General features: G+C 45.6%; 5 protein-coding genes across 12 annotated transcripts; 2 read left to right on the top strand and 3 right to left on the bottom strand.

Moving 5' to 3' along the window:
• The first annotated feature begins 328 nt into the window (after positions 1–328).
• Positions 329–3,666, top strand: FCN3 (ficolin 3). The gene is given in 6 exon segments (XM_014559901.1): positions 329–350; positions 847–965; positions 2,179–2,312; positions 2,402–2,535; positions 3,361–3,487; positions 3,489–3,666. Coding segments are annotated over 6 exon segments (714 nt in total).
• A 1,418-nt stretch (positions 3,667–5,084) lies between these two features.
• MAP3K6 (mitogen-activated protein kinase kinase kinase 6) lies at positions 5,085–17,863 on the top strand. 2 transcript variants are annotated; one of them, XM_032495610.1, is made up of 29 exons: positions 5,085–5,841; positions 7,167–7,306; positions 7,394–7,417; positions 7,694–7,884; positions 7,999–8,167; positions 8,533–8,666; positions 9,082–9,252; positions 9,342–9,454; positions 9,869–10,028; positions 10,232–10,394; positions 10,471–10,590; positions 10,699–10,748; positions 10,833–10,928; positions 11,065–11,152; positions 11,232–11,365; positions 11,761–11,888; positions 12,123–12,259; positions 12,585–12,690; positions 13,185–13,342; positions 13,446–13,638; positions 13,746–13,884; positions 14,168–14,327; positions 14,467–14,643; positions 14,905–15,010; positions 15,273–15,438; positions 15,525–15,637; positions 15,732–15,805; positions 16,085–16,161; positions 16,388–17,863. In XM_032495610.1, the coding sequence occupies exons 1-29, from the start codon at positions 5,499–5,501 to the stop codon at positions 16,464–16,466; spliced, it is 3,909 nt and encodes a 1,302-aa protein (XP_032351501.1). In that variant the 5' UTR covers positions 5,085–5,498; the 3' UTR covers positions 16,467–17,863. The 2 variants fall into 2 exon arrangements, with proteins under 2 accessions (XP_032351501.1, XP_032351502.1); XM_032495611.1 differs by having other exon boundaries at positions 5,086–5,841; positions 8,560–8,666.
• Positions 16,846–25,547, bottom strand: SYTL1 (synaptotagmin like 1). 5 transcript variants are annotated; one of them, XM_006173693.3, is made up of 15 exons: positions 25,395–25,547; positions 23,019–23,247; positions 21,899–22,047; positions 21,604–21,676; positions 21,476–21,521; positions 20,940–21,012; positions 20,586–20,689; positions 20,318–20,431; positions 19,912–20,078; positions 19,544–19,640; positions 19,062–19,220; positions 18,674–18,752; positions 18,454–18,553; positions 17,285–17,490; positions 16,846–17,078 (listed from the first exon to the last, which is right to left on the bottom strand). In XM_006173693.3, the coding sequence occupies exons 2-15, from the start codon at positions 23,207–23,209 to the stop codon at positions 16,939–16,941; spliced, it is 1,698 nt and encodes a 565-aa protein (XP_006173755.1). In that variant the 5' UTR covers positions 23,210–23,247; positions 25,395–25,547; the 3' UTR covers positions 16,846–16,938. The 5 variants fall into 5 exon arrangements, with proteins under 5 accessions (XP_006173755.1, XP_032351503.1, XP_032351504.1 ...); XM_032495612.1 differs by lacking the exon at positions 25,395–25,547 and adding an exon at positions 24,229–24,375; XM_032495613.1 differs by lacking the exon at positions 25,395–25,547 and adding an exon at positions 24,114–24,135.
• Positions 25,548–29,220: 3,673 nt separating this feature from the next.
• Positions 29,221–39,861, bottom strand: TMEM222 (transmembrane protein 222). Its single transcript, XM_006173718.3, has 6 exons — positions 39,634–39,861; positions 34,576–34,660; positions 33,255–33,286; positions 31,691–31,787; positions 31,476–31,606; positions 29,221–30,305 (listed from the first exon to the last, which is right to left on the bottom strand). Exons 1-6 carry the CDS (start codon positions 39,828–39,830, stop codon positions 30,218–30,220), a joined length of 630 nt encoding a protein of 209 aa, XP_006173780.2. The 5' UTR covers positions 39,831–39,861; the 3' UTR covers positions 29,221–30,217.
• A 7,569-nt stretch (positions 39,862–47,430) lies between these two features.
• On the bottom strand, positions 47,431–106,617 carry WDTC1 (WD and tetratricopeptide repeats 1). 3 transcript variants are annotated; one of them, XM_032495608.1, is made up of 17 exons: positions 106,259–106,614; positions 105,414–105,721; positions 92,113–92,260; positions 90,568–90,651; positions 67,255–67,301; positions 66,691–66,802; positions 63,813–64,000; positions 61,299–61,481; positions 60,459–60,553; positions 59,931–60,046; positions 58,581–58,656; positions 57,857–57,965; positions 56,915–57,088; positions 53,585–53,820; positions 51,930–52,155; positions 50,801–50,993; positions 47,431–49,426 (listed from the first exon to the last, which is right to left on the bottom strand). In XM_032495608.1, exons 3-17 carry the CDS (start codon positions 92,158–92,160, stop codon positions 49,229–49,231), a joined length of 2,085 nt encoding a protein of 694 aa, XP_032351499.1. In that variant the 5' UTR covers positions 92,161–92,260; positions 105,414–105,721; positions 106,259–106,614; the 3' UTR covers positions 47,431–49,228. The 3 variants fall into 3 exon arrangements, with proteins under 3 accessions (XP_032351499.1, XP_032351500.1, XP_032351498.1); XM_032495609.1 differs by lacking the exon at positions 105,414–105,721 and having other exon boundaries at positions 57,857–57,962; positions 106,259–106,617; XM_032495607.1 differs by lacking the exon at positions 105,414–105,721.
• Positions 106,618–142,424: the final 35,807 nt, after the last annotated feature.

The following is a 142,424-nucleotide window of genomic DNA, read 5'->3' as shown; positions in this document are numbered from 1 at the left end:
GGGAGGGTGGGGATGCAGCAATCACAGTCTGTGCTGAGAGGCCATGACGAAGGGGCAAGGAACCTACTGTGTGTCAGGCTCCAGGCTGGACACTCAGCATCCTAGGATTGACCCTGTGAGGTAAGTGGTACCATCCCCATTTTGCTGAGAGAGAAACTGAAGCTCAGAGAGGAGTCATTTGCCCTTATTCACAGAGCCAGTAAAGGGTGCAGCTGAGATTTGACTTCTGGCTCCAAATCCCTCATTGTTTTTTTGGCTCCAGACATGGGATGGGACTTAAGGCATCTCTGCCTCTGGGATTTCGGGGCAATCAGGACCACTGGGCAAGATGGGCCCCAAGGGTGAGCCTGGTGACTGTGTGGGACTGGAGTCTCCTCTCCTTTCTTTGCTCGGTCCCTGAACTAGAGAGAGGGATGTCTCTGCTTGGCTGCTGCTCAGGAGTTGGCTATGATTGCAGCGGGGGATGGAAGGCTGGGAGCAGTGGGGAGAATTAGAAGAAGGGCCAGCCGCTCTCCCCTCTGGTGGGTCATGGGTATTCCCTTGGGGGTACTCAGACCTCAGAGCCAGCATTCATCTTTGCCTGGGGCAGGAGACCCAGGGAAACTGCTCCAGCGCCACGAGGGTGAGGCTGCCTTTGGAGGAGCCAGGCACTTGGAATCAGATGGTGCTGGGGTGTTGGTGGACCACCAGGCGTGGCCCAGCCTGCCCCAAAACCCATCCTAAGGGGTCCAGAGGAGTCAAGAGGACTCCTGGGTTCCCACACTTGGCCTACTCCATTACCTGGGGTTTGTGTTGGGGAGTAACTGTAAATTGAGGGCCCCCCTGAGTCCCTCTCTCCTTCCCCAGGCCCCAGGAGCTGCCAGGATTGAGCAGCTGGTACCATCTACCTACCTACCATGTGCCTACCCAAGGATGGGACCATCCCTGTCTTTTGTCACATGGACAGCACAGAGGACGGCTGGCTGGTGAGTGCCAGAGAGAAGGGACTTGCAGGTCAGGCCCAGTGGGCATGCCTTCCCCTTGGCCCCTAGGGGGAGCCAGAGCCTACTGGAGCCAAGGCATTCTTTAACACAATTCACTAACAAATGATTACTGAGCTCCCAGAGGACCTGAAGAAGTTTGGGAAAGCTTCATAGAAGAGATGCCATTTGAAAGGGCTTTGAAGACTATGTAGAAGTTCTCAAGACATATGAGGTGCAGAAGGGCATTCAGGCAGAGGGAAAGACAAATGCAGGGAGGCCGGAGAGTACAAGAAGGCGTGGGGAGACAGTGTGAATGAGCTGAGAGCAGGTGTGAGTGGTGGGCTGAGGTCTATCGGTGTGGGCCAAGCACTGAATGGCTGACTGAGGAGCATGGAGGGCAATAGGGAGCCATGGGAGAGTTTTGAGCAAGGGAGGGACCAGGTCAGACTTATGTTTTAGAAAGAAGACTCAGGCTGCACCAAGGGAGATGTATTGCAGTGGGGACCAGAATGGAGTTAGGGACACAAGTTAAGAAGGCTGTAGGGATCCGACCAGAACAAGCAGGTGGGCAGTGGCAGCAATGGAAGTAGAGGCTCTTAGACTGAAAGATATTTAGGAAAGAAACTCTACAGGGCCTGGGGACTGCTTGGCCTGAAGAGGAAAGTGGGGTTCAGAGGGAGCATCAGGGTAAGGCCTCTGGAGGTGACCTCTCTGCTCTAATATCTTGGTTTTATCATAAAAAATTAAAGCATGTTATTTTGAATGTGACCCCCCCCCCCAAAAAAAAAACTGACCATCTCCTAAGGGCAGGGATAATATTTCTACCATTTCAGTCCTCCCAGGGCTTTCGAGGCTGCGGCGTGAAGTTGAATGTCAGTAAGAGTTAATAAGGACATGCAGAGTTCATCAGTATAGTCACAGGCAAGGCTCACCTGGACACACACTTTATCAACAAGCTCTCAATCCAAAGAGGGTGCACATGGTGGGTGGATATAGCTCAGTGGTACAGTGCATGCTTAGCATGGACCAGGTCCTAAGTTCAATCCCGAGTACCTTCATTAAAAATTTTTTTTAATTTAAAAAAAAGAGAGAGGGGCACATGTCCACCCACCCCTCACAGCACACCCACTTCTCAGCTGCCACTGCCCCTGCTTCTCCTCATCCCATGCTCAGCCTAGAGAAATGGCTGCTATGCTAGCCTTCTCTGCCTCCCTAGGTGTTCCAGAGGTGACAGGATGGTTCCATGGATTTCTTCCACTCTTTGTCCTCCTACAAATCAGGTTTTGGGAGCCAGTATTCTGATTTCTGGCTGGGGAATGAGAGGTTGCACCAGCTTACTCTCCAGAGTAGGTTCTCGATGTCCAGGGAGCCTGATGGGCATCCCTCTGGCATTCTGACTCCCCACCCAGGACCTGAGGATTCTTCCCTGTCTGCCCAAGTACCTGGGAGCTGTGGGTGGAGCTGGAGGACTTTAAAGGCAACTGCACTTTTGCTCACTGTGGGGCCTTCCGTCTCCTCAGGGAGGCAGATCACTACCAGCTGGTTCTGGGCAAGTTCTCAGAGGGCACTGCAGGTGAGTGAGCTAAAGGTGTGGCCCTGAAGTAGAAAAAGAAGGTGAGGGAGGCTGGATCCTTTCCCATTGCTGCCACGGCCTCCAGGAATGACTCAGGGCACTTCCTTCCCCTCTGTGGGCCTCAGTTTCCTCATCTGCAAAACAGCAATCATCAGACAGGGATGTGAAGGAGTGAAGGAGTGAAGAAGCTGGGCTCTGGAGGCCAACAATCCTGAGTTTAAATCCAGCTCTGTCATTTACTAACTCTGTGACTTTGGGCAAGTCCCTCCAGGGTCAAAGCCTCAGTTTCCTCCCCTATAAAACCTGTAAGGAGGCAGGGAGGGAGGTTGTGGGAGCCGTTTGAGATTCTGGTGAGTGTTAACGCTATCTGCTTTGGAAGAGGAACCAGGAAAGACTTTTTTCAGAGAAACACCAACTGTTGAGAGACCTGAAAGAGGGAAGTGGTTATGAGGAGGTGCCCCAGGGGAGCCCCCTTTCCTGCCTAGCCATCTGAGAAGTCCTTCCCAGCTCTTCCTGGCAGCGTTGATCCAACTGCTGATGAGGGAAGAGACAGAGGAGCAAGAGGGAAGCTGGGGATTCTGGGAAGGGACGAGGCAGGGGTAAGAGCCAGTGGTTTTGGAGCCACAGTCCTGAGCCAAAGTCCCAGTACCCCTGTGACTAGTGAGTGAGCTTGAGCAAACATCCTTGCTCCTTGGCTCTGCTGTTTTCTCATGGGGCCTGAAAATATCCACCTCACAGCTTCTCTGAGGCTCCTGTGAAATCATCTCTTCAAGGGTGCCAGGCATGGTGCTGGCACCTTGGTGCCTCTCATCCCCTTCCTGCCAGGGGACTCCCTGAGCTTCCATGGTGGGAGGCCCTTTACCACCTATGATGCCAGCCAGGATACAAGTAGGAGCAACCGCGAGGTGACTATCCATGGTGCCTGGTGGTGCGGATCCTGCTATCAGTTCAATCTACTGGATGTCCAAAGCCACCGCCCACAACTATGGTATCAACTGGGCCTCAGGCCAAGGAATAGGCCACCCTTACTGCAGGGTTCACATGATGCCTCCCCTAGGGCACCCGGGTAGCCAGCATCCTTATCTCTCCTCTACAGCTTCCGTACCCTTGGCTACCCCTCCCCATTGCTAACCACTGTTAGTCTCCTGTCCACATGTTAAAAATAAAATCATTTTAACCCTTTCCTAGCTTTCAAGCCTCTTTCAGTTACTGGGAGAAACTCAAGAGTGCAGAGCAGGGATACGGGTTTCAGCTTCTTTCAAGGAAGACCTTCCTTCTAGTCAGGAAGATGGGAGAGTCAGCCTCAAATGGTAGTGAGGCTCTAATTACCTCCCCTCACCCACCAAAATAAAATAAATAATACAGTAATAAATAAAATAAAAAAGAGATATTAAAAAATAAAATTTTTTAAAAAGGTAGTGAGGCTTTCGTCTCTAGAGGTGTGCAAGCTGAGGACACCAGAGAAGCATTTAGCGAAGGACTTGGAAGGATTAAAGCATCCACTGACAGTACTCTTGGGCCCTATGTGTCCTACCAGTAGATAGTTTTGTGGTGGGAATTGCACAGCTATCTCACTCTCTTTGTTGCTCCTGCCTGTCCCTTATAAGTTGTCAGTTTTCCAGGCTCTGTTGTAAGTCAAGTTCTCATTCTCTGCTACTTCTTGCCTGTCCCATTAGGGGCTGATGGGAACTCACAGTCAAACCAAGGAAGGTACATTTTTCTTCCATTGGGCAACAAGACAGTGAAACGGCAGTTACTGAACGAGTATTTATTAAGCAGTTAGTTAATTTGCCAGAGTCACATTCTAGAAAGTGGCAGAGCAATAAATGGGTAAGAATCTGATCTCTGCAGTCTGACAAGTAGTCCTGGGCTTGCATCCTGCTCTGTTATGCAGCTGAGTGATCTTGGACAAGTTACTCAATCTCTCTAAGTTCCCAGTTCCTGATTTCAGAGTCCACTGAGGTTTACACCAGGCTGCTGCCTCACTAATTCACACTAGGTTAGGGATTCTTGGGGACTGGAGCTGGGAAGCTGCTGTACCCAAGAGCTGGAGTTCCTGGGATTCTCCTTCAGGTAGGTAAAGAAACATCTACATGGGGACTCTTCTCCCGTCCTATGGTCATGTTCTGGGTGGAGGTCAAAGGTCACCAGGGCTCCATAGCCGACTGGATTCTGGGGAAAACAGCCTCCTGGCAAAAGGGTGCAGGGTTCAGATGCAGAGTCCCATGCTCCTTGCAGGCCAAGAAGCAGACTTCTTCCATTCCAATTCCTCCCTGCCTGCACAACAGGGCCCTGGAGAACAGGCACTCTACACCATGTTCTACACACCCTGACGTCTCTGGAGATTCATTTGTTCAACAGAGAGGGCCTGCAATTCGCACTTCTGCTTTAGCCCTGGCCTGGGCACACATCCTATAAGCGCCTGCTGTGAGCAATCCATAATGGTTGCCGTGTACAGGGGCACAGGCTGTTCCGGAAGCAGCCTGCCTCAGAGATTCTGGCGGGAGAGGAGGGAGGGAAGAGGCCGAGTCCCAGGCCGCTAGGGAGCGGTGCTGCCCCAAGGCCGAGGGTGGAGCTTTCCCGGTCGGCCGGGAAAGGGCTGGGCCCGGCCTACATGTGAGGGCAGGAGACAGCAGCGGCCGGCGCTGGTGGGCACAGACGGACGGATTCCCAGGATCCCCCTATGTGACTCCAAGAGGCGGATCCCTGGATGCCCTAGATTCCCGGGACCTTCAATTTCAGATCCTCAGGACCTTGTAAATCGGAGCCTGGATTTCGTCCTGGACACCAAATTCCTGGTACGGGACCTTCGGCTGTACTCCGGATCTCCGGAACTTAAGATCCCGTAGGAGATTACCGATCCCGACCCGATTCCCGATCCTAAGATCCCTGGATCTGTCGCCTCTGGCTCCTGTCCCTCCACGGGTGCCCAAAGCCGGGCGCCCGCGCCAGAGCGCCCCCGCATGGCGGGGCCGTGCCCGCAGTCCGGAGCCCTGGAGCGCGCCGGCAGCTGTTGGCAGGATCCGCTGGCCGAGGCGCTGAGCCGGGGCCGGCCGCTCGCTGCATCCCCCGGCCGGGGCTGCGCGCGAAGCCGGCCGCTCAGCGTGGTCTACGTGCTGACCCGGGAGCCCCAGCCCGGGGTGGAGCCCGAGCCGGGAGCCGAAGCAGAGCCGCTGCCCCTGCGCTGCCTGCGTGAGGCCTGCGCGCAACTACCCGGACCGCGGCCGCGGCCTCAGCTGTGCAGCCTGCCTTTTGGGACCCTAGCGCTGGGAGACACCGCGGCTCTGGATTCCTTCTACAACGCGGGTGAGCATGTTTGGGGGCGGGGCAGGGGCGGGGCTTAGGGGGCTGGGGGGGGCTGGGGAGGGCCCGAAGGGGGCGTGTCTCGGCAACTCCTGGGAGACCCCGAGGTGGGTGCCCGGGCTATGGGACCATAATGTGAGCTAAAGACGAGGGGCTCGAGGCGCGGCTGTGATAAAAGGGAAGTTTAGGGGATCTGGAGCGCGACCAGGCTTGGGCAGGGATTTAGCGGATCCAGGCCCGGCTCGGGATTCAGGGTTGGAGCTTAAGCTCTCGAGTCGGCACCGTGCCTAGGGAGCGAGGCTAGGACTGGGGAGAGGCTGGGAACGGGACAGGGTGTGGTATATCAGGAGTGGAGTTTGAAGAACTCAGTCTCAGGATGATCTCGCGCGGAGCTCATGAGGGAGGATCCTGGGAGTTGGAACTTGGACTAGGGAATGGCGCCGCACTTGCGGGGCTGTAGTTCAGGGTTCCTAGCATACTGCTTCCGAAGATTAGGCTAAAGAGGCAGAAAGAGAAACAGAGGGACCCAACTGCGCTGGATTCTAAGCGAGGGAGCTTAAGTTATGAGGCTCCCATAGTTCCGAGAGAATGCGTGGAGCTGGGTGGGACCGGAGGCTGAGTCGGACGGTCAGGTACTGGGGCCAGAAGGCGGCTATTCCGAGCGGGTCACCCCGCCCTCCCACCAACCCGGATGCCCCGCCCCCGATATTTATTTTTTTCATCCAGGAGCCCAATAAACGTATTTGCATAAAATCTCAGCCCAAAAAATGAAGGCTGATTCGACCTTGAGGACACAAACACACACACACAGTCATAGACTCACAAATCGCATATATGTTGACTCACATAGGCTGTCACAGACACTATCACACAGATACAGACACACACACAGGCACAGCATTGTACACACATGGCATGTGTGTATACACGTGTATACGCACAGCACACTGCTGGTGCCAGCCCCTTTCAAGAGACTTGGGTTGAGCATCCAGAGAAGAGGACATCTGCACAACTCCTGCCTCTTGAATAGCTTGGAACAGGCTGTGGGCTGGTGCACAGCCTCTCCTTCTCCATGTCCAGTGTCCCCAGGCTCTAAACAGTGGGGTGTGAATGGTAGTCAGGTGAGTTCCCCTCCTCTTCTTGCAATACCACAGATGTAATTTCTGTATAAGAGCCAGAGGGACTCTAAAAGGGGAAACTGAGGCCCAGAGCAAAACTGGACCCTGATGGAGTCACATGGGAAGGCAGGCTGAGCCAGGATGGGTCCCCAGGCTCCTTCTCCCCCTGCTGGGCTTCAGGGCTCAGAGCCTCCTGCCGTGTGCCCTCAGATGTGGTGGTGCTGGAGGTGAGCAGCTCCCTGGCACAGCCCTCCCTCTTCTACCACCTGGGCGTGCGAGAGAGCTTCAGCATGACCAACAACGTGCTCCTCTGCTCCCAGGCAGACCTCCCTGACCTGCAGGCCCTGAGGGTAGGTGGCCGGGGGCTGGTAGTGGTGGGCCAAGGGCTGGGGCGGCCTTAACCAGAATACCAGTATCTGAATGTCTGTCCCCTGCAGGAGGACATTTTCCAGAAGAACTCGGTGAGCAGAATCCATCCCTCACTCCAGTGTGTCCTTTGACCTCCATTATGACCTCTGACCTCCACTACATTTCCTGGCCTCGTCTGTCCCCTCTGCCCTCCCTAATGCCCCCTGACATCCATAAGACCCTTTGTTCCCTATTGCTTCCCTTTATGAAGTGTGCCCCTTCCCTGCTATTCCAGTCCCTACTGGTGCTGACCACTGACCCCCTCACTGCCCCTTTCTAACCTAGTACTGATCTCTGACCTCTACTGATGCCTGCCTCCCTCCCACCAGGATTGCATTGGCAGCTACACGCTGATCCCCTATGTGGTTACAGCCACCGGTCGGGTGCTGTGTGGTGATGCAGGCCTCCTGAGGGGCCTGGCTGATGGACTAGTACCAGCTGGGGTGGGCACTGAGGCCCTGCTCACACCCCTGGTGGGCCGGCTTGCCCGCCTGCTGGAGGCCACGCCCACGGACTCTTGGTAATGGGGCCCCATATAAGGTGCACCAGGAGGAGGCTGGTGAGGGTACAGGGGGCTGGGGCTGAGAAACAGGCCCTGCCATTCTCTCTCTCCCTCCCCTGTTATGTGCATTAGTGGCTATTTCCGGGAGACCATTCGGCAGGACATCCGGCTGGCTAGGGAGCGGTTCAGCGGACAGCAGCTGCGGCAGGAGCTGGCTCGCCTGCAGCGGAGACTGGACAGTGTGGAGCTGCTGACCCCCGACATCATCATGAACCTGCTGCTCTCCTACCGTGATGTGCAGGTGTGTGGTGCTCAGAGAGGCTGGCAGTCGGGACAGTGGATTCAGTGTCAGACAAATGGGATTTCAGCTCCTGGCTGTACAACTGGCTCACTGGTGATTCTGAGCAAATAATCTGACATCTCTGAGCCTCGGTTTCCTTGTTTATATTCGGGGATGATCATGTCACTGTCTCCCAGGGTATTTGGGAGATTGGGGCACACAGCATGTTCTCTATGTAAGGTGTGGTTTCTACACTACATACTGGGCCTGAGGGAAGTGTGCAGAGGATGGTGCGTGGGAAAATGGGGTGTCAGGGGTGGGAAGGGGCCCCAGATCAGGATTTTCCTCAGGGTCTTGGGCCAATCGGACTCACCAGAGGCCATCAGGCCACTGTGTGCTCTTCCCTCATGCAGGACTACTCGGCCATCATTGAGCTGGTGGAGACACTGCAGGCCTTGCCCACCTGTGATGTGGCCGAGCAGCACAACGTCTGCTTCCACTACACATTTGCCCTCAACCGGTGGGTGGCAGAGCACGGCGCAGGTCATAGCCACATGCGGACATGGGTCTCTGCTGTGTGAGGTCATTGCCATCTGGGACCACTGCTGTACAGGGAATTTGCTGACCAGGGTCACATTGATGTCAAATGGTCCCTATCTTTCTGTTCCTGCTGCCTAGGGTGGGGTGGGGTAGTGGTACTGCCCTTGGAGGGGTCACAGCTTTCCACTGCTCCTCAGAGTCACTGCAGCTAGGAACCACTTCCATCTGGGGTCACTACCTCTAGGAAGGTCAGTGCTGACCAGAGTCACTGCTCTTCTGGGTTCATGACTGTCAGACCCTTGGAAGGGTCCCTGCTGTTCAGGGTCTGGGGGTTCCTGGACAGAGTAGGGCAGGGCCATCAGGCAGGTCCCCAGCCTATCTTCCCCTTCCCCTAGGAGGAACAGGCCTGGGGACCGTGAGAAGGCACTGGCCGTGCTACTGCCACTGGTACAGTTTGAGGGCTTGGTGGCACCTGACCTGTACTGCATGTGTGGCCGTGTCTACAAGGACATGTTCTTCAGCTCTGGCTTCCAGGATGCTGAGTACCGTGAGCAGGCATATCACTGGTAAGGGGCCCACATGGGTTGTGCTAATGAGATGAGGGATGGGGCTGTGGGCATCAGTCCAGCCCTGTGTCCCCCAACCCTCACCCCAGGTATCGCAAGGCTTTTGATGTAGAGCCCAGCCTCCACTCGGGCATCAATGCAGCTGTGCTCCTCATTGCTGCCGGCCAGCGCTTTGAGGACTCCAAGGAGCTCAGGCTTATAGGTGAGCCACAATCCTGCACCCCTAACCCCCAACCCACGGGGGCTCAGAGGGGCCTTGGGAGAGGGCAGGGAGAGAGGACATTGGGTTGGAGCTGGGTCTGACCCTATCCATCCCCTTTTGGACCTGTTCTGCCTGAACCCACACCCAGGTCCTCATACCTGTCCAGTCCAGGGCCCTCATGAGCCATTGAGCCCACAACTGAGCCCACACCTCTGTTCCTTACACACTGAATTCCACATACACTTGTTTCCTAACCCTCACCTGTGCTTGAACTCCTACTCCCACCTGAGATCTGGCCATACCTAAGTTTTCACCCATTTCTATGTTCCTGCGCACATGAATTTTGTGGTCTACACCTGGGCTTTGCCCAAACTTGCAACAACATCCACTATGACCCAGGCTCCTCTCTCTCAGGCATGAAGCTGGGCTGTCTGCTGGCCCGAAAAGGCTGTGTGGAGAAGATGCAGTATTACTGGGATGTAGGCTTCTACCTGGGAGCTCAAATCCTCGCCAATGACCTCACCCAGGTGGCACTGGCTGCAGAGCAGCTGTACAAGCTCAATGCCCCGATATGGTAGGTGGCCCCTTCTGCAGTCTTAGCCTGGCCTAGGCTGTCAGCTTCTACACCCATGTCCACTGGCATCTAGCCTGAGCCTGTTCCAGACCAGCACCCATGACACCCAATGCCCACATTCTGGCTGCATCCAAGCCAGTCTACTCTCCCTGGCAGTGCTAGCTGGTGCCTGGGCTGAGCTGAGGATAAAGCTGTGTCTGCAGGTACCTGGTGTCCGTGATGGAAACCTTCCTGCTGTACCAGCACTTCAGACCCACGCTAGAGCCACCTGGAGAAACCCCACACTGTGCACACTTCTGGCTCCACTTCTTGCTACAGTCCTGCCAGCCACTCAAGACCACTTGTCCCCAAGGAGACCAGTGCTTGGTGAGGCCCGTAGGGCATGGGACCTGGGAGAGGGGCAGGCTGCTTCTGACCAACCCCTCTCCTCCATCATCTGCAGGTGCTGGTCCTAGAGATGAACAAGGTGCTTCTGCCAGCCAGGCTGGAGGTTCAGGGTACAAACCCCGTGAACGCAGTGACCCTGAGCCTGCTGGAGCCCAATTCACAGGTGAAGTTGCCGGTGAGTTGCCCCTACTGACATCTATGACCTTTTCTCTTGAACATTTCCCCCATCCCCAGACTCCTCTCCTTGTCCCCAGCACCCCCTCGGACCCCTTTCTTCTCACAGGACGTTCCATCCAGCTGGACCTTCCCAGTTGTCTCCATCAGTGGTGTCAGGTGAGCAGCAAGACCTGGGGAGGTCCGGGCTGGGTGGCAGTGCTGGGCAGCCCCGACTTCACTGGGGTTCTTCATCCCTCCCAGCGTCTCCAAGCAGGATGAGCGCTGCTGCTTCCTCTACGCACTTCCCCCGGCCCAGGACGTCCAGCTGTGCTTCCCCAGCGGAGGGCACTGCCAGTGGTGCGCGCAGTCCCTCGGGTCGGGGTGCTCTGAGGGCCGGGATGCCGGGGTATTGAGGGAAAGGAAAGAACATGTTCCCTAGTTGCTCTCGGCTAAGAGTTGCCTCAACCACTAATCTGACCTTCTCCGCCCTCAGGTTCTGTGGCCTGATCCAGGCCTTGGTTACGAATCCGGACTCCACGGCGCCCGCGGAGGAGGCAGAGAGCGTGGGGGAGGTGCTGGAGGTGAGCAAGGGGGGTGCAGCTCCAGGAAGGGAAAGGGCAGAGCGCCCTGCTGAATCCCCTATCTCATCCGCCCCCGCAGTTTGATTATGAGTACACGGAGTCGGGAGAGCGGCTGGTGCTGGGCAAGGGCACGTACGGGGTGGTGTACGCGGGCCGCGATCGGCACACGCGGGTACGCATCGCCATCAAGGAGATCCCGGAGCGGGACAGCAGGTTTGGTGCCCAAGGTCGCGCGGGCGGGGCTCAGGGTTCTCGAGGGACCAGGTGGGCGGGGTCAAATGGGCGGGACCACGAGTTAAGAGTGTCCTGTGCGCGGGACTGTAGGCAAGGGCGACGCGGATGCCCAAGTGCCTCCGGGGTCGACCCGAGTGCAGGGGGTCATAGAAGCGAGAGTTCAAGCCCAGTGGGCCCAGGACTGTGCGCAGAACCGCAGGGACCAGGCGGGCGGGCTACCATCTGGAGAGGCCTGTGGGCTGGGTGATAAGGTGCGGAAGGTCTGGGAGCTTGTGGGCGGGGTAGATCCTGGGGGTTTGGCCTTGTGGGGGGCTGGAGTTGAGAAAGTATCTCTGCCTCCGTCTGACCTGTTCCTCTCCCCACCCCACCCCCAGGTTCTCTCAGCCACTGCATGAGGAGATCGCTCTGCACAAACGCCTGCGCCACAAGAACATCGTGCGCTATCTGGGCTCAGCCAGTCAGGGCGGCTACCTCAAGATCTTCATGGAGGAAGTGCCTGGAGGTACCTGCCTTGCGTGGGATGGGAATGGAACTGGAGTTGTGGGGCATGGGGGTGGAGCCCCCTTTGGGAGAATGAACCCTAGCTTGTGTGGGTGGTGTAGCCCACAATTAGCTGACACCTGGAGGTTGGGTAATGGCGTCTAGGCCATAGCATTAGTATGCCTGGGCCTTGAGCAGAGAGCCGTCGGCTGGAGTAGGTGGGTGCCAACAATGACCTTGAACTACATCTGCCCAGGCAGTTTGTCCTCCTTGCTGCGTTCAGTGTGGGGACCTCTGCAGGACAACGAAAGCACTATCAGTTTCTACACCCGCCAGATCCTGCAGGGACTCAGCTACCTGCACGACAACCGTATTGTGCATAGAGACATCAAGGTCAGCCTGTAGCTGGCCCACTCTAGCTTGCTGGGGTGGGGGAGGACAGGAGGGGGAGGGAGAGATACAGCCCCAGACAGAGGCTGGCAGTTTAGACTAAGTGGGCAGACTCTTTGCAAAGGGTGGGAAATTCATCAGGGAGGTTCCCTAGAGAAGGGGAGATGTTTAGATCCGAAGCCAGCTCCCAGAGGGGCAGTAGTGGGATGGCAGGGGGAGGAGACTGTTAGAGGCAGTGTCAGGCTGGGGTTCCCAGGAGATGAGATCTCAGGATAGGGTCCAGGAGCCCAGTTTGATGTCCGCTGATCACAATGTCCACTCTCCTCAGGGGGACAATGTGCTGATCAACACCTTCAGTGGGCTGCTCAAGATTTCTGACTTTGGCACCTCCAAGCGGCTAGCAGGCATCACACCCTGCACTGAGACCTTCACAGGTAACAGGGTGTAGGGTGGTGAGTGGGGTTGCTGACATGGGACAGAGAACTCTTGGGGTGCTCCAGGGAGTGGTGTTTCTCCTGGGCATGGAGTTAGAGTCCTAATGAGGAGGGTGGTGTGGAATCCAGGGCAGGTGATTGAGCCAGGGGTGAGGTGATAGACTCCAGAACTGCAGCTTAGATAGCTGATGATGTTGAGTTTAGTGCCTGAAATGGAGCCCAGAAGTGTTGATGTGAGTCAGAGTTCAGAGTGGTTGATGCAGCCCAGGACAGATGGCGGCACCTACTCTGGGTGATGGAGCCCAGGAATGAGATGGAGCCTAAAATGAATGAGGAAACTCAGGATAGATGCTTAATGACCAGGGGTGGTAGCAGAAACTGTTTTGGATGATAGAGTTCAGGGTGGGAGCAGGTGACTGGAGGATGAGAGAGGCCCTGCCACTCCAACAGTGACAAAGCCTAGATGAGCATTATTGCTACTGCTCCTGTCCTAGGGACCCTACAGTATATGGCCCCAGAAATCATTGATCAGGGCCCACGAGGGTATGGGAAGGCGGCGGACATCTGGTCACTGGGCTGCACTGTAATCGAGATGGCCACAGGTCGCCCACCATTCCATGAGCTAGGGAGCCCACAGGCTGCCATGTTTCAGGTGAGAACCCTTAGGACCTGGCTCATGAGGTGGAGTGGGGACAGTCTGGGCCCTGAACACCTCTAAACTTGTCCCTTGTTTCCCCTCCCTGCCCCCCTCCCAGGTGGGCATGTACAAGGTGCATCCACCAATGCCCAGTTCTCTGTCAGCCGAGGCTCAAGCCTTCCTCCTCCAAACTTTTGAGCCAGACCCCCGCCTCCGAGCCAGTGCTCAAGCTCTGCTGGGGGACCCCTTCCTGCAGCCTGGGAAGCGGAGCCGCAGCCCCAGCTCCCCGCGACATGCTCTAAGGCCCTCAGGTACAAAGTGGGTGGAGGGAGTGAGCACACTGGGGTGAGGGCAGGGGAGCTGTAGTGGTGAAAATACTACATGAAGGCCCAGGCTGACAGCCTTCTCCCTCCCTCAGATGCCCCTTCAGCCAGCCCCACTCCTTCAGCTGACTCAGCCTCTCAGTCCCAGACGTTCCCTCGCCCTCAAGCACCCTCTCAGCATCCTCCCAGTCCCCCCAAGCGCTGCCTCAGTTATGGGGACACCAGCCACCTCCGGTGAGCACCCAGGGGCTCGGGCTGGGTTCATTTCATCTGGTTTTGTCTCGGTGTACTCCCTCCAGGGGACCTGGGCACTTTGACTACATGCAAGGATGACGTTTGGTGCCCCCCTCCCAAATGCTCTTCCTTGTATTTATCATGCCCTCTCAACACTGGGTTATTCTCTCTTATCCTTGTGAGGTGGGCATCAAAATAAAAGCCAGGATTCAAACTCGGGGGGTGGAGATGGCTGGACAGGGTTGCTGCCTGCCCTCCATCGTCTGCTCTTTACTGCACTCAGGGTGCCCGAGGAGTCTGCGGTCGAGGAGCCCGCGTCCCCTGAGGAGAGTTCAGGAGTGAGCCTTCTGAACCAAGAGAGCAAGCGCCGGGCCATGCTGGCCACGGTGCTGGAGCAGGAGCTGCCGGCGCTGGCGGAGAATCTGAGTCTGGAGCAGGAACAGGTGGGCGGCTCGCCCCAGCGCCCCCTGCTGGTCAAGCACCGACAGGACTCCTGCCGATGGCCTCCAGCCCACCTTTCCAACAGCATCTCTCTTGGCTCAGGTGGGTATATCTGCTGATGACCCTTCTCTTCCTTCTCAGGGTCCCCGTCTGGAGAGGAATTATGTGGAACAGCTACTGCGCTGCCTCGGGGCACACATCCACACTCCCAACCGCCGGCAGCTGGCCCAGGAGCTGCGGGCGCTGCAAGAGCAGCTTCAAGCCCAGGGCTTTGGGCCTGAGCTTCTGCAAGGACCACTCTTCGCCTTCCCGGATGCGGTGAGGGCGTTTTCTCACAGTTAGGGCTACTCAATAAGAGGCAGTGAACTCCCAGTGCTTGAGAATATGTAAGGACTTGATGTTGCATGATTCCATGTCTTCCCTATGAAGATAGAGCCATCGGAAAAGGGACATCTGCCCGGCCCTAACTTCCCAGCCCCTCTTTCCACTCCGGGTCTGCCCACCCCACTTGCCTCCGACAGAAGCCCTACCTCTATTTGAAGCTCAGCAGCCTCAGCTGCATTCTTTCTCCCACTCCAGGTGAAGCAGATCCTCCGCAGGCGCCAGATTCGCCCACACTGGATGTTCGTGCTGGACTCCCTGCTCAGTCGGGCTGTACGGACAGCCCTGGCTGTGCTGGCCCCAGGTAGGTGGAGGAGTGGAGCCTGCCTGCCTGCCCGAGAGCTAGGCTGTGTTCCTTGGGGGATGGTGAACACAAATAGGGGTGGACAGTGGGAGCCTAGCTTGACTCAGTGCCAAGGGAGATGGGGTTGGCATGTGACCAAATGGATATCTCCTAAACTGATACTGCCTGGCCCATTCCCAGAGCCCCACGCCCTCTGCCAATGTCTGGGGGTCCTAAATGGGTGTTCTCGCCCTGCCTGAGCTCACCCCACTTGGATTGGCAGAGGCGGAGAAGGAGGCAGTCCCACTGAGGTCCGAGGAGTCCAGTAAAGAAGAGGAGTCCCAGCCGAAGCAGCAAGAGACCCCAGACCAGCAGAGCCCTGGGGAACCCAAGCAGGACACCCCACCTCTGATGGTGCAGCTGGGCCTCTTGCGAGCAGAGACCAACAGGTACAGCTCCTGGGACTCACCCACAGCCTCTGAATGAGCTTCACTCCTTCTCCCCCTGCATTCTACTGCCTTCCGCCTTCCAACAGGCTTCGAGATGTCCTGGCTGAGAAGGAACGGAAGTGCCAGGCCCTGGTGCAACAAGCCCTACAGCGGGTCAGTGGGGAGGCCAGGACCTGTGCTCTGACCTCAGAGCCCCCAGGTGAGTGGGACCTGGCTGGAGAATGCTAATGGTGGGTTGAGGCAGCTTCTGACAAAGGCACCCTGGGGTTCACCACCTGACTTCTCCTTGACAGCTGCTCTCACAGTGGACCAGGGCCTGGTACAGTGGCTACAAGAACTGAAGGTGGATTCAGGCACCATCCAGATGGTGAGGGGGAGAATGCTGGCTATACCTGACCCCCCACCAACCAAGACTTCATCTCTGCCCATCTTTGAGCTGTTCTCACTTTCTCCCCTCTGACACAGAGCATCTCAGTACTGAATAAGCACTTACTATACCCCAGCCATTGTACAGATGAGAAAACTGAGGCCCAGAAAGGAGTGTGATCTGCCTTAGCATGTTGGTAGTAGAACAGAGCTAGTTCCTGAGTCTCTGGACCCATCTTTCTCTGATTTTACCTCTCCCTGTTTCTATGTACACAACCAGCTACTGAACCACAGCTTCACCCTCCATGCGCTACTGACCTGTGCCACTAGAGATGACCTCATCTACACACGCATCAGGTATGTCTTAGGCCCTCCAGGGATAACCTACACATATGGTCTCATGCTGGCCAGATCCTGACACCTTCCCCTACCCCTAGTTACAGGCCTGCCTGGGTTCCTCTCTGGAAACTACAGGGATACCAGGGTCCCTTGGGGATAGAGGGGTCATTAGGCAGACAGTGGGTACCAGAGAGAGCCCAGGGCCTTCTTCTGGCTGAGTCACATTGAGCCTGGTACCCCTCAGGGGAGGGATGGTATGCCGCATCTGGAGAGCCATCTTGGCACAGCGAGCAAGATCCACGCCAGTTCCCCCTAGCCCCTAGGAGGCTGAATGAGGACATCAGAGACAAGAGGCCAGACCCAAGGATGGATGAATGGAGAAAACACAAGAGGTTTCTGATATACCTGCCCCAGGACCCAGGGGCAACTGGAAGAGGCCAGGTGGGTGGGAGGCTGGGTAGTGCCCAGGCCTAACCTTAGTCGGAAGAACCAACAACAGAGACACCCCAAGCTCACTGAGTACCACCAGGCAAGACTATGAAACAGAACACTTTGGTACCCCTGGACCTTGGCAATTTCTGAAGTATGGGGAGGGGTCTTGGAATTAGTTCCTTAGGGTCTTTATGTCTGAGTCTAAAATTCCTTCATCTGGCACCCTTCACTTCCCTGGCTCTTTCCTGCCCCCAAGCAGACATCAGCCCCTTGTTTCTTAGAACAGAATTTATTGACTTTAGCCACGGGCAGGCTCTGAGATGGGGGTCCAGAAAGAGGGGTGTTGTAGGGCTTGTAGGGCAGCTATGTCCTGGGGGCCAGGTTGGTTCTGAGGGGCAGAAGGCCGTCCACCCACTCACATGGCCGCTCCAGGAGGGTCTCCCATAGCTGCTTCTCCTCAGATGTGGAGTCCATCCAGGGCACCTGGAGCCCATAGCTGCTGCCTAGATGTGGGCAGGCAGGGGTGGAAGGCAAGGTCACTCTGGCCACCCCCGGTCCCAGGGAACACCTGCCTGGTCCAGATTGTGCACTATCACCCCCAGTTCTCAGTGGACACCAAAGATTAGGAAAGGGCAGAGAAGTGCCCAAGGCCAAGAGTTAAGCCCCTGCCTCCTAGTGTCATCTTCCCCCAGGGATCTGCCCCACTCACCGGTGCCCAGGCTGAGGCGTATGCCCCCCAGCTGGTGACTGGCCAGGGCCCCATGGTCCCAGAGGGAGAGCTCAGCACAGGCCTGGCGCAGGTCAGCAGGCCCGAAGCCATCGTAAACCATGGTGTGATTGAATACGGGGCTGAGGTTGCGTCGCACAACCCTTGTCCGCTGGCGGCTGGCCCGGCTGTCATCAGGCAGCACTGAGCTGTGGGGGAGGTGGGCTGGCATCAAGTGGCCACCCTCTCACACTCCCCAGAACCAACCAGTAACCAACCAACCAATGAGTCCTACCCATAGGCCCTCACAATGTCCATGTCCTCTGGCTCCTGTCTGAGAACTGGCCTCAAACCCTTGCTACCCTGGGACATTTGTACCAGCCTCCTCTTAGATCTCCTGCCTTTGAAAGTTACAGCTCCTATTCACAGGGCCCCAGAGTGAAGTCTCTGATATGCAATTCTGCTATTCCTTAGCTTAATAACTTCGTGGCCCCCCAGAAGTAGTTTTCAAACTTCTTAAAGCCTTGGAGCCCCTTCTGTAAGACAAAATATTGCTCAGAAATACAAAACCTAAAAGAAAAACAATGTCTCTGGTTGAATCAGGGCTGGGGACTCAGAATCTCATCAGCCTACCTCCATTTAACTCTGAGGGTGGGGCCGCACCTGAAGGCACCCCTTGAGTTCCCTGGAAGCTTACTTTGAAAACTACGGGGTGGGGGGTATAATTCAGCGGTAGAGTGTGTGGTATGCATGAGGTCCTGGGTTCAATCCCCAGTACCTCCAACAAAATAAATAAGTAAATAAATAAACCTATTTACCTCCCCCCCAAAACAAAAACAAACAAACAACAAAGAAAACCACTGAACTGCAAGTTCAGCGCCAAGCCCCACAGCCTGGCCTTCCAGGTCTTCCATTGAAGGGCCCCTGAGACCTCCCAGGTCTCAGCCTCAGCTCTCCAACAACTCCTCTAGGTGCCAGTCACTGAAATGCAGCTCTACAAAGTCGTCCTCAACTCTCCTGACTCAAGGCCTTTGCTCAGGCTGTCCCCAGACAAAGCTCAGGCTGTCCTCAGATTGCAGAATCAAAGTGGGTGACTAGAAGGAATCTGTTGGAGGCAGTGAGCTCCACTTTAGGAGAAAGGCAGGCAAAGGGGAGGTCCCGATGCTCCTCACCATTGGATGTAAGTATCCAGGGATCCTGAGCGCAGAGGCACGAGGTCCTGAGCTTCCTTCACCCAGAAGTGCAGCTCCCCAGTCGGGGGTAGTCCTGCGCCTGCGGAGAGGCTCGGCTGAGGTCCAGCCCCACGGACAGAGTTCCCCCTACCCTTGTGGGACAGGGATTCCCTGCCTCCCAGGGCCGGTTCAGCTTGGCTTCTCGCGGATGGTCACTCACCCTCGGAACCGGCGGGGACGTACTTGAGAGACAGAGAAAGCAACCCGCGGCTGGGAAGGTAGTCGGGAGAGGGCGAGACCTGCGGGAGGTGGGCTCGTCAAGGGGGCGAGGACAGGGTCCTAGGGAAAGGGGCCATAGAGGGAGGAGTCTCCAAACACCCACCGGCCCTGCCTATCCCCGCGGGGGTCTGTCGGGGCAGTTCCCGAGAGAACCGCCTGGGGAATCTGAGCACCCCCACAGAACCTGCCGTCCGGGCCCAGAGCTTCCCATGGGGCCGTAAGGTTTCGAGGCTGAAGGAGGCTTTGCAGAAGACAGGCTGAGAGGGAAAGCCCAGTGTAGTAAAGTCAGTTTTGTGCCGCGGGTACCCCCATGCGGGTCAGCTGCTCACCCGGGGCCGCAGGGGGAGCCAGGTGGGCTCGGAGTCCCAGTCCCACGTGTCCAGAGGCACTTCGACTTCGCCCAGGAAAATGTTGCGACCCAGGCTTTCGCGGTGCCACACCGACAGATTCAGCACGCGGTCCTGGAGCTCGGCCTGCGGGACAGAGTACTGGGGACAGGAGGGGCGCCTTAATGGAGCAGCGTCGATGGCCCTGGCTTCCAGTGCTGCGGGAGTGTTAGCTGGGGCTTCTCCTACCACACTCCTCTCAGGAAGGGATCCTGGGGAGCCCCAGAGGACATTAATGAGGTCTGGACTAGCGCCATGCCCATCTCTAGACTGATAACGCTGGAGAGCACGTTTATGCTAGGGCCTCCCTGCCGTTCCGTCCGCAGAAGGCAATGAAGATATCATGCTGTCCCTGCCACCCGTCCCCCTGCAGGAAGAGGTGCCCGGTTCATTAATGGGGGCCCTCTCGGTCGTCGCAGCCTCACCCGGAGAGTCTCGTTGAAGACCGGATTCAGGTTCCGTTTCTTCACCGATGTTTTGCGCTTGCTCTGCTTGTCCGGGAGGAGGTAGCTTTTGACATAGCTGGGGCGGGGGAGGTGAGGATTGGAGGTAAAGGAGGCCCTTCCAGCGCCTACTCCCCTGTCGCGGGGCTTCCCCAGCCACAGGCCGGAACACAGCTTCACGTGCCAGGCTTTGTGCAGCGCTCTATAGGGAGTTATCTCACCCAACCCCCATGCCGCCCAAGAACGTCATTCCCATTTTGAAGATGAGGAAACTGAGGAGGAAAAGCAGTGAGGCTGGGCAGTGAGGGCCGCTCCCTCACGCCCCCGCCTCGCCCGGGTTGGGAACTCACGGGTCCAACCGGCGGCGACGGGCGGTTGCCAGGCCCTGGCACTGGATCACGTGCACGCGCAGCTCGGCGGCTCCCGCCTCGTAGCGCAGCGCAAAGTGCACGGAACCGCGCACCTGCACCGCGCCTGCCTCCGCCTCCCCGGACAGGCTCATTTGGCTGCCGCTCAGCTGCGGGCGGAGGGTGGAGAGGTCAGGGTGGGCTGCGGTAGCTCACGTCGGGGCTGGGGGCGGGGTAGCGCGGAGGGTTCAGATGGGGCGGGCATGGAGGGGTATAACTAGGAAGCTTGCCTGGGGCCTGGAGTGTCTGGTCCGGGAAAAGGGAGGGGGTGATGCAGGGGCTACGGGTCGGGATATGCGGAGGGAGGCATCCCCCACCTCATCTCAGGCCCTCTCCCTCACTCCCTCACCGTGGAGGAGTTGAGGCTGGACATGGAGGAGCTGCTGCTGAGCATGCGGTCGAGTGAAGGGTCGAGCCCCGGGGCCTCCTCCCCATTCTCCTGGATCTCGGACGTCGCCTGGGTCTGGGGAGACGGGGAGTGACGGCGGCGCCCCTTTCCCCCCCACCCCTCCCGCGACCGCTCTCAGTCTCGGAAGGCTCGGCGCCTTGGGTAGCGGCACTCCCCGCCCGAAATCCGGTCCGGGTCTTGAGAGCAGCTGCCGGCCGCTCCCGCCTACCTGGGCTGGAGGGGGCTGCGGCTCCACCTCTCCTCGCGACAGCCGCTCCGGCTCCGGGTCCGCCTCCTCCGCGGCGTAGACGAGAGCGCCCCTTGGGCCAGGGGCTGGGTGGGGCATAAACTGCTCAGCGAGCCCCTTACCCTGCCCGCCCCTGAGCAAATTTTCAGGGACTGGTTTATACCCCCACTCAGGCCCCAGTGCAGCTCTGGGGTTGCCCATGGAAACCACACCTACCCATCCCCAATGCGGGGCGGGGGAGGGGGAGGAGGACGGTGAACATGGGTGGTTGGGGTCACTAAGAGCCACCTCTGATCACTGAAACCTCTTTATGCCAACACACACATTCCCGCTCACCTTCCTGGGCCTGGGGCTGCTCTTCATCTTCTGAAGCCTTTAGGGGGACATATGGTGAGGGGAAATCAGGTCCCTAAAAGAAACAGAGGGTAGAAGTAACAGTAGGGGCTAGTGGTAAAGGGGGTCAAAGGTTATGGAGTCAGAGGTCAGAGGCTCCAGCTGGCTACTCCAGTTTCAGATTTTGCACAGCCCTCAGGGCAGGACTGGCAACCAGCTGCAGAACCAGTCTGGCCTGTACTTCACACCCCTTCACGCTTCAGGGCCTGCCCTGCCTGACTCCCAAGGTCCCACTGGTGGGGGACAGTAGCATCTGAGTCTTGGACCTCTGCCAGCTCAGTCCCCACTCTGCCCCTAATAGCTGGATTCAGAGTTTCCCTTTAAGGCTGGGTCCACACCCCCATTTGACAGGAGAATGATAGAGGCCCAGGCCAGGGTGTCCTGCTTCTCAGGCTGAGCTCTTTCCCCAGCATATCCCACCTTCACTCCAGGGACACTGTAGGTTCACTTATTAGCCTATTCGGTCACTTATTACTCACCTCAGCCTCACTGAGCTTCTCTTGGGTGGCCTCATCTCTGGGGAGACTGGGAGGAGGGAGAGGTGGTTGTCAGGGATGGGCCCCAGATGACTGGTAGGCACCCTCCACTCCCTGCCACACCTCCTCACCTGGGCTCCAGTGCCTCTTCAGCCTCTTTCTCAGCAGCCTCAGCCTCGCCATTGCTGCCCTGAGCCTGGCCTCCTGCACCAGGTGAGAAGTTCTGTGAACCCCTGTTCTCAGGATGCCTGGCCCTTGGAGAGGCCCACTCACCTCCCATATCCCATGGAGGGGTGATGCCCACCCAAGAGTCACACAGTACCAGGGGCAGCTGGAACTGAAACCAGAGTCCCTCTCTCCCTGTCCACATACATCTAGTGCCGTGGGCTGTGCAAGGCCTGCCCCACTCTGGGGATCTCCTCTCACCCCTGGAGCCTTTCTTCCTGCGGATGGAGGCTCGGACAAGGTCAGAACCGAAGTGGACATGGTGGTGCCGCTGGGAGCGTGCTTCCTGGAACCAGTCCCCTGTTAGGGTCTTCAGCTGCCCAGGGTCTGCCAGCGAGGCCCGGAGCTTGCTAGAGGATGGGGAGCGTGTGGCTGTCACCATTCATGCAATCAACATTCTTGCCACCCACTCTGTGCCAGGCCCTGTACCTGGGGCCTGGTATATAACAGCAAATCAAGCTTGATCTCTGTTTTGGAGGAGCTCAGTTTGGTGGGGAGATTGAGTCCAGAATAAATAGGTACAATATAGTGAGGTAGGAGCCATGATAAATGTGAGAGGGCCAGCTTTGCCTGTAGGAATCCAGGAGGACTTCCGAGAAGAAGTACCATTTGAGTTGCTTCTTAAAGACAAATTGGTAAAGAAAATGAGTTATAATTCATTAAATGATTGTGAATAATCCTTCTTAATTCTGTGAGATAGGGCTTCTTAGCCCCATTTTACAGATGAGGAGAGTGGTGCCAAGATTACAAGGTAAGAGGTATCTGTCTGTCCCCAAACACTACTCCTAAGTCCCATGCTCCTCTGCCACTGTGCTCTTCCAGGCAGGAAGAACAGTATAGAAGTGAAGGGTGTGTTCAGGGACTGTGGAGTGCCTGGATGGCTGTAGTGGACACTTTGTGTATGTGTGTTGGCGGGTGGGGATAACTGGTGGAAGATGAGATCAGAGAGGCTGGCAGGCACCAACCAAGGAGGCCTTGTGGACCATGCTTAGGAGCCTGCCCCTGACAGGGGATGCTGAGGAGCCACAAGAGGTCTCAGGAGGAGATATGAAGGACCAGCCTGGAGAGCTCCAGCTGCAGCATGACGGGTGGGCTGGAAAGGGTGGGCCTGGAGGCAGGGAGGCTGGCAGAGGAGCTGGTGCAGCCACCCTGGGAGAGGTGATGAGCTGAGCTGGCCAAGGGTAGAGGGGACCAATGGGCAAATATAAGACCTACCCAAGTATCTGACAGGCTCCATGGTGGAAGGGGACATGGTGGGGGGCCACCCAAGCCCCCCAGGGCCTGAGGCCCCTTCCTCCTGGGCTCCCCTGCTCTGCCTCACCTGACTCGTCCCTCCTCCAGCTGGCGCAGGTGGGCATCTCGCTTCAGGACCTCGGCAATGGCCTCCTGTTCCTCCTCTGTCAGGAAGCTGAGGTCCAATAGCCCGTCTGCCTCAGGATCTGACTCACGCTCCATGAAAGGGCCAGCCAGGGCCCAGAGGCCCTCTTGAGATGGGTGGCCCCTCTGGGGCATCAGCTGGGGCAGTGCCCCGGCTGGGCACGTGTGGCTCCCTGGGGGCAGACCAAGGGTCAGGTTAAGCCCTGCATATGTACAGGGCACAGCCTGGGGCCGACTGCCCTTTTCTGCCCAAATATATGGCCAGGTGGTGGGCAGGGTACAAGCCCAGGAAGACTGAGATCAAGGTGGCATGAGATGCACTTGTGGACACACATATAGTGGCCCATGGACATAGTCAGGGCCACTCGCAAAGACGTGTACAGAGACATACATGCACGCACACTGACATATGTAGATAGTTACCCACAGTGAGATGCATACCGGGTCACACATGCACACTGACACCTGTACAAAGAGGCACATGGATGCACATTCCCCTGTACAGGCCCCTATGCAGTCGAAGGCCCAGACCCATATCCAGACCAAGAGATGGACCTAACATATTCTTAAACCTGCACACAGGCGTGTGTACACAAGACAGACAAGGACCCACAGGTGGGTTCACCGGTACAAGAATAAGCCTGGGGACAAAGGCACGTCCCTAGGCATATACAAATCACACAGACTTTCGCACACACACACTACCTCTTCAAACTGGATTGTGGTCTCCTTAAAGGTAGGGACAGGGCCTCACCCCCAAAGCCAGAACTTTGCACAAAACAGATCGCTGGTAAAAGTTTGACAAGTTAAATGCAGAAATCCACCTGCACATACAGGAGGAACACACACCTACAAACACGCAGCCAGGTGCACAGGCGCACACGCATATCTGCTCGCCCCCTGCCCTGGGAATCTCCCAACCTGGGTCTTTCCTCCACCCTTCACCTCCACCCTGCCCCATTTGGCCTTCCTGTCTGAGGCAACCTCCTCCCCAGCCCACAGCCCAACTTCCTCCCCAGGAGGTAACCACTGCACCCACTCCCACTGAGGCCTGCAGCCCAGGGATGCCCCTGCTGCCAGCCCGGCCCTCTTGCTCGGAGACCCTGGGCTCCTCTGCTCTGGCCACATGGGTTCCCCACGCCCCGGCTCGGGACCTGGCTGGGGTCCTGGCGGTGGAGGCTGAGTGCTGCCAAGCAGCTCAGGTACTACGGTGACTCCGGAAGGAAAATATCTGTCCAGCCCTGAGGGGCGTGTGGACGTGGCAAGGGGCGCGTGCCTGGGATGTGGGCAGAGCCATGGCCTGAGCCCACTGGGCGGTCTCTCCTCCTCTCCCTCCCCTCCAGTCCCCTCCCACCTGGGGCACCAGGCAGGGCTGAGATGGGAAGAGGACGCTCAGCAGGCAAGTCCTGGCTTGTGGCCACCGCCCATGCTATGCGCTCCCAGCTGAGTCAGTGAGTCAGCTGAGGGAGCCCTCTCCCCGCTGCTGCCCCATCCTCACCCCAGAGGTGGGTGGGTGTCTCTACCAGGTGTCGTGTGTAGCGCTGTGTGAATGCCTGTGTGCCTGATGTTAACAGTATTTCCTGAACATCTACTGTGTGCTGGTCCTGGGTGTAGCGGACGCACTGTTTGGGGCTCTTCTGTGGTATAGTGGGGAAGCCCATGTGGCTGTCCCTGTGTTACCTCGTGCCACTGTGAGTCTCAGTTCGGCAGGCATGTCTGCGTCCTGTGGGATCTATGTACCCGTATACTTTGTGGGTGTGGATGTTGTATCACTGCATGTGTGTCTGTGTCATGTCACAGTGTGGTGCTGCATGGGTGACTGTTGGCCATGTGGTATGTTCAATGACTTGCTGTGTGGCAGCACTGTGTGGTGTGTGCGCATGTGTGTATCTCCTACACTGTCTGTTGTGTGACTGGGCTGTGTGTTGTGGTGTATGCTCTGGTGTCTCGGGGGCCACCAGGTCTTTATGTGTGACTATGGAGGTGGAGGTCCGCAGAACTGATCCTGTCCTTGTCCTGTAGGTCAACTTGGGCTGCGCTTTGGGGATCTGAGCCCAGGGTCCCCAGCAACACCCCTCTCCCTGCAGTACCCTCTCGTTCCAGGGGCAGAATCCAGTATCTGGTCCCCCCTACTCTGCTTCAACATGATGGGACAGACCCATTGGTTAGTATAAGGGTCTGTCCATCTATCTGGCTGTTCCAGCACTGGACATGCTCCACCTCCCCCACCCCAAAGTCCTAGAGGGTGCTCAGGATACCAGGTGGCTGTCCCTGCCCCTCAGGACACTCGCAGGGGACCCCCAGCCCTAAGGTGTATTACCTGTAGGGGTCCAGTATGGAGGGGACACCTTCGTAGGGTAACCCCGGCTCCCCTGGCAGCTGAGTTTCAGGGACCAGGAGAAGAGCAGTGAGGGATGAAGGCTGACTCAACCGGCAGCCCAGCAGACCTGCTGCCCCACTGAGGAGGAGGAAACACCTTCTCACAGGGCCTGATGCAAAACCGGGCCTGGACTCCTGGCTCCCCAGAGACGTGGCCCAGCCTGTGCTTTCAGCAAACCCAGAGCAGAACTGGCGGGTGGGAGATGACTGGGGCTTGGCCCCAGCTCCCCTGCAGACTTGCTCCGTGACTCCAGTAACCAGAGCTGGCAGCAGTCCCTCAGAGTTTCGGCTGCCCCATCTGCAGAGTAAGTAGCAGCCCCAACCGGCCCACTGAGGAGCTGACAGGAACTTACTTTGAAAGCAAAGTTAGAGAGCTTTCTAAGAACCAGGGTAGTGGAAGGATTGAAGGCTGTCTTCAGATACCCTGAGTAGTTCCTGCTCTACCACTGTGTGACCTTAAGCAGGTCTCTTAACTATTCTGAGCTGCAATTTCCTCCTATGCAAACTGTGGGCTGCAGAGTGCGAAGAGCCTCTAAGGGAAATGAAAGTGCTTGGCGCAAGCTGGCATATAGTAGGTGCCGGTGTCCCCTTGCCAACAGAGTCCATTTTGACCACCACTGCCCCTCCATATCCACCTATACCTCCCAGGAGGTGCTGGCCACAGCAGAGCTGCTCTGTCCCCTCTGCCACTCTGGGCCCCATCTGTTTGAGGAGGCCTGGACTCTTCCAGGGCCAAAGTGAGGCTCTTACAATCTCCTCTGACAGACAGGGTTCTGCTCCCAGATTCTGCCCCATCCTGAGAAGGTTGGGCCCAGATTACATTTGCTTCAGGACCATGAGCCTGAGGCCCCATGAAAGCTTCCCCAAGCTTGAAACCCCTTAAGTCAGCTTCATTCCATCCTGCCTCTCCTGTCCAACCTGCTGCCATGGCTTGAAGGTCAGAGGGCATCTCACAGACCTGCAAGAGAGAAGGTGGGCAAGGTGTGGACTCTGAATGAAACCCACTCCTCCTCCCCCTCATTGGAACCGGGTCCTGAATGCTACCAACACTCTGAGCACCTGAGGGTCCCTCCTCCACCCCTAGCCCAAGGTCCAGGCTTCCCCACTTATTTTTTGCAAGTCAGTCTTATTTTCTGAGCCTTTTTCCTCATTTATTAGATGGGGATAATAATCCCTCCTCAGATCCTTCCCTGAAGTTCAATGAGATCCTTGCCTGTCCTTAATAAATACATATATGCATTTGTATATATAATATTCATTAAGTGTCCACCGGGGGAACATGGGAGTGGTTATTGTGATGCCCACTTCCTCCAGCAGGTCTCCCAGAATGGGAGGAGAGTGGCCAACAGCATCCTCACCCCTCCCCATCATTCTTTCCTGGCTCCTCCCAAGGATGCTTCTCTAACCATCCTCCACCACCCGCCCCCACCTCTCGGCTAGCACCCCTGGAAGGCATCAAACTTCGCTGTTTATTCTTCTGGCTTCTAAATTCCCATCCTTTTTCTCATCGCCTATCCTTTTATCTGCGACTCTTCTGGAATCCGATGTTTCCACCCTCTCCTGCTGTCTTCTGTACTGGAACTCCAATTAATCCTCCCCAACTGAAACTTTCTCCTATTTTCAAGTTTCCACTTCTGTGAACAGCCCCCATGTCCTGGCACCACGCTCCTGATGTTTACTGCCAATCACCGGACTGCCCCCTCTTCCCTCTGAGAGCTTCCCCATCTGTCCCCCATCTCTACTGCCCTCCCACTGCCCGGGTTTCAGTCCCTGCCCAGGATCTTCTGCAAGCCTCCTCTTCCCTGTCTCCTGCTCTCCACACTCAGCAACCCCCCTACCTAGCCCTTTACTGCACAGCTGTCAGAGAGCCCTTTCAACACCCTACTTTTAGCTGTCATTCCTCAGCTTTGGAAGGTGCCAGGGGGAACCCTCTGAGCCTTTAACGAATCTGTTCCAAACCAGCCCAGCTTAGACACTCACTGACAGGTGTCTCCTCACCTCCCAAGACAGTCCACCCTCCTTTGGGCTGCCTAACCCACAGAACCCCTATATGGCTTGGACTGGTCCTTGTCTCCTCCATCCTTACAGCTCTGCCTACAGGCTCTGCTTCCTGTCCCTTCAACACCCTAGTCCATCTGTGCTCCCTGCTTCTGGCTGCAGAATGCCTTCCCCACCTGCTGCCACCCCGCCAGGGGTTCAATGCCTCTGCACTGGCCAGTCTCCAGGTTAAGCCCCCATGGTTGAGGCCCCAGATCTGGGTTAAAATTCTGGTTCTGTCACACAGTCCCCTGTGGCCTTGGGTCAATGACAATCTCTGTAAGCCTCACTCACTCTGTCCCTTTGTAAAACAGGGACAGTGGCAGCCATCTCATAGGACTGTCATAAGGAGAGTTTCCTTTTTCTTGCCTCCAGCATCAGTTCTCCCTTTCTGTCGGTCACAGCCCTGTGTGCTCCAGTGGGGCCATCTCACACGGTAGTTTCCAGTGGGGGCTCTGGAGCCCAGCTGCTGGGTTTGATCCTGGTTCCGCTCTTCCTACCTCTGTGATCTTGAGCAGATCACATCACTTCTCTGTGCTCTTTTTCTCATCTTAAAGTGGGGATGAGAGCACCTGGCTCATGCGCTGTGGTGAGGATAAATGAGACACTTGATCAGCACACAGTAAGCGCTCAGTAACAGCTGGTGATTTGTACGGTACCTGTTTGTGTCCCGTTTCCCCAAGGCTGACTTAAAAGTCTGCTGAGGGGAAGCAGGCAGGCCTTAAAACTTTTCTATCCATTCTGATGTTTGTCTTCCTCACTGGAACTCACCCACCCCTACCAACTCCCAGGTAGACTCCAATACGCAAATCAGATTTTTGAAAATGGAATTGTTCAGAAGAGGGGAGGGGGCACCTCTGCCTTGCCCTGCAGAAACCCCAGCGTGGAAACCACAGCACTGCAGGGTCTGCGATGAGCTGACAGACACCTGATCAGGGCCGTGAGGGCTGCAGCTAGAACTGTCCTCAGGCCATCCTCAGGGTGAACACAGGGCTCTCAGGACCCAGAGACCAAATCCTTTGCTAGTTTAACTAAAGTGATACCTGGCATAACCTGGCAAGTTTAGTAAAGACTTCAGCAAGGAAGTGGCTTTTAAGTTGGCCTGGAGAAGGAAGGGCATGATTTTGATTTCAACAGGTGGAGAGCAGGTGCTGCTCTGGCTGGCTGGAGAGTGGGATGCACTGAGAGTGAGAGACTGCAGGTCCAGAAGGCCATGGAGAAGCAGAGGCACCACAGAGGATGTCAGTGACCTGATCACCAGGGGTCACACGAGGAACTTGGCTACATGATCAATGGATGTGGTGGGGGCCGGGGCTGGAGCAACTCCCATGGCTTATGCTGAACTGTGTAGCCCTGGTTGAGGGGCCAGGTCCACGGCTCTGGTCTGTCCAGCCCTAAACTCCCAATCCTACTGCCAATTTCCTCCCAACAGGGAATATGGGAGGGGTTTTAGTACTCACCTGCCTCGAGGAGAAAACTCTGGTATGGTGGAGGAGGCGTGGGGAGGCACTCCCAGAGGTCAGGCTCAGAGTAGGATATCCCAAAGGGATGCTGACTTCCTGTAAGCTCCAGGCACTGGCTGAGGACTCAACCATGTCCCTGGTAAGCAGGCCCCTTGCCAGGGGCAGAGGAACCAAGTTCGCCAAGAAGATAGGAGCTGGCCGAAGGGAGCGCATGTCTTCAGTGGAAGCAGGGACCACCGAAGGGAGAAACAAGGACAAGGCACGGTCTGGAGTTAAAACTCTTTATTGTCCTGCCCAGGGAGCCCCGCACAAAGGAATCCTTGGAGTGGGGGTGAGGGGGGCAGCACAGGCCCTTTCCACAACTGGAAGAGAAGGGGGAGCCATGGTAGGTGGGAGGAAACGGCTTCACTTCAGCTCCCCGATGGCTCTCTGATGGCCTCCTGATGTCTCAGACCCAAGGGGTGCCATCACCAGTGCGAGGCCTATACCTGGGGCCAGGGCCAAGTTTCGTTTACATCACTCTGACCTGGGGGTCACTCTGGATACATCACTGTCACTCATCTCTCCAGCCTGGTTGGGGAGCCCAGGCCCTGAACTGCAAGGGGAGATGGGCCCAAGTGCTTGGAGGCCCTGGGAGAGTAGGAAGAGGGGGCAGCATGGGCAGGAGGACTCCAGGAGTGGGGCACAAACTACCCCTAGTGCAACTTCTGGCAAACATCTGAAGGGGGCCCATCAGTGCTACTGGACCATTCTAGAGGCCAGTGATGAAGGCCCCAGGGCAGCTGAGCTCCTGGAGACTTCTTGGTGTACCCTCCCCCACTGTGGGACCAGAGCCCTGGCAGGAGGAGGGGCTTCAAATCCAGCTCTGGCCCCTGTGCTGCCTTGTCCGGTGGGTCCAAACATCCTTCCCTCCCCAACCAGGCACGGGGCTGAGGCAGAGCGAGCCCAGCAGGCAGTGGCAGACACAGCTCTACAGAGGGGAGCTAAGGCTTTTCCAACGGATGAACAAAGGCTGCCTCAAGGGTGGGGGTCACGAGCCCGGGGAGACAGGGATAGGGAGCTTCCGAGCAACCAGTGAGACACAACATGTAAACGCCCTCACCCCATGCTTATCCTCTGCCTTAGTCCGTCCCGCCACCCAGACCCCTGGGTCAAACCAGCAGGCCCATCCCTGCCTTTTGGGGCAAGGAGAAAGAATCTGGAACCAAAAGGGATGGCAGCTGCCTCCTCAGAAGTCTGGTGGGCCCAGGGCCACGGGCAGCCATCACCGGAGGTTAAAGACCAGGCTGACAGTTAGGATGATGCCCAGGAGGAGGACGAAGGGTAGCCAAGTCTTCACAAAGGCGCCGACGCTGATGGAGAGAGAGGGGAGTATGGGAGGGAAGGGCCCAGGACACTGTCCACCCCCAAATCCACTAAGGAAGCTCCTGGAACCACTCCCTCACCCCCAAACTTGGCCAACTGTGGGACTGGGCCAGACCTGAAGCCCATTATGGAGGACCACCACCTATGGCCCTGGGCAGGGGCTGCTGCAGGTCCCTGGGGGAGATGTGACACCTGTCTGGGTGGGTACAGGAGACATGCCCACCTTCTGGGCCTTCCTGACTCCATCCACATCACCCCTGTGTCTGGGGAGAGGTCTCCAGTGAGAGGACCAGGAACTCTTCAGTCTGGGTGGAGAAGCCAGGAGTGCCCTCTGCCCACAGCCCACTGGGATGGGAGGGGTCAGCGAGAGTCAGCACAGCATTGTGGCTGGAGCCAAGGCGTGGGAGTCAGGGCCCTGGGTTCACCCGAGCTCTGCCTCAGTCTCTGTGGGACCACAGTTAAGGTCTTCTCAGGGGACCTCTAAAAAAGCCTTTGGGCCAAAAAAGACCCCGGGACTCTCCTTTTCAGAAGCTCTTAATAATGACTGCAGCTAAAGGAAAGCCTGGAGAGGCAGCCAGGTTAGCCCAGGTGTGTGCTGGCTCCCAAGTGGACGGGTCACTCATCCTCTCTGAGCTCCCTTTACCTGTGGGCTGGAACTAAGAACTTTGACCTCACAGGTCGTGAGGCTGTGGCTTCAAATGTCCTCCCATGCCATCACTGGGGCCCACCTGCCCAGAAGCCTGCCTCTGACAAGAGATGCTGGGCAGGGACCTTGTGGGGTGGTCACCCACCCTCTTTTGTGGGTCTACCCGTTCACTTGACCTGAGTGTGGGGCTCTGTACGTTCAGCCTCCCGGATAATGGGAATCATTATCCCCATTTTACCATGGGCAGCTGCAGCTTAGAGAGGCCAAGGCAGCTACCCAAGATCTCAGTGAGCAAGGGACAGAGCTGGGTCTGGGACTCAGGTGGAGCTGGACTTCTGCACAGCTACCTCCTTCCCCACAAGGAACTCAGTTAGTTGTTTGAGATCCTTTGTGGCTCCAGCCAGCACCTGCTTTGTCCCTGCTGGCTGAAGGACTCCAGAGATGGCCCTGTTGGGATCCTGGGGTAGGCAGCCCAGGGGAGGGTGGCGGAGGCAGGTGACGGGCCGCTCACCTGACGTACTTCCCATAGAGCAGGCAGAAGAAGCAGAGCGTCACCATGTTCCAGTTGGTGCTGTTGTTGTAGCGCATCAGGTTCAGGGCCAAGGCCACATGTGAGTGGCAGTTGTCACAGCAGAGACTGTGCTGGGGATGCAGGAAGGGCTGGGTCAGGCCAGGCTGTGGGGAGCCTCCCACCCTGGCTCCCGCCCTCGGGAGCAGCCCGCTTACCATGCGGTGCTTGTATTCCTCGGAGGCGTCATGCACAGCTGTGTCCCATGCATTGGGCCCACTGGCGTACACCTGAGCTGGGTCCAGCTTCCAGTACCTGAGGGGAGAGGGGGGTTCTGGGCACTGGCTCAGCTCCACGAATGTTCCCTGATGCCTGCTCTGTGCAGGGCTCTGAGCTGGGTGCTGAGGCTACAGGGGTGAGCCAGGTCCAGGGGAAGAGCCACGCAGAAGACGACTGTAACAGTGTGAAATGCCCACTGCCACGTGGATCCTGGAAGGATATGAACCCACTCAGCGGCTTCCTGGGGTGACACCTGAGTCCAGTCTGAAGGAAGAAGGATTAATTAGCCAGGCACAGAATGGGGAGTAAATATTCTAGGCAAAGGAAGAGTTTGAACAGAAGGAGAGGCACAAAACTGTGCAGTGTGTATCAGAAGTTAAGTGACTGGGCCCTGCTGGAGGATTCAGAGGGAGGAAAAGGGGGATGCAGGTGGGGCCATGTCATGGAAGACTTGAGTGTCATCCTGAGGAATGTATCTGTCAGAAAGCATTCTCCCCTTCTCCCCACACGGGAGACTAGGGTGAGTGAGACAACAGCCAGTGGAGCTAAAGCTCATGAACCTCAAGCAGGGTGACACCCCAAAGGGCCTTGGGTCAGGGAGTGGGGATGTCAGAGCGCCCTCTGGCTGCTATGTGGGGAATGAATGGCTTGGTGGAGAAGTCTACAGACTAGACCAGTGAGAAACCACTGTGGCTGAGGCTTGGGCTGCTCAGGGGTTCCTGCCTGGAAAGCGGTGCCCTTTTAACTCTCGCTAAAGAGCAGTCTGGCAACAGACGCTCAGCCCAGAGGCCCTTGGCTCACATTCCACCTGCCTGAGGAAGTCAGCAGGGGTCAGGGATTCCCGCTCCATGCTATCTCTGCTATGTGTGACACTGTCTCCTTGGGCCCTACCCTGCTGGGTGCTGCCTTGGGCAACAGAGCACCTGATGCTATTCTGAGCAGACTGATGACTGAGGCACTGTCACCAGGCCCACGGCTGAGGTGGCTCCCAAGACAGAAAAAATGAAGTCTAAAAACCCCATGCAAACCAGCAATAGCTCCCAGAGGGTCTGAACTGCTTTTACTCTCTCCATCCAGAGCTTTCCAGCAGAGTTCCAAACAATGCCTCCATTACACCTGAAAAGGCGTGTTTGCTCCTTGAGAGGCAGGAGAAAAAGTCAAGGTTTTGGAGTGAGACAGACCTGCACGTGAGTCCCAGCTCTGCCACTTCTTGTGTGATCCTGACCAAGTTCCTTCCTTTTCCTCACCTTTCCAATGGAGCTGAAAACACGACCTTGCAGAGCTGAGGCAAAGCCTAGATGGCCTGTGGGTAAAGGACCCAGCCAGGGAATGGAGCAGGAGGTGTGCAGTACAAGGCCAGACACTCTGACAGACCCTGGCTGTCCCTCCCCACCCCCCATCCTCAGGCTGCTGGCTCCTGCTGTGTCCCAGAAGGCCTGGCCTGCTGCTCCAGGCAGGAGGAACCTGGCTCTAGGGCCAGTCACATGGATGTTCATCACTTACTTGGCAGGCTTCCCAAAGGCCATGTTGTCTTCCTGTTGAGGGATAAGAGCAGAAGTCAGTGGGGAACCTGCATCCAGCCCAAAATACAGTGCTGGGCTGATGGTAGAAGTGTAGTGACTTAGAAGGAAGTATGTTGGGCAATGGGCAGAAGTGAGGCCAGGCCCTGCGCAGGGGCCGGCACAGTATCTGAAGGGCCATCAGCAGCTTTTCTGTGTGAAGAAGGCAGTGCGGCAGGAGCGCACAGATCAATCCACCTGGAGACCAGACTCTGGGTGCAGTAACGACCGGCCCTCTGTGTGGCTCCCAGCTAATTCTCTCACCCTCTCTGGGCCTCATTTTCTCCAAGTTCTCTGGACAACCTCTGATCTTTGCCCACAGGGAGGTAGTCTCCTTCGTGGTGTGAATGAGGACACCCTCTGACCTCCCGCCCCCACAGTGGTGGCCCACATGGGATCTGGCACTCTGAGAGCAGTCAGGGCAGGATCGAGGAGGGCGGCAGGGATGAGGGGAGAGACACAGTGGCTGGGCCTCGAGAGAACTCCTATGAGGAAGGTGTTTTAGCTAAGTCCCAGACCTGCCACATAAGATGTGAGGTACAGGAGTTATGCAGGGACAGATTCTGAGCTCAGAATCTGCTGACAGAGCTGGGCAAAGATGAGTGATCATTAAAGTATGTGACAGTGCAATAATGGATGTCAAATGCCTTTGCGGTGTTAGGATGATCATGACAACTATTAATATAAACAGGTTGGTGCCGCCACCCCATTCATCCCAGCCTCTGATGCAGATGAAGCTGCCGCTGCGAGATAGGCAGGATGCTGCCTGCTCATCTGGAGAAAGTCCACTGACCTTTCTCGAGCACATCCCCCGGGAACAGACCTGAGAACACAGCTGGTTGATTCTAGGAGGCCCACCCCCTCTTCTCCATGGCCACACCCAGGAAACCATGGCTGCCTCCCCTAAGACCCCACCTTGTGACTCCCACCTTCTGAAGGTCCAGAGCTCTGGTTCCTGGATGGTCTGACTCTCCACTCTTGCCTCTAACCCCTACCCATGTCTTGGTACCCCAGGGGTGGGCAAAGGGCTGGGTCAGTTACTTAAGAATCCTTCTGGCCACACTGCCCTCCCAGCCTGTCCTGGAGGCAAGAAAAGGGGAAAATGGGTCAAAAACTGGTGAGGAACAGAGGGCCAGGGCCAGGACTGCATGGTATCTGCATTATTCTGGGTATTGGGGAGACAGGAAGGCTGCCTGCAGGTAAGATAGGCCAGCCTTCCAATTAATACTTGAAACCCTCCAGAAGGGTGCAGAATGGGGACTCACCGACACAAAGTAGGGGCCAGCGAAGTCCCGAATGACTCCTGTGGATGTGCAGATGCCCATGTGGCCGATGATGGGGAAAAACCACCTGAAAGAAAAAAAGACACGGAAGGGTCAGAGCTGGCGGGGTGGGGGGTCTTTCAGCTGGTCAGACAGATGCAGGGGACACTCCATCCAGAGTGAGAGCATATGAATAAATGCTGTGTGAGGAGTGCCCATCAGGGTGGCTGGAGGGGCCAGGGAAGGACAGAGGGGCAAGGGCAAACAAACAGCAGAGTGGGGTACCAGAGCACCCCATGGAATGGTTAAACTCTAAGGACAGTAACACCAAGCGTGGTGATGCCGCAGAGGAAGTGGTGCTCTCCTTCACTGCTGCTGGGACCAAACATTCTTCCCACAACTCTGGAAAACTGGCAATATACCCTCTTCCTCAGCAATTCCACTTCAGAGTACACACCCAACAGAAACGAATGCCTGCATCCACCAAAATCGTGGACAAGAACATTCACAGTACCTTTATTCAAAATACCTGGAAACATCATTTGTCAAAACTTGGTGAACTGCACACTTAAAAAGTATGCACTTTATTGTGTGTAAATTATAGCTCAATAAAGTTGATTAAAAAAGTGACTAGAAATAATCCACATACCCAACAATAGTGAAATGAGTAAGTAAACTGCAGTACAGTCATACAATGAAATAGTAGGTAACAATGAAAAAGCATAAACTTCTGCAACACACAATAGATTCTCACAGATGTAAGGCGGAACAAAAGAAACCTTACACAAGAGTGCATGCATATAATTCTGTTTATATGAAGTTCAAGAAAAGGCTAAACACTCATCTATTGAGCTGGAGGGCAAAAGAGGGGTTATTTCTGTGGCAGAACTGACTGGCACGAGGGAGCCCTCTGGATATTGGAAATCTTCTCCCTCTTGACCTGAGTGACATGAGTGTACATATAGGCAAAAATTCATGGAGCTGGATACTTAGATTAGTACACTTTATGGTATATCTTATACCTCAGTAGAAAAATTTAAAAATAATGTGGGGGATGGATTTAAAACAGTATGCGTGTGTGCGTGCGTGTGCATGTGTGTGTGTGTGTACTGGGGGAGGGGGGAGCTCAGAAGGCCTTTCTGAGGAAATGATGAAGAAACGGTATGTGCAAAGGCACAAATCAGGACAAGAGCATGGTGTGTTCCAGGAACTGAAAGTTCACATTTTTAAAAGCTACGGGCATTTAAAAAAAATCCCAAATCTCAGTTGGACCCCACTGTGCAAAACACACAGGAACTCCAGATCTGTCTGCAGTCTGAGAACCATGGCTCTACAGGGCCTACGTGCTGGACAGACTGAACTAGTTTAAGAAGGACTCACAGGGGAAGGAGAAAAAAAGATTCAGAGGGCCAACAGCCAAGTGCTGACCTTAAGACTGCACCTGCTAGGGAGGGGAAGGCAAAACCTACAGAGATGCGGCCCAAGGAAACGACTATGTGGGGCCAGGGAAGAGTCAGCAAAGACTTCACACAGGAGGTGACTTTTAACCTTGACCTGTGAAAGAATAGGCTGTCAACAGGCAGAAGGCAAAACTCCAAAGCAGCAAAGTGCTGCATGTGACTGGAGAATGGGAGGGGGGCCGGAGCAGAGGGAAGGAGGGTGGGCAGTTCAGAGGCTATTCTGGAATACTGGCAAGAGACGACGGTGACCCTGACTGGAACACTGGCAGTTGGTGGTGAGAAGCAGATGGCTTTGGAAGATCTTTAAAAAGAAGCCTGGGCAGTTTTATGACAGTCAGGATAGACAGAGCTCTTCCACATCTGCGGTCTGAGCACCTGAAAGGGTGGTGAGGCCAGAGTGTTCTTTTAAGAACATGATTCAGATTCCATCATTCCCCTGCTTAACATTCACTAAGGGCTTCGTATTACACTCAAAATACACTTCAAACTCCTCCCTACAGCTTGGCCCTACTCACCCCTTGAAGTCACCTCACTCTGTCTAGCTACACTGCCTACTTCTGGTTTGTCAAACACACCAAATCCTCCCATCTTCATGCTTTTTTTGGCATTTGTCTCCATCCAGGACCCTCTTCTCCTCGAGCTTCGCACAGCTGGCTGCTTCTTATCATTTAGGCCTCAGCTCAACCACTTCAGAGCTCTTCCTTGACAATGCCTCCTAGAGTGGCCACACACCCCAGGAAACCCCGGCCCCATTACTCTGCTTTAACTTCTTCAGAGTATCTACTACTATCTGAAATGATCTTGTTTACTTACATGATTACTGTCTTTCCCCACTACTATGTAAGCTCCAAGGAAGCTGGGATTTTCCCTTACTTATGAATTAGAGTAGCCCCCAAGACAGTGCCTGGCACACAGCTGGAGCTGAGTATTCCTTGACTAAATGAGGACAATGAATGAATGCCCTACATCTAAAAGTGGAGTGAGGCTCTGAAGTCAGACCTGGGATGAGTTTTGACTTTATTTTGGGCAGGTTCTCACTCATTTCCCATCTATGTCAGTGAGAGGTGAACAGGAATGATAATGATCTTGTGAGGGGCTATTGTGAAGACTGAATAGGATATGCTTGCAAAGTGCTTAGCACACAGCCTTGCACTTGGTAGCTGCTCAGTGTTATCAGGAGGTGTTCAATAAATATGTGCTATTTGACTGGCTGGATGGGTGTAGAATAGGTTGCTGAAGACCCGTTGTAGCCACAAGATAGACACTCAGAATAATGGGAAAGTAGCTCCTCTGGCTTCTCAGACCCTAATCTCAAGACCCATCTCCTCCTCCTACCCCTAGTTCCTTTCATCTGGTGGGGGAGAAGGTCTGGCTTTGACTGGTACTCCACATAACCACAGCTGCACTGGAAATGAGAATAAAGGCTGGAGACAACGGCAGAGCCTGTGCCTGGGGAAGCCCCAGAGAAGAAACTCCAAGTACCTGTCAGTCTGGAGGCTCCAAAGCTGCTTTGCGGATACTATCTACTCAGACGTAGTACGTTATAGGTCCTTAGTAACTATTTATTGAATGAATGAGTTACTGACCCTGGAGCTCTACCTGGTAAGGTAGACTATCCAGTGGAAAAAGCCCTATGTTGGTTTCTAAGCCTTTGTTCCCTCATCTATAAAATGGGGATGACAGTACCCCCATAAGGACTGAATGAGATATAAGGTTGATATAAGGACTGAATGAGAGTGTATAATATAAAATGTTTAGAACAGAGCCTGGAACAGAGTAAGTATCCAATCTTAGCTCTGTTTGTATTAGTAGCAGTAGATGTTATATGACTTTTCTTGCAGAATTATCAACATCTCTGAGGGGACAAATAGGTAGCTCTCTGGATTCAGTTGCCTCCTCTCTGATCCCCCCTCTGAAATCAGGTGGCACTTTCTTGTGCCACATCTATTGCCAGCTCTGAACTTTAGGTCAGAAATCATTACAATGCACTACAATGGTTAGTTCACCAGTCCCTTCTCCCTCCTTCTGGAGGGCAAGTCCCCTGATGGGAACATAAGTCCTTTGACAGGTACACTGTGGGCTTACTCATCTTATGAACCCACCTGTACATAGATCTGAATAGAAATGGGGTATGAGCTGCTTCTGGCCCAGATGACTGGGAATCACAATGTCTTCACTGGACTTGGCTACCAGCTCTCTGAAGAGCAGAGGACTCCACAAATGTGTTTTTGAGAACAGGGAAAAACCAGAGATCTCTGGATAATAAGACAAGTTTTAGCAAAACCAATACATTCCCTCCTAGTTAATTTCACATTAACATTTTATTTTCTTCATGGTACTAATTACTATCAGTTCTTTTATTAGTTTACTTGTTACTGTCTATCTTCTTCCACCATGACTTAAACTCTGTGAGATCAAGGATCATACCTGCTCTATTCACTACTGTATAATCTTATCACCTAGAACTACTCTAAGCACATAGGAGTCAGTCAGCAGGTGTGTTAAAAAGAACACTGAATGAATCAATGAAAACACTAATCTTAAAACTTTTATTTTTAAAGGATTCAGACTTGGATGTTCTTAAACAGATGCATAAGCATTGAAATCAAAACAACAAGTATTTTAACATAACACAAGAATTTAGGATCAGCAATATATAAGGCCCAAAACCATCCCTTCTCCACTCCCTTGGCGGTTTTTGATAGAGGGAGCAAATCTATCCCATCAGGTGAGAGGGGATAGGAGGTAGTTAAAAGAGAGCAAGTAATAGAGTCAGAAAACTGAGTTTGGAATGCCTTTGCTTATTGTCCTGTGAACCTGATCAAGACATTTAATGGTATAGCTTCATCACCTGAAAACAGAATTCCTAACTTACAAAGTGGCTGTGAAACTCAGAAAATGGGTGTGAAAGACCTTGGCTAACTGTCTAGCACTGTGAGAAGTGGTTATTATCCGCTGTCGAGGCTGAAGCAGGAGGGCAGACCAGCTCCCCTCATCCAGGAGCTCCTTGCTAAAAAGGCGCCAGCAGTACCAGAGCACCTGCGTTCTCTTCTGACAAAGGCTGATGCCATAGAAAGAACCCTGGTCTGGGAGGCAGCCACCCTGAGGCCTAAGCCAGCTTGCAAATGAGACGTGTGTGAGTGATTTCCAACCTCTGGGGGGTCCTTCCACTGACATCTCAGGAGTCGGTGAGGTCCTAGCCAAACTCCCATTCTTGCCTCCAGACCCAGCCGGATGTCTTGCGTGTAAGTGATCAGCAAGCATTTCTTTAATGAATGAATAAACCAGTGAATGAATGAAGACGTCTCTCTCTGACCCGGTTAGGGAACACTATTCTGTACGGCCACAGGTCCTGAGCTTCCCAACCACTGAACCTTTCTCACAGTCTTTTTCCCTGATTAGACCAGGTGTAATGAGGGCGGGGAGCCTGTCCCATCTGTCAGCAGAACTGGCACCGCGCGGGTGGCGGGGTTCTGGTGAACCCCGGACTCGCAAGAAGGGTTTGCTGCGCGTCGGGGCCGGATGCTGGCCCGGGGCCGCCCGAAGATGCCGCGCGGGGCCCGGTTCTCCTGGTCCCGAGTGGACGCCAGAGGAGACTCACGTGAGCACTGGGATGGGCGTCCACACCACGCAGTAGGGGAACCGGCTCCGCTCCACGTCCATGGCGCCGCCGCCTGCGCCGCTAAAATGCTTCTGGTCCGTCTCGGCCGCCGTCGGCGCCTCCACTTCCGCCATCCCGGGCGGGGGTGGCGGCGGTGGCGGCAACAAGAGCGGCGAACTCCCTTCCGCTTCCGCCATGCTGAGCGCGCCCCGTTCAGGCCTGCTGCTTGCTCGGTGGCGTCACTTCCCGGAGGTGGAGTCCGCCTGGCTTGGCCTTCCCCCCGGGAATAGGAGCCGCGTCCCTCTGGGCCGGGCAGGCCTGGGCCCCCTCCTTCGGCACCAGCCAGCCCAGAGTGTTTGCGCCTGCGTTACTAAACTGAAGGGATGCCCTCAGGTGGCGCGCAGTCTAGGGCGGGAGGCTAACCGAGAACTCTATACTGAAGTACGCTGAGGGCTCCTAAGAGGTGTGATACAGTCTCTGTTGAGCGCTTGTTAGGTGCCAAACACTGTTTTAATCCCCATAAGCTGGTTAGACATGCGAATTTAGATATTTTCCCCAATTTACAAGTCAGAAACAGGCTTAAGAGGTAAGCGGCACGACACAAACCCCGGCTGCCTCCCTTATCTTTTTCATTCTATGGTTTCTCACGAGGTGATGTTAGCATAAAGGAAAGATGGACTAAAATAATGCGTGGCGTGTGTGTAGAGGCAGGAAAGATTTGCCTGAAGATATCTGAGCTAAGTCTTGATGTTTGCCAGGTGGCTCGGGGATGAGGGTGGAGGGATGAGTGCAGTCGTGCAAAGAAAGGCCTTGCAGAGCACAGTGTGCAGGAGTGTGAATATCACCTTGGCTGGAGTAAATCACAAGCCTTAGATGTGATCCGATCCCTTCATTGTACAAATGGGAAAACAGGCTCAGGGAGGTTAAATAATTATCTGAGGTCACACACTGCCACGTAAAGAAGCTAGGCTCAAATCTTGGATTCTTTGGCTTCTTTACGGGTGCCAAGACAGACAAAATGGAATCTGCTGGGTTGGGAAGGGGTAATGGGAGAACAAAGAAAAAAGGCAGAAGCTACATATCAGGCTAGAGGGAGGCATGGACAAACCCAGTCAGGAAGGTGGGAGCTATACCTTTTGGGGAAGATTTTTCTTCCACTGAATTAACCTCCCTCAATGCTGAGCTATAGAAAGACTACTGTCCTGTTTTTAGCACCTAATATTTTAATGCATTTGGTGGGGCGGTGCAGCATGTCTGTCTCTGTTATGGAAGGTCTAAGATCTTTAATTTCAGTAGCTGGCACTGTTCCTAGTGCAGAGCAGATGCCCACTAGATGTTTGCTGATTTACTGAATGACCGATTGGATGTTTTATAAAGGCTTCACAGATATCACAGCTGAAAATGATTTTAACCCAAAATTCTTTGAGTATGTTTGTCCCTCTCCTGTAACCCATGTGTAGTGTATGATCATTGAAGGGCAACAACCAGCATCTGGCATAAGTATGAAATAGATTAGGTGTGCAGTATATGTTTGTTGAGTGAATAAATTACATTTTGATTCAATCACTATAGCTGTCTCATCTCTTCTGGATCACAGGCTCCATGGAAGGTCTATACCTTAGACATTCCTCTGCTGTCACTGTCAACCCATAATTCTAGCAAAGGGCTGGAGTGTGCCCTTTAAACATTTATTGCATGTATGAATGCATAAACAACCAAAGTCTTTTTTAGGGTCTGCCACAGATTTGGTAGTACTAACACAAGTACACATTTAATCTGGCAATCTTTGCAGGCTTCCCACTGCACTTGAATAAAACACAGATATACCATGGCTTACAAGTCCCTGCATTATACTCTTTTTCTTACTTGTTCACTGTACTACAGCCACCCTGGCCTTTTCTCATTTCCTCTCATGTGCCATGCTGTCATACCCCATGGACTTGGCACACACTCTTCTGCTTGAACCCCTTTCCCCACCATACTGGCTAGCTTTCATTCATCTTTCAAGTCTCAGATTAAATGTCACTTTCTCAGAGAGCTCTTCCTTGCCTCCTTATCTCAATTAGAAAGCCCCCAATCTCCCCTGGAATACCGTTTTTTCCCTTCATAGCACGTCTGTGGCTCTGTATTGTTGGACTCCCTCATTAGGCTGGAAACTCCTAGAGAGCAGACACTGTATTTGTCTTGTTCACTTCTGTAAACCCAGTGCTTAGTAGTGTCTAGCACATAGCATCTGCTTAATAAATGTTTGCTAAATTGAATGAATGGCAAACATATAAGCTTGGTATCATATGCTAGCTACAGACAGTCTGAGGGCAGGAACCTAGCTTGTCACCTGCTACCTTGCAGTGCCCCCAAAGTTTTTTTAAGGGGCCCATGGATGTTGGCAGGCACAATGCTCAGGAGTAGGGTCTGACCAGAGAGCTCTAGCCCCCTTCCCTATGGCTTGCATCCTTCTATCCTTGGCCCAGGCAGCTGCAGAAGCAGGGGCATGAGGAGGGCCAGTACCTGGAGGGAGAAACCAGTTCCTTCTGACTCCTCTTGGAGCCTCTCTCCCAGGCTTGTCCCGATCACAGCCATGCACAGGACCCCTCTCACGTGTACATGTCACCTTGGTTCTCTCACCTGATGTAAAAGCCTCCTTGGCCTGTGTCCTTGCTTCCTCTGCTGCTGCCACCCCTGTCACCCACAGACAGATGGGAAATCGCCACCAAAGACTTAACGCTCCCTTCCAGGCTCAGAGGATCCCAGCAGGGTCCTGGAAGAAGCTCCTATGACAGAGAGCTCAGGAAAGGATTCATAGAGCTCATGGCTACCCCTCCCCCAACACACAACCCGACCTAAAATAGGAATGACCATCTGGATCCACTTATAGGACTGGTTGGGGGAGGGAAGGATGGCAGAGCTGTAACCATCAAGCTAGGAAAGCTTGGAGGGTAAGATGCTGCTTTTTGAAGGGTGAACTTGGGGCACGTCCTCTTTTGGTGGGAGGCAGGGCACCCCTTCAATCGGCTGCAGGTGTAAGTCCCCAGGGCTCACATATTCTTTCCACAAGCCTTCACTTCTCATCCTGGCATTCAAGGCTCCCATGGTCCGGCCCTAACCCCCAACCATCTTTTCCACCCTCATCTGTCTCCCTCAGGACTTAATTGGAGTTAACACCTCTGGGCTGTTTGCCCTTCAGAGAATGAGCCCTGCATTTCACACCTCAAGTCTTTGCTCGCACTGTTCCTTCAGCAGAGTGCCCTTCCCCTGCTCTCCACCACTTTCAAGGTTTCCAGCAAATCCTCCCTCTTTGCTCCCAGAGCACGAAGGCTGTTTCTACCTACTGAATATTCATGTGTACTTGCATTAGCATTAGCTGTTTACATGTCTGTTTCCCCCAAGACCGTGAACTCCTTGAGAAGGGGACTGACTGGATCCACTGGATCCTGTAGTCAGCATGGCCCCTGGCAGATAGGAAGTGCTCAGGGTATGGCACCAGAGCTATTTGTTGACCATAGATGGTCTCCTTAAGGGCTCTGAGGAAGAATCACCTCAATCAATAATCCAGGGAAGCAGGGCTGAGCCTGGGGCAATCACAGCGCAAGTTGGAAGAGCTGCTGGGTGTGACGCAGTGTGTGTGTGTGTGTGTGAGTTCAGTGTCCTCTTTCTGCAGCCTTTCTGCTTCTGCTCCATTCATTACCTTCCCGGGCTCCTGGAGACTGCGATTCCGATTCCCCCCATTAAACCCTAAACTGTCTTCCTGGATGGCTCCAAACCTTTCCATGGTGGGGAGGGGACCAATGGGGCTGATACAAAGCAAGAAACCATTTGAGAACAGACCCTCTGACCCCTTTTAGACAGCAGAGTTTACAAAATGACTTCCTTCTCCATTCTATTTTGTAGATCAGCAGACTTACCCAGGATTATAGAAAGCACAGCTAGGACCAGAATCTAAGTGGGCTACACCCAGGAGGGCAGTAAAGCACGATGGTTAAGCATGTGACCTCAGGAGTCAGCCAGCAAGTCCAGGGTTGACCCTTGGCTCTGTCAGTGGTTGTCAGACCTTAGGAAAGTAACTGACCCTGTAGGGGGATCTGTTACCTTGGCCCTAAAATGGGAAATACTTGCAGGATAATTGTAAGGTCTATTTGATAGGCTATAGCTGAATAGCTCCTGGCCCAATATGAACACTCAATGTTGGCTATTACAGCAATTAAAACCACTCTTCCTCACAGCGAAAAAAAAATGTGACAATGAATATACATGTGTTCATGCATAACTGAAAAATTGTGCTCTAAACTGGAAGTTGACACAACATTGTAAAATGACTATAACTCAATAAAAAAATGTTAAAAAAAAACCCCCACTCTTCACCATCATAGGACTCTTAACCACTTAAAAAGCACGTTGATGCACCATAATCTATGATTTGGAGCCTCCTTACAATGCAGTGAAGTAGTCAGAGCAGATACTGTGGCGCTTATTTTCTTGATGAGAAAAAAGAGCCCAGAAAGGTTTAGGAACTTTCCCAAAGTCTAAGCGTATATTAGACAGAGCTGGGATTTTGAACCTGGACCCTGGGCAATCTCTGTTGGTGAGCCCTTTTAGGGTCATTAAAGGGTGATAAGGCCAAGACCTGAGATTCTGTAAATCACCAAAAAAAAGGGTGCCAGCTATAGCCTCATTAGGACAGGACCTGTTTTATATATATAAAAAGAAATGGGTCACATGCAGGAGGCAGAACGTGGCCGAACAACAGTGCCTCAGGCCTGCCATCACATCCATCAGAATGCCTTCCTCCTGCCCACCTGCCCACCTGCCCTGCCAGTCCTGGAGCCTGGCCTGCAACCGGGGACTCCACAGCAGAATGTATGGGGAAGGACTCACAATTTCTAGTGAAATCCAATGTTCAGGGACCGTGTACGACCCCTGTATTTGCTATTCCACATTTTCCAGGTAATGTGGGGGGAGGGGCCCAGGACAGAGGGGACTAACCTGTTGTATGCATTTTTCATTAAGCCAGTGCCAGGCAAACAGGAGCTCAAGAAGCATCCTGACATTAAATGATTCTTAAGGACTTGGACTAGCAATCAAAGATTAGGGATCCAGTCCTGGTTTTGCATCTAATTCACTGGGGTCCTTAGGCAGCCCATTCCCTCTTCCTGCCCCTCTTTGGAACTCATTGTCCCTATTTGTACAATGTGGAGATAGGACTAAATCAGTGGTTCTCAGCTGTGGCCCTACATTAGAATGACTCTGGGATGCTTTAAAATAATGGATGGATGTTTGCCCCCTCCCCCATCCCCTCAGACCAGCTGAAACAGAATCTCTGGAGTGGGGCATTAGTAGTTTTTAAAGTAACCTGGGTGGTTTGGATGTGTAGCCAGGACCGAGAACCTCTGAGCTAGGTGATGTCTCATCTCAAGTTCTGCAACCACATTTCAGCATGCTCCTAAGCACAGAGACTGGCAGCAGGCCCCTGGGGCCACACCTACCCACCACAAACACAGGGGTTCCAATTCTAATGTCTGTTTTGCTCTACGTCCACCCTGTGGGCTTATCTGAGCCCCAGGCTCTCTCAGCAGGGCTGGGTCACACCTGCGGAAGCACATTAAAATTGGAGCACCTCAGACCTTTTCACTGTCTATAGTTTTGCCTTTTCCAGTTAGAATATTTGGAATCACAGGCTTTTCTTTCAGATTGGCTTCTTTCACTAAGCAATATGCATTTAAGCTTCCTTCATGTCTTTGTAGCTTGAGATTGCTCATTTCACTGAATAATATTCCATTGTATGGCTGTACCATGGTTTGTTTATCCATTCACCTTTTGAAGGACTTTTTGGTTGCTTCCAGTTTTTGGCAATTATTCATAAAGCTGTAAACATTCGTGTACAGGTTTTTGCATGGACGTAAGTTCAACTCATTTGGGTAAATACTAGGGAGACCAATTGCTTGATCCCATGATAAAACTATATATATCTTTGTAAGAAACTGCCAAACTGTCTTCCAAATGGAAGAATTCTCACCAGCAATGAATGAGAGTTCCGGAGAGTGGTATCTCCGTTGATTTAATTTGCAATTCCCTAGTAATGTAACGCTGGGCATCTTTTCATGTGCTTATTAGTCACATGAATAGACTCCTTGGTGAGGTGTCTATTCAGATCTTTTGCTCATTTCTTAATTGGGCTGCTTGTTTTCATATTGTTGAGTTGTAAGAGTTTTGTATTTTCTCTCAGTCCTTGGCTTGTCTTTTCCATTCTCTTAACAGTGATTTCATAGAGCGTAAGTTTTTGAAGCCCAACTTACCAATTTTTTCTTTCATGGATTGTGCTTTTGATGTTGTATCTAAAACCTCATTGCTAAACCCAAGGTCACCTAGTTTTCTATGTTAGCTTCTAGAAATTTTATCAGTTTGTTTTTTACATTTAGTTCTATGATCCATTTTAATTTTTGTGACTGGTGTAAAGTCAGTGTTTAGATCCTTTTTTTTTTTGCATGTAGATGTCCAGTTGTTCCAGCACCTGGTACATCGTCCCTTCCTTGCCTGGTCTGGAAACGTCTTGAAGAAGCTTCTGCAGATTTCAATTTTGGAAGAATGACACCAGCCCACAGCACCTGCTTTATAGTATCACCTCTTGTGCTTCCGATAGGATCTCTTCCCTGTCTGTTCTTCTGTACTAACCTGAGTATGCCCTGCTGGCCTCAGCCTGGTTCTTTCCAAATGTGCAAACAGAATAATCACAAAATTTCACTGGTGAAACTACTGTTCCCATAGTACTGAACTACAGTTCCCAAACTGGGCATCAAGGCACCTTAGGGTGCCACAGCAAAGTCAGCACAGTAGGGTATTTTAAATTTGAGGGACACTCAGCATCTGTTGGCTACCGAGAGAACTTCTAGCTCAAGGTGGTTCACAGTTTCATCAATAGATTGCACTACATTCCTTTGATTATGTCATCTTTGAGAGGCTGTGTTTTTAGTGGTTCCTGTGATACAAAGCAAATGAAAGCCCATGTGGAAAAGGAAATGAGGATGGTGGTGTCCAATGTGATTAGAAAGTCTGACAAGTTTTACAGCACCCAACAAGCACTCAGAGTCGATTAGTTATTATAGTTATTTAAGAATGAAATAAAAATAGTTTCTTCTAACTTATATGTATTTTTTTTAAATGACTAACTTGGTAGGACATTAATTCTTAAAGTGATTTGGGCTTAACTAACAAGGTATTTCTTTTGGCTTAGGGGGTCCTTGAGAAAAACTACTGAGACACTAATGGTTCAGTGAGCTGAGAAAGTTTCGGAACCTCTGTTCTAAGAACTCCTCTAATCCAGGGCCCATCAAGAAACTGTAGGTTGTGAAATCAATTTCGTGGGTTATAATCAGCATTTTTCCTCCTTAATAAAATAGAATGGTAAATAGAACACATTGCATGTACCAAGGGTAAATGTTATTGTGTAAGATTCTTACATAATAAACTTAGGAGTATCTTGGGTCTCAATGTAAAATATATTATTTCCTGTTTGGGTTCTGATTTTAAAAGTCTGAAAAACCACTAAGACTCCAATCTCCTTATTTTACAGATGGGAAAACAACCCAGAGAGTGAAAGCTGATTATTGCAAATCACAGCCACCAGGCCTGGCTCTGCCCTTGGCCCTGCTAGGCTGAGTGGCTGCTGTCCACAGGGACCCTCCAAGGGAGGCCTCATTCTACCTGGTAGAGCTGTGGTTACACAAAGTCTCAGAGCCACAGAGGTGAGATACCCTCACTTTGATCCCAAGACCCATTTGCATCCCACAAACGCCACCAGCCACACCTAGAACAAAATGGTTTTAATCAATTGCGTCACCCTCACTCTCCTGGGAGCGGAGCAACAAAAAGGCTCGGCTCCTGCCCCCAGAGGACAGTAAGGCTTATGTGTCTCTCCACACTGCAGGGCCCAGGCTGGGCAGGCAGGGGCAGGAGGCAGGGAAGAGGGTGGGAGGCAGGGAGAGAGGAAATGGCGTGGCTCGAACACAGGAAAGCAAAGGGGCCCCTGCTGGTCCTTGGGCCCCAGGGCCCAGCCCCAGTGCTCCCGCTCTCCCCTCCCGGCTGGAGAAAGGTCTTGGAGAAGAGATGGGGAGCAAGTCCCAGCAGCAGGAGAAGCAGCAGCAGCTGTTTCCTTCACCAATAAATATACTTCATTACCAAGCTAGAAGAGAGGGGTGGATGGGGTGGAGAGGAAGGGGGAGGAGCTGCCACCTGTGTTGCTGGGATTAAAGCAATGACTAGATGGTGCCAGACCCCCCACCACTATCCTCACCACCCCTCATACCCCTCATCTTCTTAAAACTGTGAAAAAGCTTTTAACATGGTCCTCCGGTCTCCAGGGCTTCTCTGAAGCCTGACTGAGAGGAGGCACCTGGCAGAGACAGGGTGGAGGGAGGGAGGGAGGGAGGGAGGCCGCTTCTCTCCAGAGGCTGCAGCTGGAGGGCTGGAGCCAAGTGAGCGCTGAAAGGGGAGGGAGAGGGGAGGAAGGCTGAACCAACTACCGGGAGCAGCCCCTGAGCTGAGAGCCAAGGGGGTAAAGAGGGAGGCTTGGTGAGTGGTGGGGTGACTGCTGCATCCAGTGTAAAGCTCAGGCTGCTGAGGAGGGAGGGGGCTGAGTTAGGACTTTCCCATCCGAGTGGCTCAGGAGACCCACCCCCTCCCCCCAGAGCAGCAGGGGACTAGAAAAGCCATCACTTCTTTGGTCTTTGTGGCGGCTCAGCATGTGGGGTGGGAGGGAGGGCAGAGAGGGCCTGGAAGGCCCTAGCAGGGAGTGCCACCTCAGCGAGAGTAGGCCTGGCTGGGAGCTCTGGCAGGAAGGTCACAGTGAGGCCAAAGAGCGCCCGCCCCGAGGGAGGAGAGTGGCCCTTCCGAGTGCGAGTGCAGAAGGGCTGGCACAGATGGGTGGGGTATGATGCGGTGCCCCACCCTCTGCCAGGGCCCTTGGGAAAGGCTGAGCCCCTGAGAGCAGGCGCAGGACCCAGAGCCAGTGCCTGGGACGAGGGCAAGGATGCTGTACTGCAAGGAGGCAGTGGCCTGGCCATGCCTGCTCCAGGGCACACATCCTTACTTCTGTTTCCACCCTGACACAGTGGCTCTGGAGGAAGGGAGGGGACCCTATCCTGTTTCCAAACCTTCCCTGAAGACCACGAAGGAGCTAGCTTTGCCCGCCAGGAGCAAACGCAGCAAGTGGTCAAGGCTAGCCCTGACAGCCTGGGAATCCCACTCCTCGTCCTGCTGCCAACTGAAGGGTCGGGCAGTCCTTGAAGACAGCTTCAGCCCTTGCCTCCCCACCTGACACAGGCCAGTGCCCTCCAGGGACAGGGAAGTGGGAGGTGGGGGGCATATGGAGGAGCTTCCCCTCCTGCTCTGCTGCTCAGGGCTGGGGCCAGTCAAGGGCCAATCCGCCCAAAAGTCCGAAAGCCAGCAAGTTGTAGCAACCCCCACCCCAATGCCAAACTAACAAACAAAACAGGGAAAATGAAAAAATGGAGGGAAGGGGAAGACAAACTAAAACAGAACCCCCTGACCTCCTGCCCAGGCGAGGATCCAGCAACAGCAGGGGCTGGGCCAAGGCCGGGAGGCTCTAGCTGGGCCGGCACTGCACCTGGCCCTCGGAGCTGTCCTCGTCGTCCGAGGCCCCGGCGCCCCCACTGCTCAGGCCCGTGATCCGGTAGCCCATGTTGAGCAGCATCACCTCCAGCGGGTCCGCGTTCATGCGCCGCTGGTTGGCCTGGGACGCGCCCTCCATGTCCTCCACAACGCGGCCTGTGAGGTCTTCACTCTGGGCGGGGGGGACGACACCAGGACATACTGGAGGGGAAGGCACACATATTATGGGATATGTGTGCAGAGGCCACACACACAGAGCTGAGCGGTACATGTGGGGGGACACGTACACACCCGGGTGTACCCACATGTGTATAAGGCTGGAGGGGAACACATCCTGGGATGTATGCGGGACCCCCCCACCCCCCAGGACATGTGTGAGGGAGATGACACACCACACGGGTTATACATGCTGGGGAGGCCCACACAGTAATACACACCAGGAGGGGACACAACACCCTGGGATAGATACCTACTGGGGGGAGTACACACACCAGGGTGTACATCGGAGGCCCCACACTGGGAAAATGAGGACATACCACATGGAGACATATATGGGGGACACACTACACAGGGTTACATACATGGGGGCCCGTACATGGACGTAAATGAGGGAGGACTCACACCAGGATATGCTGGGCACACATACTAGACACCTGGGGTAAGGGTATGGACACAACTCCCCCCACCCCACTCTTCTGCTACCACTGCCAACTAGGATTCCTTTATCCTCCTTTTCCTCTCCCGTCAAGGGAGGGTCCTGTAGGGGTCTCCTTAAAATTTATAGAAAATTGCCTCTGGAATTAGATACACCTCTTGACTTCTGTTTGCCAGCTGGGAAGAGGGGGAGGCGGGGTAGAGGCCTGGGGAGGCCTCAGGCTGGTCCACCTGGCTACCCATGGGGGAAGTGGAGGGGACTACACTGTCCTAGGTGTCCCTGTGGGCTGGACACACCACAGGCATCACTTCTTTAATCCTCAAAGCAACCTTCTGAGGTGGTGCTGTCATTCCCGTTCCAATGTACAGATGATAAAACCCTGAGTCAGAGATGGTTAAGTCCCTCAGGCAGTGAGTGAGGGGACCAGGATTCAAACTTAGGCCCACCAGACTCCAAAGCCTACATCCTTCTCATGTGACTGAGGGACTGGCCTCTGCACAGCTTCTGGGGGACACGGCACAGTGGTTTATGAGGGGCAGAGCACCTAGGGAGCCTCTGAGGTACCGTTCTCATGAGGTGGTGTTCGAGCTGGTCCGTTCCCTCCCTGCCCTCCTGCACCCAGTCCGTGGTTAGTTCACTGTACGTGAGTCTCATCTTTGCAGCTGGCTCAAGGACATGCCCCAGGAGTTGCCCACTTCATTTGGAGCTTTCAGAACTTGCTGACTCCCCACCTCGACACAGCCTTGGGCCCTGGGGTAAGAGCTCACTCATTCTAGCAGCCTCTGGCCTCTGCGTAACTCAGGTGACCTCTCCAACCCTCACAGGCTCAGCTGCAGGGACCATCCCTACCCTCCTTCCTGTCTAGCTTCTGCCACCTGTCCACACCCTCACCTCTGGCCGGGGGTTCCACAGCCGCACAACAGGGTCAATGCCGCTGGTGGCCAGGAAGCAGTAGCTGGGGTGTGGCTGCAGGCAGTTGACGATGGACTCGTCCCCCTGGAGCACGCGGACCAGGTTGGTGGTCTCCTTTTCCCAGATGAAGAAGGAGCCATCGTCAGAGCCACTGACGATGTACTGAGCGTTGCTGGCGGGGAGCAAAGGGCAGGGAGGTCAGGTGGGGTACTGCCCTACAGCCTCAAGTAGAGGCTGTGCGGCTCAGGGAAAGGGGGAGCAGGAACGTTTGAAGCCCATCAGCCCTCCGAACTCTGAGGCCTTCCCCTGACTCAGAGCTCCCACGTACATGGCCATTCTCTCCACACTGCAGAGCCCTGTCACTGCTCAAGTGTTCCCTTAACCTCAGTGTCAGGGACTGCTTGGGTCCACCCAACTTACTCTCCCCCAAACTACATTATAAGGTCCTTGGGTACCAGGATCTTGCATCTCTTAGGTCTCTGGGAAAACTCTTGAAAACACTCTTGCCTGAGGCTTTCCTCAGAAGTCCTAGCTTTCCTGGATCCAGACCCCAAAATCCTATAGCACATCTGCCCCTCACACACCATTGACATTTAAAAGGGATCTTGAGGGAGATTCTTGATTCACAGTCATGTACCTAATCTATCCAAAGCAAGCACATCATCTGCAAAGGAGGATTGGGGGCAGTGGTCTCTGAGACATGGGCCATGACCCTCAGTACTGGGGGCACAGTTCTAGGAACATAAGATTGCCAGCCTCTCAGGGCTCTTGCCTCATGCCCCCAGCAGAGGAAGGCTCCAGGAATCCAGATAAAGAAACCAAGCTCCAGCACATGGAGATAAAGGGAGCAGGAGGTGGGGGGTAAGGGTGAGTCCAGGCGCTGCGCTGGATGCTTTCTGGATTACCTCTTAGTCCTTGTTATGGCCCCTTAGTAGGATGGGCTGGTTTCATTTTACAGATGAAGAAACTGAGGCCCACAGAAGTGAAGCCACTTGCCCAAGGGCTGGGGTTTGAGACTCTTTCCTGAAAGCATTATGTCCCCACACCTCCCCTCCCAACCTCCTGCTGCCAACTGGGCTGTGCCCCCCTCCTCTTCAGGGCCTCGGACCTGCCAAAGAAGTTGGCCTCCTTGATATCCGTGGTGGTGTTGCAGTGGCCACAGTAGCGGAACTGGTAGTCGTAGCTTCGCTCCCGCAGCACCATCTCATCCTCTGAGATGGAGTCCTTGCGGCTCGTGCTGCGGAGGCGGACGGGGCCGCCGCCGCCGCCGCCGCCGCCGCCGCCGCCGCCGCCGCTGCCGCCACCGCCACCACCACCAGCTCCCTTCTTCTCCTCTGCGGAAAGAGAACAGGAAAGGTGAGAGTCCTGTTCCTCCCTCCCCTCCCCCACCTCCCCTCCATCCCCACTCCACACTGTTTTCAGTCCAAGCAGTAAGAAATGGAGGGCTACCTGCCTCCACCCCTACCCTGGAAAACTGAGAACAACTATGGGGAAGAAGCATCTTTGGATTTGGCCCTTGAGGGTGTTCAAGAGGAGACCTCTGATGCCAGGTAGGCCCTGGCTCAGGTCCCCGAATAATGTCTGGAAGCCCCAAGGAGGCACAGGCCCAACGTCTGTTTCTGTGGAGGTGAGAGGTAGAGAGGGGAGGGTAAAGCACTGCTGAGAAAGCTTTGAGGGGGGGTGATTTTTCTAAAGAGATTCATAGCTCTGAAGGCAGTAAGGTCCAAGCCCCCTTCTCTAGAGGACAAGTTATCATGGATCCCAACTGAGGTACTGACTGGTTAAATGCCTTGGGTAAAATCATACCAGTTTTCTCAGTGCCTTGTTCCTGCCTGCTTCAGGGCCTTGGCACATGCTGGTCCCTATGCCAGGACTCTTTACTGCCCCAGCTACACTTTGTATCTACTTAATTCTTCCTCCTCATCCTCAAGACCTCAGCCTTAATGTCTCTTCCTCAAGAACCTGAGTCTGTCATCGAGCCCTCCCCCGACACCTACACCCTGTCAGGTCCCCAGGGCATTGTTTCTCCTTCATCGCTTGGTTCCTTCCCAAGGCTATAAACTCATGAGTACAGAAATTCCACCTGACTTATTCCCAGCTGTATTCCCAGGACCCAGCACAGTGCCTGGCACTATTTAGACAAATGAATCAATCCATGGTTAGCAAACTGCAAAGGAGAGTGGGAGAATCCATGCCTGTCCCCAGTGAGCTCCCCGCTCACGTTCACAGACCACAGTTACCCAGCTCACTCTCCAATGCTACCCTGGTGAGCCATGCAGGACCTCAAATGCTCTCTATGCAGGTAAGGCAGCAGGTTCCAGAGGCTGTGCTTTGCCCAAGGTCACATGGTTACCAAGTGGCAGAGCTGAACTTGGAAACTGAAGCTCCACATCTGTGCCCAAGGAATTTCTACTGTCCTGTGCTGCTGTCTCTTCTGCACCCATGCAAACAGAAGCAAGCTCACTCCAGCCACTACCCTGAACTTAGACCCCAATGGAGTGGCCAAGGACTGTCTGTGAGCAGGAGAGAATGACCTGCAAGGCACACTGGGTTCAGCTGACTTTTATCCTAAGTTGCGGGCACTACACCAGGTGCCTCAACATGTTACTGCTAATCCTGGTCTCAAAGAGACCAGGTAACTATCTCAAGGTCACATGGTTTCTCAATCAGTATCTCCAACCCCAGAACTACATCCTCTCCAGAACGTCATGCAGCACCTTAAATAGAAAGAGTGACAGCAACCCCCCCTCAGTACCCACTCACCACCATCATTTTTGGAGAAGAGGGCAGCCGTGATGTCACGTCCCAATGCATCACAAGCGCTGCTGTGTGCCTGCTCCGGGAACTTCCCTTTGAAATCATCCAAGCACTCCAGGGCCTCAGCCACGTACTTGAGCTCAAAGAGGCATCGGGCCAGGCGGAAGTGTGCCTTCAGGTGGCATGGATTTAGGGAGATGGCCTTGAGGCAGTCCCTCAGAGCATCGTAGTGGTCACCATCCCTAGAAAAGCAAGGGAACGTGGCTTGGAGGTGGGGCCATGTGGCATGCAGGAGTCTCCACTCAGTCTCCTTCACTTTCAGTGGCCACCCCACCCCACCTTTGAGAGATCTCAGGGCAAAGGTACTGGGGGGGTGGTGAAGAGAATCTTGGATCAGCCCAGGCCTTGCTCCCCAGAAGAAGGGGTTTGTTAAGGAGGCAAGCCAGGAACCTTGAGGTCTTGGGTAGGTAGGAAATGGGAGGTAGGTGGTGGCAAAAACCAGTATCCAGCTGCCCTCTGCTGGACACAGCGTGCAACTGCACATCCGCTCACCCCAGGCACCCGCAGCTCTGCAGCAGAAGGCCTGGCATCTTGCCCGCCTCAGGCTCCCCAAGCCCTCCTTCTCTCTTCCTCCATCCACCTCCTCAGATCCCCCCCCACCCCCGGCTGGCCTTCAAAGCCACGTCTGAGGCAGGGGGCCCTCAAGGACAGTTCTGTGGTCTGGTGAAGCCAGAAGTGCCAGGCTGGGGATTCAGGGTCTGACCAGCAGGCAGCAAGCCCTCAGCCAGACCCCCCTCCGTCCTGGCTGACTGATCCACAGCAGCTGTGGCCTCTACCTCCCGGGGCTGGAGGATGGGGCCTGACAGTCTGGCAGAGTCAGTTCTCTGGAACCTGATGGCTGTGTGTGTGTGGGGGGGGGTTGCTGCACGCCAGGAGCTCCAAATCGTCCACACTCACTTCTCCAAGCCCCCAAAGCAATAGATATGGGGAAGTGGGAATGGTTTTCTTTGGGGGGAGTAGTTGGGGGTTGGAGGCAAAGGAGAAGCCCCTCCTTCTCCCACTGTGGGCCAGAATGTAAGATACAGATTCCCCCAGCTCTGTAGACCAGTTCCCACCTCTCAACTGGAGAGCTGGATGGGTCCCTAGGAGCCACTTCTCCTTTGGGAGCTGGTTTTCTTTTTCTTTTTTTTTTTTTTTCCTGCTGGGTTGAGGTGGGCCCAGGACCCAGCTGTCCTAAGCAGCACTCCCCAGAGCTGGTGGTCCCTCCATGAAGGCATGGCTCACAATCCTCCTGAGTGGGGCCAGAGAAGGCCCAACATGGGAGATGTCCTCCTAACCCTCCTCCCCTACAGCACTCAGAGGGAGCATCTGGTCCTTGGAGCAGCCATGCTCAGATTAGGACACGCAACTCAGCCATTGTGGGGGCAGGCAGGAGACAGAGTGCTTCAATAGCATGGCCTGCATCAGAACGAGTGGCTGTGACGAAGGAGCAGGCGCTGTTTGGAAACCCAATTACCGCCTGCAAGGTGCCCCTCAGAGCTCCTGGGGAGAGCCAGACCAGCGACCAGCCAGGAGCCGGAGGCTGACAGCTCCCACTGCATCCAGGAGCAGATGGCAGCCCTGGGGAGACTGGCCTGGGACAGAATGTGACATTCTAGGGGTCACTGGCAGGCAAGTGGGGATGGGGAGGCTCACCCATCCAGACATACTGCCAGATCGATCTCCCTGAAAAGACAGCCCTCAGCACATCCCTCTCCTGCTCAAAACTCTTCAGTAGCTGCCCATCATCCACTGAATTAAGGCCAAAACACCACCGCTCTGCATTCCAAGTCCTTCCCAGGCCAGCCCCAGGCTACCTCACAGACTCATCTCCTGCCAGTCCCTTCCCGAACCCTCTACTCCAGCCAAATGGATTTGTTGTTCTGCAAACAAGCTCTCCAGTCAGTCCCCCACCCCCATGCCTTTGTTCACACCACTGCATCTCCCTGGGAATGTCCTTCCCCCACAGTCCCCTCCTCTTTTCATCTCCTTGTCTAAGCCTGCCCACACTGAAAGCCCATTTAGACATCACATCTTCCTGATGCTTTCCTGATCCTCAGTTAAAGTGACCTAACTTTCCTTGATGCCCAGAGCACTTCACCTGACCATTAAAGACTTACTGCTTCCTGCCTCTTTGGTGATGAACCATGTCCACATCTTTATCCTCCATCCAAAGGTTGGGCACTCTGGAGCACAGGAACTGAAAGTGACAGACCTTTGTGTCCCTAGGTCCTAGTGCATAGAACATGGCTTGGGAAATCATTAGTCTCCCTTAGCAAGAATGCAGGAGTGAGACAGCTCTCAGCATAGAGCCTGGATGAAGACCACTGCATTCTACCCACTTTCTGGGACAGGGAGGCAAAACATCTCAGGATGGCCCCCAAACTGTCATCTCCTGGATTTGGCTGCCATCTGAGCCCTTGGCAAACTCCTGACGCCTGAGCTAAGGTCTGTGGGGACAGCATCTTCCCAAACCCCCATCCACCATCCTGCTGACTTGGGTGGGTTTCTTAAGCTTCTCTCTCTGGTCTGCCTAGTTGCAGCCAGACGATGGCACACCAGCTGGCCTGTCTGTCTGGGCAGAGCTGACGGATGCCAGACGGAGCAGAAATGGCTGTGGGCCCAGCTCTATCCATCTCCCGTCCTGGCCCTGGCTGGGGTATGGGGTCTGCCTGCCTGCTTGCCTGCTGGTGCTGCAGGCAGAAGGGCTGGGGGCCCTTATGGTCTCCAAAGATAAAGGTTCTTCAGGATATGGACCTACTCCTTTACCACTAGCCACTACAACACAGCAAGACCCACAGCCAGCTTCAGATATCTGGGATCTCATTTGTGCTTGGTCTAAAGGGTCCAAGAGCACAGGAAAGCAAACCCCAGGGTTGAGCTGAAGAATCATTTCAAATAGATACAAACTGAATTCACCAAATGCCTCATTTCCATCTAGCAAGACTCTACTGCTCCTTTAAAGTCCAATTCAGGGCCGAATTCTCTAAGAGTTGGGATTAATCATTCTCTCAATTCCCACTTCCCCAGTGGTCATAGCACTTTATAACAAAGCACCATGTTGATGCCTCTCGTGAACATGTTCCACTTAACTGTGAGCTTTCCTGGTGCTTGAGACTTCCTGACTAACAGGTCAGGCGCCAACCCACCACCAACCTGGAGGTGGGATGGAGAAGCCTGGGCCTAAGAAGCCCTAAGAGGCAGCAGGATGTTACTGCTACTTTCCTGGATGCCTCAGCAACTTGGCTCCATCAGGCCCACTGCCTTCATCCTTCGTCCTGGCCCAGGCCCACTTACCACTTGCGCTTCATGTAGGCAGCAGCTCGGTTCCCGTAGAGCATGGCGTTGTGAGGGGCCCTCTGCACGGCCTTGCTGTAAAGCTGAATGGCCTGGGTCCACTGCTGGCAGGCAAAAGCCTCATTGGCTTGCTGTTTCACGCGCTCCAGGTATGGGGGCAGCTCTACCTGGGGGCTATGGGGGAAGCAGAGCCAAGTCAGGCCAACCAAGGAAAGTCAGAGAAGTCCCTCAGGAAGTCTGTAGCCCTGCCTGAAGGCCACTCAGGTTTTCTTGGACCTTGGGATCTGCACTGTCATCTAGAAGAGGGTTCCATTTGTATCCTTGGCCTGGGTTACTGTGAGAGGGAATGGTCACAATTCCAGATGCTCTGAGCCAGTGAAAAAACCAGACAGGCAGAAATGAAGCTATCCTGGACAGGTTTGGGGAATTCTTAAATCAAATTCTTGGGCATGAAAGTAGCTGACACCACTTGCCTCCGTGCTGAGCTTCCACCCAGGTCCCTCCTGTGGATCTCTTTATAGATAATTCTGTTTTTCTCAAGGGCTAGAGGATCTGGGCACATTGAAACCAAAGCCCGCACAGGGCCTGGCAGTGAACAGAGGCCAGAAGATGCTATGGATAGAGAAAATAAAATGGGGGAGGCCCATTTGTGTGGGACCTCTTTAGGAGGGGGCCCAGTGCTAACAGGAGCTAACCCCTGGGTCCTGATCCCAGCTACTGGTATCAAGGGACCAGAGCTTCAGTTGAACATGACTGGAGTCCTACCAAGTAGAAGTGGCATTGGGACCACTAGCCACATTCCAGAAGCCTCTTTGCCCCAGTTCCCTGACTCTGGGGTATGTGCCTGGGAGGGGGTCAGGAGGGTTTACAGGACATGCCCTTCCCTCCAGTCCGTAAGGTGTAACTGGGGCTGGGAGGGTTGGTAAGTCATGCTGGCCTCACCTGACATGTGCCCTACTCTCCGGGAGCCGGAAGCCATTGCTGTGAAGGTGCAGGCCATTGGACACGCCATTGGACACACCATTGGTAGACATCTTGCCATTCTGAACTTCTGGCAGGGCATGGGGAGAAAGGAACAGCAACAACTTAGAAGGAGGTCTCCATTTCCCCTCGGCAGCCCTCCAGCTTCCATCACAGGGTCTGATGGTTCCATTGTGGGGCTATCCTCCCAGGGTAAGATCCACTCCCAGAAAGCAAGTTCTGACAAGCAGGCAAGCAAGGACATAAAGAAAAGCCTGTGCGCCCTCTGCTGGCTGGAGAGGGACACAACTTCAACTTGGCATTACCCTTGGCTGGGGGTGGGGATGGGAATGGGTGGTGAGGAGGTGCCTAAATCAACCGTATGCCTCAGCAAGAAGTCAGTGAGGAGACTGATCCAGGGCGAGAAGGGAAGGGCAACTACTTCAGGTTCTCAAGAGCCGAGCCATGGAAAGAACCTGTTTTTTCAGAGGGAAGTGAGAAGGGCTGTAAAGCAAATCCCCTTGACAGACCTCTCCGACCCAGTGTTACCTTCCTTCTTACTGTACAGTGTTATTTCAGAGAACCTACTCCTTTTGGAGGATCACAGCCACAGCACACGGGAAGGGGCAGGCTTCTCAGCAGAGGCAGCGCGCACTCACGCTCCCCAGCAGAGCTGCCCTCAAGGACACCAGAAGAGAGAACTTACCCCCTGAGGAGTGGCATTTTCTAGGCAAGAGGAAGGTGTATGGCCGCTGCTTGTAAGTCAGGTCAAACAAATAGACCTAGGGTGGAGGGGTCAAGAGAAGAATGGACACTGTGAGGCAGGAATGTGGCTGGACCACACCTAGGTGGCTCCAGGAACACAGCTGAGTGTTGAGCAGGGAACCCTCAACTGAGGCAGGAGGGGTTTCTCTTGAGCAAACCTCAGGCAGGAAAGCCATTCCAGTTCCTGGCTGTTAGAGTGGATGGCCTGAAATGTTGTCATTACTTAGAATCATGTGTTTAGGCTGACAAAGCCCTCAGAGGTCTCATTTTACAGCTGGGAAAACTGAAGCCTCAGAGAAGGGAAGCAAGTTGTCCAAAGTAACACTGCTAGTTACTTCCCTTGGTAAATATTATCTATTGTTACTTAACACTTATTGAATTCTTACTTTGCTCCAGGACCTCTGCTAAGTGTTTTGTATGACTTTTCTTATTTCATTCTAAAAACCACCCCACAAAAAGGTACTATTATCATCACCTCCTTTATAGATGAAGAAATGTAGGCTTGGAGTTTCATTGATTTATCCAGGGCCACAAAAGCAACAGTGTGGCACAGCCAGCACCCAAAACCAAGTCTGTCTGGCTCCAAACCACTCTGCTATCTTTACGCCAGGTGATAGCTCAGCAATCTGAAGCCAGAGTCTGATTTCTAACTCAGGTGCTCACCCATTCTCCATCCCATTTCTCTTCTACAAAATCACACTTTGCCTTTTAATGTCATCAACAGTTTCGCTTGCCACGGCTCTCCCATCAGCCTAGGAGGGGTCGTATTTCATATTTGTCTCCCTCATGTTTATGATAATGTTTCTCCCAGAGTAAGTACTCAGTGTTTGTAGAGAAAATGAACTCATGCAAGGCTTACTACATATCCTGACTGAGAGCATGTAAACAGAAGGTTAAGCAACCTCCTATTATCAAAAAATACTTCCCAAACTTGGCTTTAACTACAGCCTGGCTGCATGCTCTCAGCCCCAGGATTTCCTCCTAGGAAAATAGCAGATGAGGAAACCAATGTTCAGAAAAATGAAAAGACTTGTTTAATGTCACAATACACAGCTAGTGAACAGGAGGCCAGCATTTGGAGGTAAGTCTGTCAATTCTAAAGCTTACACTCAAGGTCAGGGCACTGTTCTGGGAATTCCAAGGATGTCATGTCACTTCCACATTTCACTGTAATGTCATTTACAACGAGGCTTCTTGTCTGTCTCATGATGGTGGATGTGGGGTACACAGCCCTGGCTGCTGGGTAATAGGAGCAGGGTCAGGCAGAGCCACCGTGGGCAGCCATCCATACCTGCTCTCCTCCCATGTTGACCAGCAGCTCTGTGCCATTGGGGCTGAAGGTTACATAAGTGGCAACCAGCACTCTCAGACGGTTGTTGTAGTCAGGCAGCTTCACTGGCAGGTGACCTGCAGGGAACAGCCCAGTCATCCTAGTGTGAGGCTCCCAGTCCCTCCCAGAAGGGGCAAGGGAGTTGTGTGAAGCCAGCCACATCAATGATGAAAGCAATCATCGTCATCGTAAAAGCAGCTTCAAGTGTTGAGTCCTTACTATATGCACTGGGCCAACTGTTTCACATGCATTATCTCATCGAGTCATTACAACCCCATTTTACAGAAAAGAAATGAAGACTCATCATGGGTAAGTAATTTGCCAAAGGTCGCATGATGGCTGGTCAAAGGTCGGCAGGATTAAAGCCCAGGTCTGTCTGACTCTAAGCCCCTTGCTCCTGATCACTGCGCCATGCTGGCTCCTTGCACTGCCCCAGAGAGAGGCAGCACCCAGCCAAGGGTCTGGGGCCAGAGTTGGGCTGAGCCCTACCTGCTACGTAATACTGGGCTGCACCGTCCGGAAGGGGCTTCTGCCGGTCACAGAAGGTATGCACACCTGCTGAAGGGCTCTGCTTCATGCTTTTCCTGGTAGGAAAGCAAATCATATAGGTTATAATGCCTAACACTTCTCCTGGCTAGACCAGACCGCATTCCTTAGAGAAAACCCTAAGTCTCTATCCCTGGAGAGATGTGGGAGGAGGTACCTTTCTTCCTTACCCCAGCACCCCTAAAGGTCCAGCAGCTAGACAGCTGTGGACACATACACTACAGTGCTCTGTTAAGTATGTCCTGCCAACTGTCTTGGTCCTCATGGCCACCCTGTTAGCCTCATTTTACAGATGAGGAGGCTAAGGCTCAAGGTCCATGCTAAGTCATGTCGTGTGTGAGGAGCGACAACAGTGGCCCAAATCCACAAATGGAAGGAAAGCAGGCCAGAAGTCCCTGCACCTGCCCCAGGAGTCCACTGAACACCTAGGCTGGTGGAGCTGCTCAGGTCTGGGACGTCTTTTGTTTAAAAAAAAAAAAGAGTAAAGTAAAATCACACGTACAAATAAAGGAATGACATGTACAAGATTATAACTCTGTACATACACTTATAGTAAAAGAACAAGCAGAAAATATTATACATCGTGATTTCTTTCAGGTGATGGATGATGGGTAATTTCTTCAATATACTTTTCGTATCTTAGAAAACAAGCATGGATTAAATTTTTTTTTCAAAAATCACAGAATTTTAAAAACCCGCTTTAAAAAGAAGAGGGCATGATGGTGAGGGGAAGGGGCTGCAGGCTCGCAGGGACTTGCCCACGGGAGGCCACGCTGTTCATACCTGTGGTTATGGATCATGCGAATGTCGTAGAGCCTCACGAAGGGCCCGCTGGCCCCTACTGCCAGGCAGTTGTTGTCCTGGGGGTTGACAGTGAGGCACTTGGCCTCCACCAGCTGGCCACAGTACTCTGTCAGGTCAATCAGCACCTCCGAGTGTTTGCTGTTCTCCCGAAGGTCATACTGGCTGTGAGAGAGGACACAGTTAGGGGATGGGGGGTCGTGTCCATAGGTGGAGGGCAGGGGAGAAGCCAAGGCCTCCTGTGTAAGGGAACTGGGAGGGGCTTTGGACCTGTTTGTAAATACTAAGAATGTCAAAACCACTCCCATTTCTTGAGTGCCCACTGTGTGCCAGGCACCTGTAGTAGGCTTCTCACACATTCTGTTTTATTCTAACATTACTCCTTAAGGTGGATACTATTGTGGCTTTTTTAAAAAACAAATTTCAATATTATTGTTACTAAGTACTATTACTAGTGACTACTAACACTTAGTGAGAAATTGCTTTGTGTCCAGTATTGCCCCTAAGTGTTGTACATGTATTATCTGATTAAATTCTCATACTATCCCTAGGTACCACTAGAACACTGAGGTTCAAAGAAGTTAAATAACTTGCCTGGATGACCCTGCAGACAGTGCAGAGCTGGGAAGACTGCACTTTAACCGCTCTGCTTTGCTCCTTGATTCTAATTCTTAATGCTATTCTTAATCTAGTTTCTTAGGGGAAACAAAAGAAGTATGGAGGTGACAGAAAAGAGAATCTGGTGATCTAAGAGCTACGTAGAAATACCCATTGCCAGGACAAGCACGAGTCCCATCTGGTGGTAAAGGTCATGCCACAATGTCCCACGGGCCCCAGCACACTCCCACTGCCAGGACACAGGCACATTCAGGCACTGGTGAGGGCATCACCCACATGCTCACCCACCTCTGCAATAATCTCTTCATTGTTCACTTTACCTTTCTAAGCCATTCTCATCAGATTGCTCTTCCTAAAATATTTTGTTACATCACTCTCTTGCTCAAAAAATTACAGAGACTCCTCAACACTTTTAGCATGAGTTTACTTTTAGTTCACGTCTGTCAAACTCCTCAGTCTAGTTTTCAAGACATGATTTCACACACCTCTCCAACTTTGTTCCTCAGTTTTCTAAGTGTGGGTCAGTTACACCTACAGACTCTGTGCCTGTATGTGGCACGTCTATCCCTGCCTTCACACACTCTGCTCAGGCTGGGGGTCCACTCTGCTTTTCCTTGCCAACCCAAATCCTCCAAACCCCCTCTCTGGAAAGGCTCAGCTTCTGCTGGGGCGCCCTCCCTGGCTGCACCTGCTCCAAGTACTAGGCCCCCACTGAACGCCCTGGATGTTTAGCCTCTACCTGCTGCCCAGGCACAGTCCGGTCAGTCAAGGTCAGCAAGTGCAACACAGAGCTGGACCTACCACCAACTAAGTGCTTTCTGTCTTCTAAGTACGAAGCTAAAGTTTTACAGGTACTATCTCAATTTTAATGCTCAGGACAACAAAAGAGATACTATGATAATTCCCATTTTATAGATAAGGAAACTGTGGTCCAGGGGGGTCTACCCGAGTTATAGTTCATGCATAACTTACTTAGATACCCCTCCTCCTTTCTAATAAGGAAGAGGGTGCAAAGTCCCATAGTATCTCAAGGGAGGCAAGTAAGGCAGACTGGGGAGATAAGGAAGTTCTAAGGTCACATCTGAAGAAAGGAGTTAAAGGAGGGCAATGAGACCACTTTAAGATGAAGGGAGGTAGAGGCAGAGGTGTGACAATACAGGCCAATGCAAAGGGGGACAGTAACCATTTCTGGCTGGCTACCCCCCTTCCAGGTATGAGCCCACTGACCAACTGATCAAGGGGGATTTATCAAGTACCTCTATGTGCCAGGCATTGTGCTCAGCTCTAGGGACACAACCAAGGACAAGATAGACACAGACAAGATGGAGAAGACTGGCAAAACTCTGATAGAGTTTACTATTCAGTGAGGGATACAGACAAAAAAGTCAACCAACAAATAAATAAAATGAAAGAACTACAGATGGTGATGAGAGTTATAGAGGATACACTTAGGGTATGGAGACAGAGAATAATGGTGGGGGTCTGCTTTAGGTAGGATGGTCCAAGAAGGTGCATCTGAGGAGGTAACTGTTAAGCTGTTTCCTTAGGGTGACAAAGACTGAGAAAAACGGATAGAAGGAACAGAAGCGTGAAAGCCCAGAGGCAGCAGACTGTGTCTGAGGTGGTGAGAAGGCCAGTGGGCTTGGACGTGGTTCAGGACAGGGTAAGGAGTGGGGAAGGTGAAGAATAGTGTAAGTAAAGGTTCCCAGCTGAATCTGTCCACAGACAACCATCCTGGGCAGACAAATGAGGCTGGAACTCTGCTGGAGGGAAGGAGCCAGGTCTATGGAAAGAACTGGTAGGGCAGACGGGATGGGGGCACAGACACGCAGGGGAGCAGGGGAGGCACAGGCCCCACTCTGTGCCTCAGGCCCTTACCGGATAAGCCCATCCTCAGCGGCGCTCCAGAACGTGTTGGGCCACATGGGTGCCGTGGCGATGCGTTTCACCCTGTTGGTGTGGTCTCCAAACATGTGGATCGTCTCCTTTACTGTCAGGTCGTGGACATGCACCTTGGAGTCAGCTGCCCCTGTGATCAAGATTCGGTCCCCAGCGTGAGGAAGGAACTGCTCAAAAGAGATTGAAGAAGAGGTCAGCAGGTGGTGGGGGCAGGTCATGAAATGTTAGTAGCTTCTTTCCCTCTTCAAACCAGATAAGAAAAGAAGCCCAAGCAAGACAATCCACCAAGGAAACAGGATCTCGAGCATCAGCCCACAGGCCTAAAGGTCAAAATCGGGACATACACCTTTACTTTGCCAGAGTGGTCCTGACCTATGGAACCCTCTTCCTCTGATTCTTCCCAGGTAAGAGCTAAAAGGATAATAATCAGAGCTGTTACCATTTACTAATTATTTACCATGTGCTAGATATCCTGCAGGTAATTTACTGATACTTAGAATAACCCCATTAAGAACTGAAGTTCAGCAGGACTGTGTTCAAACTCAAGTCTGTCTGACTCCCATATGCCTCCCATAAATTATGACTATTTAATAACCTAAGGGTTAAGTAATAAATTAATCTTAAAATGAAAAGGATTTTCACTGTTTTAAGGGAGTGGGTGTTTTAAACTGGTTCAAATATTTCTGGAGAACAATACACCAAAAGGTAACAAAGATAAAAACAATTTCTATCTTTCAACCCAAAACTTTTACTTCTGAGAAATAATTCTAAAAGAAGAAAGGGACCAGTGTAGAAATGCTTCGAGTAGCACTCCTTACAAGGGCAAGGGCTGGAAATGGCTCAAATGTCAGACCTTGGGCAAGGGCTGAGCATCAAGAGAATACAACTTTATGCAGCTATTATACAGAATGAGAACCCAATCGTTCTGATGAACTTGAGGACAAAATACTTTAGATCATATATGAAAAGGATAAAATAGCCACAAACACAACTCTGACTCACAGTTATGAAAGTATACAGTTCTTTCACCAAGCGTTGAGGAAGAGAAATATTTGGGATGTTAGGTGAGTTCTTCTTTTCTTGAGTTCAAAAGATTGAATTATCTTTTTTTTTTTTAAATTAATTAAAGAGTTCCCTACAACCCACAGCAAGGCCAAATGGTGCTGGAGGGGTAGGGGGCATTATTTTGCATTTAAATAGCTGAAATCCCGCTTTACTTAAAAGTTCATGCAAGAGCAACAATTTACTCTTTCCACATACGCTTCTCTAATGGCTCACCAGGATGAGGGCTAGATTAAACAGACGGAATTTAACAATTTTTAGGGACAATGAGTAGTCTTTAATCCCATCTTGAGACAACAACAAAGATGAACAGGAGAGCCTTTAGGAAGAGTTTGTGGCTGCTGCCATACTTGTCCCACACTCCTGCCACCAGGGGGAGATCGTGGGTTAAACGAACATATCTGTGGTGGTTTATTACCAGGAGAGAGAGGAACCCTTTTCCACACTTTTTTTTTTTTTTTAAATAACAGAAGAGGAGGCTGAGGGTCTATGAATGCAAGTGCCTTATCCAAGGTCTTAATATTAGGGAGTATTGGAAATTTTAGACTCTGAACTCAACCTTTTATGCTCTACAATGCCAAACTGATGGCTTCGGTAGGTCCCTTCCCCAGATCTGACCCCACAGATTTAAACTGGATTAACACTTTTCAGGGGTAGAAAGCAATCGTTCACCACGCAAGAGGTGAATCAGCATTATTCTGTCTCTCAAATCACAGAAATTCATCTTGGATTGGTCCCTGGAGCAGAAGATAAGAATCAGAGCTTGGGAAAGAGGAGGGTTTAGGGAAGTAAGTTGAGATTGACTCTTCAATCTATCTTCTTTGTCAGGTACCTAGTAATTCTTCTTGATAGTAACTAGAAAAATATTTCTTACATTAGTGAGGCTTTCCAAAGGATAGTCTCACTCTCACATATATCCATTACAGAATTTCAGAGCTGGGAACAACACTTAAAAGGCCATTTCCTTCACCCTTAAACCTGGCAAATTAAATTCCTACTGAGGAGACTACCTCAGTGCTAAGACATTTACTACATCCTCAGAAGGCCCACTTTACTTTTTTCAAATAGCTCTGAGCAGTAGACAATTCTTTCTTTCATCAGGTCCACGTTTGCTTCTGTAGACTTATAGTCACTAGTCCTAGGTCTGTTCTGTGGGACCAAAAGTGACAAGTTCATATCACTTCCACATAACTGGGCTTCAGAGGTCTGAAGACACTTGTAAGTCCCCTCCCTCCCTCTCTTCAGCTCAACTCCCCCCCACTAACAAATCAGCAGACTCATTTCCTACGAAAAGTAGAACAGCTAAAAGTACCTGTGTCAGGTGCTTTTTTTAATCAATTATCTCATTGAAATGTAATGTCAACTCTGTGGATTGTTACTTCCTTTTTAAATTAAATTATTTCCTCATTTATTCATGAATGTGGGGAATTTTCTTTAGCTACTTCATTTTCACAGACAGGTAAACAGGCTCAGAGAGGTCAGGTGATTTGCCTAGTTCACACAGCTTCCAAGAGGCAGATAAAGGAGTCAAACACAGGTCTGCCTGCTTTTGAAGTTTATGCTCAGAATCATACCTCCCATCACATAAATACAAATTCATCTGGAGCTGGCCTCTTGGCTCTAAAAGAGGAAGTAGAGCGTGGAAAAGAGATGGAGTTTGAGGAATCATCAGCAGATGCTCAGATCACAAAGATGTTTGTGACCCCAAGGGGAACATGGGACACACACATGCAAACATGATCGTGCGCACAGCCCGGTGACACCGTTCACTTTCTCTGTGGCTTAAACTGCTCACCTTGACAGAAAAGATATTTGCAGTGTGTCCTGTGTGCATGGAGAGCAGCTTCTTGTGGTGCAGCGGGTCCCACACAATCGTATGCTGGTCATCAGAACCAGAGGCCAGCAAGCTGCAAGCAGAGCGAGGGAACAGTTCTGACCTCTCCTCAAGATCCTGGGTCCCCTCTCCCTTCCCTGTGTTGATAAGGACGTAGGCCACACAGAATTTGGAGAACGGCAGATGTCACAGAATGTAAGGTTATCGTGTAAACGCTGATTGATTTTCTTCTATTTTGCCCTGAGAAATTTTCCATTGTTCCTTAAATGTATTAGCTTATCAAAAACCAAACCAAACAAAACAGGGTTTGGATGGTCATCCAACCTTCCTTCTACCTGGGATTCACTGTTTAACTCTGTACTGATAATGATGAACTAAACTTCAGTATATAGTAGAGAGCAGCAGTCTCTCCTCACTTGGGTCCCCTTTTTTCCTTAGATCTACAAAGAGTTAGGAAAGTGCCCTTCTTCCAGCCTCCCCACACTCTTCTTCAGCGCCCCTCCAGGTGCTGGAGCTCGTACTTACTCTCCTTTCTCATTCCACTCCAGACAGTTGACACATCCTGAGTGACCCTGGGGGAGCAAATGGAGAGAGACAAGGAAAGAGCCAGTTAGAGGTTCTCCTGGAGAACTCAACACCAAGAAGGCGAACTGAACAGGTACAGCAGCCTTTCCATCGTCAATGTTTTCCAGGTGTATGTAAGTGACCAGAAGTGAATTTAACTGCCTGGCACCTTACAATATATAAAGTATGTTTATATTCATGATCTCACGTGGTACTGAACACCCCTGAGCCTTAAAGGGCAGATTTCATTGATCTTACTTTGCAGAAAAGTAAACTTAAGTTCAGATAACAGTAGTGGAAGTGATATCCAAACAAATCACTGCTCCTATCACTAGAGGGGACATGTCAACAGTCCGTTTGAGGGACATCCCCTCGGCCACAGAAAATTTGCTCAGAGGAGCCTCTGACTGAAGGCAGTCAATCATCTAGAAGGCAGATCTTTCATTCATTTGGCACATATTTAATTTAACCAGCACTACTGCATGCCTGTTCAGATGCTGGGGGTACAGCAGTTTACAAAACAAAGTCCTCAATCTTCTGGAGATTACTTCAAGTAGATGGAGCCCAGTGTAGTAAGGGAAATTGGGCCAGAGTCTTGAGCCTGGGGATCTGAACTGAGAAACATGGAGGAGTGAGGCAGTTAACAACAGATGCCTAAGTTGAAAGCATGCACAGAGAGTAATCACAGCAAAGCTACAATTACAAAGAAACAGAATCCATAAAAAGCAGAAGGTATAAAGTGGCAGAAATGAGTCTTACATGGGTGGAGGAGAGAACAAGTCTCTTCCATTTCTACATACTGTTCTTTCTGCTCCCCCACCATCCCTCATTCCTAAAGGCACCTTGATTTTCATTTCATTATCTGCCTGCCCCAGATCAGACCATATGTTTCAGGAAGTGTAAGTCCATGGTCCTTCCCACAGTGATAGGTTCGGGAACTCAGGCCTAAGCCAATCTGACACAGCATTCACTCGGGCACAGGGATTGGCTCAGAAATGAGCCTGTGACCTCAGCCAGATGCAAGGGGGACAGGTGCTGGGAGTGTGTGGAAAGGAGCTTTCTCATTCTCAGGACAGAGTCTATGAGAGAGATGCCTTTTTTTCTCTGGATGCTGGGTGTCCTCTGTGACTCTTAGAATTGTCACCATGAGGGAAGCCAGCCTGAGAGTAAAATAAACATGAAGAGGAAAGCCCAGCCAAGGGAATCACAGAAAAATGGGGCCAGACTGACCAGAGTAACTGACGCTGATGCCCGTTCCACTCCTGGACTTTCAGTTCAGGAGCCAGTCTATTCACTGTTGTTTAAGGTCACTTGAATTGGGTTGTTACTTGTGGCCCAAAGCATCCTGAGTAACTCATTCTTCAGGTCTCAGTTTAGAGGCATTTCCCTCAAGATGCCTTTCCTGTCCTATAAACTTGGGAGGGAGGCACGCCCTTCCTGTGGGCTCGTACTGTCACACTGTATTAGGGCTCTGTGTCGACATGGTTCCTTGCTTCACCAGACTGAGAAAGCGGGCTTTGTGTACTATGTTCATTGTATCCCCAAGGCCAGGTGCAGTGCCTGGCACGTACCTGCTGCATAATGAACAAATCAGTCCAGTGGGACTAGTGGGAAGAATCAAGAGATACAAACAAATCTAATTCCCCGACTCTCTAGTCAGAAGAGGCTTTTCTTTTGCCTTCTCCTTCCCTCTTACCCTATAAAGATTCTCATCTCGGTTGAACCTCATTTCTTTCCAGGTTCTGCACTTAAATACAGTAACTGACACATTCACTCTGTTCAAACTTGCAAGACCACTTGCTGACCTGAGGTCTCTCACTTTCTCACGGCACTTGGTTGAAGCCCCACATATGGCTCTCATCACTTTCTGGATCAGAATCATTTCTGTCCTCACCCTTCTTATTTTCCCGCTAGTCTTTAAATTACTTGTGCCCAGAGGTCACATCTTCAGCTTGCAGTTTCCCAGAGTATTGAGGGCCTTGAATGACTGCCACTTACTGAGGGCTTACAAAGAGCTAGGCACAGTACCTAGCGCTTGCAATAGGCAGAACAGATGTCACGTCCTGCTCCTCTGGAACCCATGAGTATGCTGTGGTAGGTGGCAAAAGGGACTTTGCCGACGTGATTAAGGTTAAAATCCTTGAGGTGGGGAGAGAATCCTGGATTACCCAGGTAAGCCCAATATAATCACACACGTCCTGAAAACCAGAGAACCTTTCCTGGCTGCAGAGAATAGAGAGATGTAGATTTGAAAGGGACTTGACCTGCTGTTGCTAGTTTTGAAGACGGAAGAAGGGGGTCATAAGCCAAGAAATGCAGCAGTCTCCTCAAACTGGGAAATGCAAGGAAATGGACTCACTCTACAGCCTCCAGAAGGAACACAGCCCTGTCAAGACTTTAGCCTGGTGAGACCCATGTCAGACTTCTGATCTACAGAACTGTAAGATTATAAATTTGTGTTGTTTTAAGCCACTAAGTTTGTGGTAACTTGTTGTGGCAGCAATAGGAAACTAATACAGCATTCTGCGTCCATTATGTTGTTTAAGAAACAGGTATCATTACTCATTTCACGAATAAGAAAAACAGTGCTTGGAGAGGTTATGTAATCTGTTGCTATATTGTGATATAGCACATTTTTATATTTATATATAAGAAATATATATTTAGTCTTCATCCTCATTTCTGGCACAGAGCTCCTAAAACCCTTGGAATTTTCTAAGTAATAAGAGTGGTAAAGGTGTCGTGATACTCATAACAAACTTCTTTCAACTACATCTGAGTTTATGTTAATGAGATGATTTCTAGAAAGTACCTAAGGATGGAGGCTGGTGGCTGGGCAACCAAACATGGTTGGAAGGTTAGAACTTTCAGTCCCACTTCTCTGACCTCCAGGGAAGGCTGAACCAATCACCAATGTACAATAACTTAATCACCCATGTTGATGTAATAGAAAACCCAAAAGCACACGGTTTGGACAGCTTCTGGGTTGGTAGACATGTGGAAATTTGGGGAGACTGGCACGCTTGGAGAGGGCACAGAAGATCTGCACCCCTTCCCACGTACTTTGCCCTATGCATTTCTTCCATCTGGCTGTTCCTGAGTTATATCGTTCTATAATAAATTGGCAATTTAGTAAGTAAAAAATGTTTCTTTGAGTTCTGTGAGCCACTTTAGTAAATTAATCGAACCCAAGAAGAAGGTGGTTGGAACCCCTAATCTATAGCCGATTGATCAGAATCACAGGTGACAACTTGGATTTGCAATTGGCATCTTAAGGAGGGGTGGGGAGCAGCAGGTTAGTCTTACAGGACCGACTCTTAAAGTGTGAGATTGGATGCTATCTTTAGGAAGATAGTATCAGAACTGAGTTAAATTGTAGGGAACCCAGCTGGTGTTGGAGAGTTGCTTGGTGGTGTAAAAGAAAAAATACCCACATAACTGGACACACCTAATGTGGCACAGGTAGCAGTGGTGCCAGGAGGTGGGGTTTTAACTCAAGAGCTCAGGCTCTCAAGAGCTGTCTGAAAACTGCATGAATGTTTCTACAATTACCCTATCTGTCCTCAAATCAGTAGCCCATCCAGTAGACAAATATAATACTTATGATACATTTTTACATAGTAAAAAATAGCTCAAGAGGCAGGTAAGTTGGAAAAGTATAGACAGAAGACTCAAACCTGATTCTACAAAAATACAAAGTAACTACCGAGAAAAAATATTAATAAAGGGCTTTATAAGTTACAATATGTGTTTGAACAGCTACTTTACAAGCCACAGAGTGTTGAAGAGGATTTATTTTGGCCTTGATAAATAAGGCTGGCTTAGATATAGGTACATGATCTGTAAGTACGTTGAAGAATACGATGGAACAAAATATGCCTATGACATAGAATTAAACAGTGGGTTTCAAAAAGAAGGGGAGAAAACCTCAAAATTTAAAGGAATTTAGAGGAGGGACTGTTTACAGATGGCTCCCAGAGAGAAGCAGACTTCCATGTGCCTCCCTGGAACCCTGGAAATGTTTCTACTTAAGGTGGGCCTTGCACACCAGGGACCTGGAGGAAACTGAAAGTGCACAGAGAATGAACCTGCAATAAAAGCTCCAAATCTCACTTAAGTTCCCAGTTACATCTAACTTCTAGTTCCTGCTTAACTTCATTGAATATTGATTATAATTTCTATTTACTATAAGACCCTATAATTTGCTAGGTAGCATGGTGTATGGGAGGAAAAGGAGGCAGGGAGAAGCATTTTATCACTGACTCTGCTTAGAACTGTAAGTTCATAATGATGATAAAAAGCAAAAGGACTTTTAGTTGGTTTTATTACTGCTTTTAAATTCTTTACAGACTTTGCATCCCCTTACAAGCCTGCACTGCTGCCCCCACCTTGATATGCCACTGCTAGGTAGAATATTAGATATTAATATACGTGATCTCATTGTCACTCCCTTTTTACAGGTAAGACCAAGTCTCAGATATTAAATAACTTATCCAGGGTCACACAAATTGTAAACACCAGACCCCAGATGGGAACCCAGATCTCTATGACTCCAAAGTATTTCTTTAATTGTGCTGGACTACCTCAAATGCCACTCTTATTAAAAAGAGACTTCACTGCTCCCATCACCTTAGAGAACTGTTTATCAGTTGCATATAAAGTTAAGCTTACATCTGTCTAGCAATTCCATTCCTTTAGGTATTTACTCAAGGGAAATGAAAACATTTGCCCACATAAAAACTGGCAGAAGAATATCCATAGATGCCTTATTTTTAAAAGCCCTAAACTTGGAAATAACCAAATGGTCATCCACAGGAGAATGGATACACAAAATGCAGTGACCTCTGTATACATACAGGGTGATACTACTCAGAAATAAAAAGGAACTAACCAGGGACACACGCAATCGCATGGATGAAAAAGCATATGCTAAGCAAAAGAAACCAAATACAAAAAATATATATATACTATATAATTCCACTTACATAAAGTACAAGAACAGGCAAAACTAACCTATGGAGACAGAAGCCAAAAAGTGGTTGCTCTGAGGTAGGAGGGATGACTGGAAAGGGCACCATGGGAACTTTTAGGGTAATGACTTTTTCTATCTTGTTGTGGGTGATAGTCACTCAAGTGTCAAAACTCATCTAACTTAATATTTGAGACCTATGTACTTTATTTTTATGTAAATCATACCTCAATAAAGAGAGGGGAAAAAGGTAATAATAATAATAGCAACAGTAGTAGCTAATATATACTAAGCACTATCTCCCCATGTACCACAGGCAACATTGTGCCCTTCATTTATGCTTTGAATTAAACTTTACAACTACCATGTTGTATATTGTAGGTGCTCAATATATGCTTGAACATATGAATGAATTATGAATGACTCCTAGCTCTGCCCTCTGGTGCTTCAGAACATTGAGTTTACTCTAGCATCAAAAGCAGAGGTTGGCACTTTTCCTGTAAAGAGTCAGATAGTAAATATTTTGGGCTCTGCAGACCACACCATCTTTGTTTCAACTACTCAATTCTGCTGTTGAATTACTAAGGCAGCCATAGACAATACATAAATGAATGAGTGTGGCTGTGTTCCAATAAAATTTTATTTATAAAAATAGATGACAATTGATTCAACCCAATCCCTATCAAAATCCCATCTGCCTTCTCTAAAAAAATTCACAAGCTGAACCTAAAGCTTGAATGTAAATTCAAGGGACCCCAAATAGCCAAAATGATCTAGAAGAAGAAAACAAAGTAGAAGACTCGCTTCCCCATTTCAAAACTTACTACAAAGCTACAGTAATCAAAACAGTGTGGTACTGATATAAAGGACAGGCATTTAGATCAATGGAATAGAGCTGAGAGGTCACAAATCAATCTTGATATTTATGTGATTAACTGGTTTCTGTCAAGAGTGCCAAGACAATTCAATGGGGAAAAGAATAGTCTTTTCAACAAATGGTGCTGAAATAACTAGATATCCATGTGCAAAAGAATGAAACTGGGCCCCTGCATGACACCAATATAAAAATTAACCTAAAATGAATCAAAGACATACATATAAAATCTAAAACTGTGAAACTCTTAGATGAAAACATAGGTGTAAATCTTTGAGACCTTGTATTAGACAGTGGTTTCTTAACTATAACACCAAAAACATAAATGACAAAAGAAAAAAACGAATTTGGACTTCATTAAAATTAAAAATGTTGTGTCAAAGGCACTATTAAGAAAGTGAAAAAACTGATACTACTATGTACAAACTAGAAAAAAACCAAGGTCTTACTGTTTAGCATAGGGAACTATATTCAATATCTTATAATAACCTATGATGGTAAAAGAATATTAAAAAATTTATATGTATAACTGAATCACTATGCTATACACCAGAAACTAACATAACATTGTAAATCAACTATACTTCAATTAAAAAAAAAAAAGAAAGTGAGAAAATCAATAGAGGAGAAAAAATCAATGGGAGAAAAAAATTTCAAATCACATATCTGATAAGGGTCTATATTTCTTCGTATATCCTATCCTGGCTCTATACAACTCAACAATAGATAAATTAATTAAATAATGGACAAAGGATCTGAACAGACATTTCTCCAAAGAAGATACACAAATGGCCAATAAGCCCATGAAAAGAAGCTCATCATTAGTCACTACGGAAATGCAAATCAAAACCACAGTGAAATACTACTTCATACCCACTAGGATGACTATAATAAAAAAAGACAGATAATAACTATTGGTGAAGGTATGGATAAATTGGAACCCTCATACATTTCTGGTGGGAATGTAAAATGGTGGGGCTACTTTGAAAAATAGTTTGGCAGTTCCTCAAAAAATTAAACCTAGAGTTGCCATATGACACAGCAGTTCCACTCTTAGGTACATGCCTAAGAGAACTGAAAATATATGTCCATACAAAAACTTGAACACAAATGTTCACGGCGGCATTATTCATAATAACCAAAAAGTGTAAACAACTGAAATGTCCACCAACTGATGAGTGGATAAACAAAATGTGGTATATCCATATAATGGAATGTCATTTGGCCCTAAAAAGGAATGAAGTATGATTCATGCTACAGTATAGAAGAATCATGCTAAGTGAATACACAAAGCTAAGTCAGATACATAAAGCTACATATTGTATGATCCTATTTATATGAGATGTCCAGAATAGGAAAATCCATAGAGACAGAAAGTAGATTAGTGGCTGCCAGGGGTGGTATCAGGGGTAGGGGATGGGGAGTAACTGCTCATATGGGTAAAGGGTTTCTATTTTGGGGTTATGAAAATGTCTGGAATTAGATAATGGTGATGGCTGCACAACTTTGTGAATATATTTTTTAAAAACCCACTTACATAAAATAAAAAATAAACTTAAAAAACCAAGTCGACAAAGAGGTGGCAGGTTGGATTTGGCCTGCAGGTCCTAATTTGCTGATCCCTGATCTAAAGGACAGTCATTGAAATCTCTCAGAAAATCAGATCTCTGCTCGATCTTTTCCTTTGAGGGTGACTATTTAATTAATTTGTTATCTAATTTACTTCTCTAAACTGATATTGTTAAAAAAAAAAAAAACAACTCTGACAAATCTTTGTTAGAATCAGGTTACCTATGAAACTGTCCTGGTCTACCATACCAACTGTATTCAAAAAGAAAACCAATGTAGTTTGACCTGACTTGTTTCCAATGTACTTACGCTCAAAGTATACAAGAAACAAAATAGAAACAAAAAAAAAAAGCAATAAAGCCAGATTATGAAGGTAAGATACATAATGTTTGCAACTTGTTTAAGGAAAATATTAAGAAAACTAATAAGGCAAGAGAATAAATCCACCAAGCCAAGAACTATTTTTTGTTAAGTCCCTTAAAAAAGTGGACACATGGTTGAGGTGGAAAGCATATGAACTCTGAAGCCAGACAGGCCTGATGTAAGTCTTATTAATCTTATTTCTACCACTTATGTGACCTTGGAAGTGCTCAGTTTTACTCTCCTTATTTGTAAAGTAAGGTTACTTTTCTCTTCCTCTACCTCTCAATGTTAATGCCTGACACTGTGCCAAGAAATCCCACAAGTTAGAGAAATAGGATGGATCAAAATGTGATCAGAACTTTAAGGTGGACTTAGAAGATCCTGGTGATGTTGAAAGCAAGTACCCCGCTGCCCCCAAAGGACTGCAGGCCACAAACTGAAATCCCAGGATATTTGGCTTCTGTCTGGTTATGACAATAAAACTCACTGAGACAAGATGAACTAGCAGATATAACTAAAGGGAGACTAGGAACCTGCAGCTAAGATGTCCAAGGGATACAGAGAAATGGTTTGGTCTATATCCCCACCTTAGAATTTATCCTAATTAACATTAAACTTAAATCCTCTAATCTCAACCTCCTTTCTGGCTCTCTTACTCAGTTGCTGCCACTATAACACTTTGTTCTTTCTTAACATTTTCTATTTTGAAACAATTTCAAATGTATTAAAAAAGGCACAATAGTACAAAAATACCCATATATATACCTTTCCCCTAAATAACTGTCAACATTGCCACATTGCTTGCTTTCTCTCCCTCTCCTCGCTCTTTACGCATGCACGCACGCACGCACGTGCACACACACACACACACACACACACTTTTTCCTGAACAATTTGAGAGTAAATTGCAGACTTCAGGAACCTTTACATACTTAACTACTTCATGTATTTCAAAGAACAAGGTCATTCTTTTATTTAGCCAGAGCACATTTATCAAAATCAGGAAATCTGACACTGATATGATACTACCTTTCAATATATACTCCATATTCACATTTCACCAACTGCCCCAATAATATCCCTTTGATTTTGCTGACCCAGGATCCAATCCAGGATCCCACACTGCATTTAGTTGTCATTTTCTTTTTAGTCTCCTTTAATCTGGAAGAGTGCTTAAACCCTTCTTCATTTTTTTGTGACACTGACATTTCTGAAGAATATGTCAGCTGCTCTGGAAAAATGTCTCTCGGTTTGGATTCTTCAGATTACTCCCTCATGATTAGTTTTAGGTAACACATTTCGACAGAAATGCCACCTAAGTGATTTTGTGTCCTCCTCGGTGCACACTGTCAGCTGGCATCTGATGTTAAGGTGGTATCGATCAGGTTTCTCTACTCTAATGTTACTATTTTCCTCTCTGCTATCTGTGACTTTTACATTGTGCAAGTATACTGTCCTCCATCAAATTTCTACCCAGTGGTTTCAATCACTCATTGATTATACTTGCCTGAGTCAATTACTGGTATGACGTGGGATGATAAAATGGTGACTTTTCCAACTTTATCATTTCTTCATTTAGTGGTTGGCAGTCTACTAGAATGAAGTGCTTTTTGCTCTCTCTCTCCTCCTCCCCTTCTTTTTTCCTTCCTTCTCTCTTATCAGTGCAAACTCAGACATTCAAATTGTCATGAATTTGGCCAGAAGCATGCCCTTCAAGCTTGCTTCTGTGTCCTTATGATATGTCCCTATCATTTTTATTTCTTTATTTTCTGTTGATCTTCTGCCACAAGGTACTGTAGGCTCATCTTGTATACTCGCTCTCCCAGACCTGAATTGGTTATTCCTCCAAGGACCCCTGGTTCTTTCTACTGGGGAATGGCATTTAGAAACCAGTAACTCATAGCTAATTGGGTATCATTCCTTCTGGACTCTTTGAGAAGACAGAGCTGGAAATAATATGTAAGAATATATTAAAATATATGTATTTTTTAAACCATGAGCTCATACTGATACTGCTAATGCCAATCCAATACCTGAGTCCTTCTTTGCCTTTCCCTGTTACACATTTGAATTTTCCTTCTCCCAGTGAAAAGGGAACAACATTGATATATCTATTATATCAATATTAAGTTATATTTATATTAACATTGATATATTTATACCAGCAGCACGGACATATTTACTCATTTGCTCAATTCTACAATACACACAAAACAGTTACAGAATTACTGCAGCAATACTAGTACAGATGACAAATCTACTAACTAGAGTTCAGTCAAGATTTCTTTAGTTTATTTTGTCTTTTAAAATACATAAATTCAAAGAATATATATATCCAATTATGAGTCAGTTGGCATCCCCATCCCCATCGTTGCTGATTTAATTTTACTTTTTGAATGTGCAAAACCTCAATGTGGTTATAAAAGTAAAAACTCTACAAAAAGGTCCAGAAGAGTTATTCCCTTTTCTCTACCCCTCCATTCTATGCCTTCTATCCCTCAGAAGTGACCAACTTCATTAGCCTTTGCTAATCCATTCTATGCTTGTGTTTGCAAGGATATGTAGGTACATATATAAATTCTTACTCTCTGTCATATAAAAATTGGCAAATAAAATAGCCCTTAAATATATGGAAAAGATATTCAATTTCATTCATAACACAAAGGTAACAAACTATATTGAGATACCATTTTTCATCTGTTAGAATAGTAAAAAATTCAAAAGCTTAACCACACAGTCTGTTGGTGAGTTATGGAGAAACAGGCACTCTTATGCATTGTTACCAGGAAGGCAAAATGTTGCAATTTCCTTGGAGGGAAATTTGGCAATATCTAACAAAACCACAGATACATTTACTCTTTGGCCAGCACTCCCACTTCTAGGTTTTTACCCTAAAGATACATCTCTAGCAATACTAAAATACATATGCATATGCATAAGGTTATTCATTATAGTACTATAATTACAAACTATTAGAAAGAACTCTTAAGAGTCTATACATGGGAAATTAATTGAATAAATCTTCGTTCATCTACATAATAGAGTACTATGCAGCTGTGAAAAAGAACTCTCATTAACTGATTTGAGTGATTCCAAGATATATTAAGAGAAAAAAGAGAATATATTTAATTCCTCAATGATTCTTTATCCTCAACAAGTCCTCCAAGTTCAGACAGTCTATTTTCTCCTTACATGCTACCTCATGCCTTCACTTCCTTCCCTAACCCCCTAATAATCCATGATTCATTATTAGAATCATTCTCTTGCAATATTCATCTGACAAAACCCCAACCACAGATGATCTTCTAGCTTTCCTGTATCATCAGCTTTCTCCTTCTCTACTGACTCTTTCTCCTTGGGATTAAACATGCTCAAGTTTCTCTAATCGAAAAAATCCTCCCTTGATGCAAATCCACATCCAGCTATGGCCTTCCATTTCTCTTCTCCTTCATAGCCACACTGAAAGAATAGTCCATACTCAATATTTTCACTTCATCACTTCCCAATAATTCTTCAACCCAATTCTATCTATAACACAAAAATGGCCCTTGACAAGGTTATTATTGTGACTTCCTTGCCGTAAGTCAATGGGAGACTTCACAGTCCTCATTTTACTTGGTCCCTGGTAGTATTTGATAATGCTGACCAATTCTTTCTCAATGAAACTTTCCTATTCTGGGTTCTGTGGCATCATCCTCTCTGTTTTCCTTTCTACTCTTCTAGTTGCTCTTTCTTGATACCCATTGCATACTCTTCTTTGTCTACCTGGCTCTTATATTGGTCTTTTTTTATGGCTCTATCCTAGGCTTTCTTCCTACTCTACACACTCCTCAAAGGCAATCACAACTCATTTTCATTGTTTCAATCTATATGCTGCTTACTGCTCCCAAATCAACATCTCCAGTGGGTACCCCTATCTTAAACTTAGACCTAAATATTCCAACTACTTATCTAGAAAGCTCCAGAACATCCATAACCAAGCTTTTCATCTTTTCCCTCTAACTTATTCCTTCTCCAGTGCACCCTAACTCAGTGAATGGCACTATCATTTACTCAGCCAACCAGAAACTTGACTTTCATCTTTGACTCCTCTCTCTTCATAACTTTCCACATTCAATCACCAAAAATTTTGTTAATTCTATCTCTTAAAGGCCTTTCAAATTCACTGACTTCTAGCAGTATCTAAATACATAAAACAAATACTAACACACATAAAGGAAGAAATTGATGGGAATACAATAGTAGCAGAGACTTTAACACCCCACTAACATCAATGGACAGATCTTCCAGACAGAAAAGCAACAAGGTAACAGAGATCCTAAATGACAAAATAGAACAGTTAGACTTAATTGATATTTTTAGGACATTATATCAAAAAAAAAAAAAAAAAAAAAACCCAAAAAACAAACCCGGAATATACATTGTTTTCAAGTGCACATGGAACATTCTGTAGGATAGACCACATACTAGGGCACAAAACAAGCCTCCACAAATTTAGGAGGATACAAATTATTTCACACATATTTTTCTGACCACAACAGTATGAAACTAGAAATCAACCACAGAAAGACAAATGAGAAAAAAACAATTGCATGGAGACTAAACAACATGCTGCTAAAAAACCAATGAGTCAATGATGAAATCAAAGAAGAAATTAAAAAACACCTTAAGACAAATGACACAATAACACAAAATCTGTGGGATGCAGCAAAAGCAGTCCTAAGACAGAAGTTCACAGTGATATAGGACCTCCTCAAAAAACAAGAAAAATCTCAAATAAACAACCTAAACATACCACTTAAAAGAATTAGAAAAAGAAGAACAAACAAAAGTCAGCAGAAGGAAAAAATAATAAAGATCATAGAGGAAATAAATAAAATAGAGATTTTAAAACAATAGAAAAAAATCAGTAAAACCAAGAGCCGGTTGTTTTGAAAGAGTAGACAAAATCAACAAACTTCTGGCCAGGCTCACCAAGAAGAAAAGGGAGGACCCTAATAAACAAAATGAGAAATGAAACAGGATAAATAACAACCGATACCACTGATACACAAAGAATCATTAAGAGAATAGTATAAACAATCATATACCAACAAACTGGACAACCCAGAAAAATTGGACAAGTTTCTAGAAGCATACAGTCCACCAAAATCATATCAAGAAGAAATAGATAATTTGAACTGACTGATCACTAGAACTGAAATGAAATCTGTAAGAAAAAAAAACTCCCTGCAAACAAAAGTCCAGGACTGGATGGCTTCACTGGGGAATTCTACCAAACATACAAAGAATTGATACCAATCTTTCTCAAACTCTTCCAAAAGACTGAAGAGAAGGAAACACTCCCAAAGTCATTCTACAAAGCCACCATCACCCTGTTCCCCAAACCAGACAAAGCCACTATCAAAAAAGAAAATTACAGACTAATATCATTGATGAACATAGATGCAAAAATTCTCAGCAAAATATTAGCAAACTGAATCCAATAACACATAAAAAAGATTATACATCATGATCAAGTTGGCTTCATTCCAGGATCACAAGGATGGTTCAAAATCTGCAAATCAATGTGATACACCACATCAACAAAAGAAAAGACAAAAACCACATGATCATCTCAATAGATGCAGAGAAAGCATTTGATAAAATTCAACATCCATTCATGATAAAAACTCTTACCAAAGTGGGTATAGAGGGAACACATCTCAACATAATAAAAGCCGTTTATGACAGACTTACAGTCAACATAATACTCAATGATGAAAAGCTGAAAGCCTTCTGCTAAAATCTGGAACAAGACAAGAATGCCTACTCTTACCACTTCTGTTCAAAATAGTATTGGAAGTCTTAGCCACAGCAATCAGACAAGAAAGGAAATATAAGGGATCCAAATTGGAAGAGGTAAAATTGTCACTATATGCAGATGACATGATGCTAAAGACTCCACACAAAAACTACTAGAACTGATAAATGAATTCAGCAAGGTAGTAGGACATGAGATTAACTTACAGAAGTCTGTTGCATTTCTTTACACTAATAATGAAATATCAGAAAAGAAAAGTTAAAAAAAATCCCTTTAAAAGTTGCATCCAAAAAAATACTTAGGAATAAACCTGATCAAGGAGGTAAAAGACTTATTCACTGAGAACTATAAAACACTGACAAAGGAAATTAAAGATGATTTAAAGAAATAGACATCCATACTCTTGGATTTGAAGAATTAATATTGTTAAGATGGCCATACTACCCAAAGCAATCCACAGATTCAATGCGATCCCTGTCAAATTACCAAGGACATTTTCCACAAAATCAGAAAAAATAGTCCTAAAATTTATATGGAATCACAAAAGACCCAAAATTGCCAAAGCAATACTTAGGAAAAAGAATGAAGCTGGAGGCATAACCCTCCCACATTTCAGACAATACTACAAAGCTACAGTAATCAAAACAGCACGGTACTGGCACAAAAACAGATATAGGGATCAATGGAACAGAATAGACAGCCCAGAAATAAACCCACATACCTATGGTCCATTAATCTTCAACAAAAGAGGCAAGAATACACAATGGAGAAAAGATAGTCTCTTTGGCAAGTGGTGTTGGGAAAGCTGGACAGCCACATGTAAATCAATGAAGTTAGAACACTCCTCACACCATACACAAAAATAAACTCAAAATGGCTTAAAGACTTAAACATAAGACAGGACACCATAAATCTCTTAGAAGAGAACATAGGCAAAACACTCTCTGACATAAATCATAGCAATGTTATCTTAGGTAAGTCTCTCCAGTCAATATAAGTAAAAGCAAAAATAAACAAATGGGACCTCATCAAATGTATAAGCTTTTTCACAGCAAAGGGAACTATAAACAAAACAAAAAGACAACTTACAGACTGGGAGAAAAGTACTTGCAAATGATGCAACTAACAAGGGCTTAATTTCCAGAATATACAGGCAGCTCATACAACTCAATAACAACAAAAAAGCTCAATCAAAAATTGGGCAGAAGACCTAAATAGACATTTCTCCAAAGACATACACATGGCCAATAGCCACATGAAAAGATGCTCAATATCACTAATTATCAGAGAAATGCAAATCAAAGCTATAATGACATATCACCTCACACTGGTCAGAATGGCCATCATTAAAAAGTCCACAAATGATAAATGCTGGAGAGGCTGCGGAGAAAAGGGAACTCTCCTACACTGTTGGTGGGAATGTAATTGGTGCAGCCACTATGGAAAGAAGTATGGAGATTCCTTAAAAAACTAAAAATAGACTTACCATATGATCCAGCAATCCCACTCCTGGGCATGTATCCAGAGGGAGCTTTAATTCAAAAAGATACATGCACCCCAATGTTTATAGCAGCACTATTTACAATAGTCAAGACATGGAAACAACCTAAATGTCCATCGACAGATGACTGGATAAAGAAGATGTGGTATATTTATGCAATGGAATGTTACTCAGCCATAAAGAAGAATGAAATAATGCCATTAGCAACAACATGGATGGATCTAGAGATTATCATACTAAGTGAAGTAAATCAGACAGAGAAAGGCAAGTATCATATGATATAACTTATATGTGGAATTTTAAAAAATGATACAAATGAATTTATTTACAAAACAGAAAGAGACTCACAGACATAGAAAACAACGGATGGTTACTAAAGGGGAAAGAGGGGGGAGGGATAAATAAGGAATTTGGGATTAGTGGATACAAACTACTATATGTAAAATGGATTAACAACAGGGTCCTAATGTATAATATGAGGAACTATATTCAATATTTTGTAATAACCTATAATGAGAAATATATGAAAAAAATATATGAATGACTGAATCACTATGCTGTCCACCAGAAACTAGCACAACACTATAAGTCAACTATACTTCAATTTAAAAAAAATTCAAAACAACAAAAACATTCACTGACTTCTCTCCATCCAGATTACCATTATCTAGGTTCAGGTAACACATCACCTCTCCCTGAATCATTGCCACTGCCTCTTAAGTGGTCTGGCTATCCCCAGTTCAAACCCTCTGCAATCTTCACTTTGAAGCCAAGATTAATTTAAAAAAAAAAAACAAAAAACCTTAACCCTGATCATATGCTCCCATGGTAAACACCACTCAGTGGCTCTCCACTGCCCTTAGAGTAAAATTGACAGTCTTCAACATAGCTCACAATATCCATCATTATGAACATCCCAAGCACATTCACCTCAGCAACCTCATCTGCCATCATTCTTCCATGAGTATTCCGTGACCATCTCATCTGTTTTCTTGAACTGAGTACCTGCTACTCTCTCTTGCATCACTCATATGCTGTTCCCCCAACCTAGAACCTTTTCTCTCCCTATCTCCCCCAAATCTAACTAGTTCCTCTCATCTATCTTTCAGGTATAGTCTAGAATACATTACTATTAAGAGCCAAGTTGAGATCTCTCAGGCCCATCATGTTTTACTCATTTGTGAAATTTCTTAGAATAATGATGACACATCAGGGAGAAGAGGTTGAGGCTGGGGAAAGAATAAACGTTTTTTTAGCACTATGTTTATTAGAATGAAGAAGTGTGATTAAGAGTATAAACTGGTACAAACTCCATGAAAGGCAGTTTTGTTACTATTTATCAAAATCACAGATGCATATATCATACCCTTTGACCTATATTAATTCTACTTGTAGGTATTTATTCTGTAACTATTCACCCACATACGCCAAATTATGTTGCAAGGAGTAACACTGTACCTTCAAAAGATTGTAAGTAACCCACATATCCATCAACAGGGATAGTTTAAATAAATTATGGTACATTCACACAACAGAATACTCTGAAGCCATGAAAGAATTAGACATTAGAAATATCTTTATGTACTGATATGGTAAAATCATGAAAGTACATTTTAAATTCAAAAAGTAAGGTACAAAGTAGTAAATATGTTGGGCTAATATTTGTAAAAAAAAAAAGGTAAGGATTTTATGCATAAAATTTCTCTGGATGAAACTGAATACATTAGTTGATTTCAGGTAAGTGAATTTGGTGGCTGGGAAAAAAAGTGAAAAGTAGACAATCTTTTAAACTTTTAAGCTAACTCTAATACAGAAAATTAAAAAAGCCAATCAAACCAACAGGCTTTTTAGTGAGCCTCTACTAAATAGTCACCACTAGGTCCCAAGAGTTCTCTTTAAGTTTCCTTTTGTATTTTTCAAAAGTACACAAAGTAATAAATTAGGAAATCCAGGGGAAAAATTCCCCCAGATAATAAAGAGGAAAACATTATAATCAATAACCACAAAAAGGTAAGAGTGTTTACTGCTGATTTTACCTATTTTATCCCACTCCCAACCCTTATTAAATCACTTCTTCTTAATGCCAAAAATCAGCTGTCGTTAACTGAAATGGGGTCCATGTGTGACAATGGGTGAGAAATAAAACAAGGGAAGAAAATGATTATAAAGCATTTTAAAAAGTTAGATCCCATTAAATCAGCATCTTAGGAACAGCATCTTAGTAAACCTTAAGAGCTTTCTATAAATAACCACAGTAATAGCAGCTAATATTTGAGTGCTATGCACCATGAATTTTATAATATACAGGGTGTTGTGCTAAGTACTTTACGTAAATTAACTTATTTATTCCACCTCTCAAACCTAAGAGACAAACAGGATTATTATACAGATGATGAAATGGGGCCTAGAAGTTAAAGGACTTATCCAAGGTCATATGGCTTATAATGGCATTTTTATTACTATTGTGGGGAGGGGCATGTCAAAAAAAGGTATCCCCTCCAATTTCAAACTAGGAAAAGAGGGAAATAAGAGAGCCTTTTGAAAGTTAGGATTGTAAAAATCAGTACAGTTGAATTTTCTCTCCTCCTTGGCTTCTATGATACCATGTGCTCCTTTCTCTATGTTATTCTGTCTCCTGTGGGTAGAGGAAGAGAAGAAACAGATAATCTCTAAATGCTGAAACACCTTGGTTCTTGGTCTTGAACACTCTCTCTCTTCCTACTTTCTTTCTCATTGATACTATCTAGTCATCTAGTTTCATGGCCCTATGGATCATTGGTTTGCAAACCTTTTAGCCTCCAGACCCCTTTACACTATTAAAAATTATTGAGGATCCCAAAGAGCTTTTGTTTATATGGGTTATCTATCAATATTCACCATATTAGAAGTTAAAACTGAAATATTAATCTCATTTAAAATTAAGATTATTAATTATAATTTTAATTTAATGAAATTAAAGTGATTAATTTCATTAAAAAATAACAATAAAATATGGTTAACACATTTTAAATAAAAAGTAACTATTTCCCAAGACAAATGAATTTAATGAGAAAAGTGGCGTTGCTCTATACTTTTACAAAACTCTTTAATGTCTATCTTGATGGAAGACAAATGGGTTCTCATATCTACTTTTGTATTCAGTTTGTTGCAATGTTATTTTGGTTGAAGTATAAAAGAAAATGCAGCCTCATAAAGATAAGTAGAACAGGGAGGAGTATTTTAGTGGCCTTTTCAGATAATTGTAGATATCTTTGTTGGATTCTGCACCAAAACTGGACAAATAATGGTTTCTCAATTTTAAACAATGTGGAATCTGAAACTGTATCAGTCAGCTCTTGGTATCCTGCTACATTAAAATACATTAGTCAATTTGCATTATGCCTGGGTCTTTTACACATATATGATTTAGTTCTGAAAACAGTGACTCATTGAATTGGATCATCATCAAACATTAACATTTATTACATAATATTGTTGACATCTGTTAATATTACCACAGATTGCATCCAAGTCTTTTAAGAAGTATCAAGAAACTGAGAAGCTATCAAGCTCACGATGGCAGATACAAGTTTTCCTATATATTTTTTTTTCTTTAAAGTTCAAATTTTATCCTTGGCAACAAATACTGTCAGTTATTTTTCCTGAAGTGACAGCTTACTTCATTCATTTTTAAGAAAATGTCTGCCAAATACCCATGTCTGAATAACCACAGTTTTCTCTGCTAGCCATTCTTTCAGATGGTTCCATGACAAAAAATAACTAGTTGAGCTTGCAACTCAAACAACTGCACACGTACTTTTCCTCAAGACCATCATAGTTCAGTATGCAGCAATAGTAATTTTATGGATTCTTCCCATCCCATGGTACAGAATACTAAAAAGATGTGTATTTTTAAGATGTGTATTTAAAATTAATAACTTTTCCTTTTTTTTTAAACTGAAGTATAGTCAGTTACAATGTGGCAATTTCTAGTGTACAGCATAATGTTTCAGTCATACATATATTTGTATGTATATACATGTATTTGTTTTCATATTCTTTTTCATTATGTTACTACAAGATATTGAATATAGTTCCCTCTGCTATATGGAAGAAATTCTTTTTAATCTATTTTATATACAGTAGTTAATATTTGCAAATCCTGAACTCCTGATTTACCCATTCCCACTCTCGTTTCTCCTGGTAACCATAAATTTGTTTGCTATGTCTGAGTCTGTTTCTGTCTTGCAGGTAAGTTCATCAGTGTCTTCTTTTTTTTTAGATTCCACATATGAGTGATATCATGTGGTTCTTTTCTTTCTCCTTCTGGCTTACTTCACTTAGAATGATGACCTCCAGGTCTATCCATGTTGCTGCAAATGGCATTATTTTATTATTTTTTATGGCTGAGTAGTATTCCATTGTATGAATATACCACAGCTTCTTTATCCAGTCCTCTGCCAATGGACATTTAGGTTGTTTCCATGTCTCAGCTATTGTATCTAGTGCTGCTATGAACAATGGGGTGCATGTATCTTTTCGAATTAGAGTTCCCTCCAGATATACACTCAGTAGTTGGATTGCTGGGTCATATGGTAAGTCTAATTTTAGTTCTTTTTCAGGAATCTCCAAGTTGTTTTCCATAATAGCTGATTAATAACTATTCTGCTTCACATCAAGGACACTGTTTCCCTTTTTTTGCAAATAATGTCTTAGTATTACTATGAAAGTAGCTTTGACTTCATGGATTCCCTTGAAAAGGTTGTGGGGATCCCTAGGGATCTGTAGACCACACTCTGAAAACTGCTACTATAGACCATTACAATGACTTTCTAGTTTTAATCCCAGTCTATGCTTCTTTCCTTGTCTCAGACCCACTGGATCCTGTAACAGTGAAAGAAATGTCTTGGTGCTTATTAAAGGACAAGCTCTCTACTTAAACTCTGAATCCTATCCCCTCCAGCCTTTCCTAGCACTTTGCTCCTTCAGTCATTCTGTTCTTCTCCTATATCAGCAATCCCTCTCTCTCTCATCAACACACAAACAAGCTCTAGTATTTCTTCCCATTCTTAAGAATCCCTCCCTTGATCCCATAGGCCCCTCCAGTTACTGCCCCATTTCTCTCCTTTCCTTTGTAAACAAAGTCTTTCAAGAGCTGTCTATACAATTCAATAAAGCTGGAAAATAAAAACAAAACAAAATGACTTTGAAGGATGGAAGCATCATAAATAAAAAAGATGTCATTCTTCCCCCAGTCTCCTGAAATGACTCCCCACTGGTTAAAGCCAACAAGAAGACAGAAGACAAGAGAGACTACTGATACATCTGTGAAAGTCAGCTGCCCAGGTAATGAGCTGAAGAAAAGGTGAAGAGCACATTAGTAGAGCAAGAGAAGGTATCTTTTATAGTTTACCCTTTTTACTGCTTATATCCTATCTTTCTTTTCATCTAGGGGGAAAGTTTGCAATCACTAAATAACTAAATAAAATAAATTCCCATCACCCTCTTTGAAAAATATAAAATAAAAGAGAGACTTGTCTACTTCCTGTTGCTGCTGCTTCACCTCCAATTCACTCTTCCTCCCTCCTCAAGCCCTCCCTCCAATTTTTGTGTCTATTCTCACCACTTCAACAAAACTGCTCCAGTCAAGACCACAGCCACTGCTTTGTCCTCACTTACTCAAACTCTCATAAGCTCTGAGTAGAACTGACCACTCCTTCTTTCTTGAAATACTCTCATTACCTGACCTTGACACTTTCCTGGTTGTTTACTTCACTGACTCTCTTTCTTGGTTAAGTTTTTATCTCCTTAGCTTATAATCAATTTCTGAAAACTAGAGTGTCTCCAGAGCCAAATCTTGGACCCTCTTCTCCAAGGCTCCATGGATGCTTCTCTCTACAGTCCAGAGCTCTCCCCCGATTAGTACTGTCAACTGCCTACCTGACATCTCCACAAAGCTATTCAACCCAGGCTTCCAAACTTAACAGATTCAACCCCTGATTCTCTAATAAACCATATAAATTTCTCCCAGTCTTCTTTCCAGCTGCTCTAACTTCTCTAAGTCTCACAAGTAGCAAAGCTGGGATTTAAACTGTCCTTTTTTTTTTTTTAACATCTAAACCTGTGGGCATTCCTTCATACTATGCACTGCTACTATAGGTCCTTCCCAAGGTGGCCTTTAGCCAAGTGCAAACTCAAACAATTCCTTTACCTTAACATATTTTTATACTTGAGTTCCAAACTTTGGAAACAATAGGTAGGATTCTGTTTTGTGTTCACAGAAGTTTCCACGTCTATTGTGAACAAAGTTATCACACCAGGAAGAGATGATGGAGACAATGTGGGCTGGGTGGAGGCACAGCTAAAAGGAGAAGCCCAGCCAGCTAGCAGTAACTGTCTACTCAGCATCCACCAGGGCAGCGTTTTTCAGCCTCGGCATTATTGGCACTTGGCTCTGCACAATTCTTTGTTGCACATTCTTTGTTGTATTGTGATTGTAGGATGTTTAGCAGCATCCCTACCCTCTATCCTACTCTAGTTCTAGTTTTCACAACGAAAATTGTTTCTGGACATTGCCAAATGTCCCACTGGAGGTAAAACATTCTATGCCCCACCCTCAACTGCACTAGAGGGATGGACTTCGAGTTATGTTCCAAAGGAAATATGAGTAAAGGGTAAATAATACACTATATCAAAAAATTATGTTTTCAAAGAATTTCTAGAGATATGGGAAAACAATCATTTTATAAAAGTATAAAAGGGTTTACCAAACTGTAAATGGTATGAGCCCCATTCTGGAGGGGAAAAAAAAAATTACATTAAGCATGAAAAAAAAAAAAACTCGAATACTTAAGACTCATAATTGTTATTTATTGAACTAGCTTACTATGATCTAGGCACTGTATGAAGCACTTCACAAAATCATCTCATTTAATCCTCACAACAATTCTCAGCTATTGCTCCATTTTACAGATGAAGAAACTAGGGTAACTTGCACAAGGCTATATAGCTGTAGAGAAGATAGGTCTTGAAACCAAATTTATCCAGCTCCAATGCCCACCTCTTAACTACTATTCTGTTTCATAATACAAAAAAGTAGTATACCAAACGTTAACAATGCTTATCTCCAGAGAGTAGAATTAACAGTGATGTTGTTTTCTTTATATTTTTCTATTCCATACTATGAAATTTACTACTTCTATAATCAGAAAAAAATTTTAAGTGAAAGTTGTGAAGACTACTTGGTAACATGGAGAAAAGAATTATTACAGAAGAGATACAAAACTCAATGTAAAGTATGATTACAATTATGTAGAAATATGCAAGAAATAAAAGGAAGTATACAAAATGCTAATAGTAAGTATATTAGGGAGGTGGGACTAAGTAGTAATTTTTACCTATTTTTTCCATTTTACTATTAATGTAGTTTTATTTGATAATGGATAAAAGTTTATAATTAAAAGAAAGCAATAAAAATCATCTCTAATTTTATTACCTCAAATAACACTCTTAGTATTCAACAAATTGCTTTCTAGTTTTTTTCTAAGATCAATACAATCACTTGCAAACCGAATGTGAAGGAACCAAAGAAAATTCTTATTCAAATTGAAGATGATACTAAGCTGGACAGGACAGCTAAAAGTTGGATTCATAACATGATCATGAGAAAGGAAAGGGATGGAATTAACATTATGGAGTGTCTCTGTGTCAGACACAATGAAAAAGCTGAATTTCTGGACTGAAGGCCTGGCTTTCCATGGACCAAGGTGTTTGGTTTTTCTAAACCTTTCTTTAAAAAATACCTATTCCCTATCTACCTCCACACAGTATTTCTTCGAAGCTAAAATGAGAAAGCGTGTGTGTTTGTGTTTGTGTATGTGTGTATGAAAACACTTTGTAAACTCTAAATTCCTGTACAAAGGTAAGAATCACTATTGTCCAAGCCAACAGTAAAAACAGTGGGTATGCAATTCAAGTCTTTTTCCAAGCACAAAGGAAGCAATATGACTAAAAAATAATTTCTGCGTGACCATGTCGATCACTAACCTTGATTCAGATTTGTCTGCCTAATGAAACTGCTGTAAAGGAGAGGTAACCTTCAGGTACAGCCTACAGAGAAAAACTGTTTATGCCTTGAATAGTACCAAGAGGATTCTCTGCAGGCAGAGAATAGAGAGCCAGCCATCTGCATCTAGGGTACAAATTGGATCTCTTACCTGCAGCTCTGCTTCCAGGCCCAGCCGTCTGATAAAGGGGTCAGTGACATGGTAGCGCCGCTCAAAGCTCAGGGCACCCCGCTCCTGGGGGGCAGAAATAAACTCATAGATTCACTGGTTCAATTCAACGTGGTTTACTATGTGCCTGTTACACATACAGCATACTGTGCTGGGCACCATAGGAGCTAGAAAGGAGAACAAGGAATTGGCCTATAGAAGTTTGTACTCTACTTGGGCAGGGATTAGAAAATAATAGAAGAGAGTATATAATTAAGCACTAAGTTGTGCTTGTTGGGTTACAAAAAAAAAAGGAAAAATTTGAAACAACAAATAGGGAATGCTTCCAATGTTTAGGTCAGAGAGGGTGGGCATCATCATTGGCACACAGTTGTGGGGTATATACAAAGAAAAAAAATAACTCGCTTGGTCCTTCCAACTCTATGATTCTGGGCCTCTAGCAACTGGTCCTTGCTCTGGGGGGCCATCTAGTCTAATGAAATCACAAAAAAAAAAAAAAACCCACAAATGGACAAAACTCCAAAAGGATTCAGGGATGCAGGGGAAAATGTACAAACACAGACTAACGTGCCTCACATAGAGGCATACACTCAATCCTGCTGGATGGTGACCACAGCTTACGCTGCATGTCACTTAATTTTCAAAGATTTTTGGCACTTAACCTTTACAAAGAACTTACTCATGTTCTTTTGGACTTCATTCTCAAGATCAGCCTGCAGGCAGGTAGACATTATTACTATTTAACAACAGAAAACTGAGGCACCAGGGAAGTAAAATGACTAGTCTTATAGGTAGTTAATTAGGGCAGTGGTGAGATTTTAAGCTCCTGACCCCAGCTTGGGGTTCTTAGTATAGAAGCATATCTTGTCTTGGTGGAATCTCTTCCATTAAACCCCTATGCTCCTTTAACCGAGGGTTTCCCTGACAGAGTCTGGGCTACCTCGCTAAATGAACTTGGCTGCCCAGGCATCCATTCACCTTATGGTATTGGAGTATCTCCTATGTACAAAGTGCAAAGGAGAGGTGCAGGCTTTGGTATAGGAGACCCTCAAAGGAGAGAAGAAAGAACTGAAGCTAAACTGGGAATAAGACTCTCCCAGGTTGTGGTTTATGTACAACTGAGCAGCTGGAACAACATGAAGAAGCTCTATTTACTCCTGCTTCACCCCACCTCCACCACACATGTATGCCTACACACACACACACACACACACACACACACACACACACACACACACACACACACACACAGATGTGCATGCACATGCTCCCCTCCCTCACCAGACTCCATCAGTCTCAGCAGCCTAGATATAAGCACTTGTACAGTGGAGTCTCCATGAATTCCATGTTCTTGGGTAAAAGAAGATGGGAGTCAAGAGGCTCCGATTCTAGTCCTGGGTCTGCCACTAATTACTTCTGTGACTTCAGGCAAGTCACCAACTCTAGTCCTCAGTTTCTTTGGCTATAAAATGAATTTGTCGGGAAGAAAGGACCTCATGCTTTGGTTCAGACGTCTGGGCTGCTTACCTTGATCTGCCTACGGATGAGGTCTCTAGTTATGTTGACTTTTGCCATCTTCTCTTAATAGATTCAACAGAAGGAAGCTATAGAAGGATCTTCAGGACACTTGAGCATTCCAACCAAGCCCAGGTCCACAAGACACACATTTAATTACCTGGGGAAAAAAGACCATCAAACCTTGGGAGATGGAATAAGGTAGCTCTGGAGTCCTGATTTCACCCCTAAAACAGCCCACCACCCCAGCCAGTAAACTGGCAATTGCCTGTGATTTATGACATGGTGGGCTGGCCCTGCTCCATAGTGTTGAAGAACCTCTGTAGGGAGTAGGGGGTGAGGAGAAGGGTGGAGAAACAATGACTCACAGCCACAGGAAGTACTGGAACAAACACTGAAGTAGTCATGTGTGCTTCTCCAGAAAATGGGGATGGGGGGGTGGAAATGAGTATGAAGGAAGACGGAAGCATATTCTGAAAGTAAGAAAAACGCATACAGCAAGAAAGATGTCAAGTTTCACTTGCTCAGTAGGCATCTGTGGCAACCAGTCTGAAACTTTTATTATGCTTCAAAAATCCTTGACTCTCAGCTTGGCTCTCCCCAAAACCAAATCAGTATCACAGACAGAACACTCAACCCACTAACAGATTCACAGGATCAAAATGCGTGCAGGAAATGTAATGGTGACCATGTTCAACATAAAGAAATCCCTCTGCAACATCCTGATAGGTAGGCTTTCAGTCTCAGAACCTCTTGAAGCAAACTTTTCCTTTGTTATCAACTCTGACAGCTAGAAAGACCTAGTAATCTCATTTCTGGTAATTTACCATAAGAAAGCACAAAATATGAGAAATAAAAAAGCTCCATACTCAAGCATATTCATCACAGATTTTTATAAGAGCAAAAACATTAAAACCAGCCAAGCTTCCAATGATAGAGAAAAGGCTAAATAATGTACAGCCATATGATATTATGCAGCATTAGAAATGCTACTTATGAAGGAAAAAATGTTTATATCACACCAAATATTTATATAATAACATGATGCTTTTGCAATAAATACTATTATCATAGCTATGTTTAAAAAAGGAAATATAAAAATAATAATTGTCATCTTTGGATAATAGTATGACTGATTTTTTTCTTCCTACTTTTGATGTTTTCACTTTTTTTTCTATAAACACACATTAATTTCACAATCAGAAAAAAAAAACAAACCTAGAGCAAAAAACCCCACCAGGTTTTAAAAGAAAGTTCTGCCTCCTGTTATTTCCACTTTTTGGTCCTGGTTCCACCTCTGAAGCTACACAGGAGGTCTAGTCTTTCTTCTCCATGACGGTCCTTTGTGCTGTGATGATGGCTCTTAGGGCCCACCAGGCCTCTCTGCCAACCCTCTAAAGCCAGCAGGACCTCCTGAGACCACTTCTAGATCTCCTGGTTCTCACTTTAAACCAGTTGGCCTCCTGCAGATTCCGAGCTCATCCTCCTGAAATCAAATCTTCTCCACCTGATCTGTGAACAGACTCCTTCCTTTCCTTTGACATTTAACTACAAAAGAAGGCTTACTCTTATGGTATCCATATTCAATCAGGAGGGGATAGATAATAAATATAATACAAATAAAACAAGAATATATCCAGCAGTGAAAAGTGCTATGATGAAAATAAAACAAGTTGATCTGAGAGTGGTTGATGGGCTACCTTTAGATGTGAGGTCAAAGAAGATACAGAGCATTGTGGAGTTTTTGGCTGCTCCGCATTTGAACTCCTTCCTATATTTTGGCAATTCACCATCTAAGAAGCCTGGTGGGAGGCAGAGCACCCTCTCATTATGAAGTGAGAATGGTGGAGACTAAGATTCTCTTTCTGATGCTCCCCTCCACCTAGAGTGTGTACAAATAGCTCAAGTTATGCCAACAAACACATGAGCCCCAGATATTAATTGGGATCCATTGTCAAAGAATCAAAGGGCCATGGAGAGCTCATGCTGACAAAGGGGTGCTGTAGTTGCCATTAAGGTCCAGTCAGCTGGTGATGGTGGTGTAAGCTGTAAAAGCAGCAGCAGTGACCTCATGGACTGGTTCTGTGAATAATTTTAGCTGTGGGTCCTTGCTGCTATCCAGTTTCCCTTCTTTCAGTCCATTCTTCAAGCCTAGCCTTAAGACTTTCCCTAATATTTTCTGAGATTCCTAATATCCTTTTAAGAATGAGCCAGAGTTGGTTTCTGTTGCTTACAGCTACAAACCCTGCCTGATACAGAGCGGCTCTCTGAGAATTTGACATTTTATCTGAAATGTGAATGACAAGTCACAAAAAACTAGGGGAGATCTTTCTGGAGAGAGAGAACAACCAGTGCTAAAGCTGGTTCAAAAAGCTTTTATTGTAGATGCTATTCGTACCATCATTTTATAGAGTCATAGATAGGAAACAATTTTCACAGTGTCATACAGCTAATAAATGATCTGGAGCATGGACTCAAACCCAGAGTTGTATGTATTTTCTTAACCACTATGTACATATGAATTAATTACTATGGTACGTAATTTCCTAGAGAAATGATAACTATGAGAATCTCCAAAAGAGCCAACTAAATTCTTACTACTCACTCATCAATTTTCTTAAAACACTAACTGGGTTTTTACCAAGCACCATGCACTGTGCTAGACAGGGGGGAATACTGAGATGAAGGACATAGTACTTATACTAAGAAAGCAAAGAATCAAAGGCAAGGGGCTTTAGCTAAGATTGGTGTGTGGCTTGGAAATACTAAAAGGAACAAGAGGGGATAAAAGTAGAGAAACAAGACAAGCAAAAAACCACTACAATTCAGGTAAATGGTAAATGGAAGCTGGCATTTAAAACAGTATCAGACTGGCAGGCAGAGGTTTAAAACCCCAAATGTCAAATTTAATATACCTACTATCTAGTTAGTATTTTGGTGAACATTTCTGTTCCCATCCTGAGAAGAAATGATAACACACTGGCAGATAACTCATTCTAGAGCACAGTCCACCTTCTCCTCTCTTAAGGAAATAGGGATTCAGTGCCTTTCCAAAAACTTTTAGAGGCAGATAATCTCTAAGTAGAGATTGTTTAAAAGGCTCATATCAGGAGAGAAAATATCCTCAAGTATACAAGGGGCATAACTAGTTTCATATTTCAGCCAAAGTCTCTCAAATACAAATAATCAGATCAATAAGTGAAAGTTATTTGAATATGAGATTTAATCTTGGTCAAATTTTAAAAGCATTATTTTAAGGAAGGTTCTGAAATAGTCAATTCTACAGAGTAAAGAACTCATAGATATTAAATGATATGAATGAAAGATTTGGAATTGATGAAAGGAAGTTATATATATATATTAATATATATGATTAAACCCTATAAAAGTCTACATCAAAGGATTTCTATCTCTGGTGCACTATGCAAATTACATAATGTTCAGTTCTGCTAAGAGGCAAAAAGACTGAAATAAGTGACTTCAAGAATCCTTAAGAAAAAATTGTCAATGTCTATTATGCCAGGCACTGTGCTAGACTTTGAAAATACAGCAAAGAATAAGCCAAATAAAGACACTTCTCTTCAAGAGCACACAATATAGTTGCCATTAACTGAATTTCAATGGCACCAAGGCTATTGTAATCAGAGCTCCATAGAGGGACTGAAAAAGGCTAATTTAACCAAATGACCAAAACGAATAACTAGGACAGTAAATTCAGAAGGAACAACATGGAATAATAAATTAAATCTTATTTATACTAATTTATTCATATATCTTAGAAGAAAGCACAAAAATGACAATGGGGGAAACAAAACTAAATATATGACAGTAGAGCCAGAGAGACAACTGGGAACTCACTAATGAAGAATGAGGACTTTAATAGACTGCAAGCAACCTTTAATGTGTCTTCTTCATTCTAAGGATAGTACAGTTAACTGAATAAACCCTCACTTTCACACTTAAAGCTCTAATAACTTTGAGGGCTAATTTGTTTACAGAACACAAAAGCTCAATAAAAACTTTCTCTAGCTAGAATGCAAAGGTTTAAGAATGGTATCTTCTTGTAATTTAGGATATTGCAGGCCAACTCTACTTGATACTCAATGAAAAGCCAGAAGAAGGAAGCCAGTTTCTGGGAGTCAGGAATACAAAAAATATAAAAATACCTAAGGCACAGGGGAAAACATATGACTTAAAGTTACAAAGAAAATATGAGCTGCTCTGCAGATGTTACACCTCCCAAAAGGTATTCTACTCCTGGAGCTCTAAAATGCCGAACACTTAAAACCATCTCTTCCACAAACTTTTAATTTAGGCTTCTGGGAAACTTTCTTCCATGGACATATCTCTGCTATTATAAAGGAAGCTAATAAGAAAATAAAATTCAATTAACAACTCAATTTAGAGGAATTAATCTCATATTTCATAATCCAAAGGGTATCAGTAATATAAAGCCTGAGGTTAACAAGCCCTAGAACAAAGTACACCTGGAGAAGATTACTCATCTGGAACCAAGGATGGAATGGTAATATACAAACAAACATGAGGAACCACCCATTTCAGGTGTGCATAGTCCTTGTTTGGGCTCTGGTTAATGTAGCAGAAAGAGAAGCAGACTTAAAATACTTAGGCACTTGGGCCTGAATTCCTAGTTGTGCAAGTTAACTTATCTTTCTGAATTTCAGTTTCCTCATTTGTAAAATAAGGATGCTAACCTATTTCAATGTGAGGAATAAATGATGAAATATATATGAAAGTATAATACAGTACCTGGATCACAGTAGGTGCTTAAGAGACGTCAGCCAAATGTGAATTCTACTGAGACCTGATAACTCTTGTTTTCTATGCTCAGTGGCATGGTGGCAATATTCCTCCCATACTTCCTTCCCTACCAGAGAGACAAAGCTGGCATTGGGGCTTCTAGTGTAGGATGGTGGGGCACAGAAAGCAGGATGTCTTCCTGGCCAAAGGAATATCAGGCGGACAGAGAAAAAAAAAAGAAAGAAAAAGAAAGTAGGATATCTTTATCACCTCTGCTAGCTTTGAAATGTAAGATCAGGAGGAAAAAAGCAACTTTGTTAAAAACAAAAAAAACTCCATACAAAAATTTTACAAGAATGTTTATAGCAACATTATTCATAACAGCTAAAAGGTAGAAACAACCCAAATGTCCCATCAGTTGATGAATGTATAAATAAAATGTGGTATATCCATACAATGGAATGTTGTTTGGCCATAAAAAGGGATGAAACGATACATGCTACAACATGGTTGAACCTTGAAGATATTATGCTAAGTGAAAAAAGCCCACATACTGCATAATTCTATCTAAATGAAATGTACAGAACAGGCAAATCTTTAAAAATAGAAAGTAGATTTGTGATTTCTTCAGGCTGGAGGGGATGGGAGATAAAAGAGTAACAGTTAAGGATACCTGTTTCTTTTTTTTTTTTTTAATTGAAGTGAAACTCACATAACATACAATTAACATATAACTTTAAAGTGTACAATTCAGTGGTATTTAGTACATTCACAATGTTGTGTGGCCACCCCCTCTAGCTAATTTCAAAATATTTCCATCATCCCAGAAGAAAACATCATACCCATTAAGTAGTTAGTCTCTAGTTCCTCTTCTCCCAAATTGGCTATTACCAATTTACTTTATCTATCTATGGATCTACTTATTCTAGATTTTTCATATGCAGTCATCCTACAATATGTGGCTTTTTAACATCTGGCCTCTTTCACACAGTATAATGTTTTGAGGTTCAGCCATGTTGCAGCATGTATCAGTACTTGGTTCCTTTTTATGGCTGAGTACCACTCCATTGCACTGCCATGCCACATTGTGTTTATCCATTCATCTGCTGGCTGTTGCAAATAGTGCTGCTATAAACATTTGTGTACAAGTATCTGTCTGAGTACCTGTTTTCAATTCTTTGGGGTATATACCTAGGAGTGGAATTGCTGGGTCATATGGTAATTTACTTTAAACTTTTTTAAGGAATTGCCAAACTGTTTTCCACAGAAGCTGCACCATTTTAAAATCTCACTGCCAATGTAAAGGGTTCCAATTTTCCCATCCTCACCAACACTTGCTTTAGAAAAATATTATAGCCATCCCCGTGGTATTTCATTGTGGTTCAGGGTTTCTTTTTGAGGTGATGCTCTAAAATTGACTGTGATAATTGCTGCACATATCTGTGAATACACTAAAAACCACTGAATTGTATACTTTAAATAGATGAATTATATGGTATGTGGACTATTTATACAATAAAGTTATATTAAAAAAAAACCACACACACACAAAGGAGCTACTGATACAGGCAACATGGATGAAATCTCACGGATTCTGAGCAACAGAACCCAGACATGTAATTGACTGTACTTCAATTAAAAAATTTTAATTTAAAAAAATCAAAAAATAAATTTAAAAAGTACACACTACATGATTCCATTTATATGAAGTTTTAGAGCAGGCAGAACTAGTTTTAAAAAAATCAGATGTTTTGCCTGGGGCTGTGGAAACTGACAAGAAAGGACATTTGAGAACTCGACAGAAAAGTTCTATATATCGCAGGGAGTATGATTTCATGGATATTGGGGGTATGGGTTACATGGATATATCCATTTGTTAAAACTATATAATCAAAATTAGTGCATTTTAATGTATGTAAATTTTACCTAAGAAGTAGAATGGAGGGTGGAATGCAGGGGAGATTCAAATGAAACAAGAATGGTAGAATGTTGGCAGTTACTGAAATAGGATGATGGACACACAGCAATTTATTATACCATTCTATTCTGTTTACTTTCTATATATTTTGAATTCCCTCTAATAAAGTCTAAAAATCCTTCCTGTTATAGAATCATTCAAAACATGGAAGGCTGATTAATGAAATGGAAAACTATTAGTCATATTAGTTTAAAAAAATCAGGTTCAAGACATATATATGGCCATTCCAAGCTCAGGGAAAAAAAGACAAACCAAAAAATGTACATATCTATGATGCTATAACAAGAAGAATACGCACCAAAAATGTTAGCCAGTGGTCATTTCTCTAGTAGGACAAAAGCGATTTTTTTCTTTCTATTCCTGTGTATTTTCCAAGTATTCTACTGAAAACTTATTATTTTGTTATTATTTATAATAATTTAGAAATTGCCATCAGGAACTAGCTTTGGATGGAAAGAAACGTGAGTTTGAATCTGGCTTTTCCACACACAAGTTTGTGTTCTTGCACAAAATTATTTACTTTTAAGCTCCTGGGTTTGTTTTTTCTTTTTACCTGCCATGTTGGTATATGTAATAATATCTATCTCATATGGTTATTGGAAAAAGTGATGAAATAATGCATTGTAAAACACTCAGCACAATATCTGGCATGTGGTAGGCGCTCAAGAAACACTGGCTATTTTTTCTCATCTGTTACGGGGAGATAATGATAGTACTTACTCAGTACTGTTGTGAGGATTACATGGGATAATTGGCACACTGTAAATACTTGCTAAGTATGAGTACCAGTATCGTTTTCAATATGAAAAAAATTGTTTAAGAAAAGCCTCCTCTCAAAAAATTAAACATAGAGTTATCATGTGATCCAGAATTCCACTCTTAGGTATATATCCAGGAGAAAACTTATGTCCACATGAAAACTTGTACATGAATGCTCATAGCAGCATTGTTTATAATATCCCCAAAGTAGGAACAACCCAAATGTCCATTAATGGATAAATAAAATGTGGTATATTCATATAATAAAATATTATTCAGCCATAAAAAGGAATGAGGTATTGATTCACATTATAACAAGGTTGAAACTTGAAAATATTATGTTAAGTGCAAGAAGCTAGTCACAAAGGGCCACATATTTTATGAATCCATTTATATGAAATGTCAAGAATGGAAAAAGCTATAGAACAGAAAATAGATCAGTAATTGCTGAGGACTGAAGGAGAAGATGGGGTGACTGGTGGTGAGCAGTGATAGCTAAGGGGTGTGGGTTTCTTTTGGGGGGAGTGACTAAAATGCTCTGGAATTAGATATTGGTGATGGTTGCACAACTTTATGAATATATCAAAAAGTGCAGAATTGCACACATTAAAAGGGTAGATTTTAGGGTAAGTGAATTATATCTCAATTACAAAGAAGGAAAAACCTCAAAACTCTCCTTTTCTCTACCTTAAAATCACAACTTATGAACAGAGAATTTAGTTCTTACCCTTTCCTTCATCTGTCTCCTACCTTGAACAGAAGTTATTATGTGGCTTCTCTTCCCCAAAAGACCAAAAGCATCCTGAGGGCCAGCTCTTTATCTGATTCATCTATTAATCCTCTTGTATCTTCAAGAAGTGATGTGGACTTAGCAGGTGCCAATAAATACTTGCTGAATGAACAACAGCATGACTACCTTGCATGCATTCAGTGTTTTATACCCATCACAACACTTTTGTTCATGTTTTTCATTTGAACTTTCACAACAACCTTGCGAGGAAGCTAAAAAGTTATTATCATCCCCATTTAACAAGGTAGAACTGCAGCACAGTGCTATGTGGTACTAAGGAACAAGCACTGAACTGGGGTCTAGGGTCCTGTGGTCCTGGCCAAGATCTGCCTCTAATCGGCTGTGTGACTTTGAGTAAGGCATTTCATTCCCTCAGCCTATTTCTCCATCTGTAAAATGAGAGGTAGACTCCGAGAAGAGCTACAAAACCTGTTCCAATGCCACTATCCCACGATTCTACACACTGCTAGGTAGCAGTAAAGTGGAAATGGAACCCAAGTCATCTGTATTCTCTTTCCCCTGGCCTTGCTGTTGCCCACTGCAGCAAGGTGCCCCCAGCTGAGTGACAACTGACCCCCTTTCAACGTTTTGAATTATGCAAAAGAAGTTTCCTTTCACTCTGTTTGGTGTGGTTTTCCTACTGAAGCAATTCTACAGAAGAGGGAAAAAAATGTACTTCCAATGCATAAAGGTAACTGGAACTAGTATAAAAAAATAAAAACAGTTGGGCTGTGGAGTCAGACAGACCTAAGGTTCAAATCCCAGTTTTGCCACCTACTTTCTTTGTGACAGCATTTCTAAACCTCAGTTTCCTAATCCATAAAACAGGGATGATAAAGCCTACCATCCCATAGTGATAAAGAATAGAAGGGCCTGACAGTGAGCCTGGTAAATAATATTTATTGCAAATTCTATGTATTTCACAAGTGTTATCTGACAGACTCCTCACAACAGCCCTATGAAAGAGGTACTATTATTATCCTCATTTTACCAACAAAGGATGTGAGGCACAGGGAAGTTAACTTGCCCAAAGTTACAGTTAACAAATGAAGAGTCAAACTAGATAGTTTAACTCCAGGACCCAGGCTGTTGGCCACTAGTCACTATAACTATCTTTAATCAGACCATGTCCATGCAGTCTTGCCCCAAAGAAACTTTGTCCCTTACCACTTCTTAGGGTTAGGCAAAGGAATCAAAATCACTGGGACTCTGCTGGTCTCAAACACAAACTTAAAGAGTGCATTTCAGAGTCATGAACTAAATTGGCACAAGGACAACATCTGGGAGAGGCTGGTAGGACAGGCCCACTAGCAAAGCATGTTTGGAAAAGTTCTTTGCTGTCTTTGAGTCTCCTGGCTAAAATGATTCTATATGGGGCTGACTGAAGCTTTCTCTGTGGAAGGCCATCTTAAGAAATGCTTCACTTTGTGGGAGGCCCTGGATTAAAACTCACCTTGATGTCTTCCCTCCCTGTATGAGTTCTGTATTGCCATTTGACCTTTGTGAAAAAAATTTCCCTGATGTTTTCAGAGCTTTGCTTTTCAGTGATCATAGCTAATTTATCTGCCTTCTCCTAAGGCCACAATTAAGATAGTGGAAGGGAACAGAAAGAGAAATGGAAGCGTATTTTGATAATGCCATTTTTTCTCACTGTATTTAAGAGCATCCACAGTCTTCAATTTTTGCCTTTAACTTGCATCTTTCTGAATCCTGCCATGAGTAAAAGTAACTCTCATAGAGAAGCCTTTTTAAGTTTCACCTCCAACTTTACTCCTTAGCAGAAAGGTCAAAGAAAACTAAGCCAATCAATTTGGAAATGCTTCCTTTCTAATTCAACTGCAGATATGTTACATCCAGATGTCCAACTTGAGGGAACCAGGTAAGCACCCAAACACTCAGGCCCCAACTGACAAAGCTCCCTGACCAGAAATGCCTGACTCCCATTTTGAGAAAGGCTCTCTAAAAGTTCAGGAATAAGCACAATTTTATGCTTTCTGAAAACAGAATCTGGGGGTTATGAAAAAGGACAAAACTTTACCAACATCCTGATCCTAACACTGCCTCCAGAGAGCTTCTGGAGAGCTACCTGGGCAAGGACTGATTCTGCTCTGCCCTCTTCCCCAAGAAAATGGGGTTAATGCCTCCCCAGATGGCTGCAGGAGGATTAAGGGTTATAATTCTTGGCATCCAGCTCTGTCATAGCTCTAGAGTTGTGACCTTGTTCATCCTAAAATAAGACATTAAATATAAAAATGAAAACAGTGATCCCTGAATCTGACTCTATAACAGGGTGAGACTTTTCTTTCTGCAAGGCTTCTGGTATTGTCTCCAATGCTCCAACCTGTTGGCTGAATCCGCCTCTTTATTCAGGCCTCAAGTTTTTAAGGTATTAGTCACTAATGCCACAAAGCCCTTTTAGGAGTCAGCAGCTATTACTAATAGCACAAGGAATGAACCCCAGAACTCCCAGGGTTCCAGTCAGGCCTGAATTCACCCTGAAGAAACCAAAGTGGTAGCCCTTTACCTCCAAACCCCGGGCTCCTGAGGGCAATCAAGGAGGTCTAGTGAAAATTGTCTATTACATCATTTAGTCCTCATAAACCCATTGTAAGGTAGTAAGGTAGTAAGTAAGGTAAGCTGTCTTAAGTCTCATTTCACAGATGAGGGAACTACAGCTCAGAGAGGACACGTGATTTACCCTAGGCCACACAGCTAAGATGGTGCAGACATAGGTTCAGCTATCAGCCATACTACTGCTAGCTATGCAACCTCCAGCATATTTTTTGCAACTTTCTGGACCCTCGGTTTCCTCATTTGTAAAGTGGGAAAAATAATACCTACCTCATGGAGGATTTCTGAGGATTAAATGAGATATTTTAGGAAAAGTGTCTAGCAAATGGCAGGCACAAAGTAAGTATTCAACAGATATTAGTTTTTTTTACAGATCAAAGTGACAAGAATTTGATATCATTTTCACATAACAACAGAGTTAAAAATACTAAAAAAAAAACCAAAAAAACAAAACCCACTTAGTCCAATTACCCACATAAGTACAAACTCCTCTACCATATCCTTAAGAAGTGCCAAAGCCTCTGCTTGAATACCTTCCATGATGGGTAACTCATTCCCTCACAAGGCAGCCCATTTTGTTTTCAGAAAGCCCAATTCTCTCCCTTATCAAACCAATGCCTACCCTCTTGGAATTTCCATCCTTTGATCCTAGTGCTGCCTTCCAGAATCACATGGAGAAGTCCAGTTCCCTTTCCAAAGACAGCTCTTCAAATATATGTTCCCCCAGGTCTTAGCGTTGGTCCTTTCAGCTCTTTCTCATGTGTCACAACCCCTGAGGAGACAGACCTGGTTCTGAATTCTGATCCTTTCCCTTACTAGCTGTGTGACCTTAACAAAGTCATTTTACCTCTCTGAACCTGTATCTTCATATATATAATAGGAAAAATGATTTTCATCTTCCAGAGCAGTCATAAGTGTTAAATTAGATAAAGTAAGAACATTACCTACCACAGAGCCTGACATATACCAGGCCTTCAATAAATGTCAGTCACCTTTTAGGATGTATTCCAATTGGTAAATATCCTTCAAAGTAAATTAGCCAGAATTAAATGTAACACCAAGGGATTCGTTTCTGATGGCAACTGTCAGGGCTTGGATTTTTGAAGAGCTTTCTTTTTAGGTAGCTGAGAAGAAAGCACAGCCTACAAGTTATATGGGTTTGGCAGCCCAAACATGTAGTGGAGAATCTGGAAAGGTGAGGACGAAAGAAGAAAGGAAATAGGATGGATCATTAAACCAGTGACCCAAAAGAAAAGGTAAATATCACCACATTACATGTCTATGACTCCCTCTCTGACACCCAGGACTGCACATGTGGGCTACATTCCTTAATTCAGAAAGGAGAGAAGAAAAATACAAATAATTAAAGAATAATTAAAGTCACAGTTCTGGGTCTTCCCAACAGTTAGCCACTCAAGATCCACAGACATTTAGTAGGGGGCTTCTTCAGTTGAATCCTTCCAGATTCTGAAGTCCAGGTGTGTAGAAATATCCTGAATAGGATGTCCCACGAGTCATGGATACTCTGAGCTCTTTCCAGGTAGAAAACTGCCAGCTGTTTGACAACTCTAAAACTCACCACTGGCAAATCGTCAATGTTAACTCTGTCACCACAATCATTACACATGCTCCCTTTCCTTCAGCAACCTCCAAGGGAAGGAGTCCCAGGTGAAAATATGGATTGTTGTTCAATTATTCTTCAGAGTTGACCCAAAGCACTACTTCTACAAACTGGGATGTGACTTGAACATAAGTGCTCCCAAATAGGTCAAAACAGGTAAGGATAGTAGGACTCCAGAATTAAAGTAGCATGATCACAAACTATAGGAGAAAAAGTTATTTCCCACCTGCCAATGAAATATAACAACCTGTAATGAAGAAATTCATCATTAGTCTCAGACTCGGCCCAAAGGAGCCCTGCTGATTACTCCCTGGTCTGTGATAGAGGAGCTTATCATTACTATACTCAACAACCAAGATTCAATTCAATCCCTTTACAAATACAAGAACTACAAAAAAGAATAAGCCAGACCTCAAACCAGAATTAGCCTTAAGTAGTTCCTTTAACTCAGTGAACAGAGACTGGTCACTCAAGAAGGACTGTAAGGTACAGAAATGCTTAGTGCAGGCCACTGAGCGTACCTGTGCCCTAGGTAGGGGTTTCATAAAGCCTTTGAGTCAAGAGGTGCCCTCACAATAGTCTCCTTCTCAAAACTGTTTCTTTATTAAAAGAGAAACTACACTGCCACTTTACCCTGATCATCTATCCCATCTTTGGGAAGAATGGGGAAGCTACAGCCACCCTGCCAGGCTTCTAAACCCACTAACTTGAGAGGAAGACTTTAAAGTTGCTCCATCACTACCTTAGGAAGTTAAAGAAAGTCATAGAAGAAAAGGGCTTTGGGGGAAATAGTCAAATTAGGTTGTTAGAACATTAGTCATAAGTCCCGATACCTCTTTTCTAGAAGCCCCAAAAGTACACCTGCAGATCAATGCCAGAGGGCACTAAGCAAATTCAACCTGGCTGGCAAGGGGGCGTCTCACTGCAGCTTTCAGCAACGAGAACTGGATCCTGCTGGGTCGCAGTCTCTCTCCTACTTCACACTTCCTATTTACCCTTTGAAGTGGGTACTGAATAGCCAGTTCCCAAGTAAAGGGCCTTTGTACGGGCGCTACAGTCGCCTGGTGGAAACACCTTGGCAGAGTTCAGTCTGGTGCCAGGATGGGCCACTGAAGGCATCTGCGGCTGCCAGAAGCCTGGACTGGACACGGGGACACACACACACAGAGAGAGAGAGAGAGAGAGAGGGAGAGAGGGAGAGAGGGAGCGAGGGAGAGAGGGAGAGAGGGAGATAGAGAGGGAGAGAGAGAGAGAGAGAGAGAGAGAAAGAAACACTAAGAGAGCAGGTCAGGTCAACGGTGCCCTCCCGGCACTTCCACCTGCCCCTTCTTCCCAAGATCCGCGCCAGATCAGATGTCAAACAAAAACTCCGCAAAAAAGTCCCATGATGGGACGACTTCCACCTCTCCCTCGGCAGAACCTCCCCGGACTCCCAGAGCCTTCCCGCGACGTCCTGGCCAGCCTTCCGTCCCCACCCCACCCCCGGTCCACTCTGCCCTCCGCCCCGGCGAGGCCTGCCCCCTCTCGGGACAACCCGGAGCCCCCAGGCTGGCAGGCTCAGGCCCCCAGGCCAGCAGGTCTGGGGCCGGCCCAGAGCGGGCGGCCCGTGTGCCAGGGCTGCCGGAGCCGGTCCTCGCCTCGGCGCCTGCGGAGAGCAGGGGGCGGGGGCTACCCGTACCTGTCAGGCCTCTTCCCAGGACCGGCGGCGGCGTCGCAACTTCAGGAGCCCATGTCCGTCCGGGGGGCCCGGCCCCTCTCCCCGGAGTGGGGGCGCGGATCCCGGGGAGGGGGCTGGGGGACCCGGGCAGCTCTAGCCCCTTCCCATGCTCCCCGCCCGGCGCCTGGCCGGGGCCGGACAGCGCCTCCGCCCGCCCCTGCGCACCGCCTCACACCCGCGCTCACACACACTCACACTCCCTCGCGCGCTCTCACACACGCACTCCCCTCCCTCCTCCTCCTCTGTTTATCTCCTCCAGCTGTCTGGGGACCCAGGAGAAGCTTAGCACCGCGCCTGCGCCACGCAGTCTCCGCCCCCGCCCCGCGCCTCACAGCCAGCGGCCACGCTACGGAGACAGCGCCTGGCTGTTTCCAGAATGGCGATCAGGCCCCCCCCCCCAACCCCCGCGCCCGGTCAACGTCTGCTGCTGGCGGCGCCTACTAACCTGCTAGTGGGGAAGCCCCGCACCGCCGCGACCAATCCACTTCGCCACTCGCCAGACCGGCAGCCAGTGGGCAGGCGGAAAAGCCGGGCCAAGCCCTGGGCATCCTGGGAGTCGTAGTTTTTCTCCTTCGGAGAGCTCCTGCAGCGCGGGCTCACCCTGCTCAGTTGCCATTAGTTACCCGGACGCACCTCCCACCCTACATCCACGTAAAATGCTCCCTCACATCGTTTCTGGGACACTCCCCTCACCCATTGCCCCCAGATCCCGACATATTCTCCTAAGAGCCTCCTCAAGACTTCTCAGAGTCTCTTAATTGCGGGACCCTTCAAACTGGAGCCCCAGGGCTCCCCAGAGCCAAGCCTCAGCTTACTCCTTCCTGCTCTGGGAAGCTGCTGAAGTGGCACATTCGTCACTCTTGTCTCCCTGGCCTGAAGGAAAAGGATAAAAGGTATCAGTCTACACCGGGTGGCCTGGAGGGGAGCCAGCCGCACACACACTCTGGAAACCCTCAATTTATTGGGAGAGACAAGGTGCATCCAAGATTGGAGGAGGCTGTTCCTACCTCTGAGAAAGAGAGGTAGTTCCAGCCTTGTGGAGTCCCAAGTCTGATGGAGGAGACACGTCCTCTCTAAGGAAGTTCCCAAGGTCACAAGGGAATCATCATGCCTAACTTCTGAAGGTAGAGACCAGGTCCCACCCATGAGGAGCCTCGAGTCAGAAAAGGAAGACATGGTCATCTTCAGAGAATGGAAACTGGTCACTCACACATAGGGTGCCATCTTTCAGATAATAACAACAATTTGCTTTTGTTGAGCATTTACTATGCCAGCACTGTATTGAGTACAGTTCCTTAGATAGGTACTATTACTGTACATGTTTTGCAGGAGAGGAAGCTGAGGCATAAGAAAGTTAAAAGCAGCTTGCCCAAGGTCACAGAGCTGATAAGGAACTAATCTGAGATTCAAACCTAGATCTGCCTGACTGCAGAGTTTGAGCTTTTGAACATTACCTGTCCCTCCAGTGAGAACCAGGCAGCACCTACCCTCAGGAAGGACTGTATATACGTATTTAGCATTTATAGTGTTTGAACCCTGTTTATCACTCCATGGGACCCACTGATTTCAGTTAGTCTCATCATTTTACCAAGGAGAAAAACTATGGCCTAGAACACTCTGGTGACTTGCCTAAAGTCACAAATAGTTAAGGGCCCAAATTGTTCACTCCAGTCCCACTGGTCCATTGAGAGTATCCCAACACATCCTGAGCACACTACACCTGTGTTCAAGCTAGTCCCTCCACTTGCAATCACTCTCCTGCACCCATTTATCTTACTGATCTTCTGTTCCTTCTCAAAAATCCTGCTTAGCTAAACTATGAGTCAGCCAATCTCATGCCCCAAACTTGGGTCTGAATCTTAGAGTCAAGTGGGCCTTAATTTGCTTCCCTGCTCTGCATACTCAGCTTTCTGCCCTTCAGCAAGTTCTCTCTCATAGTGCCACACATTTCCTTGTTGTACTATTCTGATCATTACAGTTTTTCTTAGTAATAAAGTTCTTATTCCACTTATTTGTCTCAACTCTGTTCTCTGTGGCAACATAGATTTTGTGCATTAAATGAGGTGATATTTGCCTAAACTATAAAGACTTGGGTCAACTTGGTAAGAGGTAACAGAAGTGGTAGCCCATGTGATTCCTTTTGCTCTTAAAAAATGTCTATGCTATGATGGCCCCACTAGAAGTTAGCAGATTTATTGAGACTGTTTTCTGTTGCAAGTAATAACCTGACCAGCAATGGCTTTAACACATGAGATTGGGTTTTCTCACATAACAAGAAGTTCTGAGGTAGGTGACTGTTGTAATTAGTTCAGCTGTTTAATGTAATTCATTTCTATTTTTTTCTGCTCCAGCATCCTCCATTTCAGTTTTTCAGTGTAGTAACAAAATGGCTGCAGCAGCACCAAGCATCATATCTATGTTCAGAAATCAAAAGCTTCTGAAGCTAACATAATAAAAAATAAAAAATAAATTTTTTAAATTAAAAAAAAAGAAATCAAAAGTTTTTTAGAAGCCCCCAGCAGATTTCTGCTTATATCTCAGTTGCCAGAGTGATGTCTTATAACTGCCTACAAGATAGGTTTGGAAAAGTCCAGAAAGTGATTATTTAGCATTTCCAGCCTCTATATTGCAAGAAATGGCAAAGGAAAAGAGATTAATGAAAGGATTTGGGGATAGACCAGGAGTATCTGCAGTAGAACCTTTCAAGATGATAGTCTGAGGCAGAACTCAGAGTCCAGGAGCCACGCCCAGTTCTATATGGTTAGACTCTCCATGGTGCCAGGGTTCCTGTTATCAGTCAAAACCAGGGTAATGACTTGTGCTAGTCAAACTCACATAAGACATATCAAATAGAATTTCAATGTTTTAATGTATAATGGGGAGTAGTTGTTAACCTTACAGACATTAGAACAAGGTTCCTTCCCCAGGGAGCAGGTTAGTGCATCGAGGCACTGAAAAGCCAAGGCAGTGTGATGGGTTACTTAGCCTTTTTATGCCTGTGTAAATAGAGCATACCATATGCCACCATCTACTTGACAAGAGTTACAAGCAGAAATTAGCAATATCCACGTGGAACACATTAAAAGTAAGGAATTCAAATTTTAAACACCAAGGTGATTATTTTGTAATGTATGAAAATATCTAATCACTAAGTCATACACCTAAAACTATGGTAATGTAAATCAGTTATACTTCAATTAAAAAAAAAGTAAATGTAAATGTAAAAACTAAAAAAAAAATTTTAAACACCAATGAATCAGAGGATTAATGCTACCAAACTTCAAGATTTAGTTAGCAATCCCACTCCTGGGCATATATCTGGAGGAAAATATAATTTGAAAAGACACATGCACCCCAGTGTTCACAGCAGCACTGTCTGCAATAGGTAAGACATGGAAACAACCTAAATGTCCATCAACAGATGACTGGATAAAGAAGTCATGGTATATATATATATATACACACACACACACATACACAATGGAATACTACTCAGTCATAAAAAAATAAAATAATGCCGTTTGCAGCAACATAGATGGATCTGAAGACTGTCATTCTAAGTAAAGTAAGCCAGAAAGAGAAAGAAAAATGCCATATGATACTGCTTGTATGTGGAATCTAAAACACACACACACACAAAATAAAAAAAAGATTTACTCTAAAACTACAATAATCAAGACAGTGTGGTATTGATGAAAGAAGAGACAAATAGATCAATGGAATAGAATACAGAACCCAGAAATAGGCCCACACAAACATGGTCAACTGATCATTAACAAAGGAACAAAGGTTATTCAATGGAGAAAGGGTAATCTTTTCAACAAATGGTTCTGGAATGACTGGACATCCACATACAAAAAAAAAAAAAAAGAAGAATGTAGACACTGCCATTATATCTTTCACAAAAAGTAGCTTATAATGAATCATAGACTTAAACAACCTGGACTTCATTAAAACTAAAAACATTAAAATAAAAGACACTTAAGAGGACAAAAAAGAAGCCACTGGCAGGAAAAAGAAAAATTGCAAAACGCATATCAGGTAACGGACTTGTATTCAAAATACACAGAGATCTCTTAAAACTCAACAACCCAATTTAAAAATGGACGAAGTTTAAAAAAAAGGACAAAGATCTGGACATCTCACCAAAGAAGATATATAAGAAGCAAATAAGCATACAAAAAGATGTTCAGCATTAGATGTCATTAGAGAATTTCAACTTAAAACAATAAGATACTACTAAAAACCTATTGAATAGCTAAAATCCAAAAACTAACAATATCAAATGCTGTCAAGAATGTGAAGCAACAGTTAACTCCCATTCATTGCTCATGGGAATGTAAAATAGCATAGCCACTTTGGAAGACAGTCTGGTGGTTCCTTAAAAAGCTAAACTTAGTCTTACTCTGATCCTCTGATTGCCTTCCTAGGTATTTGCACAAATGAGAAAACTTACATCCACACAAAAACCCACCCACACAAAAACACACACAGATATTTAATGCAATTTTATTCCTAATTGCCAAAAACTGAAAGTAACCAAGATGTCCTTCAAAAGGTTAGTGGATAAACAAGCTGTGGTAAATTCATACAATGGACTATTAATCAGTGATAAAAAGAAACAAGCATCAAACCACAAAAAGACATGGAGGAAACTTAAATGCATATTGCTTAGTAAAGAGAAGCACGTCTGAAAAGGCTACATATTATATTATTCCAACTAAATGGTATGTTAAAAGAGGCAAAACTATAGTGACAATAAAGAAATCAGTGGGATTTGAAGAGGAATCAGAAAGGGAGGAATGAAATAGAATTTTCAGAGAAGTAAAACTATCCTGTATGATACTATAATGGTGAATATATGACATTATGTATTTATCAAAACCTCTATGACTGTGTAACACAAAGAGTGAACATTCTGTAAACTATAGACTTTAGTTACTGTATCAATATTGGCTCAGTTGTAACAAATATACTATGGTAATGCAAATTATTAATAAAAGGGGAATCTGGGAGGATGGAAGTGGGGTATTATGGGCCTCTCTGTACTATATGCTCAATTTTCTATAAACCTAAAATTGCTCTAAAAATAAAATCTATTAATTAAAAAGATGACAATGAGATACTTTGGGGCAAAAGTTTCTTATTCAAATTGCATTTTGATGCTGACAAAGATGGGGAAAGATGGGCAAACTCACATACTGCTAAAATAAAAAGGCAAACTACAAAGAGGGAGAAGATATTTTCAATATACACAAATGAAAAAGGCTCGTGTTCAGAATATATGAAGAATTACTATAAATCAATACGTAAAGGACAGACAAACTTTAAAATAAATGGCAAGATAAAAACAGACAAGATGCTTGAAGAGATGCATACTGAAAGAGAAAACTCACAGGGCTGTTAAACATACGAAAAGTTGTTGAACCTCAGTCATCAGGGAAATGCAAATTAAAATGTCCTGAGATCTCACTAAAAACATTGACATTACCAAGTTTTGGTGAGGGTGTGAAGCAACTGGAATGCTAATTCAGTATTGATAGCAATGTAAAACAGTACAACCACTTTGGAAATTGATTTGACAATATCAAGTAAAGCTAAACATACATGTATATCCTCACTGTAGGTGGATTGTGAACATGTGTTATATGTTGTAAAAATGGATGTTACATGTTATACCAAATGTTATAATAAGTATACCAAGTTATGCACAAGAATATTCATAGCAGCCAACAAAATCATAGCAACTGAAAACTGGAAACAACCCAGATGATCATCAATAGTAGAATAGAGAAATAAATGAAGATATTCACACAGTGGAATGCTATATAGCAAGGAAAAGGAGCAAATCACTGCCATAAACAACAATCTAGATGTATCTCACGAACATAACACTGTAGAAAGAAGCCAGGCACGCAATACAATCCCATTTAAAATATGTTCAGTTTGACATATCTAAAGCTAGCTCATTAAACAGCTATACAATGTGTCACTGAGTAAAGACACTATAATGATGTTTAACCATTCCTATATTGGTAAACATTTAGGGTGCTTCCAATGTCTTCAGCTGTTTTTAAATAATGCTGCAATGGGATTGATAATCATGCAGCTTTCTAAACCAGACAATTTCTTGTGAGAAATATTAAACATTTACGTATTGGATAAGTAAATAGATATATTTCCTGTTTCTAAGAAATATATATTTGATTTCATAATTTCAGCTTATGGTCAAAAGCACAAGCAAAGTCCTGGCAGTAGGACAGAATTTGGCAGACTTGCTCTAATTAAGAGGCTATCCTGGCTATAGCCTAATTTCCCACAGGATAAGTTTGGATAGGGAAGTTGAGGTCTAATGGAGAAAACTGGAAAGCCTGTATGAGGAGTTTAGACTGTATCCCCACAGGCACTGGCGAGTCTTTGAAAATTCTTGATCAGAGGAAATACATTCAGTCATCAGAGATTCACTAAACACCCACACTGCATTAAGCATTGAATTGGGTAGACATCAGGCTTACAAAGGCAAAAGGCATTGTTTTATTCACTCATAATATAGTAAGATCAATGAATGTATCTATGTTCAAAACAATATATTTGGTAAGTTTGTAGAGGTTAATGTGGCATTTGCCAGCAGGAAGGAGAAACCGATTCTGATTTCTTAGGGGAGAGCCAAGGAGGGTTCAAGGTGAGCCTGGTGTTTGACAGACAGAAAAATTAAGGGATGACATGAAACTAGAGACTCTGAGAGCTGATATTGGAGAAGTGGCTACTTCCTAGGTGAGGGACAGGGTGGCTCTGGGACAGGAGAGGGAAGAATTTACTTTTTAGTCTGTATTTTTGAGTACTTTTGAATTTTGCCATGCATTAGTAACTTTCCCAAAGTACTGCAGCAAGGTCTGTGTAAACTGCAACATCTATGCTATTAATCATTGCACTAGCCTACCTTCCAAATAATAATTCCAGACCTTGTCCATGTGGAAGAGAGAAAAGAGGTAGATGAGATTTGGTGGTACTGATTCCGATAGATAAAGAAAACCGAGCTAAGCAGAATCCTTAGTTTGAATCCTGGGTCACTGAAGGAGAGTATTGCCAATGACTAAAAAGGCACCCTGGGAAGGTCTATTGATTTAGTGAGGAAAATAGTGTGTATGTTTTGAAAAGGGTGAGTTAGAAATTGGGCAGAAACATTTAAACAGGGATCAGGGCGGGGGTATAGCTTAGCGGTAGAGCATATGTTCAGGTGTGCAAAGTCCTGGGTTCAATCCAGTGCCTCTGTGAAGGAAGATGGGGGAAAAAGAAAGAAAGAAACATTTAAACAGATATCCTGTAAACCAGTCCCCAAGACCCTTTCAGGTGGTCTGCAAATTCAAAACAATATCCATAATAGTGCATAAAAAAGTTATTCTGTGTATTCCTGGGATTTATACTTTTCTCAGCTTTATTTTCTTATGTGGTAAATATCAATAGATATAACCTACAAAAACTAATGGTATTTGAGGTTCTCAATAATTTTTAAGATTGTAAAGGAGTCCTAGGACAAAAAGTTTGAGATCCTCTGCTAGTCAATGGCTTTTACTTTTTTTTAACAAGGTCTCACAGAGGGAACTCCATTTTTCATCATGACTCAGTATCCACATATATATGCAGATGTATGATTGAATGAGAGCTTCACAAACCAGGACTCCGGTTCACTATTTGGGATGCACTTGGTGTTTTGTATTTAATTTTAAAAATTAAAACACCTCACTAAATTGATTTCATGACCTACTAGTGGATAATGACCAGCAACTTAAAAAATAGTGCTCTTCATTGGAAATATGGAAGGAAGCTGGAGCATTAGGAGAAACCATTCTCAATAGAACATAGTGAACACTTAATATCTGTTGAAGAAGTGAGTGGAGTGAATGTATTGTTCTTCAAGTTTCCAGTTCTCCAACTGTGTAACATTTGCATAGGGCAGAGAGGTTATTGTGAGGATCAAGTATGAAAAATGCAGGTGAAGTCTCTTTATATACTATAAAATACTACAGAGATGAGAGGGTTTGCTTCTATAAAAAGCCAATTGAAATGTTTAAAGATAACTAGTCTTTAAAACCAGAAAATGTAGGTATAAATTCCAACTCCATCATTACTAACTCTGTGACATGTGACATTGGTATTACTGATAACTAATATTTATTGAGTGCCTACTGTATGACTGGTATGGTGCTAAACTGTATTAAATGTTCATTCTCATTTAATTCTTACCATGACTTTATTCTGTGGGCACTGTCTCATATTGCACTCATTTTACATACATGGAAACTTAGGCTTGGCAAGTTCAGATAATTTACAAGATTTCTTAGTTTAGAAGACTTTCTTTTTGTTTTCTTGTTTGCTCTTCCAGTACCTAATCCTTTTCTTCTTTCAAAAACACCTGGATTTTCCTTAGAGAACCACCACCCCTCAACACACACACACACACACACACACACACACACACACACACACACACACACACACACACACACACACATTCGGTCCAAAGTTTTGGAGAAACTCGCTCTACCTCTTGCAGTCAGGGCTGCATTTGTAACTGAACTGGCCAAGCAGGATCCTCCCTATGGGCCACAGTGATTAGTTGAGGTATGGTCATGTGACCCAAGTAGAACGAATCAGAGCTAAAACAAGGGCTTTTCCTACAACAGTGCAAGGAGGTGTCTTTATTCTCTGGACTGGTAGCTGTGTCCAGTTCCCCTAACCCTGGAGTTGCAGTGGCCGCCTTGCTTATACCGGGTGAGAGGTCACCTGAGGATGGGTCAACACAGAGCAGAGTAGGGCTGAGATGAGGAGAGACAGAGAGAAACAAGGGAGAAAGGAGGTAGAGGGAGAGAGAACTAATGATATATTTTGAGCCCCTGGATGCAGCCTGAAGACAAATAGACACCAATGAACTTTTCAGTTACAAGAGCCAATATAGTCCCTTTTATGCTTAAGTAAGTTGATTTAATTTAGTTATTTAATAAATACTTACATTGCACTTAATAAGTGCCAGGAATTATTCTAAGCACTTTATGAATATTAACTAGTTTATTCTCCATGGCAATCTTATGAAGAGAAATAATACAATTATTTTGCTTTTAAAATGAGAAAACTGAGGCACAGGGAGGCTAAATAACTTGCCTGGCTCTCTCTTGGGATTTTTTTGCCCCTGGAGCTGGTCAGGATATAATCTGACTCCAGACAGACCCCACGCACTTACTCCTTTACTAGTATTTCTCAAACTCTCCTCATTTACCTTCCATCTTTATCATTATTACCATATTCACAAGCCTTCTATACTATTATTCATTTAAAAGTCTCCGTTAAGTCCATTTTAAATCAATTCACCTCTTAAATTTCTCCCCAACTATAATATCAGAGAAAGCATGCATTTGTTGTGTTAGACATATTTTTCTATGGAAAAAGATGTTAACTATTAACATGTAAAATGTCTATCCATGTGTCAACTAAAATCACTGAGTACCCCTGCCCCTCCTGCATTGCCTTTCACTTGACCTCACTGATGCTTAGTTTCTTCATCTGTAAAATAATAATACATCCCTCATAGGATCATTGCTTGAAACAGATGAGGAAGTAACTGAGGCACTGCCTTGTTGACTGTAAAGCACTAAACAGAATGAAGGCACTATGGCTGTTAAGATGACAAACTCCTCAAGGGCAAGGATGAAGATTTTGGTCTCTTTTTTACAGGTTTGTTTATTTATCTATTTACTTAATGGAGGTACTAGGGATTGAACCCCAGACCTTGTACATGCTAGGCACATACTCTGCCACTGAGCTATACCTTCCATCTGGTTTTTGACCTCTTAAGCCTCATCTTATACTGGTCTCTTTCTCTTGGCTACATGCCAGTCTCTTTTTTCATCCTTAAATGGGCACTGCCTTCTCCCACTGGAAGACTTGTTCAAGCATTCTCTCAACTGAAATACTCTCCCCACTGGAGCAGACTGTGTTTTTCAAAAATGGCCACAGCAATATTTCTTGTCCCACATGCTCTTCCAGAACTTTGCTGTCCCTCATCAAGAGATGGAAGTCTATTTCCCCTTCCCTTGAAATTGAGTGGGATTTATTTGACTGCCTCAACAAATAGAACATAATACTAGTGATGTTGAGTGACTTCTGAAGTTGAGTCATAAAAGATGGTGCTGCTTCTGCCTGGCTCTCTTTCTTAGGATGTTTGTCCCTGGAATCTGGGGAATCCCAAACTGGTTCATGTGGAGGGGAGCCGAGGCCTCTGGCCAACAGCCTACATCAACCACCAGATAAGTGAATAATTGAACCTTTAGATGATTCCAAGTCTCAGCCTTTAAGTCTTTCAGCTGAGGCCCCTGATACTGGTGTAGAGAGAGGACATCTTGTCCTGCCTTGTCTGAATTCCTGACGCGGAGAACTTATGATCATAATAAATTCCGGTAAGATTTGGGGGAATTTGATACATACCCACAGTAACTGGAATATCTCCTCTCTTTGCCTGGCTAACTTCTACTGACCCTTCAAGTCTCATCTGAAATGCCTCCCTGAACAAGATTAGGTTAGATCACTGGTCGTAATCTCCCATAGCATCCTCTTTTGTGGCACTTACCACACCTGCCATGATTTTTTTTAACTATTCACTCTGCTATATTGTGAGGCCTGTAAAGGCCAGGACCATGTCTGTCTGCAGAATCTCCAGCAGGTAGCCTGGTAGATACCTGCTCACAGAATGCTCTCCGTAAATGCTTACTGAGTGAATGAATGGATCTTTTGCCCCACAGTGCCTGGCACAAACACTGGACATGCAGCAAAGTTGGACCCACCACTGAGGGTTCAAGATTTAATTTTGGCAAAATTCCTGTGTGGGGTACTCCATTAGAGCCAGAGTGGTCTTGAGTTACTATGTAAATCCTTTACTACTGCCATAAAAAGACACCCCAATATGTATTGTTTAGTAACAAAAGGTAAGTTTCAAGAAATTCCATAGGCTTTCACTTCTACTTCTGATGAAGAAAATGGCAAAGAACATCACCCCCACCTTAACAATGAGAAAAAGGCAGATAATCTACAAGGTTATGTTTTTTTCCCCCCAGCCCACCATAGAGCGACCACATCAGCTGAATTCCAAGTCAGTTGAACTTCTCAGAGGTGAGATGGGACACACAGATTTGTGCCTTTGTCAAAGCACAAGAGAAAGAAGTGGCTGCCAGAGAAGCTGATAAGAAGAAATTAGCTAAAATTTTGACAAAATTTTGAAGTCCAAGCGTGGGCTAGCATATAGGTTTGGACTGAGGCCCAGACACAAGAGGAGTTTGTGTTCCCTTCAGGTTCTTTTCCAAGGGCCTCCAATGGGTGCTGACAAGAAAGACTGGAGGCAGAGCAGGAGACCAGAGAGCCCCATCATGGTAGGGGGTAACTGACTGCTGCTGAAGGATGAACATAAAGTCCCTCACACTTTTCCAGATGTTTCCTTCTTTTAAACAAAGCAAAGGCCTTAAGCCTCCAGGGTAGAGGAAGCCACCTCTCATGCCTGGGTCTCTCCCAGGAAAGATCTGTTGCTTCTAAAGGAGTGGCAGCAAAGCCCATCTGCCTGGAGTGGTGGGTATAAAAAAAATGCTCTCACCCGACGACACAAGCAAGGCCCCGCTGCAGCTGGAGAAGACTAGAAGCAGAAACCCTCTACCTTTCCAGAAAGGGTAGGAAACCAGCTCAGGCCCAGGATCCTACAGCAATACCAAGCTGAGGTCTGCTAACACTGCAGACCAACCAAAACAAAAGGCGGAATTTGGCTGTCACAGGAGAAGGGGCAGGGATGCTGAGAAGGCTCCAGCCGTGGGCCCAGATGCATAAAGACAGACTGGATCAGGACAACAGAGAAATCCACCCTGCTTCTTGCCACCATGACCAGCATAGTAGCAAGTTACAAGCAACAGCAGGCTGCCATGAGGAGGAGGGTGAGAGCAAGGACAAGGACCCCTGCCTGGGTGCAGGGGTGGCTGAAAGCTGAGGGAACAATATACAAAAGCTGGGAAAATCCATTGTCAACAGATTTAACAATGAGAAAAGGTAATGGAAGTTCTTCAGGCAGAAGGCGTATGATACCAGAGGGAACTTGGATCTGCACAAAGAAATGAAGAGTGTTCAAAATGGTAAAAGTACATAGAAAAGACATTTTTCTTATTTTCAATATCTTTCAAAAATAATTGGCTGACTAAAGCAAAAATAGTCAATAATGTATTGTGTGGCATTTATAACACCTTTGAAAGTAAAATGCATGATGATAGTGTAAAAGGTGCTTGGAAGGCACTGAGAGTATACTGTTGTAAGATTCTTACTGTGTTGGTCAACTAATCTTCGACAAAGGAGGCAAGAATATACAATGGAATAAAGACAGTCTCTTCGGCAAATGATGTTGGGAAAACTGGACAGCAGCATGTAAATCAATGAAGCTAGAACACTCCCTTATACCATACACAAAAATAAACTCAAAATGGATCAAAGACTTAAACATAAGACAAGATACAATAAACCTCCCAGAAGAAAATATAGGCAAAACATTATCTGACATACATCTCAAAAATGTTCTCCTAGAAAAATTTACCCAAGCAATAGAAATAAAAGCAAGAATAAACAAATGGGACATAATGAAAATTACAAGCTTCTGCACAGCAAAGGAAACCATAAGTAAAACAAAAAGACAACCTACGGAATGGGAGAAAATTTTTGCAAATGAAACCAACAAAGGCTTGATCTCCAGAATATATAAGCAGCTCACACGACTTAATAAGAAAAAAACAAACAACCCAATCCAAAAATGGGCAGAAGACCTAAACAAGAAATTCTCCAAGGAAGAAATACAAATGATCAATAGGCACATGAAAAAATGTTCAATATCACTAATTATCAGAGAAATGCAAATCAAACTACAATGAGGTATCACCTCACACCAGTCAAAATGGTCGTCATTCAAAAATCCACAAATGACAAATGCTGGAGAGACTGTGGAGAAAAGGGAACCCTCCTACACTGCTGGTGAGAATTCAGGTTGGTGCAGCCACTGTGGAAAACAGTATGGAGATTCCTCAAAAGACTAGGAATAGACTTATTGTATGACCCAGGAATCCCACTCCTGGGCATATATCCAGAAGGAACCCTACTTCAAAAAGACACCTGTATCCCAGTGTTCATAACAGCACTATTTACAATAGCCAAGACATGGAAACAGCCTAAATGTCCATCGACAGATGACTGGATAAAGAAGATGTGGTATATTTATACAATAGAATACTATTCAGCCATAAAACCTGACAACATAACGCCATTTGCAGAAACATGGATGCTCCTAGAGAATGTCATTCTAAGTGAAGTAAGTCAGAAAGAGAAAGAAAAATACAATATGAGATCACTCATATGTGGAATCTAAAACAAAACAAAACAAAACAAAACATAAATACAAATCAGAAACAGACTCATAGACATAGAATACAAACTTGTGGTTGCCAAGGGGGTGGGGGGTGGGAAGGGACAGACTGGGATTTCAAAATGTAGAATAGATAAACAAGATTATAATGTATTGCACAGGGAAAGATATACAAGATATTATAGTAGCTCACGGAGAAAAAAATGTGACAATGAATATAAATATGTTCATGTATAACTGAAAAATTGTGCTCTTCACTGGAATTTGACACAACATTGTAAAATGATTATAACCCAATAAAAAATGTCAAAAAAAATGATTCTTACTGTGTAAGAGAAATGGTAGAATATTATTTGAAGGTAGATTGTGATGAATTGAATATGTATATTATAAATCTTGGGGTAATCTCTAAAAATTTTAAAGAGGTATAACTAATAAACCAATAATGGAGATAAAATGGAATCATTAAAAAAAAACTGATATATAAGGCAGGAAAAGAGAAAAATAGGACAAAAAACAGATGAGACACAGAAAACAAGTGGTAAGACATTAAATCAAACCATACGAAAAATTACGTTTAAAAAAGTGACACCTAAACAGCCCAATAGAAAGGCAGAAGTTGTCATATTAGATTCAGAAAGCAAGATCCAACTGTGTTCTGTCTACTGTAAAACCATTTTAAATATAAAGATCTAGGTAGTTAAAAGTTTTTTTTTTAAGTTAAAGGAAAGAAAACAATATTGTTTTCTACTATTTCCAATGCTAATCAAAAGAAACTGAAATATTTATACTAATATTAGATAAATAGACTTCAAAACAAGTAGTATTAACAGGGATAAAGAGAGACAGTACATAATCATAAAGGGGTTAATTTATCAAGAAGACACAACAATCTTAAATATGTATGTCCTGACAATAGTGCTTCAAAATGCATGACATAATAACTGATAGAACAAAAAGGAGAAACAGACAAATCCACAATTATAGCTGCAGACTTCAACATTCCTCTCTGAGTAATCATTAGAACAACACTATCAAACAACTTGACCTAACTGGCATTTATAGAACATTTCAATTTTTCACTCACCAATAGCAAAATGTACGTTCAGTTCAAATGCTCATGGAACATGGGGCCATAAGATAAATAACACACTTCTAAATAACCCATGGATCAAAGAGGATGTCACAAAAGAAACTAGAAAAGATTCTGAATTGAATGATAATGAAAACATTGTAGCAAAATCTGTAGAACACAGCTTAAAGTAATGCTTAGGGGAAAATTTATAGCATCAAATTTAGAAAAGAAGAAAGGTTCTAAATAAATAACCTAACTTTCCACCTTAAGAAACTGGAAAAGAAGAGCAAATTAAATCCTAAAAAGAAAAGGAATAGGTATCAATGAAATTGAAAGTAAATGGATAAAGAAAATCAGTGAAACCTAAATTGGTTCTTTGAAAAGACCAGTAAAATTGATGAGCTTATAGACAGACTGATAAGGGCAAAAAAGAGAAAAGACACTACCAAAATCAGGAATGAAAAAGGGGGCTTAGCTACATAGCTTACAAATATTTTATTTAAAAAAGAGAATGTTATGAATAATTTAATGCCACTAAATTTGCTTACTTAGATAAGATGGACAGATCCTTGAATGACACAAACTACCAAAATTCACCTGAGAATAGTCTATTAAAGAAATTGTATTTAAAACCTTCCAACAACAAAAAAACCCTCTCCAGAACTAGATGGCTTCACTGAAAAATTTTACCTTGCTTTTAAGGAAGATATAACATAAATTTTAACAAACTTTTCCTGAAAAATAGAAAATGAGAAATCACTTCCCAACTCATTTTATGAGACCAGCATTATCCTAATACTAAAAACGATAGATATTACAAGAAGAGAAATCACAGACCAATATTTTTCATGAACATAGTTGCGAGAAACGTTAAAATATACATTAACAATAAAATCTAGCAACATATGAAAGGATACAGATCATAACCAAATGAGATTTATCCTAGGAATACAAAGTTCATTCAACACTTGAAAGCCAATCAATGTAATTCACCATATCAACAGACTAAGGAAAACCATACAATCATCTTAATTGGTGCAGCAGAAGCATCTGTCTAAATTCAATGTCCATTAACAATAATGACAATGATAATAATGACAATTCTTAGCAAACTAGGAATAGAAGGAGATTTATTTAACCAACAGTGGGCATTAAAAAAAAAAACCCCACAGCTAATATCATATACTTAATAGTGAAACACTGACTGCTTTCCCTCTATAAGCAGAAATATCACAAGGATGTCTGCTCTTACCACTTCTATTCAATCTTATATTGGAGGTCTTAACTAGTGCAATAAAGCAAGAAAAAGAAATGCAAGGCATGTAGATTGGAAAGGAAAAAATACAACTGTCTTTATTCATAGCTGACATAATAGTCTACTAGAAAATCACTAAAAACCTATTAAAAAGCTTCTAGAACTATTAAATGAGTTTAATAAGGTTGCAAGGTATAAAGTCAATATCTAAAAAATCAATTGTATTTCTAATATACTAGTAATAGAATCACTGGAGATTGAAAATGTTTAAAGTATTATTTGAAATAGCATAAACAAATGGGCAATACTTAAAGGCAAATCTAACAAACTATGTGAAATACTTATATGCAGAAAGTTAAAAAACGATCATGAGAGAAACAAAAGAAGAGATAATAACTAGAGATTTATATACCATGTTAATGGATCAGAAGACTTGTTAAGATGTCAATTCTCCCTAAACTGATCAGTACATTCACTGCAATTCCAACTAAAATCTCAGCAGGATTTTAAAATAGAATATGATAAGCTGATTCTAGAATTTATATTGAAAGGCAAAGGAACCAGAATAGCTTGAAAAAGAACAAAGATGAAGGAGTTACATTACCTGGTTTTAAGACTTACTTTACAGCTACAGCAATAAAGATGGTGTGGTATAGGTAAACAGATAGTTATTAAAATCAATATAAGAGAACAGAGAATCTAGAAATAGACCCAAATACATATGGTCAATTGATTTTCAACCAAGTTACAGAGGCAATTCAATGGAAACAGGATAGTCTTTCCAACAAATGGTGCTGGAACAATTGAATGTCCATTTTCAAAAATATGAATCCCTGATCTATACCTTATACCAGATATAAGAATTAACTCAAAATGGATCATAAACTTAAATGTAATTCCTGAAACTATAAACTTCCAGGAGAAAATTGATGAGAAAAGCTTTATGACCCTGAGTTGGGCAAAGATTTCTTAGATATGACAACAAAAGCGTGATCTATAATTAAAAACACTGATAAATTGGACTTCATTAAAATTAAGGACCTCTGTTCTTCACAAGATAGTATGAAAGACTGGACAGAGAAGTAACAGATGGAGAAAATATTTGCTATTCACATATATGATAAAGGACTTGTATTTAGAATATGTAAAGAAGATATGTAAATAACCCTCGGCACTCAAATTGGTATTCCTATTCCTATTTGCCATACAGTGTTCTAGATGCTGGGGGTATAGAAGTGAAGGAGACTGATGCTCCATGGGGGCGACTGAGACAAAGATTTGAAATGAAAAGTAATGTAGCAGGAACAGCACAAGGCTAGGGGAAGTGTGAGGAATGCCAGAGGCCCAGAAGAGCCTTCCTAACCTAGTTTTGAGAACCAGGAAGAAAGGGCTACCCAGGAGTGAGGTTTGAACCCAGATCTCCCAGGAAGATCCACAATATAAACACATTATTTTAATTGACTCACACATACCAACTTTGTCCTGCACAAAATTCTCCAAATCTCTGCTACTTAAAATGTGCTCTGGGACCAGCAACATTGGTATCACCAAAGAACTTGTTAGAAATGCAAGTTCATAGGCTCCACCTCAGACCTACTGAGTCAGAAACTGCATTTTAACTAGATATGTATACATATTCAAGTTTAAGACACAGGTTTCTGAGGTACCTTGATTGCAGGAGCTATGGTTTTTGGACTCAGTACTTTAGGCCCATTAGAATGTCATCTCCATTAAGGGAGGATTTTTATCCATCTTATTCTTTTCTGTATCCTTCAGTGCTGGCATGTGGTTAAAAACTCAGGCTGAGACCCGGGAAACCTTATGCATTTAATCCTACATCTGCCAATGCTCTCACAGAGGATCCGTAGGATGCTAAAGCTTAGAACCTTAAATACCAGCCAGTGCTGTCTATTAAAATTATCTGCAATAATGAAAATTCTGTATATCTGTGCTGTCCAATATGACAGCCACTGTCCACAACTGTCTATTGAACACTTGAAATATGGCTAGTGTGACTGATAACCAAATTTTAAATTTTAGTCAGTTTTAATTAATTTTAATTTAAATAGCCACATATAGCTAGTAGGTGCCATATTGGCATCATGGATCTAGACTAATCTTTCTATGCACAGGAAGACTGAGGCTCAGAAGAACATCAGTGACTTGAGTAGGAGCACACCATGATAAAATAGGCATCTAGATGTGATTTGATGAGCGTTAAAGATGAAGCGCACTGAACTTAGAAACAGACAAACTTGGGTCTCTGGTACTGGCTCAGCCACAAAACTGGGCAATTTGGATAACTTCTCTGGGCCTCAAATGTCTTCTGTAAAATGAAGTATTTACCGTTTGCTTGCTCTAAAATACCTTCTAATTACTCATGTTGAAAGGTTCTAATTGTGTGTTTTTTGTGCCCTCCTCACACAGTGCCACCTAGTGGTGCACTGTGAACTCTGCATTTCCTCCTCCTGGATCAAATTCTTAGACAAGGAGGATGGAAAGAAACCCTTGTGAGTTGATCTCTCCCTCACTGTGAGTAATTTGGCCATCAGATCCCACTCCTATCTACTCTCTTCATGTAGACATGGGCAGCTGTTCAGTGCTGATACAGCTATATGTCCCAGGGCTTTTCCTGATGGCTTCTCACCCCCTGCACCCACAGGACCAAGGCTTTGTGACTGCTCTTGGTGGAGCCATACCTAACTTACGTGTCAGAAGTCTCCTGTCCCTATGCCTGGCCTATGACATGGCAGCCACCTGCTCTGACAAGCCTCCAGTTTGATTTTGTTTTCTCTTTCTCTGGATAGAGCTCAGCTGATGGCCAAGGGAAGAGCCAGTAGGTAGAAAGGCATGAGCCTCCTAACATCAAGCTGGGGACAGTTCCAGAAAGACTCTCAAGGCCCTGCCTCCATGGTCAAAACAGCTCTGTGACCTTGGATAAGTTATTTAATTTTTCTGAGCCTTGGTTTGCATAGTGGAAATAAAAAAATGAAACTATCATTCGGTTAGTTCTGAGCAATAATATGTACTTAGTGCATAATAGGTGATCAATAAAGTGAGTAGTTGGTTACAATCACAGTAATAAAATACACCTTCTAGTTGCTCAGCACTGATCTCTGAACTCTAGGGGATGCAGAAGAGCTGTGAGAGATGTGATCGCAGTTGGCTTCTGCCCTGGTTGTAAACAGCAGGCTACCACAGAGGAGCAAGAGCAGATAATTGGAGGCAGGGTATAATTAAGTGCAAAATGGTGGGTCATGGCCTGTGAGTGCTGCAGCAGCACAGTGCCAAGAAAGATAATAATCATCCTCATGTCTACATAACACTTCAGTGTTTACACTGTTTTTGAACATCTATAATTTTACTTACAACAACCATGAGGTGGACATTACTGTTACCTCCATCTTACAGAGGGAACTGAATCTCTCAGGAGCAAAGTGACACACTAGGAAGTGGCAAAGGTGGGACCTGAGCTAGGGGCATCCTAACTCAGAGGCAGCCTTCTTCTTCCTCTCCAGAAGACGAGGATTTTTTGTTGTTGTTATTAAGTGAGCAACTTTATTAAAATAGTTTCTATACTAAGAACTCAGAGTCATCTCTATGGAACCAATTTCATTGAAATTTGCTTTGAAGGGCGGATAAGTGAAGCAAGTTCTCACATATTCTTGAGAATTAAAAAAAATACACAAAAACAAAGAGGGGAAAGAGGGATATATTGTAAACTAACTTGGCTATAGATTTTCAGCTTTGAGTTTTTCTAACACAAAATCACTTTTCTCTTCCATCCAGAAAGATATGTTTTTCTTTCCTGTTTTTCCCTTCCCAGTTGGGCTGCAAAGAGCTGATCTCTTCCCCGACCTTGGGATGGGACTGCCCACAGGGGAGAAATCCCAGGGTCTGGGCCACTGTCTGCACACCTGCAGGTTTGACAGTCGGCTTTGTTTTGCAGGGAACTGATGGCACCCCTGGCAACCAAAGCAAAACCAGTGGTTGGAGGGGCCTCAATTGTGGTTGAGCCCAGGTGACTTCTTTTAAACTCCACGGGGATGATGATGACAACTTTGGGGTGCCGTGGAAGCCAGAGTCTGAATTTAATTTTCCTAAGTCTTCTTTTTGACATCGAAGTCCCGAAGTTTTATCCGGAGATGATCCAGTATGTGAAGGCGCTTGCGTCCGCTGAGGCAATTTTTGGCAATACTTTTGATGAAGCTTGTCAAATTTTTCTTTAATATCGTTGTAACAACCCCTTGCAGAGCCTGGAGGTTGTATCCTTGGTACTGAAGTGGCTTTACTGAGTGATACTGACTTCCTCAATCCTCCCAGATCATTTTCTTGACAAATACAGCAGAGGTCTGCTCTGAGCCAGCGGCCCAGGCTATGTGTGGGGTCGGTCTTCGAAAGGGAGGGGATGGAATCCGTCTCTGGCAGGCAGCTACCCGCTTTGATAGATCTTTTGCCAAAGTTTTCGAAAGCCTTGCTTAGCCTCTTAGCTTTTGCTCTGAAGAGAGGGCTACTCGGCCTGTGAGCTTCTAAGCCCCAGGGGCTACAACAGCTTGCTGGACCCCCTTTGTACACATCCACAGCTGAGGAGTGGGAGGGCTGTCAGACACAGCTACTTCCTGGGACTTTAGCAATATTCCTGGTGAAGTTTGTCAAATTTGATTTCCATCTCCCTATAATGATTCCCTCCTTCGCCCTCAGTATGCTGGGCCTGGAATCTATTTTACAGGTGAAATTAACCACTTTTAATGTCATAAACCTATTTTCCTGATCAAGATGATAACACTGCACTGGAGCCTAAGTCAGTGAAGAATGCTTCTGGGGCATTCTCTCAAGCTCCTCTCCTTTCCTTCCCTAGATCATTTTCAAGCCCATGTTTCTAAAGACTTCAACTGGTTTTGCTCTCTCCCACCTCTGCCACCTCTCAGCTGCACAACCTTGAGCAGCTTCTCTGCACCTAGTTTTCTCATCTATAAAATGAGTATATTAATAGAATTGCTGTGAGGACCAAATGAAGTTATGCAGAGTGCCTAGCATAGGACAGATTGCTCAATAGTGTTAGCCTTTTGTTTTCTTTTGTCCATGGAGGGATAAAAGATGCAGGATGGAGAAAACTGGCTTAATTAAGGTGTGGAAATTCTAGCATTGAACTCTCACTGCTACAACTGCTGTCAGGAAAAGTGTGTAGTTGTCCCTCGGTATCCGTGCAGGATTGGTTCCAGGACCTCCTGCTGATACCAAAATCCGCAGAAGCTCAAGTCCCTCATATAAAAAGGCATAGTATTTGCATATAACCTACCTGCACTCTCCTGTATACTTTAAATCATCTCTAGTTTATTTATAATACCTAATACAATGCAAATGCCATGTAAATAACTATAAATACAATCTAAATGGTTGCCAGTGCTCAACAAATTTAAATTTTGATTTTTGGAATCTTCTTTTTCTGAATATTTTTGATCTGCAGTTGGTTAAATCCACGGATATGGAGGGCAGACTGTACACAGATACTTCTTCTCTCCCCTTTTCTTCCCCCTAGCTGCTGACCTGGACATACTTGTTCCTTCAAGTAGGCCAACTAAGAAAGATGGACAAAGGACAATTTTCCTGGTGACACGATATCTTGGTTTCAGTCTCAAAGCTCCTTCTGCCCCTGAGCTCCCTTCCCCCACCGAGGGACTGGTTTCATATCACTACCAGAGGAGACAGAAGAGAGAGCAGAGAAGGTGTGGTGGAAATGACTCCACCTAGAGCTTGTGGGATTTTACAAAGGGCTCCACCCTGCCCTCCCTGCCCAGGGGTCTCTGGGCTGGGTAGGTTGAAAGGTGGCTCTGCCCCTTACCAGATGTGGCATGTGGAGATTCTAAATGATGAACCTTTAAAGACCGCTAAACCAGGATAGGGTTGGGGTGGGAGGGTAGGCAGTGGAGGATCATCTCTGTGCAAGGGACTTAGATTCATGCCACAGCTTGGCGTCTGAAGGCCAAGAATAAAGAGCACATGGAAGGAAGGGGCATTGGGTAGGGGAGGGTAGAAAGGGGCCAGAGGAAGCTAAACTGTGTGGCCTTGGCTGAGTCACTATGTAATCAGCCACACCCTTGCTTAATAGCTTTCAATGGTTCCTCACTGCCATGGGATAAAGTCCCAAAGTCTTAACGCTGACCCAACCTATAGTTTCAGTTGGGTCTGCAGCTCCACCCACCCCCTATCCCCGCGCTCCCTGCAATGCAGCCTCTGCTTCCAGTAAGCAAGACTTTTCTTTTTTCTGGTGCCTTTCTCCCCTGGATTTCATATAAGATATACATACACATATATCATGTATATATGTGATATATTTTTTTAATTAAGCTTTTTCTTTAGAATAGTTTTAGATTTACAGAAAAGATGCAAAAATAATTAAGAGGCTTCCCACACACTCCTCTTCCAGTTTCCCCTAATGCTAATGCCTTTTATGACCAAGGTGCATTTGTCAAAACTGAGGAATCAACATTAATACACACATTATCATTAGCAAAACCCGAGACTTCAATCAGATTTCACCAATGTCCTTTTTCTGTTCCAGGATCCCCTCCAGGATACTACACTGCATTTGAGACAGGAGGGAAGGGGGCAGGGCACAGCCATTCAAGGAATGACAGCAGTTTAACACCAAAATGGTGGAAGATTCAACTCTCAGTTGGCCTTGAGGATTAAGTTGGCAGGAGGTTTGACTTCTAGCAGACCTTGAGCTTCATTATATGCTCGTTTTAACAGCATGATAGATAATATGACTGCAGGCGCCATGATAGTCCCAGGGCTAACTGCAAAAGACCAAATGGGTGGTGGCCCAATTCCTGAGAATCCCAGCCCCTTCCCCAGGGTAGTTGGAATGGTCCCACCTGTAGGCGTGTGAAGCTACTGAGCCCATAAAAACTGGCAACACCACGCCTAGTGGCCCTTTTTCTTCCCACTCCCTTCTCCATGGAGATGGCCCACACTCTGTCTATGGAGTGTGTACCTACTTTTACTTTAACCTGAGCACCCAATTTCACACCTTTTTCCTTGCCTTTCTCTTGCCTTACACTCTATGCAGTATGTATCTCTCTAAATAAATGTACCTTTACTCAACTGTGGCTCACACTTGAATTCTTTCCTGCACGAAGCCAAGGACCCACACCTGGTGGGGCATGTCCCAGGGGCTCCACCAAGACCTGGGACATGGCCCTCCTCATGCCCCACATCCATTTTCCTGCATCACATTTAGTCCTCATGCCTCCTTAGTCTCCTCTGGTCTGTGACCTTGAAAGTCTTGAGGAACACAGGTCAGGTATTTTCCAGGAGGGCCCTCAATTTGGACTTATTTGATGCTTTCCTCATAACTAGCCTGAGGTTATGCATTTTGGAGAAGAATAGCATGGAAAGGAAGTGCTTTTCTCATCACACCCTGTCAGGGGTCACATGTTATCCACATGACTTCTTACTGGTGATGTTAACCTCCATCACTTGGTGATATTTGCCAGGTTTCGCCACTGTAAAGTTAGTCTACCCACTCCCACTCCTTACTCCCCACCCTTGTTTTCCATACTCTACTCTTTAGCAAGTCACTAAATCCAGCTGACATTCAAGGGCTAGGGAGTGGGATTAAGCTCCACCTCCTGGAAGGGGAAGAAGATATATAAATTACTTGGATTAAATAAGATGAATTTTAAAAATTGTCTCTTCTCCCCTATTTATTTATTTAGTCAATCATTTATTTTTTTTTTATCAGTATAGACTCACATTTTGTACTTTGGCTTATAATCCAACACTATGTTATTTCTTTGGTTGTTCAAGTTTTCCCATCTTTGGACATTGGGAGTTCTTTCAGATTGACTCCCAAGCCTTTGCCATGCCCCACCTTTTTGTTTTTTGAACACTTCCTTACTTTCTGGCACTGCAGGGTGCTCTGAGCTCATCTTGTCTTTTCTCTGTCCCATCTCTAACATCATCTATTTCTCCAAAGATCCCTGGTTTCTTCTATCAGAGAATAGTTTTTAGAAGCCAAAATCTGGATGCTGGATCATTGCTCGTTGCTACTGGGGAGTAGACCTATGTTTTTAAATTGTGAAATATATACAGAAGAGTACATCAAACATGTAAGTACAGTTTAAAGGATAATTATAAGCTGAACATAATCAAATCTGTTTTTAGCATTAATTATGTCCATTCCTGTGTATCTTCCTCCTGAAACCTTCCCCTGAACTGCAAGGTCAGGACGGGATGCCCCTCACAGGAACAACCGTAACACCTAGTGCTTATTTCTGTCCTGATTCTGTATTAATATGTGTTCCTGATAAACAAGTTGAAGATACAGATGTTTAAAGAAGAAGCCAAGCCAGCATTATTCTACCATCTAAGGAAAAACTTTATAACTACCAAGAGCTGTCAAAGGACATAATGGGTTCCCTCTAGATCTGTGTTTCATTATTAGCCACATAGGGCCATTGAGCACATGAAATGTAGCTAGTCCGAATTGAGATGATTTAGTACAAAAAAAATGCAAAATTTCTCAATAACTGTTTTTTATATTGATTACGTGTTAAGATAGTATTTTAGATATGTTAAATAAAACATTATTGAAATTAATTTTATACATGTGACAAAACTTATACACTTAAAATTGGTTAATTTTACTGCATGTAAATTAATAATGGGGATTTAACAATTCTGAGAAGACAAAAAAACTTTAATTTCACCCATTTCTCTTCACTTGTTTTTTTTTCTTTAGTAGTTATCAGAAGAATTTAAATTATGTATGTGACCTACATTGTATTTTCATGGTGGCGACTAGATGTTTTTGAGCACTGAGTGGATTTTGGTGGAGTGGTGGTGGTAACAGTGGAGGTTGGATTAGGTGATTCTTAAGATTTTAGCCTTGAGATTTTACATTTCTATGGCTCTGCCTTTTCTCCCATTCTTTACATATGTCTACACTCTTCTCACTCCATAAACATGCCCTGTGGCTTCTTGTCTCTGAGCCTCTGTTCATTCAGTGTGCTCCATCTGGAATGTCCTCTCCACTATCTCTTCTGTCAAAATCCTTCCCAACCTGAAAAGCAACTGGCATGACACCTCATCCGTGAAGCCTTTCCTGCCCGCCCGCCCCCCCCCCCCCCAGCTGGACATAAACTCCCTAAACACTTACAGCACTACTCTAAGTACACTTTGTCCTTTGGCAATTTGCTGACTTCTCTCCCCTACCAAATGGGAAGTGCCTTGAGGGCAAGGGTTTGTGGCACAGATACTTCCAAGAACTGACATCCAGATCTTCAGACTCTATTTGTGTTCTTTCCTAAGACCCATCTTCTGGAGAAGATGCTGTGAGGTCCAGGTCTGTCTTCTCCTTTCCCACTTCCCCTGCTCACACTCTGCAAAAGTCTCTCAGCCCAGAATTTTACCTACAGCATTACCTGGGTGGGCAGACACCCCCAGGGCACCAACCAAATGTGAAGAACTCTAATGACTAGTTAATAAGGCATTTTGCAAGTGGGGCAGTTGCCAGTTCTTTACTTTCAATAGAGTTAAAGGAGGTTCTGATTTTGTTGTCATTGAAAATAACTTTTGATGACAGGTCATTATGTAATTTTTTGGCGTGTAACTCCAAAAGAATTCAAATAATTAGGTGACATTGTTGTAACAAAACTCCCTCCATTTTTATCTACTTATTTGTTTGAACATGGCTCCTCAGAGATTCTATTTATAAAAATTATAAATAGATATAAAATTGATGCTGAACCCAGCTTCACTCAGCAATAAGTAACATTTACCCATAAATACATGAAAAAAATTGAAAAAATCTATTTCAGTAGGAGATGCATTTCCAATATTATTTTACTCTTTGTTTAATAATCATTTTTCAAAAGATAAATGTTGTGTTGCTTTGGTCAATTGTGTACTATATAATAATAATGGTGATACTTTGATCAGAAGAAATTTAAAAACATAGACCCTTAGTATCAAAGGAAATTTTAAATTATTAAAATTTCAAAGTTTCTTAAATTGCAATTTTATATGTAAATTTCTGTTGGAGTATGAATTACATAATCAATAACAGACGTTTCAGTATAAAGTATATTACCCCAGGACAACATTCTGTGAAAGGAAGGAAAATGTAGCCATACATTCAAGGATTAAAAAATAGTGATGTAGCATTTCTGCCTGTTAAAGTAGAGCTTGTTCTGCTATTTTCTTGAGTGCTAGCGTGTATCAAATCATGATGGTACTTACATTCAGTGGATGGAACAGTTTTACTTAAAATATTTTCAGTGTGCTAGCAAGCATATCCTTTGCAGTGGTTTACACTTAAGATGAACATTTTAGTTGTCAATTTAAAAACATGCCCGATAACATGCATGTGGACCAGCAGATCTATTCTCTGCTCTGCTCCTCCCTTCCTCTCCCCTGATTGGCTGGCTTGGATGGAGAACATCAATGACTCTGTGCTTTCTAGCTTTGGCTTGGGTTTGGTCAATGGGAAGTCCTGCCAGGAGACAGGAGGGAGGGAAGAAAGTGAGGTTAAGGTCTTTGTTCCCCTTGTCCCCACCCCTGGAAGCCTAGTCAGTCTGGCCCTGGTCCTGGGCAGAAAGTTAGTGATCCTCTTAAGGCAGAGAAATTGCCGCTTTAGCCTTAGGTGGTAACAGCCTGGCTGCTGACCTTCCCAGCTTCGTGCCTAATTCCTTGTGATTTCCCTACACCTTGACTACACCTTCTAAATTAGCCCTTTGGTATATATGACCTTCATGAATTGTCTTACTTTGAGTGCACTGTTTGTTTCATGTTGAAATCCTCACAAATACAGAATTTGAAAAAATTCTTTCACTGGGGCACAAGAGCAAAAAGTCTGAAGACCGCTGTTTCCGATTATAGCCTCATTCAGTCATTCAATAAACATTGCATCATGCCCAGTGTTTGATACCAAAGATAAATTAAATGGCCACCTCATACCCATTAGGATGGCTACTATCAAAAACACAGAAAACAACAAATGTTGGCAAGGATGTGGAGAAACTGAGACCCCTGTGCACTGTTGGTGGGAATGTAAAATGATGCAGAAGATGTGGGAAGTAGTATGGAAGTTCCTCAAAAAATTAAACATAGAATTACCATGTGACCCAGCAACTCCACTTCTAGTATACACCCCCCAAAATTGAAAGTTGGGTCTCAAAGAGATATTTGTATACCCATGTTCACAAAAGCATTATTCACAATAGCTAAAATATGGAAGCAACTCAGGTGTCTATTAACTGATGAATGGATTATCAAAGTGTAGCATATTCGTACAGTGAAATATTATTTAGCCTTAAAAAATAAAATTCTGACACATGCTGCAACATGAATGAACCCTTAAGATAGTATGCTAAGTGAAATAAGACAGTTGCAAAAGAACAAATGTTTCCACTTACATAAGGTGCTTTAAAGACAAAAAGTAGAATAGGGGTTGCCAGGGGCTGGGAGGAAGGGAGAAGGGTCAGCTATTGTTTAATAAATATAGAGTTTCAGATTTACAAGATGAAAAGAGTTACTGGATGGATGGTGGTGATGGCTGCACAACACTGTAAATGTTTTTTCTTAAAAAATTTTTTTTTCTTTTTCTATTCTTTTTGTGTGAGTGTTTTTAATACCACTGAACTATATGCACTTAAAAATGGTTCAGTGGGGAGGTTATAGATCAGTGGTAGAGTCTGAGTTTAGCATGCACAAGGTCCTGGGTTCAATCCCCAGCACCTCCACTAAAAAAGTAATAATAATGAATGAATGAATAAACCTAATTACCTCCCCTCCTCTCCAAAAACAAAACAAAACAAGATGGTAAATGTTATATATATATTTTAACACAATTTTAAAAAAAGAAAAGAAAGATGAATTACATGGGGTCCCGCTCCTCAAGTAATAATCCAGTGGGAAAGAAGACACACAATGAAGCAAAGAGCAAGACAACAATGTGATATGTACTTTAATAAAGATGTAGACAAGTTGTGGGAGCATTGTGGAGAGAGCAGCCAACTCTCTACCTGGGGGAATTGGGAGGGGCTTCCTACAGAAAGTTTCATTTGGTTCACGGCACTGAAGATAAGTAGGAGCTTGCTTGGCAGTGAAAAGGAGGAAGGGCATTTGAGGCAAAGGAGCAACGTGAATCAAGTCAGGAGAGCTGATGGTTGTTAGGGAGTTGCTGAGTCATGGCTGGGTATTCAAAAGGTAGTTCAGAAAGCACCAAGAATAAAGGAAACCATTTGTAAATATGATTAAGTTCAAATTAAAAACTTATAAATGGCAAAAGACACCATAAACAAAACTGAAATACTAAATGACTCCCTGGGAGAAGATAATTGCAATTTACATATAAATAACACCTAGAAATTGGTAAGAACTAAAGCCAAGCAAACAAGTTGAAACACAGGCAAGGGACAAAGAGGCAATTCTCATAAGAAGAACTCCCAACTGCAGAGGGAAACACAAATTAAAATGATTAGATACCACGTACAAAGAATATGGAAAGGGTAAAAACAATAACTTCGTAGTGGAGAAACGTGGAAACATCACCTCCACTGAGTGATTCAAGGTAATAACATCACCAGTAAGAAGTCATGTGGGTAACATGTGACCCCTGACAAGATATGATGAGAAAGGCACTTCATCTCTCCTCCAAAACCCGTAACTTCGGTCTAGCCATGAGGAAAGCATCAGATAAGTCTAAATTGAGGGACATTCTGCAAAAATATCTGACTGGTGTTCCTTAAGACTTTCAAGGTCATAGGAACAAGGAAAGACTGAGAAGCTGTTACAGACCAGAGGAGACTAACAAGGCTTGAGGACTAAATGCAGTTTAGTATCCTGGAGGGGATCCTGGAACAGAAAAAGGACATTGGTGAAATCTGAATAAATTCTGGACTTTGATTAATAACAATAAGACAATATTGGCTTCTCAATTTTGACAAATCTGTCATGGTAATGACAAATGCTAACATTAGGGGAAATTGAGTAAGGGGTGTATGGGAACTCTCTTGACTATCTTTGTCACTTTTCTGTAGATCTAAAGATATTCCAAAGTAAAAAGTTTATTTTAAAAAATGATAAGATGCTATTTTCTACCCATGTAATTAATAAAGAATAAAAAATCTGACTCAAACAAGTGTTGAGGAGGATATGGGAAAAATGGTTCTCTCATGCTTGCAGGTAGAAGGGCCAAAGGTACTTTAGGAAAACAATTTAGTCTAGGAAAGCAGAGAATGTTCAAACCCTACAATCCAGAAATTTCTAATAAAATAAAAAATAAATAAGTAAAAATAAAAATTTAGAAATTCCTGAATATCCATATATAGGGAGAGAAATTCTCACACATGTACACCAAGAGATATTTATAAGAGCATTTGATACAAATTGTCCACAATAACATAAAATTGGAACAACCTGAATATCTATCAATTAGGGAGCAGATATAATGATTGAGATATATTAGTATGATGGAATATTTACTATATAGCAGCTAAAAGGAAAGAATGAGGTCTGTATATATCAGTATGGCTAGATGTTAAAAATGTAATATTGAGTGAAAAAGTAAAGATGAAGAATATATATATATGATGCCATTGATATAAATTTAAAAGACACCCCAAGATACTGTATATTGTTTATGCGTACACATACCCTGATTCATTTATCTAACAGATCTTTCCTGAATACATTATTGTGTGCCAAATGCTAGTCTCACTTCTGAGGATACAGCAGTGAAAAACAATAGCTAACAACTATATAGGACTTACTAGGAGCCAAGCATTTCTGTAATAATAGCAGTAATTATAAGAATAGCATGGAATACTACTCAGCCATAAAAAAATGCCATTTGCAGCAACATGGATGGACCTAGAGATCATCATTCTAAGTGAAGTAAGCCAGAAAGAGAAAGAAAAATATCGTATGATATGACTTAGATGTGGAATCTAAAAAAAAGAAAAAAAGAGGACACTGATGGACTCATCTACAAAACAGAAACAGACATAGTAAACAATCTTATGGTTACCAGAGGAAAGGGGGTGGTGGGAAGGGATAAATCTGGGAGTTTGAGATTTGCAAATGTTAGCCACTATATATAAAAATAGATTTAAAAATTTCTTCTGTATAGCACAGGGAACTATATTCAATATCTTGTAATAACTTTTAATAAAAAGAATATGAAAATGAACATATGTATGTATATGCATGACTGGGACATTGTGCTGTACACCAGAAATTGACACATTATAACTGAGTTTATTTCAATTAAAGAAAATAACAGTAGCAAATACTTAAGTAGCATTTACTATATAGAGATATGATTCTAAGCACTTTACATGCATTGACTCATTTAATCCTCATAGTCACCTTATGACTCAACTTACAGATGAAGACACTGAGGTGCAGTGAAGTTAAGTAACTTGCCTAGGGTCACATAGTGAGACAGTGGTAGAGATAGCAATCAAATCCAGGCAGCCTGGCTCCAAGACTGTCCTACTAGCCATTATGGTCTCTGCCTCGAATCCCTGCTGTCATGGAGCTTACATTCTAATGAGGACAAGATAGGCCATATAAATGTGTAGTATGTCAGACAGTGAAAGAGCTGTGGAGAAAAATAAAGAAGAGAAGGAAAGAGGGAACATTGGGTCAGGGTATTACCTTTTAAAATTAAAAAAATTTTTAAGTATAGTTGATTTTCAATGTTTCATGTGTACAGCAAAGTGATTCAGTTATATATACTGTATATATATTCTTTTTTAGATTATTTTCCATTATAGATTATTACAAGATACTGAATATAGTTCTCTGTGCTATACAGAAGGTCCTTGTTGTTTATCTATTTTATATGTAATAGTGTGTATCTATTAACCCTATATCCCTAATTTATCTCTCCCTCCCTTTCCCCTTTGGTAACCATAAGTTTGTTTTCTATGTCTGGGAGTCTATCTCTGCTTTGTAAATAAGTTCCTTTGTATCATTTTTTTAGATTCCACATATAGGTGATATCACATGACATTTGTCTTTCTCTGTGTGACTTGCTTCACTTAGTATGAAAATCTCTAGATCTATCCATATTGCTGCAAATGGCATTATTTCATTCTTTTTATGGCTGAGTAGTATTCCATTATATACATCTTCTTTATCTGTTTATCTGTCGATGGACATTTAGATTGCTTCCATGTCTTGGCTATTGTAAATAGTGCTGCTGTGAACATTGGATGCATGTATCCTTTCAAATTAGAGAGAGGATGTAGGGGTCAGAAAAGGCCTCATTGAGAGATAACGTCTGAGCAAAGATCCCAAGGAAATGAACGAGGAAACCATGCAGATATCTGGGGTAACTGCATTCCAGAGAGAGGAAACTGCATGGTCAAAAGCTCAGAGGAAGCAGTAAACCTGGAGTGTTTGAAAAATAAATAGCAAGGAAGCCAAGGTGGCTGAAGCAGAGGGAATAAGAGGAAATAAGGCAAAGAGAGATGAGGCCAGAGAGATGTGGGGGCTAAATTAGGTGGGGCCTTATAAGTCATACAGACCTTGAAGGGATCTGAGCAGGGGGTGATAATATCTGATGCAGCCTTTAAAGTGATCCTTCCAGCTATTTTGTTGAGACAAGACTGCTCAGAAGCTATTATAATAATCTGGACAAGAAATGGTGATGGCTTGGAGGTGGTAAGAAGCAGTTGGATTCTGGAATGTATCTTGAAGATCAAATTGGCTGTGTTTGCTGAGGGTTGATATGACAGAGAGAGAGGAGTCAAGGATGACTCAGGTTTTCGGCCTGTGTAAGTGGAAAAACGGAGGGACTGTTTCCTGGATGGGGAAGCCAGTGGGACAAGCAGGTCTGGGGAGGGTGTGGGGAGGCCTGGAGTTCTGTTTTGGACATGCTGAGTTTGAGATCTCTGTTGGACAACCAGGTGGACACGTTGAGTGTTCAGTTGGACGTAGTAGTCTGGAGTTTCGAGCAGAGTAAATAAAAATCTATGTATTATCTGCATATACATGTTATTTGAAACCACAAGAAAGGGCGTGATCACCAGAGAAATGAATACAGACATATAGCAGTGAAAAGGTGAGAACTGAACCCGGGGGCCCCAGCATTCAGAGTTTGCTGCTGAGGAGGAGGAAGAGGATAAGGGGAAGGATTCAGCAACAGGAGACTGAGAAAGAACTGCCTGTGAAGTGGGAGGAAAGCCAGGAGAGAGAGCCAGCTAACTGAAGAAAGTGTTTCAAGAAGGATCAAGTGATCAAAGATGTTGAAGGCTGTTGATAGGTAAAGATGAGGACCGAGAAATGACCATTTGATTGAGCAACATGGAAGTGTAGGGTGGCAGAATGTGCCATCCCCAAAGATACCACTTTGGCATAAGAATTATGTTGAGCTAAAGGCAACTGAGAAGAAGGAAATACAAGAAAGTGCTCTCTGCTCTTCTCTAATTTGCATAAAAGCAGGACACAATGTTTATAATGTTTTATAAACGCCTACCCAGATGTTTATAAACATCTACCCGGAAGGACAAAGTTAATCACAGAGACAACTTTAGACCCGTATCAGCCTGGAGTCCCCACTGGAGGAATCTATATAACAAACTTTACTAACTAACCTTTATCTACCATCATTACCCATATATTTGCCATCCCTCAATTTGCCTCCCCTAGAGTTGGGTCCTTTTCCTTTGTCTTGTCAGTTCTCTAAAAGTTTATTTTTCCTTTGCTGAGATGCTAAGTAAACCTGAGTTCTGACTAAACCTTTGAGTCACTCATCTCTGGGTCTACAATGCACATGTTTATGAACTTCTGTTTGTTTCTCTCTTGATAATCTGTCTTTGGTCAGTCTAATATAGCAGGCCCCAGCTGGAGAAACTAAGGTGAGTAGAGGGTGAAAGTTTTCCTCCCCTAAGGAGGTCATTAGTGACACTGACAAGAGCAGTTTAGGTACAGCATATGAGGGTGAAAATCTAATTGAACCAGATTTGAAAGATTGGGAGATAAATGGTGCTGGCAGTACAGTCAGCTCTCTCAAGTTTTTGGCAGTAGCTGGAAGCAAGTGTAGGGTGAAGAGATGTGTGTTAAAGTGTCAAAATAATGTACTACATTCATGATAGAAGTTGCTGTCATTGACAGAGGTTGATGTACATTCCATTCATGATAAGAGTTGATGTTAATGAAGGTTCAAAGAGACTTTAAAATTTGATAAAACAGGCCAGGTATCTATAAGAAAAAAATAAAAGCATCAAATACAAAAAAAATTTAAAGCAAATATAACAAACTGTAACAGCTGATAATTCACAAAGGTAAAAATTCTGGTGTTTGTTATATTAACTTAATACTTTAAATTTTTCTTATAATTAGGGGGAAAAAGTTTGTAGGCCTGAATGTGTGAAGTGCTGTGTCAGGAATGGGGCATGCAGCTGTCTAAACAGGGGGTGACCGTGGCTCAGAAAGTTCTCCCTGAAAGCTGTGTGTAGGGCAGACTGGAGGTGGGAACAATAAAAAATTTACTTTAATAGTCCAGGCCAGAGCCTTCCAAAGTGTAGACAGGACCACCTGCATCAAAATCTCCCAAGTACACTTAATAAAATTCAAACCCTGGGCCCTTCCTCTCCAGCCTACTAAGTCCTAATGTCTCTGTTAGGGCCAAGCAAGTCTGAATCTGACAACGTGGGGTGGTAGCAAGTTCAGGGGAAGGTGGGGGGTGGGAGGCTATGTTTAGTACCTGTGGAGATGGAGGTGCCCATAGGACTTCCAGCCTGTGAATGGACACAAGAGTTTCAAGTTCACTGCTGGGTGTTTATCAGATTTATCATAGAGTCTCCCACTGCAGAGGAAGCACAGACACTTGCACATAGTGGGTATTAAATGAATGAATTATTGACTGAATCATGATTTTAGCTTAAAAGCCATTCACTGAATCCCAAATTCTACCTCCTTACCAGTTCTCTCCTTTTGCCTAGGGCGTGCATGCGTTTTCATGGTGATTATCAGCTCCGAAAGGTGAGAAAAGCCTGGACTTCAGAGTCAGACTGACTTAGGTCCACACCTGGCTCCCCTTCTTCCAGCTCTCTGGCCACAACTGACTCTGCTCTTGGAGTCTTGGTTTTCCAATAATGTACCCTCTGATTCATTCATTCATTCATTCATTCATTCATTTGGGTTCTCCTGCTCTCCTGGAGCTCACATCCTAAGGAGGAGATGGCCTTAAATAATAAATATGGTAAATAGGTTTATTATACCATATGTGAGAAGGTAAAAACTGCTATAGAGAAAAGAAAAAAAAGGAGCAGAGAGAGGGCTGGGACTGAGTGGTAGTGGTCATGGTGGTCAGGTGGGGAAAGCATCGTTATTAAAGTTACCACGTAGTAGGCCATATTGAGAAGGGAGATTTGCAGGAAGGCTTAAGGGATGTGAGGGAGTGAGTTAAGTGGATATCTGGGGAAGAGTGTTCTAGGCAGAAGAAACAGCAAGTGCTAAGGCTCTGAGGCAGAATTGTGGCTGGCAGTGTTTGAGAAATAGCGAGGAGGCAGCATGCTTGAAGTGGAGTGATGGGGAGATTGGAAGAAGAGGGCCTCGCAGTGGGTGACATTATATAACAAAGGAAGGAAGGAAATGAACAACAATGTGTAAGAAACTGAGCTTGACCTACATCAGCCACTTAATTCTTGCCATAACCTCAAAGGCAGGTACTACGACTTCATCCATCTTTCATACACATGAACAAATTGAGTGACAGAAACAAAATATGACTTGCTTAGGGTGTACAGCTAGGAAGAGGCCCAGGGGATCCTTTCCAAGTACCACACATTGTTTACTATGTATCAGCCATAGATATAGCTATTTTATTCCATAAAATTCCCATTACTTTTAGCAAAAGGATTCAGTGAGGGGGACAGAGGAGCAGACATGGCCCAAGCAGAGGGAGATGCCACCCAGACCCAGGCATCATGGGATCTACAGAGAGGAGAGTCTGCAGAGCCCTGGGCCCTCTGAGTCAGGAGCAGTGTGGGCCTGCAATAGTTAAAAAATAAGGACTTGCCATAACAGGGTTACAAATATTGCAGCATATTTTAACTGATTGCCTTTACCAAGATTGTGCTTTTAAAATGCATAATACACAGCAATATAATTTATCTAAAATGATTAAATTCATAGCACACAGGTGGTGCGGGCTGATGGTGGGACCAGTTTCACAGATGGGAGGGACTTCTTTCTAGCCTGTGCCTCTGCGACTGAATGTATAACTCCATGTGGCCCTAACACCAAAAGTCTGCATTTGAGGCCCTCAGTACATGTCAATAAAGATATAGATGGTGAATATATGTGGTACTTGCTGGGTGCTGCCCTGAGTTCTATTGGCTAAGACCCTCATAAGAGCCCCCTGAGACTGGTGTTACTGTTGCCCCCATATGATGGAGGAAGAAACTGTGGAACAGGGAGGTTAACTGATTTACCTAAGGTCTTCTATAGTGAGTAATGGTGCTGGGATTTGAACATAGACAATGTGGCTAAATTCTTAATCTCAACTCTTAGGCTATACCGTCTGGTCCAGGCTGGGCCATGGCCATGGGCTGTTCCAGGTTGTTTCTCTCAATGGCTCTTTCCTGACACTGTCATGTTGTTATAACCTTCTCCAGGTGGTGGAGGATCTCAGGGCTGATATTTCCATGGTCTGGTCTATGTGGGATCTGCTACCTCCCAGGCTGGTACTCAAGGACTGACTGCGGACTGGAGTGAGGAAGAGTCAGACAGGACAGAGGATCAGAGAACACCAGGGAATCTTGCCTTCAAGACAGGAAAGGACTATAGGTCTCAGAGTCCTGCACCCATGCCACCTGTGCAAAGTCCCTCCACTAGCCCCAGTCTTCCCCTACCTTTCTTCTACACTGAACCTGTGGTATTTTGAAAGGGCTCTGGATTAAGACATTAGAAAACTGACTTAAGTCCTGGATCTGCTATCTAAGAGCTGTATGACCTTGGCCAAATGGCTTCATGTCTCTGAGCCTTAGTTTTTTTCATCAGTAAAATAAAAAGAGAATCAGAGCTACTATTGAACACCAGGACTTGGATCATCAATAAACCTGGGGCATTTGGTTGTAAACTATAAAGGACTGAACCATTGTGAGGCATATTGTTGTTATTCTGATCCTTGCCCTAAATGGTTTCCTCTCTTTGGCTATTTCCATTGTAGCTGATGTTCTCTTTTCATCTGCTTCCGGGTGAAAGGAGAGTATATCTCCTGAAAAGTGCACAGATTATGCACAAAAAAGTGCTCAGTGAGTTATCACAAAACAAGTACATCTGTGTAACCTTTGTAGTCACCACCCAGTAAAGAAATAAAACATTATCACACCCTAGAATCCCT

Source organism: Camelus ferus, chromosome 13, assembly GCF_009834535.1.
Source record: "Camelus ferus isolate YT-003-E chromosome 13, BCGSAC_Cfer_1.0, whole genome shotgun sequence".
NCBI classification, from domain to species: Eukaryota; Metazoa; Chordata; class Mammalia; order Artiodactyla; family Camelidae; genus Camelus; species Camelus ferus.
This window is presented reverse-complemented; position numbering and strand designations above follow the sequence as displayed.

Excerpts from the sequence above, each read along its gene's own strand:
- MAP3K6 (XM_032495610.1), top strand. The coding sequence starts at position 5,499 with ATGGCGGGGCCGTGCCCGCAGTCCGGAGCCCTGGAGCGCGCCGGCAGC. Across the intron at positions 8,168-8,532 it reads TCTCCTACCGTGATGTGCAG|GCCACTGTGTGCTCTTCCCT; the intron begins GTGTGTGGTGCT and ends AGAGGCCATCAG. Across the intron at positions 15,439-15,524 it reads TTGCGAGCAGAGACCAACAG|GCTTCGAGATGTCCTGGCTG; the intron begins GTACAGCTCCTG and ends GCCTTCCAACAG.
- TMEM222 (XM_006173718.3), bottom strand. The coding sequence starts at position 39,830 with ATGGCGGAAGCGGAAGGGAGTTCGCCGCTCTTGTTGCCGCCACCGCCG. Across the intron at positions 31,788-33,254 it reads GCCTTTGGGAAGCCTGCCAA|GTACTGGAAGCTGGACCCAG; the intron begins GTAAGTGATGAA and ends CTCTCCCCTCAG. Across the intron at positions 31,607-31,690 it reads AGGAATACAAGCACCGCATG|CACAGTCTCTGCTGTGACAA; the intron begins GTAAGCGGGCTG and ends CTGCATCCCCAG.
- WDTC1 (XM_032495608.1), bottom strand. The coding sequence starts at position 92,160 with ATGGCAAAAGTCAACATAACTAGAGACCTCATCCGTAGGCAGATCAAG. Across the intron at positions 60,047-60,458 it reads AGCCCAGTATTACGTAGCAG|GTCACCTGCCAGTGAAGCTG; the intron begins GTAGGGCTCAGC and ends TGTTCCCTGCAG. Across the intron at positions 57,966-58,580 it reads AAAATGCCACTCCTCAGGGG|AAGTTCAGAATGGCAAGATG; the intron begins GTAAGTTCTCTC and ends ATGCCCTGCCAG.
- SYTL1 (XM_006173693.3), bottom strand. The coding sequence starts at position 23,209 with ATGCCCCAGAGGGGCCACCCATCTCAAGAGGGCCTCTGGGCCCTGGCT. Across the intron at positions 19,641-19,911 it reads CGTCGCCGCCGGTTGGACCC|CTATGTCAAAAGCTACCTCC; the intron begins GTGAGTTCCCAA and ends CCCCCGCCCCAG. Across the intron at positions 18,753-19,061 it reads GGCTCCCCCTGCGGCCCCGG|GTCTCGCCCTCTCCCGACTA; the intron begins GTGAGCAGCTGA and ends CACCTCCCGCAG.